This window comes from Alosa pseudoharengus, unplaced genomic scaffold, assembly GCF_046254945.1.
Source record: "Alosa pseudoharengus isolate Yale_2024_CS ecotype anadromous, Long Island Sound unplaced genomic scaffold, YU_APseudo_1.1 YU_APseudo_1.1_scf_48, whole genome shotgun sequence".
NCBI lineage: Eukaryota > Metazoa > Chordata > Actinopteri > Clupeiformes > Clupeidae > Alosa > Alosa pseudoharengus.
The window spans coordinates 134760-277159 of record NW_027468822.1 but is presented as its reverse complement, the minus strand read 5'-3'; the positions used below and the strand labels follow the sequence as shown (position 1 = coordinate 277159).

The 142400-nt window shown below is 43.1% G+C and overlaps 7 protein-coding genes and 11 long non-coding RNA genes across 18 annotated transcripts in view; 6 read left to right on the top strand and 12 right to left on the bottom strand.

Moving 5' to 3' along the window:
• Window positions 1–1405: 1405 nt before the first annotated feature.
• On the top strand, window positions 1406–2079 carry LOC143103560 (growth arrest and DNA damage-inducible protein GADD45 gamma-like). Its single transcript, XM_076267292.1, has 3 exons — window positions 1406–1506; window positions 1632–1842; window positions 1966–2079. The coding sequence occupies exons 1-3, from the start codon at window positions 1406–1408 to the stop codon at window positions 2077–2079; spliced, it is 426 nt and encodes a 141-aa protein (XP_076123407.1).
• Window positions 2080–2965: 886 nt separating this feature from the next.
• On the bottom strand, window positions 2966–7263 carry LOC143103567 (uncharacterized). Its single transcript, XR_012982891.1, has 5 exons — window positions 7013–7263; window positions 5596–5662; window positions 4930–5245; window positions 4749–4798; window positions 2966–3707 (listed from the first exon to the last, which is right to left on the bottom strand). It is a non-coding gene; the product is annotated as an uncharacterized LOC143103567 (long non-coding RNA).
• A 1916-nt stretch (window positions 7264–9179) lies between these two features.
• On the bottom strand, window positions 9180–11184 carry LOC143103578 (uncharacterized). Its single transcript, XR_012982900.1, has 4 exons — window positions 11120–11184; window positions 10109–10296; window positions 9753–9971; window positions 9180–9663 (listed from the first exon to the last, which is right to left on the bottom strand). It is a non-coding gene; the product is annotated as an uncharacterized LOC143103578 (long non-coding RNA).
• A 534-nt stretch (window positions 11185–11718) lies between these two features.
• On the bottom strand, window positions 11719–14075 carry LOC143103569 (uncharacterized). Its single transcript, XR_012982893.1, has 5 exons — window positions 13904–14075; window positions 12448–12628; window positions 12207–12305; window positions 11975–12120; window positions 11719–11786 (listed from the first exon to the last, which is right to left on the bottom strand). It is a non-coding gene; the product is annotated as an uncharacterized LOC143103569 (long non-coding RNA).
• Window positions 14076–17428: 3353 nt separating this feature from the next.
• Window positions 17429–18102, top strand: LOC143103557 (growth arrest and DNA damage-inducible protein GADD45 gamma-like). The gene is made up of 3 exons (XM_076267289.1): window positions 17429–17529; window positions 17655–17865; window positions 17989–18102. The coding sequence occupies exons 1-3, from the start codon at window positions 17429–17431 to the stop codon at window positions 18100–18102; spliced, it is 426 nt and encodes a 141-aa protein (XP_076123404.1).
• A 4714-nt stretch (window positions 18103–22816) lies between these two features.
• Window positions 22817–35240, bottom strand: LOC143103566 (uncharacterized). The gene is made up of 5 exons (XR_012982890.1): window positions 34990–35240; window positions 33576–33642; window positions 32910–33225; window positions 32729–32778; window positions 22817–23127 (listed from the first exon to the last, which is right to left on the bottom strand). It is a non-coding gene; the product is annotated as an uncharacterized LOC143103566 (long non-coding RNA).
• Window positions 29404–30075, top strand: LOC143103555 (growth arrest and DNA damage-inducible protein GADD45 gamma-like). Its single transcript, XM_076267287.1, has 3 exons — window positions 29404–29504; window positions 29630–29840; window positions 29962–30075. Exons 1-3 carry the CDS (start codon window positions 29404–29406, stop codon window positions 30073–30075), a joined length of 426 nt encoding a protein of 141 aa, XP_076123402.1.
• A 1914-nt stretch (window positions 35241–37154) lies between the features above and the next one.
• Window positions 37155–39157, bottom strand: LOC143103580 (uncharacterized). The gene is made up of 4 exons (XR_012982902.1): window positions 39093–39157; window positions 38084–38271; window positions 37728–37946; window positions 37155–37638 (listed from the first exon to the last, which is right to left on the bottom strand). It is a non-coding gene; the product is annotated as an uncharacterized LOC143103580 (long non-coding RNA).
• A 383-nt stretch (window positions 39158–39540) lies between these two features.
• On the bottom strand, window positions 39541–41901 carry LOC143103571 (uncharacterized). Its single transcript, XR_012982895.1, has 5 exons — window positions 41730–41901; window positions 40274–40454; window positions 40033–40131; window positions 39801–39946; window positions 39541–39608 (listed from the first exon to the last, which is right to left on the bottom strand). It is a non-coding gene; the product is annotated as an uncharacterized LOC143103571 (long non-coding RNA).
• Window positions 41902–45255: 3354 nt separating this feature from the next.
• Window positions 45256–45929, top strand: LOC143103558 (growth arrest and DNA damage-inducible protein GADD45 gamma-like). Its single transcript, XM_076267290.1, has 3 exons — window positions 45256–45356; window positions 45482–45692; window positions 45816–45929. The coding sequence occupies exons 1-3, from the start codon at window positions 45256–45258 to the stop codon at window positions 45927–45929; spliced, it is 426 nt and encodes a 141-aa protein (XP_076123405.1).
• Window positions 45930–50643: 4714 nt separating this feature from the next.
• LOC143103585 (uncharacterized) lies at window positions 50644–63067 on the bottom strand. The gene is made up of 5 exons (XR_012982907.1): window positions 62817–63067; window positions 61403–61469; window positions 60737–61052; window positions 60556–60605; window positions 50644–50954 (listed from the first exon to the last, which is right to left on the bottom strand). It is a non-coding gene; the product is annotated as an uncharacterized LOC143103585 (long non-coding RNA).
• On the top strand, window positions 57231–57902 carry LOC143103554 (growth arrest and DNA damage-inducible protein GADD45 gamma-like). Its single transcript, XM_076267286.1, has 3 exons — window positions 57231–57331; window positions 57457–57667; window positions 57789–57902. Exons 1-3 carry the CDS (start codon window positions 57231–57233, stop codon window positions 57900–57902), a joined length of 426 nt encoding a protein of 141 aa, XP_076123401.1.
• A 1914-nt stretch (window positions 63068–64981) lies between the features above and the next one.
• On the bottom strand, window positions 64982–66981 carry LOC143103575 (uncharacterized). The gene is made up of 4 exons (XR_012982899.1): window positions 66917–66981; window positions 65911–66098; window positions 65555–65773; window positions 64982–65465 (listed from the first exon to the last, which is right to left on the bottom strand). It is a non-coding gene; the product is annotated as an uncharacterized LOC143103575 (long non-coding RNA).
• A 685-nt stretch (window positions 66982–67666) lies between these two features.
• LOC143103545 (uncharacterized) lies at window positions 67667–68556 on the bottom strand. Its single transcript, XR_012982887.1, has 4 exons — window positions 68382–68556; window positions 68141–68239; window positions 67909–68054; window positions 67667–67734 (listed from the first exon to the last, which is right to left on the bottom strand). It is a non-coding gene; the product is annotated as an uncharacterized LOC143103545 (long non-coding RNA).
• Window positions 68557–86324: 17768 nt separating this feature from the next.
• Window positions 86325–88994, top strand: LOC143103549 (solute carrier family 2, facilitated glucose transporter member 1-like). Its single transcript, XM_076267282.1, has 4 exons — window positions 86325–86340; window positions 87294–87352; window positions 87458–87618; window positions 88660–88994. The coding sequence occupies exons 1-4, from the start codon at window positions 86325–86327 to the stop codon at window positions 88832–88834; spliced, it is 411 nt and encodes a 136-aa protein (XP_076123397.1). The 3' UTR covers window positions 88835–88994.
• A 36465-nt stretch (window positions 88995–125459) lies between these two features.
• On the bottom strand, window positions 125460–131873 carry LOC143103584 (uncharacterized). The gene is made up of 6 exons (XR_012982906.1): window positions 129640–131873; window positions 128208–128274; window positions 127542–127857; window positions 127360–127409; window positions 126394–126496; window positions 125460–126249 (listed from the first exon to the last, which is right to left on the bottom strand). It is a non-coding gene; the product is annotated as an uncharacterized LOC143103584 (long non-coding RNA).
• Window positions 131874–137145: 5272 nt separating this feature from the next.
• On the bottom strand, window positions 137146–140907 carry LOC143103548 (E3 ubiquitin-protein ligase Mdm2-like). Its single transcript, XM_076267281.1, has 7 exons — window positions 140896–140907; window positions 140126–140200; window positions 138885–139018; window positions 138293–138351; window positions 138114–138172; window positions 137630–137785; window positions 137146–137525 (listed from the first exon to the last, which is right to left on the bottom strand). Exons 1-7 carry the CDS (start codon window positions 140905–140907, stop codon window positions 137322–137324), a joined length of 699 nt encoding a protein of 232 aa, XP_076123396.1. The 3' UTR covers window positions 137146–137321.
• A 1229-nt stretch (window positions 140908–142136) lies between these two features.
• Window positions 142137–142400, bottom strand: part of LOC143103583 (uncharacterized) — a 2004-nt gene continuing 1740 nt past the window's right edge. The window contains exon 4 of the long non-coding RNA XR_012982905.1: window positions 142137–142400. This exon is cut by the window's right edge and continues 220 nt beyond it. This is a non-coding gene — a long non-coding RNA (uncharacterized LOC143103583).

The window sequence follows — 142400 nt, the reverse complement described above, 5'->3', positions numbered from 1 at the left end:
TACACCTTCAGCCTAAAACCAGCAGGTTCCCCACGGTTGTCACCCTATTGAAACCCTGTCTCCTGCTTAACCTTCCCTTCCTATTCACGCTGTACATCTGCATACACATATATGAATGTATCTAAACATCTGTGTATTAGTAGGCTACATATTACATATGTATACCTGTACATCTGTACATTGCCTTATATATAGTAGTACAGCATATTTTGTATATTAACATACTTCAGCTGCACATTGCTCTTTAGTAGATCAATACTTATTCATACCCATCTTTACCCTGCTACTTGCCCTTCTGATTAGATGCTAAACTGTATTTCCGTTACTCTGTATTCACACATATTGACAATAAAACTATTAAGACCACAATTAGGCATCTCATTCCAAGATACGGTGTACAATGAAACACTACATTACCATATAATATTTGACTCATGATTGCAAAAGCCTTTACCATGAAGCACATATGATTACTGGCCACCATGCATATATGGTGTACTCTATCAGATATCATATATGATAGCAGGGTTGTCTTTTAAACTGTGGGTTTGAGCGTCATATGTGACAATCATGTAGTGTGTGTGTGTGTGTGTGTGTGTGTGTGTCTGTGTGTGTGAGTGAGACGTATCAGAGAGAGAGAGAGAGAGAGAGAGAGAGAGATCTCCACATGTGTTGCAAGGCAGCTCATGTGGTGCACTGTAACAGGTCTGCACATGTGGTTTGCAGATAGCAGATTTAAGCACCAACCACAATTTGTCATTTCACTGCAAGTATTTCAAGTGGTTGCACTGACTGTTGAAAGTTTGTGTAGTGGATTATATCGAGGTTTCACAGGTAATGGCAGAAAAACCAGAGGAAACCATCTCTGACAACAAAACACCAAAATGGATGAGGAGGATTAATCCGAAATAATAAGGAATGTGAGGAGGTTGCTATCAGAACAAGAGGCTTTTGCGTAATAGTCAAAAGAGAATGCGCCTTTACTGTAGCCTACAGTATAGAGTTTGCGAGGTGGAAAACGAGAGGAAATAATAGCGTTTAAAATGTCAATTTAAATTGTAGCCTAATAATGCACTGTTGAGCGTTTTAAATCCGAAAAAATAAGGAATGTGAGGAGGTTGCTATTAACTTTAAATCTACAATCAAAACTATCTACAGCCTATGACGCAAATTGAATAGCCATGTCCAATAGCCAACTATCCTAATAGAAAACTGATAGCTTTCCTGGCTAAATGGTATAAAATAGGCCTATTAGACAACATAAATTGTGCTGACGACCCAAATAAAATCTCCTGCGACCCACCCGTGGGTCGCGACCCAGTCTTTGGGAAACACTGATTTAGCCTAGGCCTACTGCGCAATTGCTTACAATAGTGATTTAACTCGTTATTCTCTTATCCACAGAATGCAGGTCATCGGTACTGCTTTGGAAGAGCTACTCGTTTCGGCGAAGAATCAAGATTGCTTGACAGTCGGGGTACATGAATCAGCAAAAGTCATGAATGTGTAAGTAAAACAGCGAATATTTCTGGATAAGAAATCTTTCTGGAACCTGATAAATATATCTGCTATTGTTACATGACATGGTTATTTGAATCAGTTTCTAACCAAGTGTCATTGTCATTCAACAGTTATCCAGACAATGTGGCATGCTGCGTCTTAGTGATTGACGAGGAGTACGAATGCGACATTGCCCGTCAGATTCACTTCACCCTCATCCAGGCTTTTTGCTTTGAAAACGACATCAACATCGTGAGGGTGAATGACATCGAGCGCCTTGCCAGTATCGTTGGCATTGACGAGTCGGAGGAATCTAAAGACGTTCACTGCATTCTTATCACGGTAGGCTACACTTTTGCATCACTTCAGTTCCTGTTTAACCTATCATGACATTTATGCTGCAGCTATTTGTAGGTTAAGTTCGTGTTTAGGTCATACTAATTCTTGTGTGCCTTGTTATTGCAGAGCCCAAATGTGGACTCGTGGAAGGATCCTGCTTTGGACAAACTCCGGCTGTTCTGCAAAGAGAGCCGCGGCATGTACGAGTGGGTGCCGACAATTACCCTCCCCGAGCGCTGAACTGGGCCACTTCTCTACGCTTCTGCAACAGAAGGAGAAGGAACCTATTCCGGATCACCGAGTGTGAAGTTCCCACTCTGATAGCGGAGGATGTAAAGCGAACCTCCAGATTTCGGGGACTCTCTCTGGAATTCCGTGCTGGCGCTGACTGGATGGGTACAGGAGTCGACCGGGTCGTGGATTATGGGACATTTCTGACAGACAAAATCACTGAGTCATCTTTGTTATGCCGATATGATGGAAAAGAGATGTTCTACACTAAAACCAAAATGCAATGATGTTGTTAAACAATTTGCAGACATAAATAAACATTTCAAAGGTTTATCCATTATCACTTGTGTCAGTTGCTTGTTTGGTATGTAATAATAATAATAATAATAATAATAATAATTTTGCAGTAAAAACTGGAATCTTTTTGGAACGAAACCCCCTTTCATCCTCCTTTGCCCATCGTGTCACTCAAAAGCTGTTGTTCATGTCACCCCGAGCACATGGCTACTTACCATATGACGTATTAAAGGCACCAGCACACATTTAAAGCAACAAGGCCTGTTTTTTAAAAGGTGCATTTATGTTTGCATGGTTTTAGCCTTATGAATGGCTCAAAGTTAGTAAAGTAAAGTAAAGTTAAACATTGATTTTATGACTTGTTTCTGCATTTTTGTTTTGGAGTTATTTGCATAGTTTTAGCCTTATGAATGGCTCCAGGTTGAGTTAAAAAGAATGTAAATAGACAAAGACAAGGTTGTAATCAATGAAATGTTTATTATAAATATTTAAAATGTAGAACAGGGCAATCAAACAGACAATAATAGTAATAATAATAAAAATATAACAATAATAATAAAAAATATAACAATTATAATACAATGGTCCTGAAGTAATTGATAGCTGACAAAATGTATGTCGCTTTGGATAAAAGCGTCTGCTAAATGCATAAATGTAATCACATATGACTCTTTTAATAGCATGTTTTCACTCTGGGCCCTTTAGCGACAGTATATGAGAATGACAGTCTGTCTGTGTCTATGAGAGAGAACACAGTCTAGCAGAGTGTGTGTGTGTGTGTGTGTGTGTGTGTGTGTGTGTGTGTGTGTGTGTGTGTGTGTGTGTGTGTGTGTGTGAGAGAGAGAGAGAGAGAGAGAGAAAGACTCCAGATGTTTGGTCTTTTGTGTTGCTTTTCTGCCTTCCATTCTGCTCAAATAAAGTGGTTGAATGATTTGACAGTCTGTTTTTGCCTCACCTACCAAGACACACCTACCAGTCCGGTCAAACCCCCATGTTCTCGCAGGACGGCACCTCTATTGTTTTCATCAGGAGGTGTGTAGGCACCCCCTGTTGGGAAGGAGCCTCGGCACCCTGTGTTTTACACTGTCCATTTCAGACCCTAGTCTCTACCTTACAGGTGGTCTTTGAACTTGAACACACACACACACACAAAGTGTCTGCTCAGGGAGGGGGAGCTGCCCCATCACACACACACACACACACACCACACACACACACACACACACACACACACACACACACACACACACACACACACACACACAGTGTCTGCTCAGGGAGGGGGAGCTGCCCCATCACAGGTTTCAAAACTCCTCCCAATCGATTGTGTCATACGTGCACTGAAAAAAACCAAAAAGACAGAAGACATGTGGATATTGCTCTAGTGAAACTAAAATGGGATTCACAAGCCATGAAAATTAGAAGTGAAAAGAATAATTATGGTCTGCTTTTGTCAAAAAATTTACAGTTAAAGTCAGTAACAAAGATTCACAGGACTGGAGAGAACACAGATTGCAGAGGGAAAATACAATGGTCCTTAGGAAAAAAAAAAGTTAAAGAGTGGGGCTTGTTGAGGTCCTGTGTTGCATTGTGTCAATGTTGTGCAAGTCAGAGCCTTGCGTAGCCAAAGTGATGTAAAAAATATATGTGAAATGCCTGCATCAAGTACTCCCAGAAGAGCACAGAGTAATATCTTAGTGTTGACTGGTGTTCATACACATGTATGTTGATTGGCATCCATGTGTTTCACCATGTCTCAGTGATGACATTCAATCTCAGGGGGTTCTTAAATCCATTTCAGTCCCCAATGTGTCCAAAAATGTGCCTTGTGCTTGTTTGTTTTTTACATGAGATTATGAATGTGGTTATTATTATGCTGTTATCAACACTATATAAATACATTTTTGTTATGTCTTTAATCATTTGACATAAACAATATTGTAATAATGCAAAATGTTTACACAAAACAATTCCACAGTGATCATTAACCAGAATTCATGTTTTTAGCTATATAAAAGTTGACAAAAGAAGTGTGACACACACATGAATTTAGTTTATATTTAGAGCACTGCACTGCTGGGGATAGGTGGCAGAGGTCCCAGCATCGTCAGTTGTGAAATCAAGATCTGGTCTTTTTGAGGAACACACAAGAGAACAGGGGTGTCTCTTTCCAGCTTCAAGAAACTTCAAGACCCAACTCTTTAGAGAGCACCTCCTGTCTTAGCACTTACCCTGCATTACCCTCTCCACCCTGTACAGCACTACTTTCTTCTACACACTTCCCTCTATGTAGCTTGATTGTTAATCCTCGTTTGTAAGTCGCTTTGGATAAAAGCATCTGCTAAATGCATACATGTAATGTAATGTAATGTAATATTCACCTGTCCAGGACATGGTTCTGTTCCCCAGGGCTACCCGGAACATTGTTCACCTGCAATACAAACAAACAGCGATTTATGTAAATTTCCTAACCCCTAAGCTTGGATCATCTACAGAAACAACAGCAATGAAAACAACAAATACACACACACACACACAAAACAAGTTAAGAAAAAAACATACCACTTCTTTTTCATTTGTAACGACATCTGCCGTGGAGCGTCCTGGGTTATTGAGCACAAAAAAGCCTTTGCTCTCCAATCTCTCAATGAGTGCACGGCAGGGATCTGCGCTGTTCATTAACTCCGCGATCTCACCGTATTCCCAACTTCTGGCCACCTTGGTCCAGTCTTTTTGGGATGTCTTTGCTTGCCTGAGTCGTTCTTTCTGCATTACCTCCGTGTCTTTTTTCATGCAGACCTTTCTCATATGCGTGGACAAGTTTTCATACGGCTTTTTGCATTTAAGGCAGTAAATGATTTGCCTGTCAGGTCCGTCCCTATAAAAAACATAAATAAACAATGATTTACACACTGTTACAACTGGCTCATGCAGACACGTGCAAACACATGCAGAAACAACGGAAGAGTGGATAGGCCTAAAGAGGTTCATCACAATCCACATACACAGAGTCATGAGATCACTGGGATGTGCAATCCCATTTTTAAAATATCAACCTGCCAGGGACTGCAGATGAAAACTAGTTAGTGACTAAACCTGGTGCATTTACATGTTAAGGTCCTGTTGATTGATGTACACTGTTCCTTTCTTTCTTAAAATACATGCAAATAGACAATTGAGATGTATTATTAAGGAATTAGCAAGTATTCAGCGTTTTCTAATTCTTACATTGTATGCCACTTCAACAGCTGTCGATTTAAGTCAAACAACAAATGCACTTCAAGGCAGGGGTTACCTAGAAATCAAAATGAAAAATGAAGGAAATGACACTGTTATTACATGACACTGTTATAAGCAAACTTTTCACAGAATGAGGTGAATTTAGATAGATAGATAGATAGATAGATAGATAGATATATACTTTATTGATCCCCAGTGGAAATTCAAGGTCTCAGTAGCACACAGACAATACACACACATTCACTAACAGCAGAAAAAGTAATTAAAGTATATAATATAAAAACACAACTAAGCAAGGACAGTAGAAGATAAATAGTAAATATACTAACATACAAATTATACTAACTAACACTTTATATAAATCAATTCTAAAAAACAGTATACACATAGTTGTGATTAATCAATCAAGAGGCACTTGCAATGACTGAGGCAGGGACTGAGCCTGTTATTCTCTGTGCATAGTAAGGTAAGGTAAGGTTCTCTGTGTGAGTGAGTGCAATGGTGATAGTGGTCATGGTGATAGTGCAAATGAGTAAGTCCAACAGTGTAACAATGCAGAAATAAAGTCTATATATATATATATATATATCTATATATATATAACTATTTTAAGAAAAGGTATAAGTGTGGCCACAGCTCGGCTGTGGCATGGAGGGAGGGGTTATGCACATGTGCTAATGTGCTATCAGTGAGGCAGAAAGACAGTGGTAAAAGTTGCTAGTGGATTTAGTCACTCACTTTCTGTGTGTCTGCCACTGTCCCCAGCAACAAAAGAGGTGTGTCTTAAAGTGTGTGTGTGTGTCTGTGTGTGTGTGTCGCACCCCCGCGATCTCCTCCTTTTGTGATCTCCACTGGTATTATACTACCCCTCCCCCAAATAGGTCAATGGGACCAGTAAAAATAGAGCTGCACAGTCCCGAAATGATATGTTGTATGCTTATGAGTTATGCCGTAGCTGGTTAGCCTAAGACATGCTGTAAAACTCTTTAGATACGGATTTTTCCAAACGTCAATGGGACAAATGAATGGGAAGCTTACATCCGGCACCTAACCGCGTTTTGGCTGTGGGCGGGACTGTGCAGCTCTATTGGTTTCTTGCTTCCTACAAATCTCTGACAACATATTCAATCTTACATTCTATCTGAAAGTGGTTAGCAAATGAACGAGGATTTTGGTTTTATCTGCGGATTTATTTTTGCATTATTTTGAATATGACTAGCTCCAGTCTCAACAGCACGTTCCACAAGCATCTCATTCTCAGTTCGAAAAACCTCTCCGCTTTCTCTCACTCCATCCCTGCGCACGGGGCTCTCTTAAAAGTGACCCCAAAGACTTTGTTTACAGGCCTTAACATCACTGCACTGACAAACTTTATCATCAACAAATCAAGTTTCCATGGACTTACCTTTAGCTGATTCCTTTGCTGCTGATAATTCTTCGTTGCTGTCTGTAAGCTACGTCTTCTCAGTTAAAGACGGGGGTGTGTGTGCCTGTTTTAAGGGCGGGCTGACGTCATGTTTTGGAGGTCGCGCTCTGCAATGATAGGCCGAGACAAGGATAGCCTAAAAGACTGCTCTATGGCAATACTGCTCCCCTATGGCGATATTGGTGAGCAGATTAAACATCCATACTTGCGTCAAGTAGGCTAAATTATTGTAAACCTTGATATGTTCAGGGGGAGGTTCTCTGCATAGTATATAAAGGATTCACGTACAAACGAGTTCAAACTGAAAAGCGTGTTTATTCCAGGTTTATTCACCAGCCACTTTCCCTCTTCTTCCTTGCCACTTCCTCTCTCCCCGCTAAGCATTCTGGGCCTTGTAGTTCTGGCCAGGTATTACAGTACATTATCTAGCAAGATACTTTCCTACAAACCCCCTTCCCATGACATACCTTGCGACTGTCTCAAACCCATCATTGCCCTTAACAATGTGGACTATCCTATCCACACATCCATTGTTACTGTATAACACAATGTGTAACCTTAACTTTAACAAGGCCCTGCTATTTGGACTTTAAGGAAATAACAGTCAGACATAATAATTATAATACGAATATAGAGTGTTTCAAAGTAAAAAAATGAATACTAAAGTGTGTTATTGTTAACTGAAATGTTGACTGAAGGAAGAAAGTTGAAAAAAAAAAAACTATTGTGAATGCAATAAATGAAGTTTCCAAGTGTTGTAAAATATTCCCTTGTGTATAAGCCTGTAAAATAAGGTCTAATTCAAATCTAAAAATTATTAACGAATAAAGGAACACTCCAAGAAATTTATAAAACAGGTTGTGTCCTTTTCTGGTGTGTAGTAAGCTTTAAAACACTTTTAAAGTGTATGTGCAAAAAACCTCAAAGTGAAAAGGGTGCAGGGAATTGTTTTGGCCAGTTGGCTCCGCCACTGGTAATGTAGGCTAATGGGAGATGTGAAATGAGCTCTAAAAAGAGTGCTTCTGATAGTGCTTCTGGAAAAGGAATAGTGTAAATGTTAGGGCCCTGAAGTAATTGATAGCTGACAAAATGTATGTCGCTTTGGATAAAAGCGTCTGCTAAATGCATAAATGTAATCACATATGACTTTTATTAGCATGTTTTCACTCTGAGAACACAGTCTAGCAGAGTGTGTGCGTGTGTGTGTGAGAGAGAGAGAGAGAGATTGGGAGATTACAGTCTAACAGTGTGTGTGTGTGTGTGTGTGTGAGACAGTGCACATTATGTGCTCATTGTAATAATGGAGCAATAGAGGATGAATTACATTTCCTCCCCGACTACCTACAATGATATAGAATATATTCACCCTGTATTCATTACTCTCAAAAATGAACTAAAACTTCCATTCCTCCTGGGTGAGATAGTCACTTACCCAACTTGCCTCAAAATACCTACAGTCCTGCCACATTTTGAGAGAGGAGTCAACCAAATAATATAAACAAAGCACAATGCTCTTTTTTATTGTCATTATTATTATTATTGTTATGTTTTATTATTATTCATTTATTCACCTATTTCACTGCTATTTTATCTCTTTTTTTAAATATTATTATTATTATTTTTTAATTTTCTTTTTACATCTTTATTACCTGCTTTGGCAATATTGTATCTACATTCATGCCAATAAAGATTCTTGACAGAGAGAGAGAGAGAGAGAGAGAGAGAGAGAGAACAGTCTAGCAGAGAGTGTGTGTGTGTGTGAGTGAGAGAGCGAGACAGCACAGTCTAGAGTCTAGCAGTGTGTGTTTGTGAGAGAGAGAGAGAACACAGTATGTGTGTGTGTGTGTGTGTGTGTGAGAGAGAGAGAGAGAGAGAGAGAGAGAGAGAGATTGGGAGATGACAGTCTAGCAGTGTGTGTGTGTGTGTGTGTGTGTGAGAGAGAGAGAAAGAGAAGAGAGAGAGTGTGTGTGTGTTTGAGAGAGAGAGAGAGAGAGAGGGAGAGAGACAGAGAGAGAACATAGTCTAGCAGTGTGTGTGTATGTGTGTATGTATGTGTTTGTGTGAGAGAGAGAGATATTGGGCAGAGTCTAGAACTTTGAACTTTATTTGAATACAAATCAACATACACATACGTTCTTTTTTGGTGCTTAAAAGCGGCATATAGGAGGCAAATCCAGCACAGCAATGTCAGCAAACACCAGAAAAATGTTTGTCTCATTCATCTAACCAGTCCAAGTCAAGACCTTCACCTCTGAATGATGTCTTGTTTACGCCATAGTCCCACAAGATTTCGTCATTGCACTGGATATCCTTTGTTGCCAGGAACAGTATAGTGTCTCTGCAACCATCAGGGAATTTCAATTGGAAATGTACCGGCTTGACATTGAATTTCTTTTTAGAATGATTCATCCTCCTCCCAAATGTGTCTTTGAGAGGGTGACATTCACAAGGGAAGGTCTGTGCATCCATACAAAGACTGGCACCACCTCTGGTCTTGAAAAAAAAAAGATAGCCCATTTCTCCACTCTGCTGTTCTGCAAGCAATTTCTTTCCTTCAGATGCCGGGATTATTCGGCCATGGTAGTCACAAAGGACATCTCCTTTGGTGAATGGCATGGTGGCAACGACACCTACAACAGAACAGACTAGAATATTTACGGCCATGTCCATTTCAAATCTTGACATTGCTTTTCATTTGTTATGTTTCTTGTTTGCTCACCTTTTCCCTTATCTCCACCAAAGTCCTGGATCTGAAGCCCTTTCCATTTTTGCTCCGAAACTGCCTTTATGATTTTGCCATCCTTTTCAATGCTCGTCTTCTGTTCAGATATCCAAGCCTGAAGAATATCCTTAAGGTCCGGGAGGTTTGCGTGCCACTTTTCTTTGGAGATGACGAGACGGACTTTGTCCAAAGTCGGTTGATGCCTGCCAATGTGAGCTGAGATGGAATTGTAAGCTGGTGTCAGTACAGAAACAATGAAAATCAGCACACCTTCTCTTTTAGAGTATCTACAACATTCTGTTTTGTTTTCAAAGACATGACACTTATGACATGATGCATGGCATGATGCTTACCGAGGATATAATTTAAGCGCATCTTGTACTGCTCTCCTCTCCACTTGTCATAAACGTCACGGCCTTCAAATCCAGCGCTCATCCTCCTCTTTTTTGTGGGTGGTTCGTCGTTGAGAGTGACGGGAAACATTTCAACAAATGTTTCAAACTGGTCAAGAGCTGTTGTATTCAAAGCTGAGGAAGAAGAGCTATGAGAATAGGTTAATTTCAGGACTGCTGGGTGTACTTTCAAAAGCGCTACATTAAAGCATTCACTCATTCATATAGCACATACCTTTCAACAGATTGTAAGAATGAGAAATGAATAAATATCAGAACAAGAGGCTTTCGCGTAATAGTCAAAAGATAATGCACCTTTACTGTAGCCTACAGTATAGAGTTTGCGAGGTGGAAAAAGAGAGGAAATAATAGCGTTTAAAATGTCCTTTTAAATTGTAGCCTAATAATGCACTGTTGAGCGTTTTAAATCCGAAATAATAAGGAATGTGAGGAGGTTGCTATTAACTTTAAAGAGTGCATCTACAATCAAAACTATCTACAGCCTATAACGCAAATTGAATAGCCATGTCCGCATACGGATGCCTGCTTTAGTTGACTGGATTTCAAGTTGAAGAGCTGATTAGGCTGATGTCCCTTGCATTTTGCCACTGCGAGGTCCGCACAGAAATGTTTCATTTTGCGAATGAGATGTCCACGCTGTCCCCTGTGCGACGTGTTGCCCCCCCCCCCCCCCCCCAGTTTCAGAGCTATTCTAAATACAAAATTGCGCAGAGGGCCGTGACTGTGGTAAACTATCCTAATAGAAAACTGATAGCTTTCCTGGCTAAATGGTATAAGTTAGGCCTATTACACAACATAAATTGTGCTGACGACCCAAATAACCTAACCCAGTCTTTGGGAAACACTGCTCTGACTGATGTTCTCACAACTGAGAATATAGGGAAATTAATGTGCATTACATTGGTGTAACAGGGACCTTAAAAGATAATTGTTTGCAAACACAATACACACCTCTCACCAGCCACCTGTGTATCCTCAGGAATCGGCTCACTGCTTTGAGTCGTCTGCTCACAACTGAGTAAATAGGAAAAAAATACATATGGTTTACACTGGTGTGCATGACACAGACCTTGGAAGAACATATACCACTGCTTGCACACACCTCCCACTAGCTGTCTGTGTATCCTCAGGAATCGGCTCACTGCTTTGAGTCGTCTGCTCACAACTGAGTAAATAGGAAAAAAATACATATGGTTTACACTGGTGTGCATGACACAGACCTTGGAAGAACATATACCACTGCTTGCACACACCTCCCACTAGCTGTCTGTGTATCCTCAGGAATCGGCTCACTGCTTTGAGTCGTCTGCTCACAACTGAGTAAATAGGAAAAAAATACATATGGTTTACACTGGTGTGCATGACACAGACCTTGGAAGAACATATACCACTGCTTGCACACACCTCCCACTAGCTGTCTGTGTATCCTCAGGAATCGGCTCACTGCTTTGAGTCGTCTGCTCACAACTGAGTAAATAGGAAACAAATACATATGGTTTACACTGGTGTGCATGACACAGACCTTGGAAGAACATATACCACTGCTTGCACACACCTCCCACTAGCTGTCTGTGTATCCTCTGGAATCGGCTCACTGCTTTGAGTTTTCTGCTCACAACTGACAACATGGAAAGATAAATATGCTTTACCTATGTATGCATGACATGAACTGTGAAAAAAAATAGAACCTGATCCAATTTAAACATCTTCTAGCTGGTGTCTGTGGATCAACTTATACAGTGTACTTGTGTGTGTGTGTGTGTGTGTGTGTGTGTGTGTGTGTGTGTGCACAGTACATATACTTACAACTTCCAAAGACGTTGTAAATCTGTTTTTGTGTTTGCAATGGGACCACCATTCTGTCCTAGAAAGAAGCAGCCTTCGTCGTCCGTATCTTCATCTTGTCTAAGTAAAGCCAGTGGCCGTATCTTGGTAAAGTACAACTCAAACCACTGTTGAATTAAATGAAAATATCAGCAACCAGATTGAATTTGGAATACATTATTCAAGTCGTTTAGACTGTGGCAACATACAGTACCTCTTCTTCTTCCTTTCTGAGAGTACAGGCCACTGAATTATCACTGAATTGGATGGTCACACCACTTGATGTCTGCTGTCTATCAACCCAACCTGCAGTCTGTAGAGCAGATGGTATACATGAATGAGCACATTTTTTTTGAAACAGGTATAATTTCTTACCTTTAAATGTATGCAAAGCATTTCATGACTGAGATGATTTAATTTTGTTGTGCAGGAATAAAATTTGGACACTTGCGTACTTTGAAAGTCTCTATACTCTTCAAAGATTTGTTGTATACCACAGACAACACGCCCATACAAAAGTATCGGAACTGTGTCGTGTAGTTTGTTGCCACGTTCACTCCAGTCTTAAGTTTGGCAACCATACTGCGCATCCACGGAGTGACGTCTTGCAGAAGCTGCCGTTGCTCAGCTGGAGAGCTAATTATAACCAACAACAGATGAGAGACACATATTAGATGCCTTATGAACACTAATAAAGATTGAAACCATAAGTCATTTAACCCTCTATACCCCAGTGGAATTCTATAACAATGCCCCAGATTCCTGGGAATTCTAAGAGAAAAGGGCAATTTGAGAAACATTTCAAATAACCAAGAATAACTAAAAATCTAATGAAAAGTGTCAATTGTAAGTTTCTTTCAGTTTAAAGATTAGAAATGGCTCTTTCAAATGATATATGATCCATTAAGAATTATATATTCATGTTTCCCATAGACGGCCATAGGCCTACTCACTTACAGTCTCAAAGTCTTTCACTAACAAAAAGTTATAAATATGGTTCACATATTTATGTATTAGAAGCTGGGAAACAAGATACTATATGAGTACTGATTTCATTGAAATAGACTGGCATATCTTGCACTTATTTGGGATTTAGCTGGACAGTAAGCCTTAGGCTACAGCTAAAAAATGATGAGGATATGAACTAACGTAGGCCAGAAGCATAGCGCATGAAATCGTGACTCATTTGATAAGCATGTCACCAAGAACAGGGACTGTTAAACCTGACATGGATTTACGTTTTGTTTTACATGCACATCATGTTATATAATTTATCTAAACTTGATCAGTTGATGATAATGAACCTGTTGCACTCGTTCACTAACCTTCAACCTATCCTGTGCTAACGTTAACATTACGAGTCTCAGACTAACGTTACATCAGTGAAGGTAGCAAATTAGCAGGCTTTTTTGTAATCACAAAGATGACGAGACATTGGCCTACTTGTATACAAATACATTTTCCTAACATCCATAAGCAGAAAACACAACGGTGGTTCCCGCTTTGGTTATTAGTCAACATAAAAACTCATTGAGAGAGACATACATAATAGTAGCCTAGTTTGCAATAACTATCTGTAAGTGGGATTTGATAATGTTAGCTTTACTGTACATGCCAGAAAGGGGTAATGTTAATGTTATGTGTTAAGATATAACTGCAAATAAACCTGGCATGGGTTTATCATAAACTTTATTGTTAATTAGGCCATGACCCATCACTGAATTATGCCTATATTTTGCTGGTGCTAGCTAAACTCAAACTCAAACTTTCACAGTGACAGCCATACGATTTTTTTTATGCCAGAGAGGCAGCTAGTCAGTCATGACAAACGGGAGGATGCTAACGTTAAATATATTACACTTTCATGTTTTTATTTTGTCATTTTCTTACATCAATATGATCGTCACTTACATCAAAACATGGTGGATGCATCTAATGAGAAAAGACGCGAACGCTTGTTAGAAGCCATAACTCCAGAGGCACCGTAAGTCCTCAGCCGGTCAGTCAACAGGCTAAACTCAAAAATACCGGAGAAATGTCAATAGCGACCTAGCCATTTAAGTGTGTCAAAATAAAAGTCTGGTGTTTATGTACCCACTAACGCCGTATTATTTCATGTATGAAGGTTATACTGTAGCAGGTGTCTCTTTAAGAATTGCGGCCGGCCGCTACAGGAGAATACAGAACGGTATAGAGGGTTAAAGGGAGAATCGAACCTTTCCGATGGGTCTTTGACTATAAAGAAGCCCTTGCTTTTCAGCCGGTCGATGAGGGCACGGAGGGGATCTTCCTCATTCATTAAGGAATCAACCTCATGGTACTCCCAACGTCTGCCCACTCTCGTCCATTCTTTTTGGGATATTTTGGCCTTGGTCAACTCAGCGTTACGCTCTTCTTCTGTGTTGTCCTTCATACAGGCCTTCTTAAGGTGACTTGACAAATTTTCATGAGGCTTCTCACATAACAGGCAGTAGACAATACGCCTATCAGCGGCCATCCTTCAATAAATGCAAAAAACACACACACACAGAGAGAGAGAGAGAGAGAGAGTTCATTGAAATAGTGAAATACCAATGTTATGAGTAGGATGTCTGATCCATTGAGCTTTGCTATCTGCTCCATGTTGTACTTACTTGTCAATGCTGCTTGACAACCAAGGAATACCAATCCTGATTAGTTATGTAGGCCCTGAAAAGGAAAATAATTTAAGAAAAAATCATTTCACTCAAATGGTCTAGTCAGCTTGCTGGTTATTAGTACATCAACATGTAGTTTGCTGTCTTCAGAGCATGAATGCACATCTGTCCCAAAGAGTTTAAACATGGGTCAGATTTCTTTAGAATAACAACAGAAAAATATGTTTTACTGTGTACCATACCGTTTATTGTAGCCTCCACAATTCCAATTTCCGTCAGTGAAATGTTCCAACTTCTTAGCGCTCTCTGGGTCAAAAGGCGAGTCACACACACTAGTTTGTGAACAAAAATGTTCAGGTCGTCTTTTAAACTGTGGGAGTGAGCGTCATATGTGACAATCATGTAGTGGATTCCCCATATACGATGCCATTGCAGTGGTCTTCAGATGTGATATCTCTAGCAGTGGATTTCACATATGCTGTGGGAGTGAGCGTCATATGTGAAAATCATGTAGTGGATTCCCCATATACGATGCCATTGCAGTGGTCTTCAGATGTGATGTCTCTAGCAGTGGATTTCACATATGATGCAACTATGGGTTAGTGAGCATTTGTGGTGGTGGGTTCCACATTTGGAAGTGTGTTCCACATTTGATACTTTTGGCAGCGGTCTTCACTAGCGGAGCTAGTAGGTTTGCTAGGGCCGGAATCGTATGCGAATCCGCAGGTATACCATGGGTTTGAGATTTTTTCGGTTCTGCTTAAGGCCTTAACCCTTGAGAGGTTAGCTTAAGTGGGGCACAGTGCACCAGTACTTATCGGTGCTTAAGCCTGGTTGTCCGTGGGGGGGGGGGTGGTACCCAGAGGGGGGGGGGGGGGGGGGTGATTGGCACTTTGTGTTGCGGGCTTAGGATAGAGTGTGTTAGCTAGTTTGATTAGCGTGTTTAATTTGGGTTAAGTTTAGGTGTAGGATACATACAGGGTAATGCTCACACACCCGCGCGCAGGGGACAGAGAGGAGTCTTTGGAGCCTCTGTGAGCAGCTGCAGCCTGTGTGAGAACATGCACTGTCTCCTAGGCCTCTCTGTGCCTCTCCAAGCGTCAGGGGTCAAACCAGAGGTCAAGCTGTAGCTAGTAGGCCTCTGACAAGGCCTCAGCCTAAGTTTGGGCCTCTGTGAGTAGCTGCAGCCTGTGTGAGCACAAGCACTCTTCCCCAAGCCATCACAGTAGCTAGTAGGCCTCTCACAAGACCTTAGCCTAAGCTAATGTGTGTGTGTGGGGGGGGGGGGGCGCTTGGGTGAGATTCTAGATTAATTTTGAATCGGGGTCTACTGCCAATAGCCAAGGCCCATAGCTTGGAGTTCAGCCCGCTCTCCTTGGTCACAAGAGATGTGTACACCTTCAGCCTAAAACCAGCAGGTTCCCCACGGTTGTCACCCTATTGAAACCCTGTCTCCTGCTTAACCTTCCCTTCCTATTCACGCTGTACATCTGCATACACATATATGAATGTATCTAAACATCTGTGTATTAGTAGGCTACATATTACATATGTATACCTGTACATCTGTACATTGCCTTATATATAGTAGTACAGCATATTTTGTATATTAACATACTTCAGCTGCACATTGCTCTTTAGTAGATCAATACTTATTCATACCCATCTTTACCCTGCTACTTGCCCTTCTGATTAGATGCTAAACTGTATTTCCGTTACTCTGTATTCACACATATTGACAATAAAACTATTAAGACCACAATTAGGCATCTCATTCCAAGATACGGTGTACAATGAAACACTACATTACCATATAATATTTGACTCATGATTGCAAAAGCCTTTACCATGAAGCACATATGATTACTGGCCACCATGCATATATGGTGTACTCTATCAGATATCATATATGATAGCAGGGTTGTCTTTTAAACTGTGGGTTTGAGCGTCATATGTGACAATCATGTAGTGTGTGTGTGTGTGTGTGTGTGTGTGTGTGTCTGTGTGTGTGAGTGAGACGTATCAGAGAGAGAGAGAGAGAGAGAGAGAGAGAGATCTCCACATGTGTTGCAAGGCAGCTCATGTGGTGCACTGTAACAGGTCTGCACATGTGGTTTGCAGATAGCAGATTTAAGCACCAACCACAATTTGTCATTTCACTGCAAGTATTTCAAGTGGTTGCACTGACTGTTGAAAGTTTGTGTAGTGGATTATATCGAGGTTTCACAGGTAATGGCAGAAAAACCAGAGGAAACCATCTCTGACAACAAAACACCAAAATGGATGAGGAGGATTAATCCGAAATAATAAGGAATGTGAGGAGGTTGCTATCAGAACAAGAGGCTTTTGCGTAATAGTCAAAAGAGAATGCGCCTTTACTGTAGCCTACAGTATAGAGTTTGCGAGGTGGAAAACGAGAGGAAATAATAGCGTTTAAAATGTCAATTTAAATTGTAGCCTAATAATGCACTGTTGAGCGTTTTAAATCCGAAAAAATAAGGAATGTGAGGAGGTTGCTATTAACTTTAAATCTACAATCAAAACTATCTACAGCCTATGACGCAAATTGAATAGCCATGTCCAATAGCCAACTATCCTAATAGAAAACTGATAGCTTTCCTGGCTAAATGGTATAAAATAGGCCTATTAGACAACATAAATTGTGCTGACGACCCAAATAAAATCTCCTGCGACCCACCCGTGGGTCGCGACCCAGTCTTTGGGAAACACTGATTTAGCCTAGGCCTACTGCGCAATTGCTTACAATAGTGATTTAACTCGTTATTCTCTTATCCACAGAATGCAGGTCATCGGTACTGCTTTGGAAGAGCTACTCGTTTCGGCGAAGAATCAAGATTGCTTGACAGTCGGGGTACATGAATCAGCAAAAGTCATGAATGTGTAAGTAAAACAGCGAATATTTCTGGATAAGAAATCTTTCTGGAACCTGATAAATATATCTGCTATTGTTACATGACATGGTTATTTGAATCAGTTTCTAACCAAGTGTCATTGTCATTCAACAGTTATCCAGACAATGTGGCATGCTGCGTCTTAGTGATTGACGAGGAGTACGAATGCGACATTGCCCGTCAGATTCACTTCACCCTCATCCAGGCTTTTTGCTTTGAAAACGACATCAACATCGTGAGGGTGAATGACATCGAGCGCCTTGCCAGTATCGTTGGCATTGACGAGTCGGAGGAATCTAAAGACGTTCACTGCATTCTTATCACGGTAGGCTACACTTTTGCATCACTTCAGTTCCTGTTTAACCTATCATGACATTTATGCTGCAGCTATTTGTAGGTTAAGTTCGTGTTTAGGTCATACTAATTCTTGTGTGCCTTGTTATTGCAGAGCCCAAATGTGGACTCGTGGAAGGATCCTGCTTTGGACAAACTCCGGCTGTTCTGCAAAGAGAGCCGCGGCATGTACGAGTGGGTGCCGACAATTACCCTCCCCGAGCGCTGAACTGGGCCACTTCTCTACGCTTCTGCAACAGAAGGAGAAGGAACCTATTCCGGATCACCGAGTGTGAAGTTCCCACTCTGATAGCGGAGGATGTAAAGCGAACCTCCAGATTTCGGGGACTCTCTCTGGAATTCCGTGCTGGCGCTGACTGGATGGGTACAGGAGTCGACCGGGTCGTGGATTATGGGACATTTCTGACAGACAAAATCACTGAGTCATCTTTGTTATGCCGATATGATGGAAAAGAGATGTTCTACACTAAAACCAAAATGCAATGATGTTGTTAAACAATTTGCAGACATAAATAAACATTTCAAAGGTTTATCCATTATCACTTGTGTCAGTTGCTTGTTTGGTATGTAATAATAATAATAATAATAATAAGAAGAAGAATTTTGCAGTAAAAACTGGAATATTTTTGGAACGAAACCCCCTTTCATCCTCCTTTGCCCATCGTGTCACTCAAAAGCTGTTGTTCGATGTCACCCCGAGCACATGGCTACTTACCATATGACGTATTAAAGGCACCAGCACACATTTAAAGCAACAAGGCCTGTTTTTTAAAAGGTGCATTTATGTTTGCATGGTTTTAGCCTTATGAATGGCTCAAAGTTAGTAAAGTAAAGTAAAGTAAAGTTAAACATTGATTTTATGACTTGTTTCTGCATTTAAATAAACAAAATATGTATTAGTATTATTGTTTTGAAGTTATTTGCATAGTTTTAGCCTTATGAATGGCTCCAGGTTTAAAAAGTAAAGTTAAAAAGAATGTAAATAGACAAAGACAAGGTTGTAATCAATGAAATGTTTATTAAAAATATTTAAAATGTAGAACAGGGCAATCAAACAGACAATAATAGTAATAATAATAAAAATATAACAATAATAATAAAAAATATAACAATTATAATACAATGGTCCTGAAGTAATTGATAGCTGACAAAATGTATGTTTATATAAAAGATAAAAGCGTCTGCTAAATGCATAAATGTAATCACATATGACTCTTTTAATAGCATGTTTTCACTCTGGGCCCTTTAGCGACAGTATATGAGAATGACAGTCTGTCTGTGTCTATGAGAGAGAACACAGTCTAGCAGAGTGTGTGTGTGTGAGAGAGAGAGAGAGAGAGAAAGAGAGAGAGATTGGGAGATTACAGTCTAACAGTGTGTATGTGTGTGTGTGTGTGTGTGAGTGAGACGTATAGACGTATATATACAAAGACGTATAGACGTATACAAAGTATATTTCTAACAAACCTAAAGAAGACTCCAGATGTTTGGTCTTTTGTGTTGCTTTTCTGCCTTCCATTCTGCTTGAATGATTTGACAGTCTGTTTTTGCCTCACCTACCAAGACACACCTACCAGTCCGGTCAAACCCCCATGTTCTCGCAGGACGGCACCTCTATTGTTTTCATCAGGAGGTGTGTAGGCACCCCCTGTTGGGAAGGAGCCTCGGCACCCTGTGTTTTACACTGTCCATTTCAGAGCCTAGTCTCTACCTTAGAGGTGGTCTTTGAACTTGTCCCTGGTTTGACCCCCTTGATGTCCCTGGTTTGACCCTCATGACCCTTATTTGAAGTGAGGAGAGGGAATGATGTGTTGTGTGACTAACTTGTGGGGATTTAGTGATATCAGGCACCTAGTCTAGATTTTTAAAGGTAGAAAAAAAAGCAGGATATATCAAGTTTTTTTTTAAAGAAAAGTTTATTTAAAACAAAAACAATTAAAACAACTATATAATATTTATTATAAAACACAAACTATATACACAATATTTACAAACACACACACACACACAAAGTGTCCGCTCAGGGAGGGCGAGCTGCCCCATCACACACACACACACACACACACACACACACACACACACACAAAGTGTCTGCTCAGCGAGGGGGAGCTGCCCCATCAGACACACACACACACACACACACACACACACACACACACACACACACACACACACACAAAGTGTCTGCTCAGGGAGGGGGAGCTGTCCCATCACAGGTCTAAAAACTCCAAATCAATTGTGTCATACGTGCACTGAAAAAAAACAAAAAGACAGAAGACATGTGGATATTGCTCTAGTGAAACTAAAATGGGATTCACAAGCCATGAAAATCAGAAGTGAATAGAATAATTATGGTCTGCTTTTGTCAAAAAATGTACAGTTAAAGTCAGAGCGGATTCACAGGACTGGAGAGAACACAGATTGCGGAGGGACATAGAGGGAATGCACTTGATTACTTGTTACTTGATTACTAGATTCATATTAACCTCTTGTGGGAACAGTTGGTCAAGGATAGCCATGGGGTCTTGGCTGTAATCTGGCCACTCAGGGATATTTGTGGCACCACTTGTTTCTGGGGCAACACCAGGCTCACTTAGCAGAATGGAAACGGAGAAAAATACATTAGTGAATGAACATGGCATTCCTAACTCTGCAAGATTCATGGCCTGTCTTCCAGACTACAGACTGCATTTGTGCAGCGCCACATTACAATACAGTTGTTTCCTGGCGATATACAGTCATTATTAAAGAGGAATGGTCAGGGAAAGTACAGTTAGTACTTCCTGGCTCATGTGGCCCACAGAGGATGAAGAGCTGCAACTAAGTACATGTCATTTCTAAAGCAAATTTAAAACAGCTCATGTTATGGTCATGTTCAGCACTGGCAAGAAAAGCATAAAACAATAACTGTAGCTGGGTTGTAATGAAATGGATGTATTATAAGAGAAGGACAAAAAAGGAGGAAAAACACACACACACACACACACACACACACACACACACACACACACACACACACACACAAAAAAAGTGAAAACGTAGAAAAGTGAAGTTAAAAATGAAACATCTGTGGTGGGCTTTCCAGAGTATGAGAGCGTGGTGGGAAAATCAGTTGATTGACCTGGAGGATTACATACTCCCGGGTCTCTTGGATACTCCTGCCTCATCTTCAACGACACGTGTGGGGGTAAAACATTCCAGGGAGGATGGTGCAGTGCCTTCTCCTGGCCCTCGACTGCTTCCTAACCTTTACCAAGTGGTTTTCCTTCGATACACTAATGGGATAGAGTAGGTCAGCGGGAATCCAACGGCGCCTCGTTAGGAAAAAAAAAAGTTAAAGAGTGGGGCTTGTTGAGGTCCTGTGTTGCATTGTGTCAATGTTGTGCAAGTCAGAGCCTTGCGTAGCCAAAGTGATGTAAAAAATATATGTGAAATGCCTGCATCAAGTACTCCCAGAAGAGCACAGAGTAATATCTTAGTGTTGACTGGTGTTCATACACATGTATGTTGATTGGCATCCATGTGTTTCACCATGTCTCAGTGATGACATTCAATCTCAGGGGGTTCTTAAATCCATTTCAGTCCCCAATGTGTCCAAAAATGTGCCTTGTGCTTGTTTGTTTTTTACATGAGATTATGAATGTGGTTATTATTATGCTGTTATCAACACTATATAAATACATTTTTGTTATGTCTTTAATCATTTGACATAAACAATATTGTAATAATGCAAAATGTTTACACAAAACAATTCCACAGTGATCATTAACCAGAATTCATGTTTTTAGCTATATAAAAGTTGACAAAAGAAGTGTGACACACACATGAATTTAGTTTATATTTAGAGCACTGCACTGCTGGGGATAGGTGGCAGAGGTCCCAGCATCGTCAGTTGTGAAATCAAGATCTGGTCTTTTTGAGGAACACACAAGAGAACAGGGGTGTCTCTTTCCAGCTTCAAGAAACTTCAAGACCCAACTCTTTAGAGAGCACCTCCTGTCTTAGCACTTACCCTGCATTACCCTCTCCACCCTGTACAGCACTACTTTCTTCTACACACTTCCCTCTATGTAGCTTGATTGTTAATCCTCGTTTGTAAGTCGCTTTGGATAAAAGCATCTTCTAAATGCATACATGTAATGTAATGTAATGTAATGTAATATTCACCTGTCCAGGACATGGTTCTGTTGTTCCCCAGGGCTACCCGGAACATTGTTCACCTGCAATAAGAGCCATGAAAATCAGAAGTGAAAAGAATAATTATGGTCTGCTTTTGTCAAAAAATGTACAGTTAAAGTCAGTAACAAAGAGCGGATTCACAGGACTGGAGAGAACACAGATTGCGGAGGGACATAGAGGGAATGCACTTGATTACTTGTTACTTGATTACTAGATTCATATTAACCTCTTGTGGGAACAGTTGGTCAAGGATAGCCATGGGGTCTTGGCTGTAATCTGGCCACTCAGGGATATTTGTGGCACCACTTGTTTCTGGGGCAACACCAGGCTCACTTAGCAGAATGGAAACGGAGAAAAATACATTAGTGAATGAACATGGCATTCCTAACTCTGCAAGATTCATGGCCTGTCTTCCAGACTACAGACTGCATTTGTGCAGCGCCACATTACAATACAGTTGTTTCCTGGCGATATACAGTCATTATTAAAGAGGAATGGTCAGGGAAAGTACAGTTAGTACTTCCTGGCTCATGTGGCCCACAGAGGATGAAGAGCTGCAACTAAGTACATGTCATTTCTAAAGCAAATTTAAAACAGCTCATGTTATGGTCATGTTCAGCACTGGCAAGAAAAGCATAAAACAATAACTGTAGCTGGGTTGTAATGAAATGGATGTATTATAAGAGAAGGACAAAAAAGGAGGAAAAACACACACACACACACACACACACACACACACACACACACACACACACACACACACAAAAAAAGTGAAAACGTAGAAAAGTGAAGTTAAAAATGAAACATCTGTGGTGGGCTTTCCAGAGTATGAGAGCGTGGTGGGAAAATCAGTTGATTGACCTGGAGGATTACATACTCCCGGGTCTCTTGGATACTCCTGCCTCATCTTCAACGACACGTGTGGGGGTAAAACATTCCAGGGAGGATGGTGCAGTGCCTTCTCCTGGCCCTCGACTGCTTCCTAACCTTTACCAAGTGGTTTTCCTTCGATACACTAATGGGATAGAGTAGGTCAGCGGGAATCCAACGGCGCCTCGTTAGGAAAAAAAAAAGTTAAAGAGTGGGGCTTGTTGAGGTCCTGTGTTGCATTGTGTCAATGTTGTGCAAGTCAGAGCCTTGCGTAGCCAAAGTGATGTAAAAAATATATGTGAAATGCCTGCATCAAGTACTCCCAGAAGAGCACAGAGTAATATCTTAGTGTTGACTGGTGTTCATACACATGTATGTTGATTGGCATCCATGTGTTTCACCATGTCTCAGTGATGACATTCAATCTCAGGGGGTTCTTAAATCCATTTCAGTCCCCAATGTGTCCAAAAATGTGCCTTGTGCTTGTTTGTTTTTTACATGAGATTATGAATGTGGTTATTATTATGCTGTTATCAACACTATATAAATACATTTTTGTTATGTCTTTAATCATTTGACATAAACAATATTGTAATAATGCAAAATGTTTACACAAAACAATTCCACAGTGATCATTAACCAGAATTCATGTTTTTAGCTATATAAAAGTTGACAAAAGAAGTGTGACACACACATGAATTTAGTTTATATTTAGAGCACTGCACTGCTGGGGATAGGTGGCAGAGGTCCCAGCATCGTCAGTTGTGAAATCAAGATCTGGTCTTTTTGAGGAACACACAAGAGAACAGGGGTGTCTCTTTCCAGCTTCAAGAAACTTCAAGACCCAACTCTTTAGAGAGCACCTCCTGTCTTAGCACTTACCCTGCATTACCCTCTCCACCCTGTACAGCACTACTTTCTTCTACACACTTCCCTCTATGTAGCTTGATTGTTAATCCTCGTTTGTAAGTCGCTTTGGATAAAAGCATCTTCTAAATGCATACATGTAATGTAATGTAATGTAATGTAATATTCACCTGTCCAGGACATGGTTCTGTTGTTCCCCAGGGCTACCCGGAACATTGTTCACCTGCAATACAAGCCATGAAAATCAGAAGTGAAAAGAATAATTATGGTCTGCTTTTGTCAAAAAATGTACAGTTAAAGTCAGTAACAAAGAGCGGATTCACAGGACTGGAGAGAACACAGATTGCGGAGGGACATAGAGGGAATGCACTTGATTACTTGTTACTTGATTACTAGATTCATATTAACCTCTTGTGGGAACAGTTGGTCAAGGATAGCCATGGGGTCTTGGCTGTAATCTGGCCACTCAGGGATATTTGTGGCACCACTTGTTTCTGGGGCAACACCAGGCTCACTTAGCAGAATGGAAACGGAGAAAAATACATTAGTGAATGAACATGGCATTCCTAACTCTGCAAGATTCATGGCCTGTCTTCCAGACTACAGACAGCATTTGTGCAGCGCCACATTACAATACAGTTGTTTCCTGGCGATATACAGTCATTATTAAAGAGGAATGGTCAGGGAAAGTACAGTTAGTACTTCCTGGCTCATGTGGCCCACAGAGGATGAAGAGCTGCAACTAAGTACATGTACATTGTTAATCCTCGTTTGTAAGTCGCTTTGGATAAAAGCATCTGCTAAATGCATACATGTAATGTAATGTAATGTAATATTCACCTGTCCAGGACATGGTTCTGTTCCCCAGGGCTACCCGGAACATTGTTCACCTGCAATACAAACAAACAGCGATTTATGTAAATTTCCTAACCCCTAAGCTTGGATCATCTACAGAAACAACAGCAATGAAAACAACAAATACACACACACACACACAAAACAAGTTAAGAAAAAAATCATACCACTTCATTTGATGATACATCTGCCGTGGAGCATCCTGGCTTCTTTAGCACAAAAAATCCCTTGCTCTCCAATCTGTCTATTAGTGCACGGCAGGGATCTGTGCTGTTCACCAACTCAGCAATCTCCCTGTATTCCCAACTTCTGGCCACCTTGGTCCAGTCTTTTTGGGATATCTTTGCTTGCCTGAGTCGTTCTTTCCGCATTTCCTTCGTGTCTTTTTTCATGCAGACCTTTCTCATATGAGTGGACAAATTTTCGTATGGCTTTTTGCAGTTGAGACAGTAAAGGATTCGCCTGTCAGGTCCGTCCCTATAAAAAACATAAATAAACAATGATTTACACACTGTTACAACTGGCTCATGCAGACACGTGCAAACACATGCAGAAACAACGGAAGAGTGGATAGGCCTAAAGAGGTTCATCACAATCCACATACACAGAGTCATGAGATCACTGGGATGTGCAATCCCATTTTTAAAACATCAACCTGCCAGGGACTGCAGATGAAAACTAGTTAGTGACTAAATCTGGTGCATTTACATGTTAAGGTCCTGTTGATTGACTGTTGGTACAGTGTTCCTTTGCACTTCAAGGCAGGGGTTACCTAGAAATCAAAATGAAAAATAAAGGAAATGACACTGTTATTATATGACACTGTTATAAGCAAACTTTTCACAGAATGAGGCGAATTTAGATAGATAGATAGATAGATAGATAGATAGATAGATAGATAGATACTTTATTGATCCCCAGGGGAAATTCAAGGTCTCAGTAGCATACAGACAACACACACACATTCACTAACAGCAGAAAAAGTAATTAAAGTATATAATATAAAAACACAACTAAGCAAGGACAGTAGAAGAGAAATAATATACTAAATATACTAAAATACAAATTATACTAACTAACACTTAATCTATTAAGACTTAACTAACTAACTAACACTTAATCAATTCTAAAAAACAGTATACACAGGAGGGAGGGGTTATGCACATGTGCTAATATAGCACGCAAACAGTGAGGTTCATGGCTGGTGGTAAGAAGTTGATTTAGTCACTCACTTTCTGTGTGTCTACCACTGTCCCCAGCAACAAAAGGGGTGTATCTTAAAGTGTGTGTGTGTGTGTGTGTGTGTGTGTGTGTGAAGCACCCCCCGCGATCTCCTGGGTGATCTACCTAGGAGCAGGTAAAAATTGGTTTCTTGATCCCTACATATCTCTGACAACAAATTTAATCTTACATTTTAGAAGATTCACATTTTAGACGATACTTTTATGTCTCTGGGACAAAAACTCGCGGAGCTGTAATAGTAGGGGAGAGCCGGGACAGTTGAAACACTTTTAAATTAAACGTAATTTACAAAGCGATCTTACCACACTGAAAGCTAATATTTGGTCACTAGTAAGCTACATCTGTCCTCTGTCAAATACAAATGCATTTTCAGCTTTGAACAAAACCGTTCAGGAATTATTACAGCAAAAGTGGGACGTGCGTTTTGTTTCATTCGTCCCTCCAGGTCGGGACAGTTGAAACCACATAAGGGGACGAATGAAACATACAGTTTAAGCCATATAAACGTCCCACAACTTCAAAATGTTACTACATATCATGAATAGTACTCCCAAAAGGTGTTATTTTAGATAGATTGTTGCAGGGCTATACGTCTTCGTGCATGTCTGTTTACAATTCATTGCCATCATCGTGAAGCGTGTATGAAGCGGTTTTTGAAATATCATGTCCTGTGGATGATTCTGCCATGTTTATAGCTAGAATGGTAAGCTTTCCCATTTATATCATGTTTATATTGTTGAAAATGTCGTTTCACTAGGTTTTTACGTGGGTTAGACCACTGCACATCCAAATAAGTAGGCTTAACGACCCATCGGCCGTCAGTCTCCATAGGATAACATGGGAAAACTCAACCCCCTACCTGGTGGGCCCAAATGTATTTTCATCTTCCTAAAACTGTTTTTCCATGTCTCACCTCCGTAGATGATTGTTTAAACACAGATATTTGTGCATTTAATTAAAATACATGGAGGTACAGCCTGTTCGGGACGATTGAAACACTTGTTTCAATCGTCCCGACACAGACATATGACACTATAGCTTGTTTTGCTTTCCATGTAAACAAGCATGCGATATGAAAGTCTGGGATTGTGGAGAACACTAAATGGTGTACTGAATAAGCATTAAGTCGAAACTTTAAATGAAAAACACTGATTAATAATCGAAAAAATGTAACCGCTAATGAAGTTTACTTTTGCGCATTGAAACTCGTTTATCGCCTGTAACTCCGTGATAAAATGACATAGCAGGAAGATATTTGGCTGATAGAAGGAGGTTAACATGCTCTATGTTTTGACCAAAGGACGTCTGTTTATTTTTGCATTATTTTGACTATGACTAGCTCCAGTCTCAACAGCACATATACTTTGTCCACACGCATCTCATTCAGTTAGAACACACATATCCCCTCTCCGCTTTCTCTCACTCCATCCCTGCGCACGGGGCTCTCTTAAAAGTGACCCCAAAGACTTTGTTTACAGGCCTTAACATCACTGCACTGACAAACTTTATCATCAACAAATCAAGTTTCCATGGGCTTACCTTTAGCTGATTCCTTTGCTGCTGATAATTCTTCGTTGCTGTCTGTAAGCTACGTCTTCTCAGTTAAAGACGGGGGTGTGTGTGCCTGTTTTAAGGGCGGGCTGACGTCATGTTTTGGAGGTCGCGCTCTGCAATGATAGGCCGAGACAAGGGTAGCCTAAAAGACTGCTCTATGGCAATACTGCTCCCCTATGGCGATATTGGTGAGCAGATTAAACATCCATACTTGCGTCAAGTAGGCTAAATTATCTAGCAAGACTCTTTCCTACAAACCCCCTTCCCATGACATACCTTGCGACAGTCTCAAACCCATCATTGCCCTTAACAATGTGGACTATCCTATCCACACATCCATTGTTATTGTATAACACAATGTGTAAACCTAAACTTTAACAAGGCCCTGCCATTTGGACTTTGAGGAAATAACAGTCAGAAATAATAATTATAATACGAATATAAAGTGTTTCAAAGTAAAAAAAAAAAGAATATTAAAGTGTGTTATTGTTAACTGAAATGTTGACTGAAGTAAGAAAGTTGAAAAAAAAAACCTATTGTGAATGCAATAAATGAAGTTTCCAAGTGTTGTAAAATATTCCCTTGTGTACAAGCCTGTAAAATAAGGTATAATTCAAATCTAAAAATTATTAACGAATAAAGGAACACTCCAAGAAATTTATAAAACAGGTTGTGTCCTTTTCTGGTGTGTAGTAAGCTTTAAAACACTTTTAAAGTGTATGTGCAAAAAACCTCAGAGTGAAAAGGGCGCAGGGAATTGTTTTGGCCAGTTGGCTCCGCCACTGGTAATGTAGGCTAATGGGAGATGTGAAATGAGCTCTAAAAAGAGTGCTTCTGATAGTGCTTCTGGAAAAGGAAGAGTGTAAATGTTAGGGCCCTGAAGTAATTGATAGCTGACAAAATGTATGTCGCTTTGGATAAAAGCTTCTGCTAAATGCATAAATGTAATCACATATGACTCTTTCCTAGCATGTTTTCACTCTGGGCCCTCTAGTGACATAGGAGAATGACAGTCTGTGTCTATGAGAGAGAACACAGTCTAGCAGAGTGTGTGTGTGTGTGTGCGTGTGTGTGTGTGTGAGAGATAGAGATAGAGAGATTGGGAGATTACAGTCTAACAGTGTGTATGTGTGTGTGTATGTGTGTGTGTGTGTCTGTGTGTGTGAGTGAGACGTATCAGAGAGAGAGAGAGAGAGAGAGAGAGAGAGAGAGAGAGAGAGAGAGATCTCCACATGTGTTGCACGGCAGCTCATGTGGTGCACTGTAACAGGTCTGCACATGTGGTTTGCAGATAGCAGATTTAAGCACCAACCACAATTTGTCATTTCACTGCAAGTATTTCAAGTGGTTGCACTGTCTGTTGAAAGTTTGTGTAGTGGATTACATCGAGGTTTCACAGGTAATGGCAGAAAAACCAGAGGAAACCATCTCTGACAACAAAACACCAAAATGGATGAGGAGGACTAATCCAAAATAATAAGGAATGCGTGGAGGTTGCTATCAGAACAAGAGGCTTTTGCGTAATAGTCAAAAGATAATGCGCCTTTACTGTAGCGGTAGAGGAAATAATAGCGTTTAAAATGTCCATTTCAATTGTAGCCTAATAATGCACTGTTGAGCGTTTTAAATCCGAAATAATAAGGAATGTGAGGAGGTTGCTATTAACTTTAAATCTACAATCAAAACTATCTACAGCCTATGACGCAAATTGAATAGCCATGTCCAATAGCCAACTATCCTAATAGAAAACTGATAGCTTTCCTGGCTAAATGGTATAAATTAGGCCTATTAGACAACATACATTGTGCTGACGACCCAAATAAAATCTCCTGCGACCCACCCGTGGGTCGCGACCCAGTCTTTGGGAAACACTGATTTAGCCTAGGCCTACTGCGCAATTGCTTACAATAGTGATTTAACTCGTTATTCTCTTATCCACAGAATGCAGGTCATCGGTACTGCTTTGGAAGAGCTACTCGTTTCGGCGAAGAATCAAGATTGCTTGACAGTCGGGGTACATGAATCAGCAAAAGTCATGAATGTGTAAGTAAAGCAGCGAATATTTCTGGATAAGAAATCTTTCTGGAACCTGATAAATATATCTGCTATTGTTACATGACATGGTTATTTGAATCAGTTTCTAACCAAGTGTCATTGTCATTCAACAGTTATCCAGACAATGTGGCATGCTGCGTCTTAGTGATTGACGAGGAGTACGAATGCGACATTGCCCGTCAGATTCACTTCACCCTCATCCAGGCTTTTTGCTTTGAAAACGACATCAACATCGTGAGGGTGAATGACATCGAGCGCCTTGCCAGTATCGTTGGCATTGACGAGTCGGAGGAATCTAAAGACGTTCACTGCATTCTTATCACGGTAGGCTACACTTTTGCATCACTTCAGTTCCTGTTTAACCTATCATGACATTTATGTTGCAGCTATTTGTAGGTTAAGTTCGTGTTTAGGTCATACTAATTCTTGTGCCTTGTTATTGCAGAGCCCAAATGTGGACTCGTGGAAGGATCCTGCTTTGGACAAACTCCGGCTGTTCTGCAAAGAGAGCCGCGGCATGTACGAGTGGGTGCCGACAATTACCCTCCCCGAGCGCTGAACTGGGCCACTTCTCTACGCTTCTGCAACAGAAGGAGAAGGAACCTATTCCGGATCACCGAGTGTGAAGTTCCCACTCTGATAGCGGAGGATGTAAAGCGAACCTCCAGATTTCGGGGACTCTCTCTGGAATTCCGTGCTGGCGCTGACTGGATGGGTACAGGAGTCGACCGGGTCGTGGATTATGGGACATTTCTGACAGACAAAATCACTGAGTCATCTTTGTTATGCCGATATGATGGAAAAGAGATGTTCTACACTAAAACCAAAATGCAATGATGTTGTTAAACAATTTGCAGACATAAATAAACATTTCAAAGGTTTATCCATTATCACTTGTGTCAGTTGCTTGTTTGGTATGTAATAATAATAATAATAATAATAATAATAATTTTGCAGTAAAAACTGGAATCTTTTTGGAACGAAACCCCCTTTCATCCTCCTTTGCCCATCGTGTCACTCAAAAGCTGTTGTTCATGTCACCCCGAGCACATGGCTACTTACCATATGACGTATTAAAGGCACCAGCACACATTTAAAGCAACAAGGCCTGTTTTTTAAAAGGTGCATTTATGTTTGCATGGTTTTAGCCTTATGAATGGCTCAAAGTTAGTAAAGTAAAGTAAAGTTAAACATTGATTTTATGACTTGTTTCTGCATTTTTGTTTTGGAGTTATTTGCATAGTTTTAGCCTTATGAATGGCTCCAGGTTGAGTTAAAAAGAATGTAAATAGACAAAGACAAGGTTGTAATCAATGAAATGTTTATTATAAATATTTAAAATGTAGAACAGGGCAATCAAACAGACAATAATAGTAATAATAATAAAAATATAACAATAATAATAAAAAATATAACAATTATAATACAATGGTCCTGAAGTAATTGATAGCTGACAAAATGTATGTCGCTTTGGATAAAAGCGTCTGCTAAATGCATAAATGTAATCACATATGACTCTTTTAATAGCATGTTTTCACTCTGGGCCCTTTAGCGACAGTATATGAGAATGACAGTCTGTCTGTGTCTATGAGAGAGAACACAGTCTAGCAGAGTGTGTGTGTGTGTGTGTGTGTGTGTGTGTGTGTGTGTGTGTGAGAGAGAGAGAGAGAGAGAGAGAGAGAAAGACTCCAGATGTTTGGTCTTTTGTGTTGCTTTTCTGCCTTCCATTCTGCTCAAATAAAGTGGTTGAATGATTTGACAGTCTGTTTTTGCCTCACCTACCAAGACACACCTACCAGTCCGGTCAAACCCCCATGTTCTCGCAGGACGGCACCTCTATTGTTTTCATCAGGAGGTGTGTAGGCACCCCCTGTTGGGAAGGAGCCTCGGCACCCTGTGTTTTACACTGTCCATTTCAGACCCTAGTCTCTACCTTACAGGTGGTCTTTGAACTTGAACACACACACACACACAAAGTGTCTGCTCAGGGAGGGGGAGCTGCCCCATCACACACACACACACACACACCACACACACACACACACACACACACACACACACACACACACACACACACACACACACACACACACACAGTGTCTGCTCAGGGAGGGGGAGCTGCCCCATCACAGGTTTCAAAACTCCTCCCAATCGATTGTGTCATACGTGAACTGAAAAAAACCAAAAAGACAGAAGACATGTGGATATTGCTCTAGTGAAACTAAAATGGGATTCACAAGCCATGAAAATTAGAAGTGAAAAGAATAATTATGGTCTGCTTTTGTCAAAAAATTTACAGTTAAAGTCAGTAACAAAGATTCACAGGACTGGAGAGAACACAGATTGCAGAGGGAAAATACAATGGTCCTTAGGAAAAAAAAAAGTTAAAGAGTGGGGCTTGTTGAGGTCCTGTGTTGCATTGTGTCAATGTTGTGCAAGTCAGAGCCTTGCGTAGCCAAAGTGATGTAAAAAATATATGTGAAATGCCTGCATCAAGTACTCCCAGAAGAGCACAGAGTAATATCTTAGTGTTGACTGGTGTTCATACACATGTATGTTGATTGGCATCCATGTGTTTCACCATGTCTCAGTGATGACATTCAATCTCAGGGGGTTCTTAAATCCATTTCAGTCCCCAATGTGTCCAAAAATGTGCCTTGTGCTTGTTTGTTTTTTACATGAGATTATGAATGTGGTTATTATTATGCTGTTATCAACACTATATAAATACATTTTTGTTATGTCTTTAATCATTTGACATAAACAATATTGTAATAATGCAAAATGTTTACACAAAACAATTCCACAGTGATCATTAACCAGAATTCATGTTTTTAGCTATATAAAAGTTGACAAAATAAGTGTGACACACACATGAATTTAGTTTATATTTAGAGCACTGCACTGCTGGGGATAGGTGGCAGAGGTCCCAGCATCGTCAGTTGTGAAATCAAGATCTGGTCTTTTTGAGGAACACACAAGAGAACAGGGGTGTCTCTTTCCAGCTTCAAGAAACTTCAAGACCCAACTCTTTAGAGAGCACCTCCTGTCTTAGCACTTACCCTGCATTACCCTCTCCACCCTGTACAGCACTACTTTCTTCTACACACTTCCCTCTATGTAGCTTGATTGTTAATCCTCGTTTGTAAGTCGCTTTGGATAAAAGCATCTGCTAAATGCATACATGTAATGTAATGTAATGTAATATTCACCTGTCCAGGACATGGTTCTGTTCCCCAGGGCTACCCGGAACATTGTTCACCTGCAATACAAACAAACAGCGATTTATGTAAATTTCCTAACCCCTAAGCTTGGATCATCTACAGAAACAACAGCAATGAAAACAACAAATACACACACACACACACAAAACAAGTTAAGAAAAAAACATACCACTTCTTTTTCATTTGTAACGACATCTGCCGTGGAGCGTCCTGGGTTATTGAGCACAAAAAAGCCTTTGCTCTCCAATCTCTCAATGAGTGCACGGCAGGGATCTGCGCTGTTCATTAACTCCGCGATCTCACCGTATTCCCAACTTCTGGCCACCTTGGTCCAGTCTTTTTGGGATGTCTTTGCTTGCCTGAGTCGTTCTTTCTGCATTACCTCCGTGTCTTTTTTCATGCAGACCTTTCTCATATGCGTGGACAAGTTTTCATACGGCTTTTTGCATTTAAGGCAGTAAATGATTTGCCTGTCAGGTCCGTCCCTATAAAAAACATAAATAAACAATGATTTACACACTGTTACAACTGGCTCATGCAGACACGTGCAAACACATGCAGAAACAACGGAAGAGTGGATAGGCCTAAAGAGGTTCATCACAATCCACATACACAGAGTCATGAGATCACTGGGATGTGCAATCCCATTTTTAAAATATCAACCTGCCAGGGACTGCAGATGAAAACTAGTTAGTGACTAAACCTGGTGCATTTACATGTTAAGGTCCTGTTGATTGATGTACACTGTTCCTTTCTTTCTTAAAATACATGCAAATAGACAATTGAGATGTATTATTAAGGAATTAGCAAGTATTCAGCGTTTTCTAATTCTTACATTGTATGCCACTTCAACAGCTGTCGATTTAAGTCAAACAACAAATGCACTTCAAGGCAGGGGTTACCTAGAAATCAAAATGAAAAATGAAGGAAATGACACTGTTATTACATGACACTGTTATAAGCAAACTTTTCACAGAATGAGGTGAATTTAGATAGATAGATAGATAGATAGATAGATAGATATATACTTTATTGATCCCCAGTGGAAATTCAAGGTCTCAGTAGCACACAGACAATACACACACATTCACTAACAGCAGAAAAAGTAATTAAAGTATATAATATAAAAACACAACTAAGCAAGGACAGTAGAAGATAAAGAATATAGTAAATATACTAAAATACAAATTATACTAACTAACACTTTATATAAATCAATTCTAAAAAACAGTATACACATAGTTGTGATTAATCAATCAAGAGGCACTTGCAATGACTGAGGCAGGGACTGAGCCTGTTATTCTCTGTGCATAGTAAGGTAAGGTAAGGTTCTCTGTGTGAGTGAGTGCAATGGTGATAGTGGTCATGGTGATAGTGCAAATGAGTAAGTCCAACAGTGTAACAATGCAGAAATAAAGTCTATATATATATATATATATATATATAACTATTTTAAGAAAAGGTATAAGTGTGGCCACAGCTCGGCTGTGGCATGGAGGGAGGGGTTATGCACATGTGCTAATGTGCTATCAGTGAGGCAGAAAGACAGTGGTAAAAGTTGCTAGTGGATTTAGTCACTCACTTTCTGTGTGTCTGCCACTGTCCCCAGCAACAAAAGAGGTGTGTCTTAAAGTGTGTGTGTGTGTCTGTGTGTGTGTGTCGCACCCCCGCGATCTCCTCCTTTTGTGATCTCCACTGGTATTATACTACCCCTCCCCCAAATAGGTCAATGGGACCAGTAAAAATAGAGCTGCACAGTCCCGAAATGATATGTTGTATGCTTATGAGTTATGCCGTAGCTGGTTAGCCTAAGACATGCTGTAAAACTCTTTAGATACGGATTTTTCCAAACGTCAATGGGACAAATGAATGGGAAGCTTACATCCGGCACCTAACCGCGTTTTGGCTGTGGGCGGGACTGTGCAGCTCTATTGGTTTCTTGCTTCCTACAAATCTCTGACAACATATTCAATCTTACATTCTATCTGAAAGTGGTTAGCAAATGAACGAGGATTTTGGTTTTATCTGCGGATTTATTTTTGCATTATTTTGAATATGACTAGCTCCAGTCTCAACAGCACGTTCCACAAGCATCTCATTCTCAGTTCGAAAAACCTCTCCGCTTTCTCTCACTCCATCCCTGCGCACGGGGCTCTCTTAAAAGTGACCCCAAAGACTTTGTTTACAGGCCTTAACATCACTGCACTGACAAACTTTATCATCAACAAATCAAGTTTCCATGGACTTACCTTTAGCTGATTCCTTTGCTGCTGATAATTCTTCGTTGCTGTCTGTAAGCTACGTCTTCTCAGTTAAAGACGGGGGTGTGTGTGCCTGTTTTAAGGGCGGGCTGACGTCATGTTTTGGAGGTCGCGCTCTGCAATGATAGGCCGAGACAAGGATAGCCTAAAAGACTGCTCTATGGCAATACTGCTCCCCTATGGCGATATTGGTGAGCAGATTAAACATCCATACTTGCGTCAAGTAGGCTAAATTATTGTAAACCTTGATATGTTCAGGGGGAGATTCTCTGCATAGTATATAAAGGATTCACGTACAAACGAGTTCAAACTGAAAAGCGTGTTTATTCCAGGTTTATTCACCAGCCACTTTCCCTCTTCTTCCTTGCCACTTCCTCTCTCCCCGCTAAGCATTCTGGGCCTTGTAGTTCTGGCCAGGTATTACAGTACATTATCTAGCAAGATACTTTCCTACAAACCCCCTTCCCATGACATACCTTGCGACTGTCTCAAACCCATCATTGCCCTTAACAATGTGGACTATCCTATCCACACATCCATTGTTACTGTATAACACAATGTGTAACCTTAACTTTAACAAGGCCCTGCTATTTGGACTTTAAGGAAATAACAGTCAGACATAATAATTATAATACGAATATAGAGTGTTTCAAAGTAAAAAAATGAATACTAAAGTGTGTTATTGTTAACTGAAATGTTGACTGAAGGAAGAAAGTTGAAAAAAAAAAACCTATTGTGAATGCAATAAATGAAGTTTCCAAGTGTTGTAAAATATTCCCTTGTGTATAAGCCTGTAAAATAAGGTCTAATTCAAATCTAAAAATTATTAACGAATAAAGGAACACTCCAAGAAATTTATAAAACAGGTTGTGTCCTTTTCTGGTGTGTAGTAAGCTTTAAAACACTTTTAAAGTGTATGTGCAAAAAACCTCAAAGTGAAAAGGGTGCAGGGAATTGTTTTGGCCAGTTGGCTCCGCCACTGGTAATGTAGGCTAATGGGAGATGTGAAATGAGCTCTAAAAAGAGTGCTTCTGATAGTGCTTCTGGAAAAGGAATAGTGTAAATGTTAGGGCCCTGAAGTAATTGATAGCTGACAAAATGTATGTCGCTTTGGATAAAAGCGTCTGCTAAATGCATAAATGTAATCACATATGACTTTTATTAGCATGTTTTCACTCTGAGAACACAGTCTAGCAGAGTGTGTGCGTGTGTGTGTGAGAGAGAGAGAGAGAGATTGGGAGATTACAGTCTAACAGTGTGTGTGTGTGTGTGTGTGTGAGACAGTGCACATTATGTGCTCATTGTAATAATGGAGCAATAGAGGATGAATTACATTTCCTCACCGACTACCTACAATGATATAGAATATATTCACCCTGTATTCATTACTCTCAAAAATGAACTAAAACTTCCATTCCTCCTGGGTGAGATAGTCACTTACCCAACTTGCCTCAAAATACCTACAGTCCTGCCACATTTTGAGAGAGGAGTCAACCAAATAATATAAACAAAGCACAATGCTCTTTTTTATTGTCATTATTATTATTATTGTTATGTTTTATTATTATTCATTTATTCACCTATTTCACTGCTATTTTATCTCTTTTTTTAAATATTATTATTATTATTTTTTAATTTTCTTTTTACATCTTTATTACCTGCTTTGGCAATATTGTATCTACATTCATGCCAATAAAGATTCTTGACAGAGAGAGAGAGAGAGAGAGAGAGAGAGAGAACAGTCTAGCAGAGAGTGTGTGTGTGTGTGAGTGAGAGAGCGAGACAGCACAGTCTAGAGTCTAGCAGTGTGTGTTTGTGAGAGAGAGAGAGAACACAGTATGTGTGTGTGTGTGTGTGTGTGTGAGAGAGAGAGAGAGAGAGAGAGAGAGAGAGAGATTGGGAGATGACAGTCTAGCAGTGTGTGTGTGTGTGTGTGTGTGTGAGAGAGAGAGAAAGAGAAGAGAGAGAGTGTGTGTGTGTTTGAGAGAGAGAGAGAGAGAGAGGGAGAGAGACAGAGAGAGAACATAGTCTAGCAGTCTGTGTGTATGTGTGTATGTATGTGTTTGTGTGAGAGAGAGAGATATTGGGCAGAGTCTAGAACTTTGAACTTTATTTGAATACAAATCAACATACACATACGTTCTTTTTTGGTGCTTAAAAGCGGCATATAGGAGGCAAATCCAGCACAGCAATGTCAGCAAACACCAGAAAAATGTTTGTCTCATTCATCTAACCAGTCCAAGTCAAGACCTTCACCTCTGAATGATGTCTTGTTTACGCCATAGTCCCACAAGATTTCGTCATTGCACTGGATATCCTTTGTTGCCAGGAACAGTATAGTGTCTCTGCAACCATCAGGGAATTTCAATTGGAAATGTACCGGCTTGACATTGAATTTCTTTTTAGAATGATTCATCCTCCTCCCAAATGTGTCTTTGAGAGGGTGACATTCACAAGGGAAGGTCTGTGCATCCATACAAAGACTGGCACCACCTCTGGTCTTGAAAAAAAAAAGATAGCCCATTTCTCCACTCTGCTGTTCTGCAAGCAATTTCTTTCCTTCAGATGCCGGGATTATTCGGCCATGGTAGTCACAAAGGACATCTCCTTTGGTGAATGGCATGGTGGCAACGACACCTACAACAGAACAGACTAGAATATTTACGGCCATGTCCATTTCAAATCTTGACATTGCTTTTCATTTGTTATGTTTCTTGTTTGCTCACCTTTTCCCTTATCTCCACCAAAGTCCTGGATCTGAAGCCCTTTCCATTTTTGCTCCGAAACTGCCTTTATGATTTTGCCATCCTTTTCAATGCTCGTCTTCTGTTCAGATATCCAAGCCTGAAGAATATCCTTAAGGTCCGGGAGGTTTGCGTGCCACTTTTCTTTGGAGATGACGAGACGGACTTTGTCCAAAGTCGGTTGATGCCTGCCAATGTGAGCTGAGATGGAATTGTAAGCTGGTGTCAGTACAGAAACAATGAAAATCAGCACACCTTCTCTTTTAGAGTATCTACAACATTCTGTTTTGTTTTCAAAGACATGACACTTATGACATGATGCATGGCATGATGCTTACCGAGGATATAATTTAAGCGCATCTTGTACTGCTCTCCTCTCCACTTGTCATAAACGTCACGGCCTTCAAATCCAGCGCTCATCCTCCTCTTTTTTGTGGGTGGTTCGTCGTTGAGAGTGACGGGAAACATTTCAACAAATGTTTCAAACTGGTCAAGAGCTGTTGTATTCAAAGCTGAGGAAGAAGAGCTATGAGAATAGGTTAATTTCAGGACTGCTGGGTGTACTTTCAAAAGCGCTACATTAAAGCATTCACTCATTCATATAGCACATACCTTTCAACAGATTGTAAGAATGAGAAATTAATAAATATCAGAACAAGAGGCTTTCGCGTAATAGTCAAAAGATAATGCGCCTTTACTGTAGCCTACAGTATAGAGTTTGCGAGGTGGAAAAAGAGAGGAAATAATAGCGTTTAAAATGTCCTTTTAAATTGTAGCCTAATAATGCACTGTTGAGCGTTTTAAATCCGAAATAATAAGGAATGTGAGGAGGTTGCTATTAACTTTAAAGAGTGCATCTACAATCAAAACTATCTACAGCCTATAACGCAAATTGAATAGCCATGTCCGCATACGGATGCCTGCTTTAGTTGACTGGATTTCAAGTTGAAGAGCTGATTAGGCTGATGTCCCTTGCATTTTGCCACTGCGAGGTCCGCACAGAAATGTTTCATTTTGCGAATGAGATGTCCACGCTGTCCCATGTGCGACGTGTTTCCCCCCCCCCCCCCCCAGTTTCAGAGCTATTCTAAATACAAAATTGCGCAGAGGGCCGTGACTGTGGTAAACTATCCTAATAGAAAACTGATAGCTTTCCTGGCTAAATGGTATAAGTTAGGCCTATTACACAACATAAATTGTGCTGACGACCCAAATAACCTAACCCAGTCTTTGGGAAACACTGCTCTGACTGATGTTCTCACAACTGAGAATATAGGGAAATTAATGTGCATTACATTGGTGTAACAGGGACCTTAAAAGATAATTGTTTGCAAACACAATACACACCTCTCACCAGCCACCTGTGTATCCTCAGGAATCGGCTCACTGCTTTGAGTCGTCTGCTCACAACTGAGTAAATAGGAAAAAAATACATATGGTTTACACTGGTGTGCATGACACAGACCTTGGAAGAACATATACCACTGCTTGCACACACCTCCCACTAGCTGTCTGTGTATCCTCAGGAATCGGCTCACTGCTTTGAGTCGTCTGCTCACAACTGAGTAAATAGGAAAAAAATACATATGGTTTACACTGGTGTGCATGACACAGACCTTGGAAGAACATATACCACTGCTTGCACACACCTCCCACTAGCTGTCTGTGTATCCTCAGGAATCGGCTCACTGCTTTGAGTCGTCTGCTCACAACTGAGTAAATAGGAAAAAAATACATATGGTTTACACTGGTGTGCATGACACAGACCTTGGAAGAACATATACCACTGCTTGCACACACCTCCCACTAGCTGTCTGTGTATCCTCTGGAATCGGCTCACTGCTTTGAGTTTTCTGCTCACAACTGACAACATGGAAAGATAAATATGCTTTACCTATGTATGCATGACATGAACTGTGAAAAAAAATAGAACCTGATCCAATTTAAACATCTTCTAGCTGGTGTCTGTGGATCAACTTATACAGTGTACTTGTGTGTGTGTGTGTGTGTGTGTGTGTGTGTGTGTGTGTGTGTGTGCACAGTACATATACTTACAACTTCCAAAGACGTTGTAAATCTGTTTTTGTGTTTGCAATGGGACCACCATTCTGTCCTAGAAAGAAGCAGCCTTCGTCGTCCGTATCTTCATCTTGTCTAAGTAAAGCCAGTGGCCGTATCTTGGTAAAGTACAACTCAAACCACTGTTGAATTAAATGAAAATATCAGCAACCAGATTGAATTTGGAATACATTATTCAAGTCGTTTAGACTGTGGCAACATACAGTACCTCTTCTTCTTCCTTTCTGAGAGTACAGGCCACTGAATTATCACTGAATTGGATGGTCACACCACTTGATGTCTGCTGTCTATCAACCCAACCTGCAGTCTGTAGAGCAGATGGTATACATGAATGAGCACATTTTTTTTGAAACAGGTATAATTTCTTACCTTTAAATGTATGCAAAGCATTTCATGACTGAGATGATTTAATTTTGTTGTGCAGGAATAAAATTTGGACACTTGCGTACTTTGAAAGTCTCTATACTCTTCAAAGATTTGTTGTATACCACAGACAACACGCCCATACAAAAGTATCGGAACTGTGTCGTGTAGTTTGTTGCCACGTTCACTCCAGTCTTAAGTTTGGCAACCATACTGCGCATCCACGGAGTGACGTCTTGCAGAAGCTGCCGTTGCTCAGCTGGAGAGCTAATTATAACCAACAACAGATGAGAGACACATATTAGATGCCTTATGAACACTAATAAAGATTGAAACCATAAGTCATTTAACCCTCTATACCCCAGTGGAATTCTATAACAATGCCCCAGATTCCTGGGAATTCTAAGAGAAAAGGGCAATTTGAGAAACATTTCAAATAACCAAGAATAACTAAAAATCTAATGAAAAGTGTCAATTGTAAGTTTCTTTCAGTTTAAAGATTAGAAATGGCTCTTTCAAATGATATATGATCCATTAAGAATTATATATTCATGTTTCCCATAGACGGCCATAGGCCTACTCACTTACAGTCTCAAAGTCTTTCACTAACAAAAAGTTATAAATATGGTTCACATATTTATGTATTAGAAGCTGGGAAACAAGATACTATATGAGTACTGATTTCATTGAAATAGACTGGCATATCTTGCACTTATTTGGGATTTAGCTGGACAGTAAGCCTTAGGCTACAGCTAAAAAATGATGAGGATATGAACTAACGTAGGCCAGAAGCATAGCGCATGAAATCGTGACTCATTTGATAAGCATGTCACCAAGAACAGGGACTGTTAAACCTGACATGGATTTACGTTTTGTTTTACATGCACATCATGTTATATAATTTATCTAAACTTGATCAGTTGATGATAATGAACCTGTTGCACTCGTTCACTAACCTTCAACCTATCCTGTGCTAACGTTAACATTACGAGTCTCAGACTAACGTTACATCAGTGAAGGTAGCAAATTAGCAGGCTTTTTTGTAATCACAAAGATGACGAGACATTGGCCTACTTGTATACAAATACATTTTCCTAACATCCATAAGCAGAAAACACAACGGTGGTTCCCGCTTTGGTTATTAGTCAACATAAAAACTCATTGAGAGAGACATACATAATAGTAGCCTAGTTTGCAATAACTATCTGTAAGTGGGATTTGATAATGTTAGCTTTACTGTACATGCCAGAAAGGGGTAATGTTAATGTTATGTGTTAAGATATAACTGCAAATAAACCTGGCATGGGTTTATCATAAACTTTATTGTTAATTAGGCCATGACCCATCACTGAATTATGCCTATATTTTGCTGGTGCTAGCTAAACTCAAACTCAAACTTTCACAGTGACAGCCATACGATTTTTTTTATGCCAGAGAGGCAGCTAGTCAGTCATGACAAACGGGAGGATGCTAACGTTAAATATATTACACTTTCATGTTTTTATTTTGTCATTTTCTTACATCAATATGATCGTCACTTACATCAAAACATGGTGGATGCATCTAATGAGAAAAGACGCGAACGCTTGTTAGAAGCCATAACTCCAGAGGCACCGTAAGTCCTCAGCCGGTCAGTCAACAGGCTAAACTCAAAAATACCGGAGAAATGTCAATAGCGACCTAGCCATTTAAGTGTGTCAAAATAAAAGTCTGGTGTTTATGTACCCACTAACGCCGTATTATTTCATGTATGAAGGTTATACTGTAGCAGGTGTCTCTTTAAGAATTGCGGCCGGCCGCTACAGGAGAATACAGAACGGTATAGAGGGTTAAAGGGAGAATCGAACCTTTCCGATGGGTCTTTGACTATAAAGAAGCCCTTGCTTTTCAGCCGGTCGATGAGGGCACGGAGGGGATCTTCCTCATTCATTAAGGAATCAACCTCATGGTACTCCCAACGTCTGCCCACTCTCGTCCATTCTTTTTGGGATATTTTGGCCTTGGTCAACTCAGCGTTACGCTCTTCTTCTGTGTTGTCCTTCATACAGGCCTTCTTAAGGTGACTTGACAAATTTTCATGAGGCTTCTCACATAACAGGCAGTAGACAATACGCCTATCAGCGGCCATCCTTCAATAAATGCAAAAAACACACACACACAGAGAGAGAGAGAGAGAGAGAGTTCATTGAAATAGTGAAATACCAATGTTATGAGTAGGATGTCTGATCCATTGAGCTTTGCTATCTGCTCCATGTTGTACTTACTTGTCAATGCTGCTTGACAACCAAGGAATACCAATCCTGATTAGTTATGTAGGCCCTGAAAAGGAAAATAATTTAAGAAAAAATCATTTCACTCAAATGGTCTAGTCAGCTTGCTGGTTATTAGTACATCAACATGTAGTTTGCTGTCTTCAGAGCATGAATGCACATCTGTCCCAAAGAGTTTAAACATGGGTCAGATTTCTTTAGAATAACAACAGAAAAATATGTTTTACTGTGTACCATACCGTTTATTGTAGCCTCCACAATTCCAATTTCCGTCAGTGAAATGTTCCAACTTCTTAGCGCTCTCTGGGTCAAAAGGCGAGTCACACACACTAGTTTGTGAACAAAAATGTTCAGGTCGTCTTTTAAACTGTGGGAGTGAGCGTCATATGTGACAATCATGTAGTGGATTCCCCATATACGATGCCATTGCAGTGGTCTTCAGATGTGATATCTCTAGCAGTGGATTTCACATATGCTGTGGGAGTGAGCGTCATATGTGAAAATCATGTAGTGGATTCCCCATATACGATGCCATTGCAGTGGTCTTCAGATGTGATGTCTCTAGCAGTGGATTTCACATATGATGCAACTATGGGTTAGTGAGCATTTGTGGTGGTGGGTTCCACATTTGGAAGTGTGTTCCACATTTGATACTTTTGGCAGCGGTCTTCACTAGCGGAGCTAGTAGGTTTGCTAGGGCCGGAATCGTATGCGAATCCGCAGGTATACCATGGGTTTGAGATTTTTTCGGTTCTGCTTAAGGCCTTAACCCTTGAGAGGTTAGCTTAAGTGGGGCACAGTGCACCAGTACTTATCGGTGCTTAAGCCTGGTTGTCCGTGGGGGGGGGGGGTGGTACCCAGAGGGGGGGGGGGGGGGGGGTGATTGGCACTTTGTGTTGCGGGCTTAGGATAAAGTGTGTTAGCTAGTTTGATTAGCGTGTTTAATTTGGGTTAAGTTTAGGTGTAGGATACATACAGGGTAATGCTCACACACCCGCGCGCAGGGGACAGAGAGGAGTCTTTGGAGCCTCTGTGAGCAGCTGCAGCCTGTGTGAGAACATGCACTGTCTCCTAGGCCTCTCTGTGCCTCTCCAAGCGTCAGGGGTCAAACCAGAGGTCAAGCTGTAGCTAGTAGGCCTCTGACAAGGCCTCAGCCTAAGTTTGGGCCTCTGTGAGTAGCTGCAGCCTGTGTGAGCACAAGCACTCTTCCCCAAGCCATCACAGTAGCTAGTAGGCCTCTCACAAGACCTTAGCCTAAGCTAATGTGTGTGTGTGGGGGGGGGGGGGCGCTTGGGTGAGATTCTAGATTAATTTTGAATCGGGGTCTACTGCCAATAGCCAAGGCCCATAGCTTGGAGTTCAGCCCGCTCTCCTTGGTCACAAGAGATGTGTACACCTTCAGCCTAAAACCAGCAGGTTCCCCACGGTTGTCACCCTATTGAAACCCTGTCTCCTGCTTAACCTTCCCTTCCTATTCACGCTGTACATCTGCATACACATATATGAATGTATCTAAACATCTGTGTATTAGTAGGCTACATATTACATATGTATACCTGTACATCTGTACATTGCCTTATATATAGTAGTACAGCATATTTTGTATATTAACATACTTCAGCTGCACATTGCTCTTTAGTAGATCAATACTTATTCATACCCATCTTTACCCTGCTACTTGCCCTTCTGATTAGATGCTAAACTGTATTTCCGTTACTCTGTATTCACACATATTGACAATAAAACTATTAAGACCACAATTAGGCATCTCATTCCAAGATACGGTGTACAATGAAACACTACATTACCATATAATATTTGACTCATGATTGCAAAAGCCTTTACCATGAAGCACATATGATTACTGGCCACCATGCATATATGGTGTACTCTATCAGATATCATATATGATAGCAGGGTTGTCTTTTAAACTGTGGGTTTGAGCGTCATATGTGACAATCATGTAGTGTGTGTGTGTGTGTGTGTGTGTGTGTGTGTCTGTGTGTGTGAGTGAGACGTATCAGAGAGAGAGAGAGAGAGAGAGAGAGAGAGATCTCCACATGTGTTGCAAGGCAGCTCATGTGGTGCACTGTAACAGGTCTGCACATGTGGTTTGCAGATAGCAGATTTAAGCACCAACCACAATTTGTCATTTCACTGCAAGTATTTCAAGTGGTTGCACTGACTGTTGAAAGTTTGTGTAGTGGATTATATCGAGGTTTCACAGGTAATGGCAGAAAAACCAGAGGAAACCATCTCTGACAACAAAACACCAAAATGGATGAGGAGGATTAATCCGAAATAATAAGGAATGTGAGGAGGTTGCTATCAGAACAAGAGGCTTTTGCGTAATAGTCAAAAGAGAATGCGCCTTTACTGTAGCCTACAGTATAGAGTTTGCGAGGTGGAAAACGAGAGGAAATAATAGCGTTTAAAATGTCAATTTAAATTGTAGCCTAATAATGCACTGTTGAGCGTTTTAAATCCGAAAAAATAAGGAATGTGAGGAGGTTGCTATTAACTTTAAATCTACAATCAAAACTATCTACAGCCTATGACGCAAATTGAATAGCCATGTCCAATAGCCAACTATCCTAATAGAAAACTGATAGCTTTCCTGGCTAAATGGTATAAAATAGGCCTATTAGACAACATAAATTGTGCTGACGACCCAAATAAAATCTCCTGCGACCCACCCGTGGGTCGCGACCCAGTCTTTGGGAAACACTGATTTAGCCTAGGCCTACTGCGCAATTGCTTACAATAGTGATTTAACTCGTTATTCTCTTATCCACAGAATGCAGGTCATCGGTACTGCTTTGGAAGAGCTACTCGTTTCGGCGAAGAATCAAGATTGCTTGACAGTCGGGGTACATGAATCAGCAAAAGTCATGAATGTGTAAGTAAAACAGCGAATATTTCTGGATAAGAAATCTTTCTGGAACCTGATAAATATATCTGCTATTGTTACATGACATGGTTATTTGAATCAGTTTCTAACCAAGTGTCATTGTCATTCAACAGTTATCCAGACAATGTGGCATGCTGCGTCTTAGTGATTGACGAGGAGTACGAATGCGACATTGCCCGTCAGATTCACTTCACCCTCATCCAGGCTTTTTGCTTTGAAAACGACATCAACATCGTGAGGGTGAATGACATCGAGCGCCTTGCCAGTATCGTTGGCATTGACGAGTCGGAGGAATCTAAAGACGTTCACTGCATTCTTATCACGGTAGGCTACACTTTTGCATCACTTCAGTTCCTGTTTAACCTATCATGACATTTATGCTGCAGCTATTTGTAGGTTAAGTTCGTGTTTAGGTCATACTAATTCTTGTGTGCCTTGTTATTGCAGAGCCCAAATGTGGACTCGTGGAAGGATCCTGCTTTGGACAAACTCCGGCTGTTCTGCAAAGAGAGCCGCGGCATGTACGAGTGGGTGCCGACAATTACCCTCCCCGAGCGCTGAACTGGGCCACTTCTCTACGCTTCTGCAACAGAAGGAGAAGGAACCTATTCCGGATCACCGAGTGTGAAGTTCCCACTCTGATAGCGGAGGATGTAAAGCGAACCTCCAGATTTCGGGGACTCTCTCTGGAATTCCGTGCTGGCGCTGACTGGATGGGTACAGGAGTCGACCGGGTCGTGGATTATGGGACATTTCTGACAGACAAAATCACTGAGTCATCTTTGTTATGCCGATATGATGGAAAAGAGATGTTCTACACTAAAACCAAAATGCAATGATGTTGTTAAACAATTTGCAGACATAAATAAACATTTCAAAGGTTTATCCATTATCACTTGTGTCAGTTGCTTGTTTGGTATGTAATAATAATAATAATAATAATAAGAAGAAGAATTTTGCAGTAAAAACTGGAATATTTTTGGAACGAAACCCCCTTTCATCCTCCTTTGCCCATCGTGTCACTCAAAAGCTGTTGTTCGATGTCACCCCGAGCACATGGCTACTTACCATATGACGTATTAAAGGCACCAGCACACATTTAAAGCAACAAGGCCTGTTTTTTAAAAGGTGCATTTATGTTTGCATGGTTTTAGCCTTATGAATGGCTCAAAGTTAGTAAAGTAAAGTAAAGTAAAGTTAAACATTGATTTTATGACTTGTTTCTGCATTTAAATAAACAAAATATGTATTAGTATTATTGTTTTGAAGTTATTTGCATAGTTTTAGCCTTATGAATGGCTCCAGGTTTAAAAAGTAAAGTTAAAAAGAATGTAAATAGACAAAGACAAGGTTGTAATCAATGAAATGTTTATTAAAAATATTTAAAATGTAGAACAGGGCAATCAAACAGACAATAATAGTAATAATAATAAAAATATAACAATAATAATAAAAAATATAACAATTATAATACAATGGTCCTGAAGTAATTGATAGCTGACAAAATGTATGTTTATATAAAAGATAAAAGCGTCTGCTAAATGCATAAATGTAATCACATATGACTCTTTTAATAGCATGTTTTCACTCTGGGCCCTTTAGCGACAGTATATGAGAATGACAGTCTGTCTGTGTCTATGAGAGAGAACACAGTCTAGCAGAGTGTGTGTGTGTGAGAGAGAGAGAGAGAGAGAAAGAGAGAGAGATTGGGAGATTACAGTCTAACAGTGTGTATGTGTGTGTGTGTGTGTGTGAGTGAGACGTATAGACGTATATATACAAAGACGTATAGACGTATACAAAGTATATTTCTAACAAACCTAAAGAAGACTCCAGATGTTTGGTCTTTTGTGTTGCTTTTCTGCCTTCCATTCTGCTTGAATGATTTGACAGTCTGTTTTTGCCTCACCTACCAAGACACACCTACCAGTCCGGTCAAACCCCCATGTTCTCGCAGGACGGCACCTCTATTGTTTTCATCAGGAGGTGTGTAGGCACCCCCTGTTGGGAAGGAGCCTCGGCACCCTGTGTTTTACACTGTCCATTTCAGAGCCTAGTCTCTACCTTAGAGGTGGTCTTTGAACTTGTCCCTGGTTTGACCCCCTTGATGTCCCTGGTTTGACCCTCATGACCCTTATTTGAAGTGAGGAGAGGGAATGATGTGTTGTGTGACTAACTTGTGGGGATTTAGTGATATCAGGCACCTAGTCTAGATTTTTAAAGGTAGAAAAAAAAGCAGGATATATCAAGTTTTTTTTTAAAGAAAAGTTTATTTAAAACAAAAACAATTAAAACAACTATATAATATTTATTATAAAACACAAACTATATACACAATATTTACAAACACACACACACACACAAAGTGTCCGCTCAGGGAGGGCGAGCTGCCCCATCACACACACACACACACACACACACACACACACACACACACAAAGTGTCTGCTCAGCGAGGGGGAGCTGCCCCATCAGACACACACACACACACACACACACACACACACACACACACACACACACACACACACAAAGTGTCTGCTCAGGGAGGGGGAGCTGTCCCATCACAGGTCTAAAAACTCCAAATCAATTGTGTCATACGTGCACTGAAAAAAAACAAAAAGACAGAAGACATGTGGATATTGCTCTAGTGAAACTAAAATGGGATTCACAAGCCATGAAAATCAGAAGTGAATAGAATAATTATGGTCTGCTTTTGTCAAAAAATGTACAGTTAAAGTCAGAGCGGATTCACAGGACTGGAGAGAACACAGATTGCGGAGGGACATAGAGGGAATGCACTTGATTACTTGTTACTTGATTACTAGATTCATATTAACCTCTTGTGGGAACAGTTGGTCAAGGATAGCCATGGGGTCTTGGCTGTAATCTGGCCACTCAGGGATATTTGTGGCACCACTTGTTTCTGGGGCAACACCAGGCTCACTTAGCAGAATGGAAACGGAGAAAAATACATTAGTGAATGAACATGGCATTCCTAACTCTGCAAGATTCATGGCCTGTCTTCCAGACTACAGACTGCATTTGTGCAGCGCCACATTACAATACAGTTGTTTCCTGGCGATATACAGTCATTATTAAAGAGGAATGGTCAGGGAAAGTACAGTTAGTACTTCCTGGCTCATGTGGCCCACAGAGGATGAAGAGCTGCAACTAAGTACATGTCATTTCTAAAGCAAATTTAAAACAGCTCATGTTATGGTCATGTTCAGCACTGGCAAGAAAAGCATAAAACAATAACTGTAGCTGGGTTGTAATGAAATGGATGTATTATAAGAGAAGGACAAAAAAGGAGGAAAAACACACACACACACACACACACACACACACACACACACACACACACACACACACACAAAAAAAGTGAAAACGTAGAAAAGTGAAGTTAAAAATGAAACATCTGTGGTGGGCTTTCCAGAGTATGAGAGCGTGGTGGGAAAATCAGTTGATTGACCTGGAGGATTACATACTCCCGGGTCTCTTGGATACTCCTGCCTCATCTTCAACGACACGTGTGGGGGTAAAACATTCCAGGGAGGATGGTGCAGTGCCTTCTCCTGGCCCTCGACTGCTTCCTAACCTTTACCAAGTGGTTTTCCTTCGATACACTAATGGGATAGAGTAGGTCAGCGGGAATCCAACGGCGCCTCGTTAGGAAAAAAAAAAGTTAAAGAGTGGGGCTTGTTGAGGTCCTGTGTTGCATTGTGTCAATGTTGTGCAAGTCAGAGCCTTGCGTAGCCAAAGTGATGTAAAAAATATATGTGAAATGCCTGCATCAAGTACTCCCAGAAGAGCACAGAGTAATATCTTAGTGTTGACTGGTGTTCATACACATGTATGTTGATTGGCATCCATGTGTTTCACCATGTCTCAGTGATGACATTCAATCTCAGGGGGTTCTTAAATCCATTTCAGTCCCCAATGTGTCCAAAAATGTGCCTTGTGCTTGTTTGTTTTTTACATGAGATTATGAATGTGGTTATTATTATGCTGTTATCAACACTATATAAATACATTTTTGTTATGTCTTTAATCATTTGACATAAACAATATTGTAATAATGCAAAATGTTTACACAAAACAATTCCACAGTGATCATTAACCAGAATTCATGTTTTTAGCTATATAAAAGTTGACAAAAGAAGTGTGACACACACATGAATTTAGTTTATATTTAGAGCACTGCACTGCTGGGGATAGGTGGCAGAGGTCCCAGCATCGTCAGTTGTGAAATCAAGATCTGGTCTTTTTGAGGAACACACAAGAGAACAGGGGTGTCTCTTTCCAGCTTCAAGAAACTTCAAGACCCAACTCTTTAGAGAGCACCTCCTGTCTTAGCACTTACCCTGCATTACCCTCTCCACCCTGTACAGCACTACTTTCTTCTACACACTTCCCTCTATGTAGCTTGATTGTTAATCCTCGTTTGTAAGTCGCTTTGGATAAAAGCATCTTCTAAATGCATACATGTAATGTAATGTAATGTAATGTAATATTCACCTGTCCAGGACATGGTTCTGTTGTTCCCCAGGGCTACCCGGAACATTGTTCACCTGCAATAAGAGCCATGAAAATCAGAAGTGAAAAGAATAATTATGGTCTGCTTTTGTCAAAAAATGTACAGTTAAAGTCAGTAACAAAGAGCGGATTCACAGGACTGGAGAGAACACAGATTGCGGAGGGACATAGAGGGAATGCACTTGATTACTTGTTACTTGATTACTAGATTCATATTAACCTCTTGTGGGAACAGTTGGTCAAGGATAGCCATGGGGTCTTGGCTGTAATCTGGCCACTCAGGGATATTTGTGGCACCACTTGTTTCTGGGGCAACACCAGGCTCACTTAGCAGAATGGAAACGGAGAAAAATACATTAGTGAATGAACATGGCATTCCTAACTCTGCAAGATTCATGGCCTGTCTTCCAGACTACAGACTGCATTTGTGCAGCGCCACATTACAATACAGTTGTTTCCTGGCGATATACAGTCATTATTAAAGAGGAATGGTCAGGGAAAGTACAGTTAGTACTTCCTGGCTCATGTGGCCCACAGAGGATGAAGAGCTGCAACTAAGTACATGTCATTTCTAAAGCAAATTTAAAACAGCTCATGTTATGGTCATGTTCAGCACTGGCAAGAAAAGCATAAAACAATAACTGTAGCTGGGTTGTAATGAAATGGATGTATTATAAGAGAAGGACAAAAAAGGAGGAAAAACACACACACACACACACACACACACACACACACACACACACACACACACACACACAAAAAAAGTGAAAACGTAGAAAAGTGAAGTTAAAAATGAAACATCTGTGGTGGGCTTTCCAGAGTATGAGAGCGTGGTGGGAAAATCAGTTGATTGACCTGGAGGATTACATACTCCCGGGTCTCTTGGATACTCCTGCCTCATCTTCAACGACACGTGTGGGGGTAAAACATTCCAGGGAGGATGGTGCAGTGCCTTCTCCTGGCCCTCGACTGCTTCCTAACCTTTACCAAGTGGTTTTCCTTCGATACACTAATGGGATAGAGTAGGTCAGCGGGAATCCAACGGCGCCTCGTTAGGAAAAAAAAAAGTTAAAGAGTGGGGCTTGTTGAGGTCCTGTGTTGCATTGTGTCAATGTTGTGCAAGTCAGAGCCTTGCGTAGCCAAAGTGATGTAAAAAATATATGTGAAATGCCTGCATCAAGTACTCCCAGAAGAGCACAGAGTAATATCTTAGTGTTGACTGGTGTTCATACACATGTATGTTGATTGGCATCCATGTGTTTCACCATGTCTCAGTGATGACATTCAATCTCAGGGGGTTCTTAAATCCATTTCAGTCCCCAATGTGTCCAAAAATGTGCCTTGTGCTTGTTTGTTTTTTACATGAGATTATGAATGTGGTTATTATTATGCTGTTATCAACACTATATAAATACATTTTTGTTATGTCTTTAATCATTTGACATAAACAATATTGTAATAATGCAAAATGTTTACACAAAACAATTCCACAGTGATCATTAACCAGAATTCATGTTTTTAGCTATATAAAAGTTGACAAAAGAAGTGTGACACACACATGAATTTAGTTTATATTTAGAGCACTGCACTGCTGGGGATAGGTGGCAGAGGTCCCAGCATCGTCAGTTGTGAAATCAAGATCTGGTCTTTTTGAGGAACACACAAGAGAACAGGGGTGTCTCTTTCCAGCTTCAAGAAACTTCAAGACCCAACTCTTTAGAGAGCACCTCCTGTCTTAGCACTTACCCTGCATTACCCTCTCCACCCTGTACAGCACTACTTTCTTCTACACACTTCCCTCTATGTAGCTTGATTGTTAATCCTCGTTTGTAAGTCGCTTTGGATAAAAGCATCTTCTAAATGCATACATGTAATGTAATGTAATGTAATGTAATATTCACCTGTCCAGGACATGGTTCTGTTGTTCCCCAGGGCTACCCGGAACATTGTTCACCTGCAATACAAGCCATGAAAATCAGAAGTGAAAAGAATAATTATGGTCTGCTTTTGTCAAAAAATGTACAGTTAAAGTCAGTAACAAAGAGCGGATTCACAGGACTGGAGAGAACACAGATTGCGGAGGGACATAGAGGGAATGCACTTGATTACTTGTTACTTGATTACTAGATTCATATTAACCTCTTGTGGGAACAGTTGGTCAAGGATAGCCATGGGGTCTTGGCTGTAATCTGGCCACTCAGGGATATTTGTGGCACCACTTGTTTCTGGGGCAACACCAGGCTCACTTAGCAGAATGGAAACGGAGAAAAATACATTAGTGAATGAACATGGCATTCCTAACTCTGCAAGATTCATGGCCTGTCTTCCAGACTACAGACAGCATTTGTGCAGCGCCACATTACAATACAGTTGTTTCCTGGCGATATACAGTCATTATTAAAGAGGAATGGTCAGGGAAAGTACAGTTAGTACTTCCTGGCTCATGTGGCCCACAGAGGATGAAGAGCTGCAACTAAGTACATGTACATTGTTAATCCTCGTTTGTAAGTCGCTTTGGATAAAAGCATCTGCTAAATGCATACATGTAATGTAATGTAATGTAATATTCACCTGTCCAGGACATGGTTCTGTTCCCCAGGGCTACCCGGAACATTGTTCACCTGCAATACAAACAAACAGCGATTTATGTAAATTTCCTAACCCCTAAGCTTGGATCATCTACAGAAACAACAGCAATGAAAACAACAAATACACACACACACACACAAAACAAGTTAAGAAAAAAATCATACCACTTCATTTGATGATACATCTGCCGTGGAGCATCCTGGCTTCTTTAGCACAAAAAATCCCTTGCTCTCCAATCTGTCTATTAGTGCACGGCAGGGATCTGTGCTGTTCACCAACTCAGCAATCTCCCTGTATTCCCAACTTCTGGCCACCTTGGTCCAGTCTTTTTGGGATATCTTTGCTTGCCTGAGTCGTTCTTTCCGCATTTCCTTCGTGTCTTTTTTCATGCAGACCTTTCTCATATGAGTGGACAAATTTTCGTATGGCTTTTTGCAGTTGAGACAGTAAAGGATTCGCCTGTCAGGTCCGTCCCTATAAAAAACATAAATAAACAATGATTTACACACTGTTACAACTGGCTCATGCAGACACGTGCAAACACATGCAGAAACAACGGAAGAGTGGATAGGCCTAAAGAGGTTCATCACAATCCACATACACAGAGTCATGAGATCACTGGGATGTGCAATCCCATTTTTAAAACATCAACCTGCCAGGGACTGCAGATGAAAACTAGTTAGTGACTAAATCTGGTGCATTTACATGTTAAGGTCCTGTTGATTGACTGTTGGTACAGTGTTCCTTTGCACTTCAAGGCAGGGGTTACCTAGAAATCAAAATGAAAAATAAAGGAAATGACACTGTTATTATATGACACTGTTATAAGCAAACTTTTCACAGAATGAGGCGAATTTAGATAGATAGATAGATAGATAGATAGATAGATAGATAGATAGATACTTTATTGATCCCCAGGGGAAATTCAAGGTCTCAGTAGCATACAGACAACACACACACATTCACTAACAGCAGAAAAAGTAATTAAAGTATATAATATAAAAACACAACTAAGCAAGGACAGTAGAAGAGAAATAATATACTAAATATACTAAAATACAAATTATACTAACTAACACTTAATCTATTAAGACTTAACTAACTAACTAACACTTAATCAATTCTAAAAAACAGTATACACAGGAGGGAGGGGTTATGCACATGTGCTAATATAGCACGCAAACAGTGAGGTTCATGGCTGGTGGTAAGAAGTTGATTTAGTCACTCACTTTCTGTGTGTCTACCACTGTCCCCAGCAACAAAAGGGGTGTATCTTAAAGTGTGTGTGTGTGTGTGTGTGTGTGTGTGTGTGAAGCACCCCCCGCGATCTCCTGGGTGATCTACCTAGGAGCAGGTAAAAATTGGTTTCTTGATCCCTACATATCTCTGACAACAAATTTAATCTTACATTTTAGAAGATTCACATTTTAGACGATACTTTTATGTCTCTGGGACAAAAACTCGCGGAGCTGTAATAGTAGGGGAGAGCCGGGACAGTTGAAACACTTTTAAATTAAACGTAATTTACAAAGCGATCTTACCACACTGAAAGCTAATATTTGGTCACTAGTAAGCTACATCTGTCCTCTGTCAAATACAAATGCATTTTCAGCTTTGAACAAAACCGTTCAGGAATTATTACAGCAAAAGTGGGACGTGCGTTTTGTTTCATTCGTCCCTCCAGGTCGGGACAGTTGAAACCACATAAGGGGACGAATGAAACATACAGTTTAAGCCATATAAACGTCCCACAACTTCAAAATGTTACTACATATCATGAATAGTACTCCCAAAAGGTGTTATTTTAGATAGATTGTTGCAGGGCTATACGTCTTCGTGCATGTCTGTTTACAATTCATTGCCATCATCGTGAAGCGTGTATGAAGCGGTTTTTGAAATATCATGTCCTGTGGATGATTCTGCCATGTTTATAGCTAGAATGGTAAGCTTTCCCATTTATATCATGTTTATATTGTTGAAAATGTCGTTTCACTAGGTTTTTACGTGGGTTAGACCACTGCACATCCAAATAAGTAGGCTTAACGACCCATCGGCCGTCAGTCTCCATAGGATAACATGGGAAAACTCAACCCCCTACCTGGTGGGCCCAAATGTATTTTCATCTTCCTAAAACTGTTTTTCCATGTCTCACCTCCGTAGATGATTGTTTAAACACAGATATTTGTGCATTTAATTAAAATACATGGAGGTACAGCCTGTTCGGGACGATTGAAACACTTGTTTCAATCGTCCCGACACAGACATATGACACTATAGCTTGTTTTGCTTTCCATGTAAACAAGCATGCGATATGAAAGTCTGGGATTGTGGAGAACACTAAATGGTGTACTGAATAAGCATTAAGTCGAAACTTTAAATGAAAAACACTGATTAATAATCGAAAAAATGTAACCGCTAATGAAGTTTACTTTTGCGCATTGAAACTCGTTTATCGCCTGTAACTCCGTGATAAAATGACATAGCAGGAAGATATTTGGCTGATAGAAGGAGGTTAACATGCTCTATGTTTTGACCAAAGGACGTCTGTTTATTTTTGCATTATTTTGACTATGACTAGCTCCAGTCTCAACAGCACATATACTTTGTCCACACGCATCTCATTCAGTTAGAACACACATATCCCCTCTCCGCTTTCTCTCACTCCATCCCTGCGCACGGGGCTCTCTTAAAAGTGACCCCAAAGACTTTGTTTACAGGCCTTAACATCACTGCACTGACAAACTTTATCATCAACAAATCAAGTTTCCATGGGCTTACCTTTAGCTGATTCCTTTGCTGCTGATAATTCTTCGTTGCTGTCTGTAAGCTACGTCTTCTCAGTTAAAGACGGGGGTGTGTGTGCCTGTTTTAAGGGCGGGCTGACGTCATGTTTTGGAGGTCGCGCTCTGCAATGATAGGCCGAGACAAGGGTAGCCTAAAAGACTGCTCTATGGCAATACTGCTCCCCTATGGCGATATTGGTGAGCAGATTAAACATCCATACTTGCGTCAAGTAGGCTAAATTATCTAGCAAGACTCTTTCCTACAAACCCCCTTCCCATGACATACCTTGCGACAGTCTCAAACCCATCATTGCCCTTAACAATGTGGACTATCCTATCCACACATCCATTGTTATTGTATAACACAATGTGTAAACCTAAACTTTAACAAGGCCCTGCCATTTGGACTTTGAGGAAATAACAGTCAGAAATAATAATTATAATACGAATATAAAGTGTTTCAAAGTAAAAAAAAAAAGAATATTAAAGTGTGTTATTGTTAACTGAAATGTTGACTGAAGTAAGAAAGTTGAAAAAAAAAACCTATTGTGAATGCAATAAATGAAGTTTCCAAGTGTTGTAAAATATTCCCTTGTGTACAAGCCTGTAAAATAAGGTATAATTCAAATCTAAAAATTATTAACGAATAAAGGAACACTCCAAGAAATTTATAAAACAGGTTGTGTCCTTTTCTGGTGTGTAGTAAGCTTTAAAACACTTTTAAAGTGTATGTGCAAAAAACCTCAGAGTGAAAAGGGCGCAGGGAATTGTTTTGGCCAGTTGGCTCCGCCACTGGTAATGTAGGCTAATGGGAGATGTGAAATGAGCTCTAAAAAGAGTGCTTCTGATAGTGCTTCTGGAAAAGGAAGAGTGTAAATGTTAGGGCCCTGAAGTAATTGATAGCTGACAAAATGTATGTCGCTTTGGATAAAAGCTTCTGCTAAATGCATAAATGTAATCACATATGACTCTTTCCTAGCATGTTTTCACTCTGGGCCCTCTAGTGACATAGGAGAATGACAGTCTGTGTCTATGAGAGAGAACACAGTCTAGCAGAGTGTGTGTGTGTGTGTGCGTGTGTGTGTGTGTGAGAGATAGAGATAGAGAGATTGGGAGATTACAGTCTAACAGTGTGTATGTGTGTGTGTATGTGTGTGTGTGTGTCTGTGTGTGTGAGTGAGACGTATCAGAGAGAGAGAGAGAGAGAGAGAGAGAGAGAGAGAGAGAGAGAGAGATCTCCACATGTGTTGCACGGCAGCTCATGTGGTGCACTGTAACAGGTCTGCACATGTGGTTTGCAGATAGCAGATTTAAGCACCAACCACAATTTGTCATTTCACTGCAAGTATTTCAAGTGGTTGCACTGTCTGTTGAAAGTTTGTGTAGTGGATTACATCGAGGTTTCACAGGTAATGGCAGAAAAACCAGAGGAAACCATCTCTGACAACAAAACACCAAAATGGATGAGGAGGACTAATCCAAAATAATAAGGAATGCGTGGAGGTTGCTATCAGAACAAGAGGCTTTTGCGTAATAGTCAAAAGATAATGCGCCTTTACTGTAGCGGTAGAGGAAATAATAGCGTTTAAAATGTCCATTTCAATTGTAGCCTAATAATGCACTGTTGAGCGTTTTAAATCCGAAATAATAAGGAATGTGAGGAGGTTGCTATTAACTTTAAATCTACAATCAAAACTATCTACAGCCTATGACGCAAATTGAATAGCCATGTCCAATAGCCAACTATCCTAATAGAAAACTGATAGCTTTCCTGGCTAAATGGTATAAATTAGGCCTATTAGACAACATACATTGTGCTGACGACCCAAATAAAATCTCCTGCGACCCACCCGTGGGTCGCGACCCAGTCTTTGGGAAACACTGATTTAGCCTAGGCCTACTGCGCAATTGCTTACAATAGTGATTTAACTCGTTATTCTCTTATCCACAGAATGCAGGTCATCGGTACTGCTTTGGAAGAGCTACTCGTTTCGGCGAAGAATCAAGATTGCTTGACAGTCGGGGTACATGAATCAGCAAAAGTCATGAATGTGTAAGTAAAGCAGCGAATATTTCTGGATAAGAAATCTTTCTGGAACCTGATAAATATATCTGCTATTGTTACATGACATGGTTATTTGAATCAGTTTCTAACCAAGTGTCATTGTCATTCAACAGTTATCCAGACAATGTGGCATGCTGCGTCTTAGTGATTGACGAGGAGTACGAATGCGACATTGCCCGTCAGATTCACTTCACCCTCATCCAGGCTTTTTGCTTTGAAAACGACATCAACATCGTGAGGGTGAATGACATCGAGCGCCTTGCCAGTATCGTTGGCATTGACGAGTCGGAGGAATCTAAAGACGTTCACTGCATTCTTATCACGGTAGGCTACACTTTTGCATCACTTCAGTTCCTGTTTAACCTATCATGACATTTATGTTGCAGCTATTTGTAGGTTAAGTTCGTGTTTAGGTCATACTAATTCTTGTGCCTTGTTATTGCAGAGCCCAAATGTGGACTCGTGGAAGGATCCTGCTTTGGACAAACTCCGGCTGTTCTGCAAAGAGAGCCGCGGCATGTACGAGTGGGTGCCGACAATTACCCTCCCCGAGCGCTGAACTGGGCCACTTCTCTACGCTTCTGCAACAGAAGGAGAAGGAACCTATTCCGGATCACCGAGTGTGAAGTTCCCACTCTGATAGCGGAGGATGTAAAGCGAACCTCCAGATTTCGGGGACTCTCTCTGGAATTCCGTGCTGGCGCTGACTGGATGGGTACAGGAGTCGACCGGGTCGTGGATTATGGGACATTTCTGACAGACAAAATCACTGAGTCATCTTTGTTATGCCGATATGATGGAAAAGAGATGTTCTACACTAAAACCAAAATGCAATGATGTTGTTAAACAATTTGCAGACATAAATAAACATTTCAAAGGTTTATCCATTATCACTTGTGTCAGTTGCTTGTTTGGTATGTAATAATAATAATAATAATAATAATAATAATTTTGCAGTAAAAACTGGAATCTTTTTGGAACGAAACCCCCTTTCATCCTCCTTTGCCCATCGTGTCACTCAAAAGCTGTTGTTCATGTCACCCCGAGCACATGGCTACTTACCATATGACGTATTAAAGGCACCAGCACACATTTAAAGCAACAAGGCCTGTTTTTTAAAAGGTGCATTTATGTTTGCATGGTTTTAGCCTTATGAATGGCTCAAAGTTAGTAAAGTAAAGTAAAGTTAAACATTGATTTTATGACTTGTTTCTGCATTTTTGTTTTGGAGTTATTTGCATAGTTTTAGCCTTATGAATGGCTCCAGGTTGAGTTAAAAAGAATGTAAATAGACAAAGACAAGGTTGTAATCAATGAAATGTTTATTATAAATATTTAAAATGTAGAACAGGGCAATCAAACAGACAATAATAGTAATAATAATAAAAATATAACAATAATAATAAAAAATATAACAATTATAATACAATGGTCCTGAAGTAATTGATAGCTGACAAAATGTATGTCGCTTTGGATAAAAGCGTCTGCTAAATGCATAAATGTAATCACATATGACTCTTTTAATAGCATGTTTTCACTCTGGGCCCTTTAGCGACAGTATATGAGAATGACAGTCTGTCTGTGTCTATGAGAGAGAACACAGTCTAGCAGAGTGTGTGTGTGTGTGTGTGTGTGTGTGTGTGTGTGTGTGTGTGAGAGAGAGAGAGAGAGAGAGAGAGAGAAAGACTCCAGATGTTTGGTCTTTTGTGTTGCTTTTCTGCCTTCCATTCTGCTCAAATAAAGTGGTTGAATGATTTGACAGTCTGTTTTTGCCTCACCTACCAAGACACACCTACCAGTCCGGTCAAACCCCCATGTTCTCGCAGGACGGCACCTCTATTGTTTTCATCAGGAGGTGTGTAGGCACCCCCTGTTGGGAAGGAGCCTCGGCACCCTGTGTTTTACACTGTCCATTTCAGACCCTAGTCTCTACCTTACAGGTGGTCTTTGAACTTGAACACACACACACACACAAAGTGTCTGCTCAGGGAGGGGGAGCTGCCCCATCACACACACACACACACACACCACACACACACACACACACACACACACACACACACACACACACACACACACACACACACACACACACAGTGTCTGCTCAGGGAGGGGGAGCTGCCCCATCACAGGTTTCAAAACTCCTCCCAATCGATTGTGTCATACGTGAACTGAAAAAAACCAAAAAGACAGAAGACATGTGGATATTGCTCTAGTGAAACTAAAATGGGATTCACAAGCCATGAAAATTAGAAGTGAAAAGAATAATTATGGTCTGCTTTTGTCAAAAAATTTACAGTTAAAGTCAGTAACAAAGATTCACAGGACTGGAGAGAACACAGATTGCAGAGGGAAAATACAATGGTCCTTAGGAAAAAAAAAAGTTAAAGAGTGGGGCTTGTTGAGGTCCTGTGTTGCATTGTGTCAATGTTGTGCAAGTCAGAGCCTTGCGTAGCCAAAGTGATGTAAAAAATATATGTGAAATGCCTGCATCAAGTACTCCCAGAAGAGCACAGAGTAATATCTTAGTGTTGACTGGTGTTCATACACATGTATGTTGATTGGCATCCATGTGTTTCACCATGTCTCAGTGATGACATTCAATCTCAGGGGGTTCTTAAATCCATTTCAGTCCCCAATGTGTCCAAAAATGTGCCTTGTGCTTGTTTGTTTTTTACATGAGATTATGAATGTGGTTATTATTATGCTGTTATCAACACTATATAAATACATTTTTGTTATGTCTTTAATCATTTGACATAAACAATATTGTAATAATGCAAAATGTTTACACAAAACAATTCCACAGTGATCATTAACCAGAATTCATGTTTTTAGCTATATAAAAGTTGACAAAATAAGTGTGACACACACATGAATTTAGTTTATATTTAGAGCACTGCACTGCTGGGGATAGGTGGCAGAGGTCCCAGCATCGTCAGTTGTGAAATCAAGATCTGGTCTTTTTGAGGAACACACAAGAGAACAGGGGTGTCTCTTTCCAGCTTCAAGAAACTTCAAGACCCAACTCTTTAGAGAGCACCTCCTGTCTTAGCACTTACCCTGCATTACCCTCTCCACCCTGTACAGCACTACTTTCTTCTACACACTTCCCTCTATGTAGCTTGATTGTTAATCCTCGTTTGTAAGTCGCTTTGGATAAAAGCATCTGCTAAATGCATACATGTAATGTAATGTAATGTAATATTCACCTGTCCAGGACATGGTTCTGTTCCCCAGGGCTACCCGGAACATTGTTCACCTGCAATACAAACAAACAGCGATTTATGTAAATTTCCTAACCCCTAAGCTTGGATCATCTACAGAAACAACAGCAATGAAAACAACAAATACACACACACACACACAAAACAAGTTAAGAAAAAAACATACCACTTCTTTTTCATTTGTAACGACATCTGCCGTGGAGCGTCCTGGGTTATTGAGCACAAAAAAGCCTTTGCTCTCCAATCTCTCAATGAGTGCACGGCAGGGATCTGCGCTGTTCATTAACTCCGCGATCTCACCGTATTCCCAACTTCTGGCCACCTTGGTCCAGTCTTTTTGGGATGTCTTTGCTTGCCTGAGTCGTTCTTTCTGCATTACCTCCGTGTCTTTTTTCATGCAGACCTTTCTCATATGCGTGGACAAGTTTTCATACGGCTTTTTGCATTTAAGGCAGTAAATGATTTGCCTGTCAGGTCCGTCCCTATAAAAAACATAAATAAACAATGATTTACACACTGTTACAACTGGCTCATGCAGACACGTGCAAACACATGCAGAAACAACGGAAGAGTGGATAGGCCTAAAGAGGTTCATCACAATCCACATACACAGAGTCATGAGATCACTGGGATGTGCAATCCCATTTTTAAAATATCAACCTGCCAGGGACTGCAGATGAAAACTAGTTAGTGACTAAACCTGGTGCATTTACATGTTAAGGTCCTGTTGATTGATGTACACTGTTCCTTTCTTTCTTAAAATACATGCAAATAGACAATTGAGATGTATTATTAAGGAATTAGCAAGTATTCAGCGTTTTCTAATTCTTACATTGTATGCCACTTCAACAGCTGTCGATTTAAGTCAAACAACAAATGCACTTCAAGGCAGGGGTTACCTAGAAATCAAAATGAAAAATGAAGGAAATGACACTGTTATTACATGACACTGTTATAAGCAAACTTTTCACAGAATGAGGTGAATTTAGATAGATAGATAGATAGATAGATAGATAGATATATACTTTATTGATCCCCAGTGGAAATTCAAGGTCTCAGTAGCACACAGACAATACACACACATTCACTAACAGCAGAAAAAGTAATTAAAGTATATAATATAAAAACACAACTAAGCAAGGACAGTAGAAGATAAAGAATATAGTAAATATACTAAAATACAAATTATACTAACTAACACTTTATATAAATCAATTCTAAAAAACAGTATACACATAGTTGTGATTAATCAATCAAGAGGCACTTGCAATGACTGAGGCAGGGACTGAGCCTGTTATTCTCTGTGCATAGTAAGGTAAGGTAAGGTTCTCTGTGTGAGTGAGTGCAATGGTGATAGTGGTCATGGTGATAGTGCAAATGAGTAAGTCCAACAGTGTAACAATGCAGAAATAAAGTCTATATATATATATATATATATATATAACTATTTTAAGAAAAGGTATAAGTGTGGCCACAGCTCGGCTGTGGCATGGAGGGAGGGGTTATGCACATGTGCTAATGTGCTATCAGTGAGGCAGAAAGACAGTGGTAAAAGTTGCTAGTGGATTTAGTCACTCACTTTCTGTGTGTCTGCCACTGTCCCCAGCAACAAAAGAGGTGTGTCTTAAAGTGTGTGTGTGTGTCTGTGTGTGTGTGTCGCACCCCCGCGATCTCCTCCTTTTGTGATCTCCACTGGTATTATACTACCCCTCCCCCAAATAGGTCAATGGGACCAGTAAAAATAGAGCTGCACAGTCCCGAAATGATATGTTGTATGCTTATGAGTTATGCCGTAGCTGGTTAGCCTAAGACATGCTGTAAAACTCTTTAGATACGGATTTTTCCAAACGTCAATGGGACAAATGAATGGGAAGCTTACATCCGGCACCTAACCGCGTTTTGGCTGTGGGCGGGACTGTGCAGCTCTATTGGTTTCTTGCTTCCTACAAATCTCTGACAACATATTCAATCTTACATTCTATCTGAAAGTGGTTAGCAAATGAACGAGGATTTTGGTTTTATCTGCGGATTTATTTTTGCATTATTTTGAATATGACTAGCTCCAGTCTCAACAGCACGTTCCACAAGCATCTCATTCTCAGTTCGAAAAACCTCTCCGCTTTCTCTCACTCCATCCCTGCGCACGGGGCTCTCTTAAAAGTGACCCCAAAGACTTTGTTTACAGGCCTTAACATCACTGCACTGACAAACTTTATCATCAACAAATCAAGTTTCCATGGACTTACCTTTAGCTGATTCCTTTGCTGCTGATAATTCTTCGTTGCTGTCTGTAAGCTACGTCTTCTCAGTTAAAGACGGGGGTGTGTGTGCCTGTTTTAAGGGCGGGCTGACGTCATGTTTTGGAGGTCGCGCTCTGCAATGATAGGCCGAGACAAGGATAGCCTAAAAGACTGCTCTATGGCAATACTGCTCCCCTATGGCGATATTGGTGAGCAGATTAAACATCCATACTTGCGTCAAGTAGGCTAAATTATTGTAAACCTTGATATGTTCAGGGGGAGATTCTCTGCATAGTATATAAAGGATTCACGTACAAACGAGTTCAAACTGAAAAGCGTGTTTATTCCAGGTTTATTCACCAGCCACTTTCCCTCTTCTTCCTTGCCACTTCCTCTCTCCCCGCTAAGCATTCTGGGCCTTGTAGTTCTGGCCAGGTATTACAGTACATTATCTAGCAAGATACTTTCCTACAAACCCCCTTCCCATGACATACCTTGCGACTGTCTCAAACCCATCATTGCCCTTAACAATGTGGACTATCCTATCCACACATCCATTGTTACTGTATAACACAATGTGTAACCTTAACTTTAACAAGGCCCTGCTATTTGGACTTTAAGGAAATAACAGTCAGACATAATAATTATAATACGAATATAGAGTGTTTCAAAGTAAAAAAATGAATACTAAAGTGTGTTATTGTTAACTGAAATGTTGACTGAAGGAAGAAAGTTGAAAAAAAAAAACCTATTGTGAATGCAATAAATGAAGTTTCCAAGTGTTGTAAAATATTCCCTTGTGTATAAGCCTGTAAAATAAGGTCTAATTCAAATCTAAAAATTATTAACGAATAAAGGAACACTCCAAGAAATTTATAAAACAGGTTGTGTCCTTTTCTGGTGTGTAGTAAGCTTTAAAACACTTTTAAAGTGTATGTGCAAAAAACCTCAAAGTGAAAAGGGTGCAGGGAATTGTTTTGGCCAGTTGGCTCCGCCACTGGTAATGTAGGCTAATGGGAGATGTGAAATGAGCTCTAAAAAGAGTGCTTCTGATAGTGCTTCTGGAAAAGGAATAGTGTAAATGTTAGGGCCCTGAAGTAATTGATAGCTGACAAAATGTATGTCGCTTTGGATAAAAGCGTCTGCTAAATGCATAAATGTAATCACATATGACTTTTATTAGCATGTTTTCACTCTGAGAACACAGTCTAGCAGAGTGTGTGCGTGTGTGTGTGAGAGAGAGAGAGAGAGATTGGGAGATTACAGTCTAACAGTGTGTGTGTGTGTGTGTGTGTGAGACAGTGCACATTATGTGCTCATTGTAATAATGGAGCAATAGAGGATGAATTACATTTCCTCACCGACTACCTACAATGATATAGAATATATTCACCCTGTATTCATTACTCTCAAAAATGAACTAAAACTTCCATTCCTCCTGGGTGAGATAGTCACTTACCCAACTTGCCTCAAAATACCTACAGTCCTGCCACATTTTGAGAGAGGAGTCAACCAAATAATATAAACAAAGCACAATGCTCTTTTTTATTGTCATTATTATTATTATTGTTATGTTTTATTATTATTCATTTATTCACCTATTTCACTGCTATTTTATCTCTTTTTTTAAATATTATTATTATTATTTTTTAATTTTCTTTTTACATCTTTATTACCTGCTTTGGCAATATTGTATCTACATTCATGCCAATAAAGATTCTTGACAGAGAGAGAGAGAGAGAGAGAGAGAGAGAGAACAGTCTAGCAGAGAGTGTGTGTGTGTGTGAGTGAGAGAGCGAGACAGCACAGTCTAGAGTCTAGCAGTGTGTGTTTGTGAGAGAGAGAGAGAACACAGTATGTGTGTGTGTGTGTGTGTGTGTGAGAGAGAGAGAGAGAGAGAGAGAGAGAGAGAGATTGGGAGATGACAGTCTAGCAGTGTGTGTGTGTGTGTGTGTGTGTGAGAGAGAGAGAAAGAGAAGAGAGAGAGTGTGTGTGTGTTTGAGAGAGAGAGAGAGAGAGAGGGAGAGAGACAGAGAGAGAACATAGTCTAGCAGTCTGTGTGTATGTGTGTATGTATGTGTTTGTGTGAGAGAGAGAGATATTGGGCAGAGTCTAGAACTTTGAACTTTATTTGAATACAAATCAACATACACATACGTTCTTTTTTGGTGCTTAAAAGCGGCATATAGGAGGCAAATCCAGCACAGCAATGTCAGCAAACACCAGAAAAATGTTTGTCTCATTCATCTAACCAGTCCAAGTCAAGACCTTCACCTCTGAATGATGTCTTGTTTACGCCATAGTCCCACAAGATTTCGTCATTGCACTGGATATCCTTTGTTGCCAGGAACAGTATAGTGTCTCTGCAACCATCAGGGAATTTCAATTGGAAATGTACCGGCTTGACATTGAATTTCTTTTTAGAATGATTCATCCTCCTCCCAAATGTGTCTTTGAGAGGGTGACATTCACAAGGGAAGGTCTGTGCATCCATACAAAGACTGGCACCACCTCTGGTCTTGAAAAAAAAAAGATAGCCCATTTCTCCACTCTGCTGTTCTGCAAGCAATTTCTTTCCTTCAGATGCCGGGATTATTCGGCCATGGTAGTCACAAAGGACATCTCCTTTGGTGAATGGCATGGTGGCAACGACACCTACAACAGAACAGACTAGAATATTTACGGCCATGTCCATTTCAAATCTTGACATTGCTTTTCATTTGTTATGTTTCTTGTTTGCTCACCTTTTCCCTTATCTCCACCAAAGTCCTGGATCTGAAGCCCTTTCCATTTTTGCTCCGAAACTGCCTTTATGATTTTGCCATCCTTTTCAATGCTCGTCTTCTGTTCAGATATCCAAGCCTGAAGAATATCCTTAAGGTCCGGGAGGTTTGCGTGCCACTTTTCTTTGGAGATGACGAGACGGACTTTGTCCAAAGTCGGTTGATGCCTGCCAATGTGAGCTGAGATGGAATTGTAAGCTGGTGTCAGTACAGAAACAATGAAAATCAGCACACCTTCTCTTTTAGAGTATCTACAACATTCTGTTTTGTTTTCAAAGACATGACACTTATGACATGATGCATGGCATGATGCTTACCGAGGATATAATTTAAGCGCATCTTGTACTGCTCTCCTCTCCACTTGTCATAAACGTCACGGCCTTCAAATCCAGCGCTCATCCTCCTCTTTTTTGTGGGTGGTTCGTCGTTGAGAGTGACGGGAAACATTTCAACAAATGTTTCAAACTGGTCAAGAGCTGTTGTATTCAAAGCTGAGGAAGAAGAGCTATGAGAATAGGTTAATTTCAGGACTGCTGGGTGTACTTTCAAAAGCGCTACATTAAAGCATTCACTCATTCATATAGCACATACCTTTCAACAGATTGTAAGAATGAGAAATGAATAAATATCAGAACAAGAGGCTTTCGCGTAATAGTCAAAAGATAATGCACCTTTACTGTAGCCTACAGTATAGAGTTTGCGAGGTGGAAAAAGAGAGGAAATAATAGCGTTTAAAATGTCCTTTTAAATTGTAGCCTAATAATGCACTGTTGAGCGTTTTAAATCCGAAATAATAAGGAATGTGAGGAGGTTGCTATTAACTTTAAAGAGTGCATCTACAATCAAAACTATCTACAGCCTATAACGCAAATTGAATAGCCATGTCCGCATACGGATGCCTGCTTTAGTTGACTGGATTTCAAGTTGAAGAGCTGATTAGGCTGATGTCCCTTGCATTTTGCCACTGCGAGGTCCGCACAGAAATGTTTCATTTTGCGAATGAGATGTCCACGCTGTCCCCTGTGCGACGTGTTGCCCCCCCCCCCCCAGTTTCAGAGCTATTCTAAATACAAAATTGCGCAGAGGGCCGTGACTGTGGTAAACTATCCTAATAGAAAACTGATAGCTTTCCTGGCTAAATGGTATAAGTTAGGCCTATTACACAACATAAATTGTGCTGACGACCCAAATAACCTAACCCAGTCTTTGGGAAACACTGCTCTGACTGATGTTCTCACAACTGAGAATATAGGGAAATTAATGTGCATTACATTGGTGTAACAGGGACCTTAAAAGATAATTGTTTGCAAACACAATACACACCTCTCACCAGCCACCTGTGTATCCTCAGGAATCGGCTCACTGCTTTGAGTCGTCTGCTCACAACTGAGTAAATAGGAAAAAAATACATATGGTTTACACTGGTGTGCATGACACAGACCTTGGAAGAACATATACCACTGCTTGCACACACCTCCCACTAGCTGTCTGTGTATCCTCAGGAATCGGCTCACTGCTTTGAGTCGTCTGCTCACAACTGAGTAAATAGGAAAAAAATACATATGGTTTACACTGGTGTGCATGACACAGACCTTGGAAGAACATATACCACTGCTTGCACACACCTCCCACTAGCTGTCTGTGTATCCTCTGGAATCGGCTCACTGCTTTGAGTCGTCTGCTCACAACTGAGTAAATAGGAAAAAAATACATATGGTTTACACTGGTGTGCATGACACAGACCTTGGAAGAACATATACCACTGCTTGCACACACCTCCCACTAGCTGTCTGTGTATCCTCAGGAATCGGCTCACTGCTTTGAGTCGTCTGCTCACAACTGAGTAAATAGGAAAAAAATACATATGGTTTACACTGGTGTGCATGACACAGACCTTGGAAGAACATATACCACTGCTTGCACACACCTCCCACTAGCTGTCTGTGTATCCTCAGGAATCGGCTCACTGCTTTGAGTCGTCTGCTCACAACTGAGTAAATAGGAAAAAAATACATATGGTTTACACTGGTGTGCATGACACAGACCTTGGAAGAACATATACCACTGCTTGCACACACCTCCCACTAGCTGTCTGTGTATCCTCTGGAATCGGCTCACTGCTTTGAGTTTTCTGCTCACAACTGACAACATGGAAAGATAAATATGCTTTACCTATGTATGCATGACATGAACTGTGAAAAAAAATAGAACCTGATCCAATTTAAACATCTTCTAGCTGGTGTCTGTGGATCAACTTATACAGTGTACTTGTGTGTGTGTGTGTGTGTGTGTGTGTGCACAGTACATATACTTACAACTTCCAAAGACGTTGTAAATCTGTTTTTGTGTTTGCAATGGGACCACCATTCTGTCCTAGAAAGAAGCAGCCTTCGTCGTCCGTATCTTCATCTTGTCTAAGTAAAGCCAGTGGCCGTATCTTGGTAAAGTACAACTCAAACCACTGTTGAATTAAATGAAAATATCAGCAACCAGATTGAATTTGGAATACATTATTCAAGTCGTTTAGACTGTGGCAACATACAGTACCTCTTCTTCTTCCTTTCTGAGAGTACAGGCCACTGAATTATCACTGAATTGGATGGTCACACCACTTGATGTCTGCTGTCTATCAACCCAACCTGCAGTCTGTAGAGCAGATGGTATACATGAATGAGCACAATTTTTTTGAAACAGGTATAATTTCTTACCTTTAAATGTATGAAAAGCATTTCATGACTGAGATGATTTAATTTTGTTGTGCAGGAATAAAATTTGGACACTTGCGTACTTTGAAAGTCTCTATACTCTTCAAAGATTTGTTGTATACCACAGACAACACGCCCATACAAAAGTATCGGAACTGTGTCGTGTAGTTTGTTGCCACGTTCACTCCAGTCTTAAGTTTGGCAACCATACTGCGCATCCACGGAGTGACGTCTTGCAGAAGCTGCCGTTGCTCAGCTGGAGAGCTAATTATAACCAACAACAGATGAGAGACACATATTAGACGCCTTATGAACACTAATAAAGATTGAAACCATAAGTCATTTAAAGGGAGAATCGAACCTTTCCGATGGGTCTTTGACTATAAAGAAGCCCTTGCTTTTCAGCCGGTCGATGAGGGCACGGAGGGGATCTTCCTCATTCATTAAGGAATCAACCTCATGGTACTCCCAACGTCTGCCCACTCTCGTCCATTCTTTTTGGGATATTTTGGCCTTGGTCAACTCAGCGTTACGCTCTTCTTCTGTGTTGTCCTTCATACAGGCCTTCTTAAGGTGACTTGACAAATTTTCATGAGGCTTCTCACATAACAGGCAGTAGACAATACGCCTATCAGCGGCCATCCTTCAATAAATGCAAAAAACACACACACACAGAGAGAGAGAGAGAGAGAGAGAGTTCATTGAAATAGTGAAATACCAATGTTATGAGTAGGATGTCTGATCCATTGAGCTTTGCTATCTGCTCCATGTTGTACTTACTTGTCAATGCTGCTTGACAACCAAGGAATACCAATCCTGATGAGTTATGTAGGCCCTGAAAAGGAAAATAATTTAAGAAAAAATCATTTCACTCAAATGGTCTAGTCAGCTTGCTGGTTATTAGTACATCAACATGTAGTTTGCTGTCTTCAGAGCATGAATGCACATCTGTCCCAAAGAGTTTAAACATGGGTCAGATTTCTTTAGAATAACAACAGAAAAATATGTTTTACTGTGTACCATACCGTTTATTGTAGCCTCCACAATTCCAATTTCCGTCAGTGAAATGTTCCAACTTCTTAGCGCTCTCTGGGTCAAAAGGCGAGTCACACACACTAGTTTGTGAACAAAAATTTTCAGGTCGTCTTTTAAACTGTGGGAGTGAGCGTCATATGTGACAATCATGTAGTGGATTCCCCATATACGATGCCATTGCAGTGGTCTTCAGATGTGATATCTCTAGCAGTGGATTTCACATATGCTGTGGGAGTGAGCGTCATATGTGAAAATCATGTAGTGGATTCCCCATATACGATGCCATTGCAGTGGTCTTCAGATGTGATGTCTCTAGCAGTGGATTTCACATATGATGCAACTATGGGTTAGTGAGCATTTGTGGTGGTGGGTTCCACATTTGGAAGTGTGTTCCACATTTGATACTTTTGGCAGCGGTCTTCACTAGCGGAGCTAGTAGGTTTGCTAGGGCCGGAATCGTATGCGAATCCGCAGGTATACCATGGGTTTGAGATTTTTTCGGTTCTGCTTAAGGCCTTAACCCTTGAGAGGTTAGCTTAAGTGGGGCACAGTGCACCAGTACTTATCGGTGCTTAAGCCTGGTTGTCCGTGGGGGGGGGGGGGGGGGGGTGGTACCCAGAGGGGGGGGGGTGATTGGCACTTTGTGTTGCGGGCTTAGGATAGAGTGTGTTAGCTAGTTTGATTAGCGTGTTTAATTTGGGTTAAGTTTAGGTGTAGGATACAGGGTGATGCTCACACACATGCGCATAGGGGACAGAGAGGAGTCTTTGGAGCCTCTGTGAGCAGCTGCAGCCTGTGTGAGCAACAGGCCCCTCTCCATGTCCCTCTCTATCACCTGCGCACGCGTGTGTGCGTGTGTGTGGCTGTGCTTGCTGGGGGGGGGTCTAGCGCAGCTCTCTGTGTCTCTCCCTGCTCCTAGGCCCAAGTTGAGCCCGTCTGAGCACAAGCACTCATCCCCAGGCCTCTCCCGGCCCTGCAGGGCAAGCCTCTGAATTCCAGGTAGCCAATTTTAAAAAAAAGCCCTCTGGAAGCTGAAAACGGTGAAAATGGAGCCAATAGCTGTAAACAGAAGAGGCTAAAAATGGTCAAACTGTCTGAAATTCATGCCCGGAGAGGCCACTGGAGGTTGGGGTCGAAAAAATGCTGACAGGGGGTCAAAAAGGGCAAAAACTGTTAAAATAGCTGTTGAAAAAGACTCCAAGCGTCAAACCAGAGGTCAAGCTGTAGCTAGTAGGCCTCTGACAAGGCCTCAGCCTAAGTTGGGGCCTCTGTGAGTATCTGCAGCCCGTGTGAGCACAAGCACTCTTCCCCAAGCCATCACAGTAGCTAGTAGGCCTCTCACAAGGCCTTAGCCTAAGCTAATGTGTGTGTGTGTGGGGGGGGGGGGGGGGGGGGGGGGGGCGCTCAGGATTGGGTGAGATTCTAGATTAATCACCTGGAATCACATTTCTTGAATTTCCCCCGGGGATCAATAAAGTATCTATCTATCTATCTATCTATCTATCTATCTATCTATCTATCTATCATATGAATCGGGGTCTACTGCCAATAGCCAAGGCCCATAGCTTGGAGTTCAGCCCGCTCTCCTTGGTCACAAGAGATGTGTACACCTTCAGCCTAAAACCAGCAGGTTCCCCACGGTTGTCACCCTATTGAAACCCTGTCTCCTGCTTAACCTTCCCTTCCTATTCACGCTGTACATCTGCATACACATATATGAATGTATCTAAACATCTGTGTATTAGTAGGCTACATATTACATATGTATACCTGTACATCTGTACATTGCCTTATATATAGTAGTACAGCATATTTTGTATATTAACATACTTCAGCTGCACATTGCTCTTTAGTAAATCAATACTTATTCATACCCATCTTTACCCTGCTACTTGCCCTTCTGATTAGATGCTAAACTGTATTTCCGTTACTCTGTATTCACACATATTGACAATAAAACTATTAAGACCACAATTAGGCATCTCATTCCAAGATACGGTGTACAATGAAACACTACATTACCATATAATATTTGACTCATGATTGCAAAAGCCTTTACCATGAAGCACATATGATTACTGGCCACCATGCATATATGGTGTACTCTATCAGATATCATATATGATAGCAGGTTTGTCTTTTAAACTGTGGGTTTGAGCGTCATATGTGACAATCATTTAGTGGATTCCCCATATACGATGCCATTGCAGTGGTCTTCAGATGTGATATCTCTAGCAGTGGATTTCACATATGATGCCACCAGGGGTTAGTGAGCATTTGTGGTGGTGGGTTCCACATTTGGATCTGAGCAAGATGCTAAACTGTATTTCCGTTACTCTGTATTCACACATATGTATTGACAATAAAACTATTAAGACCACAATTAGGCAAGATACAGTATACAATGAAACACTACATTACCATATAATATTTGACTCATGATTGCAAAAGCCTTTGCCATGAAGCACATATGATTACTGGCCACCATGCATATATGGTGTACTCTATCAGATATCATATATGATATCATATATGATATCTGATAGAGTACACCATATATGCATGGTGGCCAGTAATCATATGTGATATCAAAAGCCTCTATTGGCTGGCCATATGTGGTGTTCAGTGAAACTCTTAAAAATGTGTGTGGTGTGAGAGTGACCAGGAGAAGATAAGAGATTGCGAATGATGGCAGACCCTAGTGCAGCACCTGAAGCTTCTACCGTGCCTGAAGATGAGAGAACCAGTGGACAATCAGCAAATACATCAGACGTCAGAGAAGTGACACTGAACCCTGTCCGCAGTGCATCGAAACGAACCTCTGGTGTGCAGCAAGGGAGGAGTGTGGACTCTGAAGGGCTTTTTGACCCTAAAAGGATGAGACTGACACCAATATCAAGGCCCATCATACCTCTCAGAGATGATGACCAGATGGGTGAGTCTTCTGCAAGGTCCAGACATGACACATCAAGAGCAATCACACCTCCCAGAGACGACGATGACGACGACGACGACGATGAAGAGTTGGATGTGTCCTCTGCAGAAGAGGTGGACCAACCCAGCTCCATACCATCAACAGCCACGGTCAGCTTGAGGGATGTGGCGCTTGAGAACACGAACGCCCTATTAATCGAGTTTGAAAAGTGCAGTGGCATCAAGGATTTTCTACATGCTGATATTCGCCTCCCAATTCACTCCACTATCGTCTCAGATCCCAACTGCCTGGACTACAGATTTGATGTTGATGGAATAATGTTCCAGATGAAAGAATTAGTGGGGATCCTGTCGGAAATTTACCATATAAATTTTCCACATTCAGACAGTATGCAGCTGACGCCACAATACAACTACTTGAAAAAACATATACCACTGACCAAGTGCACGGAAAAAGGCATCCGTGCACTTAAAAATGCAGTTGGCTACAAATTGGGCCACGTGACTGGGGGGTACGTCCTCACACTCTGTGCTATCCCTGCCAGCCTACAGAGCCCAGATGTAAGATTGGAGAATTCTGTCCTGTACCGTCAGATGGCTTCAGAACTGCTGTGGTCTGTGACTGCCGAGTTCAAAAAGCTTCTTACCTCCCTGCCACTGGAAGATATGTGTCGCCCTACTATTCAAAAACAGGGAACAACAAACTTGGGCAGTTTCAGAGTCTTGAGGCAGGATCAAGTGTTTATCCTTAAGCTCTTGGATAAGGCTGTGGAGACGGTAAACTCCTGTAACTTTCTGAAAGCAGTTGCTACCCTTGGGCAGTTTGGCCAGCGAGATTCAGAAGAAATTGACATACTTGACGTGGTCAACCCGGAGTGTGTGGACTCTGTTACTTATCATTTGGCTGTTAAAATAACGGCGGCAGAGAAGGACACGCACCTTTTCTTTTCCCGCTTTGGTCTGCAGGATATTACCGGTGTGAGAGGATCCTTGTTTTCAACACTAGGAATGCACGAGACCTGCAATTTTCAATCCAACTTGAATAATTTGCGAATGGATCTGAGCAAGGCCGTTACTGACACATTGTCCCCGAGTGGCTTAATTACATTTGTACAGCTCTATGCGGATACCCCACATGCCCATTACCGCCAGCCCTTTAAACACCCGGTCAGTGGTACTTTGGCAACCTGCAGGTTATCCCATCCCAACCACCAGTCTGCAGTCATTTCTAGGGCGCTCAAATATATGACACACATGCAAGACTTAAACAATCGCCTGGTTTGTCAGGTTGGCTGCCGGATAGAGCAGGTTGTGAGGTTTGAGTATGGTGAAATTCCTACTGCTGTGGCGCCAGCTGAACATTTCAACATGAATGCCCTAACTGAGCTCTTGGGTAGTAACGCTCTCTTAGTGCCTTTTAAAGACTTAACGGATGGCCTGGGCCTGCTTTCTGTAGTACGGTGTGCTGTTCACTTCCTCATTGGCACCCTCAAAGAGGCTTTCGGATCGAGCGAGGGTGTAGGCAGGTATGACATGACTTGGCGTGCCTTCCAAGCAGAGCTGGCCTTAGAGGAACTGTTCTTTGGCCATCCATTGTCAGCCCTGGACAGTGTATGGAGTGCAAGCTTGGGAACATGTAGTCTGAGAGAGAGAAGCATCACACATGAGAGAGGTTTTCTTGGACTTGCTCCTCATAACAGTGCCAGTGTTGAGGAGTCACCACCACCCCTGCAGCACTGGACCATGGATGCCCTCCAAAGAACACGGATTGAGAGGATTTGGACATTCTGCCAATGTCTCGACGCTGGTCCGCCAGTGATAGGGGTTGCACTAATTAAGGTCGTCTTGGGGGACTTGTACAAGAGAAATGACAGGCTCCCGTGGGCAGAGCTTAAATCTGACCAACCCCCAGGCAGGCTGGTCGGTGCCTTGGATGTGAAGACTCTCTCCTGTGATCTCGCGACGAAAAACAGTTTCCCTCCACCCAACACCTTTAAAAGAGCCCGCGAAATGGTAGAAGATAAAGGGCAGGATGTGACAAAGTGCCTAGAAGAAGGCTTTGCGTCAGAGGCCATTGCATATTTCCCATCCTTCAAGTTCGTGGACACAAGAGGGACAAGGAGGATAAACTGGAATTTTAAAGACTGGGTTTATCTTCAACAAGATGGACGTGTTTCACAATTGTCAGTGGTGGCTTCCAACACTCTCAAAGTTTTGACAGAAATAGAACGGCGCACACTTTGTTATTCGAATCAACTCGAACTATACAGGTAGGTCTCCAAAAATTATTCCAACATTTTGACATACCAAATTTGTGGTTTTCATTGGCTCTAAGCCAGTCATCAAAATTGACACAATGACTTAAAAAGTTCACTTAATGTGTAATGACTTTGTAATACAAGTGTCATTTTTGCCTTGAATTATTAATAGTTCACTTTATGTGCAATGACTTTGTAATACAAGTGTCATTTTTGCCTTGAATTAATGAAGGAAATGAAATGAAATATTAAAATAGATTCTAATTGTTTGACACCTATCTTTACAGAGAGCATGGTATGCCATGGATGGCAAAATCCTTGGAGAGACTTCCTCCAGCAATGACAGGGACATCTACACACCTGATCACCTTGACTTTCATATCATGCGTGGCAGTACTTCAAAATGGAGGATATGTGGACTTTATACATCTCAAAGATTTAGTAAATGAGATGAGTCTGCGCGGGGTGTCCCAGAAAAAACTCCAGGATTACCAGATTTTGGGGAGATTCATCTATCCCAAGGTGAGAAATGTTAATATATGGACCCTCCATCCAACACTCCCATACAAGCTACAGCAGACAAATCGTCCCATCCCAAGTCTACAACCGTCAGCCCAGGTATTTCAGGACCTCGCCCAACCAGAAGATGCTGACGTGCAGGCTGTCGAAGACCAGGACAATGCCAAACCAGTAGTGGATTCACCTGCCATGCGCCTGCCCGCAAACCATAATCGCCGCTGGACGAGACCTGAGGACTCGTGCGTCAGTACAAGTCCAACAGATTCACACAATGAGGCCTTTCAGCTTTATCTGAAACGGTGCTCTGAAAAGAGAATTCCTTCAAGAAGCTTTGAGGCTTTCAAACGTAGAAGGCAGCGTCTCATGTCGTAGGCCTATCCAGCACTTGTCTACCTAAACTGGGATACTGCAGCACAGTTAGTCCACCATTGATGGTACTGTTTAACCAATGACACACCAAGGAGTTCTAGCCAGGACAACATTTGTCACAGTGCAAGTGTGCCACCCTGTGGCGCTATTGGTGAACTGCTAAAGCCTGCGCACAAGCGTAGAGGTCTGTTTAACCCCTGCTGGAATCCCTTCAGACCTGATTTTTTTTCTGTTAAAAAAAGTTATTCAGCTGATTTTTACTAATAAAGGGGAAAAAAGAATTATTTGATAAATCATGTCTTTATTACTGTTTTTTAATGTCCATTACAATGGACGCCTCGACTAAATAGGTGTAAAATGACATGAGTATAGTATTGAAAGTAATAATCACGTATGACTTAAACATTTGGAACTGGATGTTTGCATGTGTCTAAATGTTTTTATATGTCTATGAGCATGTCAAAACATGCACATAGATAGATAGATAGATAGATAGATAGATAGATAGATAGATACTTTATTGATCCCTAGGGGAAATTCAAGGTCTCAGCAGCATACATACAACACAAACACATTCTTTAACATCAGAAATAGTAGTTAAAGTATATAATATAAAAACACAACTAGGCAATAAGGACAGTAGAAGATAAAGAATATGCTAAATATACTCAAATACAAATTATACTAACTAACACTTAATACAATATATAAAAATATACTAAAATACAAATGACAAAAATACAAATTATACTAACTAACACTTAATCTAAGTCATTCTAAGAACAGTATCCACATAGTGGTGATTAATCAATCAAAGGCGCTTGCAATGACTGAGGCAGGGACTGAGCCTGTGATTCTCTGTGCATAGTGAGATATGGTAAGGTGCTCTAAGGTGCTCTAAGGTGCTCTGCGAATGAGTGTCATGGTGGTAGTGCAATGGTGATAGTGGTAGTGGTCATGGTGATAGAGCAAATGAGTAAGTTCAACAGTGCAACAATGCAGAAGTAAAGTAAAGTAAATCAAAGTAAATAAAGTCTATATATCTATATATTTAACTATTTAAGAAATGTATAAGTGTGACCACATTAACTAATGTGCCAGATTGCGTCCACACAATACCTGTGGTGCTAGTACAAAATGTTTAGCAGTTTTCAATATACACACACAGTTTGCGTTGTTTTTTGCATTTTGCACTTTCACACAGTCTTGTGAACTGAACTGTTAAATTGAATTTTTAAATTACATGTTCCAATACGGAACACCGGGGGTATGTTTGCAACATATTTGCTTGTGTATATGGAGGGAATGTGCTTTACTAAAGTGTGCGTGCTCATTTTACTAAATTGTGCGCTCAATTTTGTAAATCGTGTGTTTGTTTTACTAAACAGTGTGTTTATTTTACTACATTGTCGGCTCATTTGCTAAATTGCACTCATTTTATTTCATCACATTCTCATTTTAATTTTTGGAAAAATAACACACAATTTAGGTAAAATAAGTGTACTTTTTAATAAAACGAGAGCACGATTTAGTAAAATGAACACACTATGTACTGTAGTTAAACAAGCTTTATGTGAAACAGTGCTCTGAAAAGAGAATTCCTTCAAGAAGCTTTGAGGCTTTCAAACGTAGAAGGCAGCGTCTCATGTCGTAGGCCTATCCAGCACTTGTCTACCTAAACTGGGATACTGCAGCACAGTTAGTCCACCATTGATGGTACTGTTTAACCAATGACACAACAAGGAGTTCTAGCCAGGACAACATTTGTCACAGTGCAAGTGTGCCACCCTGTGGCGCTATTGGTGAACTGCTAAAGCCTGCGCACAAGCGTAGAGGTCTGTTTAACCCTTGTGTTATCCCTCAAATCTTACCGACACTCTTTATTCTTGGGGTCAATTTGACCCCAGCCAAATAAACCCTCAGAAAATGATTATAATTAGTGGGTTTGATCCAGCAAGACCACAGCATGGCATTTTCATGAATGAGGTACCGTTGGAATCCTTGAATGAAGCCCAGTTCAATGCCTTGCCAGCACTAAGTGTAAAGGTAATGCTGTCTCATCTTTTTTTTAAAGCCAAACCATGTTGATACAGGTCATTAAAAAAAATATATATATATTTTCCAAATCCATTCAGCCCAGTTCAATGCCTTGCCAGCACTAAGTGTAAAGGTCATGTAAAAAAAGAGGAGACTTTTTTTTTAAAGCCAAACCATGTTCATATAGGTCATTAAAAAACTAAATAAATAAAGTTTTTTCCCAATCCATTCAGCCCAGTTCTATGCCCAGCTAGCTCCATTCAAACACAGTCATGTGTACAGTTGTATAGATTATTACATTGAGAAACACGCATTCATACAGATATTATGCACATCCACGCATCACTATTCAAGTTGCAATGCATTCTGGGTGCTGTGCTGTGATCCGACGGCTCGTCACCTGACCCACCAAACACAACGATGCTTGAACCAGAGCACTTGAACTAAACGTAGTAGGCTAAAAATAAATAGCTACCAAGGCTCCAAATAGCAACACACTCACACCGTAGCATAATGAGGGTATCTACATGTAAACCGAAGCATTCAGAACTGTGTAAGTCTACAGGCAGTTTATTAAAAAGAACGTCAACGTCAAAGGGGTCAACGTCAACGATAAGTAAGTTAGGCTAACGTAAACGTTAGCTATTTGCTGTTGTCATATGCTAGTGCTATATGCTTTAGGCTACGTGATGGCCATTTATCACACTCATTTTAGGTACTACTTTTACGAGGTCTGTAGTTCTGTCAAAATGTATCTTATCTATGAACAGACTACATGATTATCTTCCTTAGACTTCGTAGATGTAGTTACTACAATTTGGAAGCGAATTTCGAAGTGTAAATATGGTTTTAGTGTGTAAACAGACCAACCGCGATTTTGCAATGAAGTTAATGGAGCCTTTTATGTAGGGCTTCTAGGCTACTTTCACGAAGTCTGTAGTTCTGTCAAAATGTATCTTATCTATGAACTGACTACATGATTATCTTCCTTAGACTTCGTAGATGTAGTTACTACAATTTGGAAGCGAATTTCGAAGTGTAAATATGGTTTTAGTGTGTAAACAGACCAACCGCGATTTTGCAATGAAGTGAATATGGAGCCTTTTATGTAGGACTACTAGGCTACTTTCACGAAGTCTGTAGTTCTGTCAAAATTGATCTTATCTATGAACAGACTACATGGTTATCTTCTTTAGACTTTGTAGATGTAGTTATTACAGTTTGGAAGCGAAATTCGAAGTGCAAATATGGTTTAAATGTGTAAACAAGACGCCTGATGTTTAATATATGTTAATGAATGGGCACAGTATTATTGTGTACAGTAATGGGCTATCAGTAGTATGTAAACAGTTCATGTGTTATGTGATTTACATAAACTAACAACAGAAATGTTAAAAGCTGGTATTGTGTTTCCTGAATTCTTACATTCAGGCATTCAAATGAAATGTAATTAAATAGCATATCAATCATGCAACAATGCAAAAACAATGAAACTAGTGTAGGCCTAATTATATTTTACATTAGTAAAGCAGTACTCTGATGTGCATGCTTTCACAAACTTTTGTAAACAATCTTTGTACTTTAAACATTGACTGTTTTGAAGTGCATGTAGGCAATATAGTATAAAAATAATAATTGTGATATCATTACAATTTGATAGGGGTTGGGAGGAGGGGGTGGGTTCATGTAGGTGGGCCCTATGACCCCAAAGTATGCCTTGACTGGGCCTCAGGTCAAAGAAGTTTGAGAAATGCTGATGTAGACAACAAAGCAGCAAGGAGGCGTCGTGTGATCATTTAAACAAGTTTTATGACAAGGTCGATGAGGGTGGGAAAAATCGTACATTTCTGTGCAAACTTTGCCCGCACTTCAGTCACAGTCTTTTAAGAAAATGCAGTCCTTTTTTCGGTTCCAGCAGCCAACAACCTCAGAACTGACCCTTCAGGCCTCTCAGCAGGCGCTGGCCTTTAACCGCAGCCAGAAGAGAGTCAGCAGAAATTTGATTGCCTTTAAAAAATCTGACTTCTTAAAAAATCTTAAACTGGCTGCATTACTGCATTGATTATTTCTGAGATTCTGATACGTTTTTAACCATGACCTATACACAGTTCTGGTTTGAAAATGTATCTCTTAAAATAATCACTTTATGCAGTCAGCTTAAGATGGCTTACTAGCAACTAACTAATTACCCTAGCAACAACCTAGAAACCACCCCTGTAATGTCAACCTAGCGACCACCATAGCAACCAGCATAGCAACCATGTTATTTATGCGTTTTAGCTTATTGGATGTTGCGTTAATGCAGACAACTTTTGATCCGTGTGCCCGATTTTCATAAATGAGGTACCGCTGGAATCCTTGGATGAGGCCGAGTTCCGTGCCACTGATCAAACCCACTCTTGCAGTTCCTCGGAACCGCAATTCTAGTTCATATTGTTACCCAGTTTTTTTGTGACAGGTACTTAACAAGAGTGTAATAGCCACCACCAAAAGCCCTAAAAAACAATTCCACCCCCCCCCCCCCCACACCCCTTTATGATCCTTGGAACCCTGGCTGGCAATATTGCCCATCCAGTGTCAGCAGCCCAAATGCTTGCTGTTGCTTCCCCTTTTGACTTATACAGTCCTGCCAAAATGACTTATATGTAATATGTACTTGTGTATCTAATAATGATAATAACAATATGTAGATAGATAGATAGATAGATACTTTATTTATCCCCAGGGGAAATTCAAGAATGTTCTCATACTATTCAAATAATAATATCCATATTGTGTCAAATATTCATGTATCCTATGTTTCATACAGCTGGGGTCAAACTGACCCCAAGGAACATCAATGTACAAAATATTTGTATAGGACATTGAAAACATATTATTGTACTAATTTCATGCTAACTCTGTTATACTTACTTAATGTAACAGGAAGTAGTTGGAGGCCAAAATAGAATGTTCAAGCATTGTTTTGCCATTGTTTTTATTTACATGCAATGGATTAATGAATTAATTAATGTAGGCCATATACAGGGCCTGAAGTTAACTTTTTTGGCCACCAGCCACTGTGGCAGGTGAATTTTGAAATCCACCTGCCACAGTGGTTTTTTACCAGCCAAAATTATTTTGTGCCCAAAATAAAGGTGAACGGCTCAGAAAATGCATAAGAATGGTTCTTGAACTTGTACATAATACACATTACAGTATTCAAGTAAAAGTAAAAAAGTACTTTGTTAATAAATTACTCAAGTAGGCCTAACAAGTTACTTTTTTGTAGGCCTACATTTTTATATTTTTGATGGACCTTTAAAGGGATACAAAAGTATCCTTTATGCCTATTTGCTTTTCTCCTCCTCTGTAGGCTAATCATATAGTCAAACATAGCCCTATTCAAATATATTTTATTTAATATACTTTGTAACCTAAAAACAATGGCTATATTATGGGTAGACCTATATTTAGGCTATAATAGCCTAGGCATATCCACTCGGGTAGAGCGACAGAGCAGGCTATCTGTTTTCTCAGCCGACCGTCTCATGTCATGTCCTGCAACATTGAGGCTACATAAATGAATGCTAGGCTTTTTCTAACTTGTATGCTCGATTTCCAGTGCATTTGCTTTGCTTGTAAATTAAGTTGTAGGCCTACTTTCCTTGTCCAATGTGACTGTTGAACGATGTTGGCCAGAAATGAATATATGTGGAAGTTTCCGTGTCATGCCATACCTCTAGTCTCGTTGGCACTCTGGCAGCCTCACCAGAAGATGCAGCAACTGGCAGGACGTCATTGCGTTAACTGAGTTGTTAGCTATATAGAACATCTACTTCTGTGTAGTAGGCTACATAGGCCAGCCATCACTTTTATAATCGCGGGGAAACGTAGCAATGCTTTCTGAAGCCCTGTTTCTTTTCTCCCACGCCGTTGTGTACCGGGGGAGAGGTGCTCTTTTCTCCCTTGAGATAGCCTACTTTCTCCAATAATAAACTTGTTCTCGTAACGAAAGGCAATTGAAAATGTAGCGGAGTAAAGAGTACATTTCCTACGGCAATCCAGACAGTGCATCTCCTTGCTCAGTGTTGTCTTATTGGCTACCCGCCAACGTGGCAGGTAGATTGACAGTTTTACCCGCCAAACACAAAAGTTACCCGCATTTGGCGTGTGGGCGGGTGCCAATTTCATGCCCTGGCCATATATCATTCATGTGAAAAGTTGGGTTTCCTGTACATACAGAAAATAGCTTAGGCAGTGCAGTAGCATAAAACCAGGTGACATCTGTCCTTATCGAGACCAGTGAGATTGGGTGAGATTGACAGTGGTAAGAGGACGGCCAAACGTTAAATCTGTAATGTTTATGTTTTTTCATATAAAATATTCTGAAACAGGTTTGATTTAACAGATGTCACTCCGTAGCATTTTAATACAGTGTAGTAGGCTATAGGCCTACATTCCACTTGTTGAGCTTAAACCGTTTTTCTTGCCTTGCAGATAATAGATTGTAATTTTAGAGCATAATGGATAGCCTACCACCAGTGACTATGGTAAGTGTTGTGTGTGAATTGTCGCTACCAATAATCTAATGAACTCATTTTGTATGAACTTCATCACCTTGAACTTTTGGCGTAATTACTAGTGCAGTTCATCAGCCCAGTTTAAATGTAATTGTTTATTACATGTAGTTGTGGCCAAGAAGGCTCGCAGACACACCCTCGGCGTAATTCAAAATGTAATTTTACATATTTAAGCCTTTGTCTACGTACAAATTTGACATGAAAGTGAGCGATTCATTTGGCATGATTTATGAAACGTTTAACAGTTGTAGCCAATTTATTCACAAAGGTTACCAAACTGAAAACTCAGTATTTTACCACGACCCTACCCCTTCATAAGCCACAGTATCTGTCCCCTTAAGGACACTATCATCACTATTGTCACTGGCACCTCCAGCTATGTTGGGCAGAGGGTCGAAATAAGCATGGTATGCTTAGTGGACACTGTCGACGCTCCGTGACTATCAGTCAATAGACGATCGATCATATTCTTCTCCAAAAGGCAGATATTCTCCTTCAGAATCAAAATAGGTGAATAACAGATCCAAGACTTCATTACACATGTTTTTTTTTCTTCAAGATTTGGTGTATTTCTGCTTCAATTTGTGCAAAACTATGGCCCGCATCGCTTCCGCGTTATGGAGGAAATGCACTGTTCTTCATGTGAGGTTGAGCTTGAATCGAAGCTCTGGGTGTCTGCCTGTCATTGGTGACTTCTAAGATGCAGGCATTAACATTCCATATGTCATGTTAATGTAACAGGAAGTAGTTGGAGGCCAAAATAGAATGTTCAAGCATTCTACTAACTATTTACATATTTAAGCCTTTGTCTATGTACATATTTGACATGACAGATGCAAGCTATTTGCTAAGGTGCTAGCTACATTTACGTTAGTTTATGACCTGGCAGGTTTAAGGTGCACACATAAAATCACATACAGTCACTAAATACTGGACTGTACACAGGCTAGTAGATTTTCAACATGGATTATGGAAGCCCTGATCATGCTGACTACAACAACACAAAAAACAAACAAAAAAACCTTTGGAATGTTGAGAGCTTACCAGATCCATATACAATCGACAAGGATCTGTGTATTGTAGACTGTAAAAAATGGCCAGCCATTTAATGGCCTGATAAAACTCTCTAATCCATACACCAAGCATGTACACAAAATAATAACTTATTTGATGACCCAGACAGCACACATAAATCTTACCGAGGTCGGGCCGATGAATGCTGTTACAGTCTAGAAGACATCGCCTAGGAAGCATTTGCTCATTTACAAGACATCGCCGGGATGTCGGCAAATCATCGAAAACGACGATGAGCCAATGTTTCAACGACTCATCAAAACTATGCCCACCCCCGGCTTATACGACCTTTATTTATTTAGGTCGGAACTTGAGATTGCACATTTTACACTAGGCTATAAATGATTCGATCTATAAAGACACAAGAAAGATGCCAGAAATATTTTCATTTCATTTTATTGAATGTTGTTAGAAAATGTTCCCCCAAAAATCAGGTTCTTCTCCTGCAAGAGACAAAAACAACAATTAATTCACCGCAACACTTTCATCTTTTAAGTCTACCCTTACCGATTGCTGTTAATGAACTTCCATAGATGCAGAGAACCACTACCGAGCTCGGAGAAATAGATTTCAAACCCATTAGCGTTACCTCAGCTGATATTTAAATCAAGCAGAAGCGAGCTAATGCCGTTTACTTGGCTAGTGCGCTAACGCCGGCCAAAACACAAACTCTGGAAGTGACTAGATAAAGTTGGGACTGAAACGTAGCCTACATTTGCTTTGGGAACTTCGGCTGATGCATATATCTGTGCATTTCCTCTGTGCAAAGGTGTTATGATGGGGGTTCACCCTTTATTATGACATCCCGTTAGTACGACAACCCTCTATTATGACATACCGTTATTACGACATGCCTCTATTTAGACATGCCCCTACTCCGATTTTTTTTAGTACCGCTAGTCCGACATTACCAATCCTCATTTTCAATTTATCTCTGCACCAACATCCTAGATGCATGGATGAGCTAGTCATGTCATCTGCACCTGCAGCTACACCAACACCCGCCATCCACTCCAAACAATGTTTTTCCACATAATCGCCACACATTTCAGTCAAAACCTTAGGTGATTTTGAACTGGCCATGTGAATAAATGTTACACATTATGTAAAACACAGGTAGCTTTCCTCATTTTATTCTCTAAGCTCTCAGGGGGAAACGGTCGGAAACTCTATGCATCAAACAAACTCTGTGCGTGCAGGCCACCTATATTGATTAATTAATGGCCGTCAATCAATGGCCAATTGCGCAAAGACGGGCCAATTGCGCAAAGACCGGCGGAATTCTTATAACCTGACTCTCGCCAGATGAATTTTGTTTCGCCTAGCGAGAGTCAGGTTAGAATTCTTACAGTCCAGTAGCCTAAACTACTTCAGTGAACGTTCAAATAACCCCCAGAGTTCAGTGTCCATCAGGGTGTTCAAACTGGATGTGCGATATATTCAAGTTGCTTATATTGCATTTTAGAGGACAATGATAAAGCCATGTGCAACGCATTTTGGCTTGCCAGCAGGTTGGATAAACTCAATTTACTACACAGTAATGTATGCTAGGAATATATCTTTTATATGTCATGCGTGCAATTGTTGAATTGCACATAACATGTCTGCATATTTATTTAGTCTTCTTTCTCTCGACTCTAGGCTAGCGCATGCATTATCATGGCCCTATAATTGTGCAAAGACAGGCGGGATATCCGACGCTCCTTTTACAGTAAACCACTTCACAACGAACGTTCAAATAACCCCCAGAGTTCAGTGTCCATCAGTCCCAACATTTGGAAACATAATCGAAAAGTCCAAGCGTGAATTGGGTGTGTTTTGATTTTGAGAGAGACTGGAGAAGGGCCGTATGTCTCACAGCAACTGCGATAACCTTGTTTCTTGAAGGCTATGCTTACGTCCAGATTGTCAGGATCTGGCCCGGACTGTTGAGTTTGTGCCACCCTGGTGGCCATTTTGTGTATTGTCCTGTGTTTGTTTTTGCCTGTTCCCCATGTGCTTTGTGTTACCTGCCTGTCATCTGTCTTTGTCTCCGCCCCATCTCCTTATTTGGTCTGTGTTTCCTGTCTTGTTTGTTTTCCCTCCATTTCTGCCTCCTCACCTGTTATTGTCTCTGATTTCTGATTTCGTCCAGTCCTCTGTCTTTCTGTTAATTGGTATGTATATTTCTACCCTCCTGTTTCTCTGTTCCTTGTTGGATCGTCTCTCAGTTTCACCTTGTCTAGCCCAAGTCCTGTTTGTATGTAAGTAAGTCTTTGAAAGTTTGTGTTAAGAATTAAATTGTTTTTGTCCGTAATTCTGCCTGGTGGAGTCTTGCATTTGGGTCCTCCTGCACAACCGACACCAGATATCCACATCTACTGAGGGTCGGCGACTATCCAATGCCCAATACTATTTGCAATACCCTCAATATACATATTGTTGGAAAGCTTATGGCTGTTCGTGTGAGTACAATAACTTAATTTTGTAAATTTTACCAAAACGACTGGTTTCGCCTTGCAGGGTCACATTTCATTCATTGTCTTCATCTTTTTTTTTATTCAAAACAATTCGTAGGTATCCATACTCAAGTCTAATTACCACCAGACACAAATAATCATCACCTAGGTTAAATCCTCTCTCTCTCTCCAAAATCTCTTCCTCTGAGATGCACACGCTATAGGCTATAATTTAGGCTACCCGACATTTCAAATGTGACTCTCTAATCAACTTTTTTTTAGCTCTTAAACACCTAAAATACACTGTTCAACGGAGCTGGTGTGTGTGAGGCGCACTCTTGGACTCCTTGAGACACGACTATCCTTTCGGTTGAAGTTATTGTGCGTAGGCTGTTATATAATCCAATCCTGTTGCCCCTGCTATTTATCAATGTAGCCTTTTATTGTTTTTTTGCCATGAATCGTCTGAGCTGTGATGAAATCGTGTGTTGTTTAAAGTTGGGATTACGGTAGGCCTAGGCTATACTGCCCATATTGGAATAAAAAAAATAAAGGCCCACCCTAGGCCTTCTTCGCAAAAGTCCACTCCGTTGAAAAATCCTGGCTACGCCACTGTTAATGACCTTGTGTCGGAATGGCAGGACGTCTGAAAAAAAAAGGTGTCGCTACTCCGACAATGGAAAAACAAAATTGTCGCAGTAGTGGGACGCTTGAAAATGAATGTTAATGCCGCCACTTCGACAATTAGACGCCAATGTCTAAGTAGCGGCATGTCGGAATAGCTGCATGTAACCGTTATGATGGCTCGTCCAGCAGGTTAGCTCAGCCAAGACAGTAACGTTAGCTAATAGCCTACTCCCACTCCTCTCCATACAAAAACGACAGCCTTTCCTGGGTTAAGTCTCACGGTCAACTAACAACTTTCTATTCTTACACCCAAGCATATTGCTGTCCTTGTACCGGTAATCATGGATGCTGTAGTGTTAACATTTCACCATAGCCGTTAACGTTATAGGTTTAACATATTTTCCAGTGTTAGCTCAACTAGCTAACGTGAATTAGTTCACAACGAAGTTGTAATTACCCCAAAACCGCTCTTTATATAATGTACACCAAGTTATGGCTTAGCCAGGCAGGCAAATATATCAAGTCATTTAATTGACACAATGCCTATTTTCTGACCATTCACATGAGTGAATTTACCAACCTGAAAATCGCTGCTCCAGGAGGCTGATCTGACATGCCTGGCTGCCTGCTACACACACACAAAAAAAGAACAGAGAGCGGGATCTGCGTTGGGTAGTAGGAACGATCAAAAGCCAACATACATGGAAGCTGGGGTAAAAAAAACAGATAGTGGGATCTGCTTTGGGTAGTAGGAACGATCAAAAGCCAACATACATGGAAGCTGTATGTGTGCTGTCTGGGGATGATTATTTGGGATGCACCAATTGTGAAATTCAGATGCTGATATTCAGATTTCTCATTTCTTATTTTTACTTCATTTTCGTTGTGAATCATACCCTTTGGTAAGAATGAAACGTTAGCCTCCGCAAATGTCACCGGATGAAATCACCCAATTAGGATTGAGTGAAGCATGAGTCGGCACAGAGGAGAGGACGAACGAGTATTGTTTTTTTCATGTTTTTGTTCCGTGTAGCTCATACCTATGTCTGACATATTTAATATGTCTCTCTCTCTCTCTGTCTTTCTTCCGTCAGAAACCCAAACAGGTTGATTTGGTTATCTGCTGTTCTCACTGACTACAGCCGTAATCGGATCCCTTCAGTTTGGATACAACACGGGTGTCATCAATGCTCCAGAACAGGTGTGATGTGTTTGTGTGTGTGTGTATTTCTGTCTGAAATAATCAGCTGAAATAAGTATGCTGGTCTTTCACTCCTGCACTCCTGTCTGTCATGTTGTGTGTCAGAAACTGCGAGCCTTCTTCAACAACACCTGGATGGAGCACTATGGGAAGCCCATCGAGCCAGGCACCTGCACCATCGTGTGGAGTCTGGCGGTGGCCATCTTCAGCGTGGGTGGCATGGCCGGGTCCTTCAGTTTGGCAGTCATATCCAACAAATTCGGCAGGTTGGTGTCAGTGCTAAGGGCATCCTATACAAATTTTTTTAATGCAACTCATTTTTGTGGTAAACAAAATGGATCACGCACCTTCTACAGCTCTAATCTCACCGTCTATGTAGAACCAGATTTGCAACTTGCTCTCCAACAACTCAAGAATCTAAGAATCACAAATTGCGTTACGGCAATTGTGCAATAGCCTACCTGTATTAATAATGACCTTGTCAGTTGACATGGGTCTTCAGAAATTATCTTTGAAGGATACTAGCCTTTTAGTGGTTTTTCATGACAGTTTTGTAAAATACAAATACTTCGCAACTACTGTACAGGGGTAGCTCAGTAGCAAAAAAAATATTGTAAGGAAAGGGAACATTTTGCTCAATAGAGTTATTAGAATTGATTAATGACTTGGCTAACTTTGCCTGTGATCCCAATCTGCTCATTGGCTTTTTTCAGCTTCTCGAAGTTAATTATCAAAGATACTGTATCATTGTAAGATGAACTAATCCACCCATGACTTTGTTGTGAAACACTAGAAAAGGGATCTGTGATTATTGCTGAGGGAGAAATAGAGCTCTGGCCGTTCTCCAACTTCTTGTGTTGTGCTGTAGTATTTCTGAGGCACTCTCCCCAAAGTGATGCCCCCATCACCATCACAGGGCACTCTTACACTCATTCGGTTGCCGTTCTCTCTGGATGCTCACTTTTACTGTCTTACTCATGCCTGTCTTCATTTCACAAGATCTCTTGTCCTCCTCTTACATCATATTCTCAACATGGGTTTATCTACCAGCACATTTTCAACGTGGGTTCATATATCTGTACATTTCCAACATGGGTCTATCTACCTGTAGTATCTTTGTCTGTCAGGATGGACTTTTTTGTTGCCAGAATCATTTCTCTTTTCTTTATTCCCCTCTTTTTATCCTCATTGCTTTCAAAAGCATTTTGTATCACTGTGTACTAAGAAGTATAGCATGAACCATGACAATCAGACAAATGACAAATGACATACTCATTTTGTAATTTAACTCTTTCTCATGTGCTCAGGCGGAAGGCCATGTTCATCGTGAACATCCTGGCCGTGATTGGCGGTGCCCTGATGGAGCTCTCTACCATCTGCTCCTTTGAGATGGTCATCGCCCTCTTCTGCGGCATCTTCACGGGCCTCACCCCCATGTTTTTTATGGCTATTAGGATATCTTTAGGATCGCCACCATGGTAGTCATGGACCACACTGGGCAGCAGAAGCTGCACAACATGGTGGCCTACTGCCAAAATGCAGACAAATGTCGGCGTGCCACCATCGCTGTGCATTTCGACGAGGTTTGGGATGACTAGGACTGCAATGAGATGTGTGATATCTGCTGCCAAGGCAACGACTACATCACTACATCGAGCTGGCCGGCTCGCTGGACGAGAAGGTGACCCCACTGAAGGTGTCCGAAACATGGCTGGGCAAGGGCCCTGCCAAACGCCGGCAGATGATCCGTGTCACAGCTCTGACCCGCTTTGAGGCTTCACGGGCCTCACCCCCATGTACGTAGGCGAGGTGTCCCCGACTCCACCGGAGACAGAACAGAATTGGTAAATCCAGTATGAAGCAAAATACTCAATTTGTGTATTTGTGTTACATTATTACTCATTTTTTTCTCTTTTTAGTTCCAGATGCAAATGCTCACCCATCACAGTCTTTGTCTATTTCATTTTACTTGTGATTATTCTTTTGTTGCTTATGGTTATTATTTTTGTACCATTAAAATGCTTGAGTAAATTTTACTTCCATTTGCTTTATTTTGTTGCTTCAAACACATAGAACATGGGTGGGCCAACTCTTCGGTATGCAGGCCAGATACTGAAAAATGTAAGTTCAAATGTTAGCAAGTCCATAGAGAATTACTACCAGGAGAGTGGCCGAGCAGGAAGGAATGACAACCCAGCCGACTGTATTGTTTTTTATGGCTATCAGGATATCTTTAGGATCGCCACCATGGTAGTCATGGACCATACTGGGCAGCAGAAGCTGCGCAACATGGTGGCCTACTGCCAAAAATTAAATAATGTTCAAAATGCTCTCTATAAAATTGCAACCTCTTGTGCATGACTTAGCTCGGCGAACAAAGCTGTCCATACTATGTTGTGAAGTGCTGGGAGAGAGAAGAGGGAAAGCAATTTAATGTATTAATATGCAAAAGTTTCATGCTGTAATCTAGACCTGACATCAAAGTAAATATCTGTTTTATATAGATTTCTACACCTGCAGCATTTGCCATTGTTACATCTGGATGTGTTCGGACCGCGAGCAGAAAGTTGCATATTCGTTTTTTCCACGGAGAAGCACTAGGGGGAGACGAAGCACCCACCAAACGACCCAAAAAGTGTTGTAGAACCATCAGAACTTGTTGCATAGGGCCTCTTTAAAGTCTCACCTTTTAATCGAGCTGGCTGTACAAAAATCATCAACAATGGTCTAGATTGCTGGGACTCTAGGACAAAGCTCCCAAAAACAGCTTGGCATTCAATGAGTTAAACACGGAAAATACACTGTTCAACAGAGCTGGTGTGTGTGAGTCACACTCTTAAAGACGCAACCTTTCGGTTTAATTCGGTTAAAGTTCTCGTGCGTAGGCTATTATAGGCTAGAATCCAATCCTGTCGATGCCCCTGCTATTTATCAATGTAGCCTTTTATTGTTTTTTTTTGCCATGAATCGTCCACTCCATCCACTCCGCTAAACTCTAGGAACGCAACCAGTAGGTGGCGATGAGATTACTTTCCCTCCCTATGGCTAGCTTGATGAAAATAGAACGTTGAAACCGGACATGACAATGTTAGCAAAAGCAGCTAAAACCAAAGTGTCTGCTAAAACTTAGCCGAAATTTCAAAATAAAAGACCACGTCCGCGATCCACACGGATCCAAAGCGGTTTCAGAGAAAGCATTGCTAATAGGGCTGAGACAACGCGTCGACGTAATCGATGACGTCGACCCAAAAAATACGTTGACGCAAAATATGAGCGTCATTCGTCAAGAATAACGTGTGCTGATAAATATTTTTAATTTTACACCTTCAGTGATTTCCATACGTTGACTAATCTGTGGCTGGGCACCACAAAATCAAAACCGGCCACCACACATTGATGTTCTATATTGTAGGCCTACTACAATCGTGAATATTTTGTTAAAGGGGAACTTGGCAACTATTTCAACGTAATAAACCCGTTTAGAAATCATTTGGATGGTTAAATGACCTGTTCCGGTGAAAATGGTGACTTTTCCCGCTGCCCCTAGCGTCCCCAGGCGGAAAACCAACCTTGCAACATTGAGACTACCGTCCCGAAAAGATAAGTGAGAAACAAGAAACTAGTTTTAAATCGTGTTTCTTACCTTGTAACATTCACATTGTCTGCCAAACTTATGCTAACCGTTTTGCTAGCTTGTAAACAAATCCATGTGCTTTATCGTTACCTTTGTCCACAGTTTGAAATAGCATAATGCACAATTTCTCCAGCAGAGGGGGAAATCCTGCCAAGTTTCCCTTTAAATGCACATGCAGAGGAGGAGCAGCGGGATCGTTACGAGAGAGAGCGGTCGGGGCGAGGAAAGGCTTTGTGAGTAAAAAGTGCAGCTCAATGAAATTATTTTATCTTATCTTTAATTTAAGTTGAAGGATTGTTGTTGCCACATAGAAGCACTGCATAGAACACAGTGGGCTAAATTGCTATTAAATCCGGTTAGCATCATGACCATGCTGCACAAATTTGTTCAAAACTGCTGCATTAAAGTTAAAGTAAACTCTGCTAAGGTCTTATCACAACATAGTACATTGAGGAGACTAAACTAAGTTAAGTTACAGTATGCAATCAAGCAGTATCTCAAAGCTAACGTTAGAATACTGTTTGGATGTCAAGTTTAGCATGCTTACTTGCAGCTGCTTGTATTCGTGCAGGGCTCATTTTATTGACTCTGAATGTTTGCAAAATCCCAATGTAAATGGAAAAGTGTTTTCCAAGACTCAAAAGTGCTTGTCCAAAGGAGAAGTACGAACCGTTATTTGAACTAACTACGTTATGAATTGCATCCACACATCAGCAGGCTTTTAACTGTGTTAATGTTAATTGCAAGGATTCCCACACAAACGTCTTAAAATGACAGGCACTCAATTAGACATACACTACTGAACTTCATTGAATGCTACCTCTGACTAAGAATGCATTACTTTGCACTTGTATAGTCTTTTATTTTGGAATCTTAAGAGCAATAAACATATATTGCAATGTTTTCATGTTTTTTCATTCAGATGTTACAAATAAACATATCTAAGTTGCTATTAGTGAATTAATGGGGAGATAATCGAATCGAAAGCGAATCAGACTGAAAAAATGAATCGTTAGATTAATCGATGCATCGAAAAAATAATCGCTAGATTAATCGTTTAAAAAATAATCGTTTATCCCAGCCCTAATTGCTAACAATGAACTGCATGACAACCGAAGAGTTAACATTTCGATGTTTAATGTTGAAGATTCAGACATTAGGTTGTTCACATGAAGTTGTAATAGCCTAGTAGTTTCCTGTTGAACCAATGTAATTAAAATAGGGTAATAATAAAGATAGATGCCGGTTGTTAAAAGATATGCCTCGCAAATGCAGCAGCCTACTACCTTCTCATGGCAACAAAAACAAAGGACAAGTTCCTTTATGGAGTTCACTTCATTGTGGTTACATTGCATTTCATTTGGTCCACTCACTACATAGACATGACACAAAGTCCAAATCAAAAGACAAGACAAAATCCCAGGCTGAGAGGCAGCAAGACAGCCAGCAGTCCCCACACCAAAAACCTCAAGACTGGGAACACATTGACTTAGCTGACACCAGAATTTACCTGGCCCCTCTATGTGAGATACAACAACTTGTGCAGACCTTCCTATGGTGAATAAATGCTCTTTGAGAACAGTTTTTGTATGACCAATCACAAAATCACATGTACTACATTGCTCATTGCTTTTCAGGCTGTCCCCCTCAGTCCAGTCCTCTCCAGAGCCCTCCGCTGTGGAGCACCCAGAGTCTGGTCTTGGTGAATAGCGGTCATCTGCCACATCTTTTAGAGCAAAGCCTTCAACCCACATCATTTCATTGATGGATTTTAGACCATCAGTCTTGAAAACAACTCCACCATGTATTTGTCTTGACACTGCAATAACATGCATGTCCAACATTATCTGTCTAGTCTCATTCACAAAGAAATCAATTGCTTTTTTACTCCAATCTTGATCAATTGGGCATATATCTGAGAGGGAGCATTTGAATGCAAGTGCTTGCAATGTTCTGTGACCACTACAGAGGATGAGGTTTTTCTGATCCACTATTGCCTCATTTCCATGGTCAACAAATTACACTTGAACTTTTGTGCCATGGACTCCTTTGACAAGCACACGATAGATACCATCAGGTTCGATCAGGGCTGCACACAAAATGCCCACTTTTGGACTTTGGATGGTTAAATAATTTCCTCTTCCACAGTAATACTTTTCAGACATTTCCATCTGCGTAGCTTCATGTCTATCCATAGCCAACTCTGTCTGAACCCAAAATTCAGAGGGATTTTTAACAAATTGCACAGTCACTGTATAATCCGCAATCTACTTTTAGTGTGTCAGAGAGGACTGGGTTTGCATAATCTTTGTGAATTCTTGGCAACGCGTGATCTCTCAATTAGGGTTTGTGTCTGATTTTATACATTTTGTATCTCTGGACTGGAATGTCGTACAGACTTATTATGTGACATATTTTGTTTCTCTCCACAGAAATCATGGATGACAGCGGCATATATACCAGCGGTGGTGAATCCCAGGTAAGTATAGCACTAACTTTGGATATTTCTTATTTTAAATTTATTTTTAATTTATTGTTGGGTGTAATTTTGTCTTTCTTTTTTAGGCTACCACAATATTATACTCCTGGAGTGTAAGTCTTACTTAAAGGATAATTCCGGTGTGATTTGGACCTAAAGTGTGTTGAAACATGATACCGAGTGTGAACGTATGTCTCATAGCTCACCTCGGCTTGTCCCCTGCACTCAGAAATCTGGCGCTAGTTAGCCAATGCTACCAACATAGTGTTTCGTTGTGGTGCCTCGGGCATCGGCCTAGCCATGCAAATAAATCACTGTTTTACACCATTTACGAGGCTCAAAGTAGCTCCATACTTCATTGGTAGACTTCCGAGGGCCTTGACATTTAAAACGAGACATGGAGAACTTTGAAAAAGCACTGGTAGTTTATTTTTTAATGACGATTTATACAGACAGTACCTTAAGGAATTTTACCGTTCGACGCCATCTTGCATTAAGTCACGATAAGTCGAGCGAGGAGTACGAACAAACAGGTCTGATAAGGGATCAGATTCCAAAAATAATTCCGTAAAAATGCATGGATTCTAGTTGCTGCTACTGGAAGCAACTGAATCCATGCATTTCCACTGAATTATTTTTGGAATCTGATCCCTTATCATACCTGTTCATTCTTACTCGTTGCTCGACTTATCGTGACTAAATTCAAGATGGCTGCAAACGCTAAACTTCGTGAAGATACTGTCTGTATAAATCGTCTTGTAAGTAAACTACCAGTGCTTTTTCAAAGTTCTCAATGTCTCGTTTTAAATGTCAGGGCCCTCTTAAGTCTACCAATGAAGTGTGGAGATACATTGAGCCTCGTAAATGGTGTAAAACAGTGATTTATTTGCATGGCTAGCCCGATGCCGAAGCACCACCATTGAAAAAGCTGTTGGTAGCATCGGCTAACTAGCGCCAGATTTTGGAGTGCAGGGGACAAGCCGAGATGGGCTATGAGACATACGTTCACACTCGGTATCATGTTTCAATACACTTTAGGTCAATATCACACCGGAATTCTCCTTTAATAACAATAAGAAGGTAAATATTTTAAGGATGAATTTTAAATATTTAATAAAAAAACTTTATTTTTCAACCCCCTTGCAGGAGGGTGACTTTGTGTCGCCCTCTGAGTTTGAGGACGATGGGCACAGCCCTCTTCCTTCTCCACCTCCACCTCCACCTCCACCTTCACCACCACCCCAGGGCTTGCTCCCCAGACAGCCCAGACTGTGGGACGAGAATGATATGGATGGCTACCTTGGTGACGAGGAAGATAGCGATGAGGATGATAACAATTTGTAATTTTGTATATTCTTTATCTTCTTCGGCCCTTATTGCTTAGTTGTGCTTTTTATATTATATACTTTTAATTACGTTTTCTGCTGCTATTGAATGTTTGTGTGTTGTCTGTATTCTACTGTGACCTTGAATTATGTGTAATGTGTAATAAACATGTAACTGTGATAAATGTGTATAACTGTGTAATAACCGTGTACTGGAGTATGGGATTGGGTTAGGTTAGGTTAGGATTAGGGGTTAGGTTAGGTTAGGAAATTAGAATTCAAATTTTATTTTAGTGTGTAGTTGGTTTGACTATTGTGCACTGGCCAGTTGTTCTCGCCCCACTATTCCCATCTAAAAGTCAAATAAAATAAAATAAAATGAAATAAAAGTTAAAAAGAAGAGATAAAAGAGAGGAGCTATAAAAGACACAGAGTGGTTTAAAACTTTAATTTAATTTTTCATTAAGACCTTGTGGGTGTAGTGTTTGAAGTTTTAAAATCCACAATCTCTCTGTTCTTTTCCTCTGTAAAATTGTCCAGCCTGGGTTCCCTTCAATCGTATGCGAATCCGCAGCTAGCGTGACATGTTCATCACATATGAGTCTTGAATTAGCGCGTATTCACTCTTGGCCCCTTAGTGGCAGCATGGGAGAATGACAGTCTGTTACATGTTCATCACATACGACTCTTAAGTTAGCGATTGGAGGTTTGCTAGGGCCGGAATCATATACGAACCCGCAGGTATACCATGGGTTTGAGATTTTTTCGGCTCTGCTTAAGGCTTTAACCCTTGCGAGGTTAGCTTAAGTGGGGCACAGTGCACCAGTACTTATCGGTGCTTAAGCCTGGTTGTCCGTGGGGGGGGGTGGTACCCAGAGGGGGGGGGTGTTTGCCACTTTGTGTTGCGGGCTTAGCATAGAGGGTGTTAGCTAGTTTGATTAGCGTGTTTAATTTGGGTTAAGTTAAGGGGAGGGGGGGGGGGCGCTCAGGATTGGGTGAGATTCTAGATTAATTTTGACGCTCCGGACGCAATGCCGCCATCCCCGTCTCGCTGTGACCTTGCGTCGCGGAGATAGGCGGTTGCTAGGGCCAGAATCGTATGTGAATCCGCAGCTAGCGTGCACCAGTCCCTGACTATGATAGGGGGTAATAGCCACAAGTGCACCGGGGTGCAGTTGGTTTTTTGGCCACAAGTCGTGCAGCGTTGGTGTTAGACTGGCGGCACCCCCATGCACCCCCATGTTTTCTGACGCTCCGGACGCAATGGCGCCACTCCCGTCTCGCTGTGACCTTGCGTCGCGGAGATAGGCGGTTGGCTAGGGCCAGAATCGTATATGAATCCGCAGCTAGCGTGACATGTTCATCACATACGACTCCCGAGTTAGCGGGTTTTCACTCTTGGCCCCTTAGTGGCAGTATGGGAGAATGACAGTCTGTTCCATTTTTCATCACATACGACTCCCGAGATAGCGCGTATTCACTCTAAGAGTGCAAGTTGGTTTTTTGGCCACAAGTCGTGCAGCGTTGGTGTTAGACTGGCGGCACCCCCATGCACCCCCATGTTTTCTGACGCTCCGGACGCAACGGCGCCACCCCCGTCTCGCTGTGACCTTGCGTCGCGGAGCTAGGCGGTTGGCTAGGGCCAGAATCATATACGAATCCGCAGTTAGCGTGCTTCCACATGCGGGGGGGGGTCGGGATTCACATGTGAGCACCTCCCTAGCGTGACTAGTGTCGCCCTCGTGTGGAAATCAGGCAGCTATGCCTCAGTGTTTTCACTCCTACTATCCCTGACTATGATAGGGGGTAATAGCCACAAGTGCACCGGGGTGCAGTTGGTTTTTTGGCCACAAGTCGTGCAGCGTTGGTGTTAGACTGGCGGCACCCCCATGCACCCCCATGTTTTCTGACGCTCCGGACGCAATGGCGCCACTCCCGTCTCGCTGTGACCTTGCGTCGCGGAGATAGGCGGTTGGCTAGGGCCAGAATCGTATGTGAATCCGCAGCTAGCGTGACATGTTCATCACATACGACTCCCGAGATAGCGCGTATTCACTCTAAGAGTGCAAGTTGGTTTTTTGGCCACAAGTCGTGCAGCGTTGGTGTTAGACTGGCGGCACCCCCATGCACCCCCATGTTTTCTGACGCTCCGGACGCAATGCCGCCATCCCCGTCTCGCTGTGACCTTGCGTCGCGGAGATAGGCGGTTGCTAGGGCCAGAATCGTATGTGAATCCGCAGCTAGCGTGCACCAGTCCCTGACTATGATAGGGGGTAATAGCCACAAGTGCACCGGGGTGCAGTTGGTTTTTTGGCCACAAGTCGTGCAGCGTTGGTGTTAGACTGGCGGCACCCCCATGCACCCCCATGTTTTCTGACGCTCCGGACGCAATGGCGCCACTCCCGTCTCGCTGTGACCTTGCGTCGCGGAGATAGGCGGTTGGCTAGGGCCAGAATCGTATATGAATCCGCAGCTAGCGTGACATGTTCATCACATACGACTCCCGAGTTAGCGGGTTTTCACTCTTGGCCCCTTAGTGGCAGTATGGGAGAATGACAGTCTGTTACATTTTTCATCACATACGACTCCCGAGATAGCGCGTATTCACTCTAAGAGTGCAAGTTGGTTTTTTGGCCACAAGTCGTGCAGCGTTGGTGTTAGACTGGCGGCACCCCCATGCACCCCCATGTTTTCTGACGCTCCGGACGCAACGGCGCCACCCCCGTCTCGCTGTGACCTTGCGTCGCGGAGCTAGGCGGTTGGCTAGGGCCAGAATCATATACGAATCCGCAGTTAGCGTGCTTCCACATGCGGGGGGGGGTCGGGATTCACATGTGAGCACCTCCCTAGCGTGACTAGTGTCGCCCTCGTGTGGAAATCAGGCAGCTATGCCTCAGTGTTTTCACTCCTACTATCCCTGACTATGATAGGGGGTAATAGCCACAAGTGCACCGGGGTGCAGTTGGTTTTTTGGCCACAAGTCGTGCAGCGTTGGTGTTAGACTGGCGGCACCCCCATGCACCCCCATGTTTTCTGACGCTCCGGACGCAATGGCGCCACTCCCGTCTCGCTGTGACCTTGCGTCGCGGAGATAGGCGGTTGGCTAGGGCCAGAATCGTATGTGAATCCGCAGCTAGCGTGACATGTTCATCACATACGACTCCCGAGTTAGCGGGTTTTCACTCTTGGCCCCTTAGTGGCAGTATGGGAGAATGACAGTCTGTTCCATTTTTCATCACATACGACTCCCGAGGTAGCGCGTATTCACTCTAAGAGTGCAAGTTGGTTTTTTGGCCACAAGTCGTGCAGCGTTGGTGTTAGACTGGCGGCACCCCCATGCACCCCCATGTTTTCTGACGCTCCGGACGCAACGGCGCCACCCCCGTCTCGCTGTGACCTTGCGTCGCGGAGCTAGGCGGTTGGCTAGGGCCAGAATCATATACGAATCCGCAGTTAGCGTGCTTCCACATGCGGGGGGGGGTCGGGATTCACATGTGAGCACCTCCCTAGCGTGACTAGTGTCGCCCTCGTGTGGAAATCAGGCAGCTATGCCTCAGTGTTTTCACTCCTACTATCCCTGACTATGATAGGGGGTAATAGCCACAAGTGCACCGGGGTGCAGTTGGTTTTTTGGCCACAAGTCGTGCAGCGTTGGTGTTAGACTGGCGGCACCCCCATGCACCCCCATGTTTTCTGACGCTCCGGACGCAATGGCGCCACTCCCGTCTCGCTGTGACCTTGCGTCGCGGAGATAGGCGGTTGGCTAGGGCCAGAATCGTATGTGAATCCGCAGCTAGCGTGACATGTTCATCACATACGACTCCCGAGTTAGCGGGTTTTCACTCTTGGCCCCTTAGTGGCAGTATGGGAGAATGACAGTCTGTTCCATTTTTCATCACATACGACTCCCGAGATAGCGCGTATTCACTCTTGGCCCCTTAGTGGCAGTATGGGAGAATGACAGTCTGTTACATGTTCATCACATACGGCTCTTGAGTTAGCGCTTGGAGGTTTGCTAGGGCCGGAATCATATACGAACCCGCAGGTATACCATGGGTTTGAGATTTTTTCGGCTCTGCTTAAGGCTTTAACCCTTGCGAGGTTAGCTTAAGTGGGGCACAGTGCACCAGTACTTATCGGTGCTTAAGCCTGGTTGTCCGTGGGGGGGTGGTACCCAGAGGGGGGGGGTGTTTGCCACTTTGTGTTGCGGGCTTAGCATAGAGGGTGTTAGCTAGTTTGATTAGCGTGTTTAATTTGGGTTAAGTTTAGGAGTAGGATACAGGGTAATGCTCCCAGGCTCACACACACGCGCGCAGGGGACAGAGAGGAGTCTTTGGAGCCTCTGTGAGCAGCAGCAGCCTGTGTGAGAACATGCACTGTCTCCTAGGCCTCTCTGTGCCTCTCCAAGCGTCAGGGGTCAAACCAGAGGTCAAGCTGTTGCGGGCTTAGCATAGAGGGTGTTAGCTAGTTTGATTAGCGTGTTTAATTTGGGTTAAGTTTAGGAGTAGGATACAGGGTAATGCTCCCAGGCTCACAGACACGCGCGCAGGGGACAGAGAGGAGTCTTTGGAGCCTCTGTGAGCAGCTGCAGCCTGTGTGAGCAACAGGCCCCTCTCTCTGTCCCTCTCTATCACCTGCGCGCGCGTGTGTGCGTGTGTGTGGCTGTGCCTGCTGTGGGGGGTCTAGCGCAGCTCTCTGTGTCTCTCCCTGCTCCTAGGCCCAAGTTGAGCCCGTCTGAGCACAAGCACTCATCCCCAGGCCTCTCCCGGCCCGACCCATCACAGTAGCTAGTAGGCCTCTCACAAGGCCTTAGCTTAAGCTAATGTGTGTGTGTTTGGGGGGGAGGGGGGGGGGGCGCTCAGGATTGGGTGGTTAGGGTTAGGGTTAGGGTTAGGGTTAGGTAAGGGTTTGTCCTTTGCCCAGCTCTCCGGGTCAGAGGGGGGGACCCAGGGTCAAGGGTTATGGTTAGGATTAGGGCTAGGGGTGGGCTTGGGGTAGGAAATTGGTTGGGGGTAGGGGGTGGGGGTTGGGGTTAGGGCAAGGGTCAGGTCAGGGTCATCCCCCTCCTCACCAGGAGCCAGGCAAGGTTGGGCACTGTCCATCACCCACACCCAACGCGATTGTCCACTCAGCAGGTCTACTGTAACCTTTGCCTTCCTATTAATTTTCCCCGTCTGTAGGGAGGTTTCCCCGGGGTAACTGTCAATTTACAGTATTTACTTCTCGTACTCATACGTGTGGCGGGTTTGGGGGTAACTGTTTGTTCTTGTGTGGTCAGTGCTGGCGAACTCGCCGTCTGCACTGGTGGGATTGGCGTTGGTGGGATTGGTGTTAATTTTTTTATTTCTTTTTCCGCAGGTGAGTTGGAGGATTGTGGAGTCAGCGATGGAAGTCCAGGTTCCAGGATGAACTCCAGTAAGTCCCTAGCTGTTTGGTTATTCTCCGCCAGTGTACTCCATGTATTCTTTTTGTGTTCTATTTGGATTTTAACCCTTGGTTGTTTTGGTGCTTGCAGGTGCACTGGAGTAAGAGGAGGGTCCTGTGTTGTTGGAAGGAGAGGAAAGTCCTCATCCATTGACCACTCGCCTCTTAGTCCTTCGCCTAAGAGTTCCTCAGCCCGAGCAACAGTCTCCCTTTTAAGTTTTTGTCCCAAATGTTTGGTTGCCCACCCCTTTGCGATATTAAAGGCTATGTGCCCATCTCTCCCCATCAAAGACCCCAATTTTCTGAGTGTGTCTTGAATTTCAAGTTCATAATGTTCTTCCAAAATGACTTGTGTTGTGTACATCCAATTTTTTGCATTGCCAGTAAGCAATTCTTGCACTTTTGCACTGGGGGAGGCTGGTTTTATGATTTCCATGAGGAATTTTTCCAATCGCTGGAAGGATACAGGTGGGTTTTTATTTTTTGTTTCTACATTTTTCAGGTGATGTATCATCGTTATCAGTTTTTGCATCAGTTTGACTGTTTTCCTTAGCTCTGGACTGGTAGGTATGTATTTGTTTTTCTTATTCTCTTTAGGCATGTAATTGTTTTCCTTGTTGTCTTTAGGTGATGCTTTTTTTGGTTTTTGGTCATATCGGTTATTGCTGAAACGGTCCGCATTCCACTTTTGGGAAGCCCCATCGTTTTCATGTCCACATCGGTTATTTCGCCCAAATCGGTTTTTGTTGCAGCGGTCCGCATTCACGTTTCGGGAAGCCACATCGCTGTAATGTCTAAATCCATAATGTTTTTTGTCATAATCAGGTAGATTTTGGTTGTCATAATCAGGTAGATTTTGTTTTTTAGGAACTCTACGTCCTTTTCTATAGTGGACCTCTGTCCATTCATTGTAGTTGATCATTGTTCAAGCTTTATCACGACGTTTCGATATTTTTTTTATATCTTTATCAAGTGAGCTTGAACTATTAGCTAGCTTTTTTTAGGCTGAGGTAGGCTTCAGGCGATGTTCACCGTCCGGTGACTCAAGCAAGACTGAGACTCAATCGGTCTACGCCTCCTTTTATAACCTCTGAGAGGTTTCCACGATGTTCGATGTTTGATGTATTTGCCTGATCTTGCTTCATCAGTAAGTCATATTTATGTACAAGAGTACTTTTGTTGGTCCAGGTAAGTGGTTTGTATTTATTTTTTTATTTTTTGTTGACATATATTTTGGTATTATTTCACCAGGTATGTATTGAGTCATTTTTGTGTACAATAGTACTTTTGCAGGTCCAGGTAAGTGGTTTGTATTTCTTTTTTAATTTTTTGTTGACATATATTTTGGTATTATTTCACCAGGTATGTATTGAGTCCTTTTTGTGTACAATAGTACTTTTGCAGGTCCAGGTAAGTGGTTTGTATTTTGGGTAAGTATTTCTTGTAGACATATGTTTGTATAAATTGTTTTTGTAATTTGTTTCTTTTTAGAAATCGGATTGCTGAGCGACGGTGATGTTGGGGGGGGGGAAGGCACTGGCGTGTTAGGTAAGGGTTTGTCCTTTGCCCAGCTCTCCGGGTCAGAGGGGGGGACCCAGGGTCAAGGGTTATGGTTAGGATTAGGGCTAGGGGTGGGCTTGGGGTAGGAAATTGGTTGGGGGTAGGGGGTGGGGGTTGGGGTTAGGGCAAGGGTCAGGTCAGGGTCATCCCCCTCCTCACCAGGAGCCAGGCAAGGTTGGGCACTGTCCATCACCCACACCCAACGCGATTGTCCACTCAGCAGGTCTACTGTAACCTTTGCCTTCCTATTAATTTTCCCCGTCTGTAGGGAGGTTTCCCCGGGGTAACTGTCAATTTACAGTATTTACTTCTCGTACTCATACGTGTGGCGGGTTTGGGGGTAACTGTTTGTTCTTGTGTGGTCAGTGCTGGCGAATTCGCCGTCTGCACTGGTGGGATTGGCGTTGGTGGGATTGGTGTTAATTTTTTTATTTCTTTTTCCGCAGGTGAGTTGGAGGATTGTGGAGTCAGCGATGGAAGTCCAGGTTCCAGGATGAACTCCAGTAAGTCCCTAGCTGTTTGGTTATTCTCCGCCAGTGTACTCCATGTATTCTTTTTGTGTTCTATTTGGATTTTAACCCTTGGTTGTTTTGGTGCTTGCAGGTGCACTGGAGTAAGAGGAGGGCCCTGTGGTGTTGGAAGGAGAGGAAAGTCCTCATCCATTGACCACTCGCCTCTTAGTCCTTCGCCTAAGAGTTCCTCAGCCCGAGCAACAGTCTCCCTTTTAAGTTTTTGTCCCAAATGTTTGGTTGCCCACCCCTTTGCGATATTAAAGGCTATGTGCCCATCTCTCCCCATCAAAGACCCCAATTTTCTGAGTGTGTCTTGAATTTCAAGTTCATAATGTTCTTCCAAAATGACTTGTGTTGTGTACATCCAATTTTTTGCATTGCCAGTAAGCAATTCTTGCACTTTTGCACTGGGGGAGGCTGGTTTTATGATTTCCATGAGGAATTTTTCCAATCGCTGGAAGGATACAGGTGGGTTTTTATTTTTTGTTTCTACATTTTTCAGGTGATGTATCATCGTTATCAGTTTTTGCATCAGTTTGACTGTTTTCCTTAGCTCTGGACTGGTAGGTATGTATTTGTTTGTCTTATTCTCTTTAGGCATGTAATTGTTTTCCTTGTTGTCTTTAGGTGATGCTTTTTTTGGTTTTTGGTCATATCGGTTATTGCTGAAACGGTCCGCATTCCACTTTTGGGAAGCCCCATCGTTTTCATGTCCACATCGGTTATTTCGCCCAAATCGGTTTTTGTTGCAGCGGTCCGCATTCACGTTTCGGGAAGCCACATCGCTGTAATGTCTAAATCCATAATGTTTTTTGTCATAATCAGGTAGATTTTGGTTGTCATAATCAGGTAGATTTTGTTTTTTAGGAACTCTACGTCCTTTTCTATAGTGGACCTCTGTCCATTCATTGTAGTTGATCGATCATTGTTCAAGCTTTATCACGACGTTTCGATATTTTTTTTATATCTTTATCAAGTGAGCTTGAACTATTAGCTAGCTTTTTTTAGGCTGAGGTAGGCTTCAGGCGATGTTCACCGTCCGGTGACTCAAGCAAGACTGAGACTCAATCGGTCTACGCCTCCTTTTATAACCTCTGAGAGGTTTCCACGATGTTCGATGTTTGATGTATTTGCCTGATCTTGCTTCATCAGTAAGTCATATTTATGTACAAGAGTACTTTTGTTGGTCCAGGTAAGTGGTTTGTATTTATTTTTTTATTTTTTGTTGACATATATTTTGGTATTATTTCACCAGGTATGTATTGAGTCATTTTTGTGTACAATAGTACTTTTGCAGGTCCAGGTAAGTGGTTTGTATTTCTTTTTTAATTTTTTGTTGACATATATTTTGGTATTATTTCACCAGGTATGTATTGAGTCCTTTTTGTGTACAATAGTACTTTTGCAGGTCCAGGTAAGTGGTTTGTATTTTGGGTAAGTATTTCTTGTAGACATATGTTTGTATAAATTGTTTTTGTAATTTGTTTCTTTTTAGAAATCGGATTGCTGAGCGACGGTGATGTTGGGGGGGGGAGGCACTGGCGTGTTAGGTAAGGGTTTGTCCTTTGCCCAGCTCTCCGGGTCAGAGGGGGGGACCCAGGGTCAAGGGTTATGGTTAGGATTAGGGCTAGGGGTGGGCTTGGGGTAGGAAATTGGTTGGGGTTAGGGTTAGGGTTAGGGTTAGGGTTAGGGTTAGGGTTAGGGTTAGGGTTAGGGTTAGGGTTAGGGTTAGGGTTAGGGTTAGGGTTAGGGTTAGGTTATAGGGTGAAAAGGCGCTAAAGTTACCCCCTAACTTTAGCATCGGACATTTTTGCCAGGCTAATAACCCTGGCTAGGAAGGTGGTAAAGACATGTGGTCACTTGCTATGTAACCCCAGGACCACGGGCTATCCATGGAGACCACCCTCGACTTCCTCCCATAACCGGAAGTTGGTTTAAAACCGGAAATTAGAGTTAGCATTGGCTGTATCTCGAGAACGGAAGGTCGTAGAGAGAAGCGGACAAGTTCCCCGGCTTCCTCGTGGCCGGTTTTGGGGAGGCGGAAAAGAAAATATTTGACCTATCACCTTTCGTTCGGAAGTTATAGCCGTTTTTAGTTTCCCCATTGAAATGAATGGGAAAAATCAAAAATTCTTCTAAGTCCAAAGTGGGTTTTGAAAAAAGTTCCCCCAGAAAGTGTATAGGAGTACGTTTTATGTGATTCTGAGTCGAATGGCACACATTTGTAGTGAACTTTTTTTTTTCCCATACAAATTTTTTTTACTGTTTGAGTGGATAGATCTTTGAAAATGACTTACAATTGCACCCCTCCATTTCGCCACTAGGGGTAGGGTTCGAGAGTTATGAAAGAAAATGTGTTTGGGTTAGGGTTAGGGATAGGAATAGGGCTAAAAACCACCAATCAGTCGATGACTGATCTCTGTGGGTTAGGGTTTGGGCTTGGGTTTGGTTTTTTGGTAGGTTATAGGCTTAAAACTACTTTCTAGGGTTAGGGTTAGGGTTAGGGTTAGGGTTAGGGTTAGGGTTAGGGTTAGGGTTAGGGTTAGGGTTAGGGTTAGGGTTAGGGTTAGGGTTAGGGTTAGGGTTAGGGTTAGGGTTAGGGTTAGGGTTAGGGTTAGGGTTAGGGTTAGGGTTAGGGTTAGGGTTAGGGTTAGGATAGGGGGTAATAGCCACAAGTGCACCGGGGTGCAGTTGGTTTTTTGGCCACAAGTCGTGCAGCGTTGGTGTTAGACTGGCGGCACCCCCATGCACCCCCATGTTTTCTGACGCTCCGGACGCAATGGCGCCACTCCCGTCTCGCTGTGACCTTGCGTCGCGGAGATAGGCGGTTGGCTAGGGCCAGAATCGTATGTGAATCCGCAGCTAGCGTGACATGTTCATCACATACGACTCCCGAGATAGCGCGTATTCACTCTAAGAGTGCAAGTTGGTTTTTTGGCCACAAGTCGTGCAGCGTTGGTGTTAGACTGGCGGCACCCCCATGCACCCCCATGTTTTCTGACGCTCCGGACGCAATGCCGCCATCCCCGTCTCGCTGTGACCTTGCGTCGCGGAGATAGGCGGTTGCTAGGGCCAGAATCGTATGTGAATCCGCAGCTAGCGTGCACCAGTCCCTGACTATGATAGGGGGTAATAGCCACAAGTGCACCGGGGTGCAGTTGGTTTTTTGGCCACAAGTCGTGCAGCGTTGGTGTTAGACTGGCGGCACCCCCATGCACCCCCATGTTTTCTGACGCTCCGGACGCAATGGCGCCACTCCCGTCTCGCTGTGACCTTGCGTCGCGGAGATAGGCGGTTGGCTAGGGCCAGAATCGTATGTGAATCCGCAGCTAGCGTGACATGTTCATCACATACGACTCCCGAGTTAGCGGGTTTTCACTCTTGGCCCCTTAGTGGCAGTATGGGAGAATGACAGTCTGTTCCATTTTTCATCACATACGACTCCCGAGATAGCGCGTATTCACTCTAAGAGTGCAAGTTGGTTTTTTGGCCACAAGTCGTGCAGCGTTGGTGTTAGACTGGCGGCACCCCCATGCACCCCCATGTTTTCTGACGCTCCGGACGCAACGGCGCCACCCCCGTCTCGCTGTGACCTTGCGTCGCGGAGCTAGGCGGTTGGCTAGGGCCAGAATCATATACGAATCCGCAGTTAGCGTGCTTCCACATGCGGGGGGGGGTCGGGATTCACATGTGAGCACCTCCCTAGCGTGACTAGTGTCGCCCTCGTGTGGAAATCAGGCAGCTATGCCTCAGTGTTTTCACTCCTACTATCCCTGACTATGATAGGGGGTAATAGCCACAAGTGCACCGGGGTGCAGTTGGTTTTTTGGCCACAAGTCGTGCAGCGTTGGTGTTAGACTGGCGGCACCCCCATGCACCCCCATGTTTTCTGACGCTCCGGACGCAATGGCGCCACTCCCGTCTCGCTGTGACCTTGCGTCGCGGAGATAGGCGGTTGGCTAGGGCCAGAATCGTATATGAATCCGCAGCTAGCGTGACATGTTCATCACATACGACTCCCGAGTTAGCGGGTTTTCACTCTTGGCCCCTTAGTGGCAGTATGGGAGAATGACAGTCTGTTACATTTTTCATCACATACGACTCCCGAGATAGCGCGTATTCACTCTAAGAGTGCAAGTTGGTTTTTTGGCCACAAGTCGTGCAGCGTTGGTGTTAGACTGGCGGCACCCCCATGCACCCCCATGTTTTCTGACGCTCCGGACGCAACGGCGCCACCCCCGTCTCGCTGTGACCTTGCGTCGCGGAGCTAGGCGGTTGGCTAGGGCCAGAATCATATACGAATCCGCAGTTAGCGTGCTTCCACATGCGGGGGGGGGTCGGGATTCACATGTGAGCACCTCCCTAGCGTGACTAGTGTCGCCCTCGTGTGGAAATCAGGCAGCTATGCCTCAGTGTTTTCACTCCTACTATCCCTGACTATGATAGGGGGTAATAGCCACAAGTGCACCGGGGTGCAGTTGGTTTTTTGGCCACAAGTCGTGCAGCGTTGGTGTTAGACTGGCGGCACCCCCATGCACCCCCATGTTTTCTGACGCTCCGGACGCAATGGCGCCACTCCCGTCTCGCTGTGACCTTGCGTCGCGGAGATAGGCGGTTGGCTAGGGCCAGAATCGTATGTGAATCCGCAGCTAGCGTGACATGTTCATCACATACGACTCCCGAGTTAGCGGGTTTTCACTCTTGGCCCCTTAGTGGCAGTATGGGAGAATGACAGTCTGTTCCATTTTTCATCACATACGACTCCCGAGATAGCGCGTATTCACTCTAAGAGTGCAAGTTGGTTTTTTGGCCACAAGTCGTGCAGCGTTGGTGTTAGACTGGCGGCACCCCCATGCACCCCCATGTTTTCTGACGCTCCGGACGCAACGGCGCCACCCCCGTCTCGCTGTGACCTTGCGTCGCGGAGATAGGCGGTTGGCTAGGGCCAGAATCATATACGAATCCGCAGTTAGCGTGCTTCCACATGCGGGGGGGGGTCGGGATTCACATGTGAGCACCTCCCTAGCGTGACTAGTGTCGCCCTCGTGTGGAAATCAGGCAGCTATGCCTCAGTGTTTTCACTCCTACTATCCCTGACTATGATAGGGGGTAATAGCCACAAGTGCACCGGGGTGCAGTTGGTTTTTTGGCCACAAGTCGTGCAGCGTTGGTGTTAGACTGGCGGCACCCCCATGCACCCCCATGTTTTCTGACGCTCCGGACGCAATGGCGCCACTCCCGTCTCGCTGTGACCTTGCGTCGCGGAGATAGGCGGTTGGCTAGGGCCAGAATCGTATGTGAATCCGCAGCTAGCGTGACATGTTCATCACATACGACTCCCGAGTTAGCGGGTTTTCACTCTTGGCCCCTTAGTGGCAGTATGGGAGAATGACAGTCTGTTCCATTTTTCATCACATACGACTCCCGAGATAGCGCGTATTCACTCTAAGAGTGCAAGTTGGTTTTTTGGCCACAAGTCGTGCAGCGTTGGTGTTAGACTGGCGGCACCCCCATGCACCCCCATGTTTTCTGACGCTCCGGACGCAACGGCGCCACCCCCGTCTCGCTGTGACCTTGCGTCGCGGAGCTAGGCGGTTGGCTAGGGCCAGAATCATATACGAATCCGCAGTTAGCGTGCTTCCACATGCGGGGGGGGGTCGGGATTCACATGTGAGCACCTCCCTAGCGTGACTAGTGTCGCCCTCGTGTGGAAATCAGGCAGCTATGCCTCAGTGTTTTCACTCCTACTATCCCTGACTATGATAGGGGGTAATAGCCACAAGTGCACCGGGGTGCAGTTGGTTTTTTGGCCACAAGTCGTGCAGCGTTGGTGTTAGACTGGCGGCACCCCCATGCACCCCCATGTTTTCTGACGCTCCGGACGCAATGGCGCCACTCCCGTCTCGCTGTGACCTTGCGTCGCGGAGATAGGCGGTTGGCTAGGGCCAGAATCGTATGTGAATCCGCAGCTAGCGTGACATGTTCATCACATACGACTCCCGAGTTAGCGGGTTTTCACTCTTGGCCCCTTAGTGGCAGTATGGGAGAATGACAGTCTGTTACATTTTTCATCACATACGACTCCCGAGATAGCGCGTATTCACTCTAAGAGTGCAAGTTGGTTTTTTGGCCACAAGTCGTGCAGCGTTGGTGTTAGACTGGCGGCACCCCCATGCACCCCCATGTTTTCTGACGCTCCGGACGCAACGGCGCCACCCCCGTCTCGCTGTGACCTTGCGTCGCGGAGCTAGGCGGTTGGCTAGGGCCAGAATCATATACGAATCCGCAGTTAGCGTGCTTCCACATGCGGGGGGGGGTCGGGATTCACATGTGAGCACCTCCCTAGCGTGACTAGTGTCGCCCTCGTGTGGAAATCAGGCAGCTATGCCTCAGTGTTTTCACTCCTACTATCCCTGACTATGATAGGGGGTAATAGCCACAAGTGCACCGGGGTGCAGTTGGTTTTTTGGCCACAAGTCGTGCAGCGTTGGTGTTAGACTGGCGGCACCCCCATGCACCCCCATGTTTTCTGACGCTCCGGACGCAATGGCGCCACTCCCGTCTCGCTGTGACCTTGCGTCGCGGAGATAGGCGGTTGGCTAGGGCCAGAATCGTATGTGAATCCGCAGCTAGCGTGACATGTTCATCACATACGACTCCCGAGTTAGCGGGTTTTCACTCTTGGCCCCTTAGTGGCAGTATGGGAGAATGACAGTCTGTTCCATTTTTCATCACATACGACTCCCGAGATAGCGCGTATTCACTCTAAGAGTGCAAGTTGTTTTTTTGGCCACAAGTCGTGCAGCGTTGGTGTTAGACTGGCGGCACCCCCATGCACCCCCATGTTTTCTGACGCTCCGGACGCAACGGCGCCACCCCCGTCTCGCTGTGACCTTGCGTCGCGGAGCTAGGCGGTTGGCTAGGGCCAGAATCATATACGAATCCGCAGTTAGCGTGCTTCCACATGCGGGGGGGGGTCGGGATTCACATGTGAGCACCTCCCTAGCGTGACTAGTGTCGCCCTCGTGTGGAAATCAGGCAGCTATGCCTCAGTGTTTTCACTCCTACTATCCCTGACTATGATAGGGGGTAATAGCCACAAGTGCACCGGGGTGCAGTTGGTTTTTTGGCCACAAGTCGTGCAGCGTTGGTGTTAGACTGGCGGCACCCCCATGCACCCCCATGTTTTCTGACGCTCCGGACGCAATGGCGCCACTCCCGTCTCGCTGTGACCTTGCGTCGCGGAGATAGGCGGTTGGCTAGGGCCAGAATCGTATGTGAATCCGCAGCTAGCGTGACATGTTCATCACATACGACTCCCGAGTTAGCGGGTTTTCACTCTTGGCCCCTTAGTGGCAGTATGGGAGAATGACAGTCTGTTCCATTTTTCATCACATACGACTCCCGAGATAGCGCGTATTCACTCTAAGAGTGCAAGTTGGTTTTTTGGCCACAAGTCGTGCAGCGTTGGTGTTAGACTGGCGGCACCCCCATGCACCCCCATGTTTTCTGACGCTCCGGACGCAACGGCGCCACCCCCGTCTCGCTGTGACCTTGCGTCGCGGAGCTAGGCGGTTGGCTAGGGCCAGAATCATATACGAATCCGCAGTTAGCGTGCTTCCACATGCGGGGGGGGGTCGGGATTCACATGTGAGCACCTCCCTAGCGTGACTAGTGTCGCCCTCGTGTGGAAATCAGGCAGCTATGCCTCAGTGTTTTCACTCCTACTATCCCTGACTATGATAGGGGGTAATAGCCACAAGTGCACCGGGGTGCAGTTGGTTTTTTGGCCACAAGTCGTGCAGCGTTGGTGTTAGACTGGCGGCACCCCCATGCACCCCCATGTTTTCTGACGCTCCGGACGCAATGGCGCCACTCCCGTCTCGCTGTGACCTTGCGTCGCGGAGATAGGCGGTTGGCTAGGGCCAGAATCGTATGTGAATCCGCAGCTAGCGTGACATGTTCATCACATACGACTCCCGAGATAGCGCGTATTCACTCTAAGAGTGCAAGTTGTTTTTTTGGCCACAAGTCGTGCAGCGTTGGTGTTAGACTGGCGGCACCCCCATGCACCCCCATGTTTTCTGACGCTCCGGACGCAATGCCGCCATCCCCGTCTCGCTGTGACCTTGCGTCGCGGAGATAGGCGGTTGCTAGGGCCAGAATCGTATGTGAATCCGCAGCTAGCGTGCACCAGTCCCTGACTATGATAGGGGGTAATAGCCACAAGTGCACCGGGGTGCAGTTGGTTTTTTGGCCACAAGTCGTGCAGCGTTGGTGTTAGACTGGCGGCACCCCCATGCACCCCCATGTTTTCTGACGCTCCGGACGCAACGGCGCCACCCCCGTCTCGCTGTGACCTTGCGTCGCGGAGCTAGGCGGTTGGCTAGGGCCAGAATCATATACGAATCCGCAGTTAGCGTGCTTCCACATGCGGGGGGGGGTCGGGATTCACATGTGAGCACCTCCCTAGCGTGACTAGTGTCGCCCTCGTGTGGAAATCAGGCAGCTATGCCTCAGTGTTTTCACTCCTACTATCCCTGACTATGATAGGGGGTAATAGCCACAAGTGCACCGGGGTGCAGTTGGTTTTTTGGCCACAAGTCGTGCAGCGTTGGTGTTAGACTGGCGGCACCCCCATGCACCCCCATGTTTTCTGACGCTCCGGACGCAATGGCGCCACTCCCGTCTCGCTGTGACCTTGCGTCGCGGAGATAGGCGGTTGGCTAGGGCCAGAATCGTATGTGAATCCGCAGCTAGCGTGACATGTTCATCACATACGACTCCCGAGTTAGCGGGTTTTCACTCTTGGCCCCTTAGTGGCAGTATGGGAGAATGACAGTCTGTTCCATTTTTCATCACATACGACTCCCGAGATAGCGCGTATTCACTCTAAGAGTGCAAGTTGGTTTTTTGGCCACAAGTCGTGCAGCGTTGGTGTTAGACTGGCGGCACCCCCATGCACCCCCATGTTTTCTGACGCTCCGGACGCAACGGCGCCACCCCCGTCTCGCTGTGACCTTGCGTCGCGGAGCTAGGCGGTTGGCTAGGGCCAGAATCATATACGAATCCGCAGTTAGCGTGCTTCCACATGCGGGGGGGGGTCGGGATTCACATGTGAGCACCTCCCTAGCGTGACTAGTGTCGCCCTCGTGTGGAAATCAGGCAGCTATGCCTCAGTGTTTTCACTCCTACTATCCCTGACTATGATAGGGGGTAATAGCCACAAGTGCACCGGGGTGCAGTTGGTTTTTTGGCCACAAGTCGTGCAGCGTTGGTGTTAGACTGGCGGCACCCCCATGCACCCCCATGTTTTCTGACGCTCCGGACGCAATGGCGCCACTCCCGTCTCGCTGTGACCTTCCGTCGCGGAGATAGGCGGTTGGCTAGGGCCAGAATCGTATGTGAATCCGCAGCTAGCGTGACATGTTCATCACATACGACTCCCGAGATAGCGCGTATTCACTCTAAGAGTGCAAGTTGTTTTTTTGGCCACAAGTCGTGCAGCGTTGGTGTTAGACTGGCGGCACCCCCATGCACCCCCATGTTTTCTGACGCTCCGGACGCAATGCCGCCATCCCCGTCTCGCTGTGACCTTGCGTCGCGGAGATAGGCGGTTGCTAGGGCCAGAATCGTATGTGAATCCGCAGCTAGCGTGCACCAGTCCCTGACTATGATAGGGGGTAATAGCCACAAGTGCACCGGGGTGCAGTTGGTTTTTTGGCCACAAGTCGTGCAGCGTTGGTGTTAGACTGGCGGCACCCCCATGCACCCCCATGTTTTCTGACGCTCCGGACGCAACGGCGCCACCCCCGTCTCGCTGTGACCTTGCGTCGCGGAGCTAGGCGGTTGGCTAGGGCCAGAATCATATACGAATCCGCAGTTAGCGTGCTTCCACATGCGGGGGGGGGTCGGGATTCACATGTGAGCACCTCCCTAGCGTGACTAGTGTCGCCCTCGTGTGGAAATCAGGCAGCTATGCCTCAGTGTTTTCACTCCTACTATCCCTGACTATGATAGGGGGTAATAGCCACAAGTGCACCGGGGTGCAGTTGGTTTTTTGGCCACAAGTCGTGCAGCGTTGGTGTTAGACTGGCGGCACCCCCATGCACCCCCATGTTTTCTGACGCTCCGGACGCAATGGCGCCACTCCCGTCTCGCTGTGACCTTGCGTCGCGGAGATAGGCGGTTGGCTAGGGCCAGAATCGTATGTGAATCCGCAGCTAGCGTGACATGTTCATCACATACGACTCCCGAGTTAGCGGGTTTTCACTCTTGGCCCCTTAGTGGCAGTATGGGAGAATGACAGTCTGTTCCATTTTTCATCACATACGACTCCCGAGATAGCGCGTATTCACTCTTGGCCCCTTAGTGGCAGTATGGGAGAATGACAGTCTGTTACATGTTCATCACATACGGCTCTTGAGTTAGCGCTTGGAGGTTTGCTAGGGCCGGAATCATATACGAACCCGCAGGTATACCATGGGTTTGAGATTTTTTCGGCTCTGCTTAAGGCTTTAACCCTTGCGAGGTTAGCTTAAGTGGGGCACAGTGCACCAGTACTTATCGGTGCTTAAGCCTGGTTGTCCGTGGGGGGGTGGTACCCAGAGGGGGGGGGTGTTTGCCACTTTGTGTTGCGGGCTTAGCATAGAGGGTGTTAGCTAGTTTGATTAGCGTGTTTAATTTGGGTTAAGTTTAGGAGTAGGATACAGGGTAATGCTCCCAGGCTCACACACACGCGCGCAGGGGACAGAGAGGAGTCTTTGGAGCCTCTGTGAGCAGCAGCAGCCTGTGTGAGAACATGCACTGTCTCCTAGGCCTCTCTGTGCCTCTCCAAGCGTCAGGGGTCAAACCAGAGGTCAAGCTGTTGCGGACTTAGCATAGAGGGTGTTAGCTAGTTTGATTAGTGTGTTTAATATGGGTTAAGTTTAGGAGTAGGATACAGGGTAATGCTCCCAGGCTCACAGACACGCGCGCAGGGGACAGAGAGGAGTCTTTGGAGCCTCTGTGAGCAGCTGCAGCCTGTGTGAGCAACAGGCCCCTCTCTCTGTCCCTCTCTATCACCTGCGCGCGCGTGTGTGCGTGTGTGTGGCTGTGCCTGCTGTGGGGGGTCTAGCGCAGCTCTCTGTGTCTCTCCCTGCTCCTAGGCCCAAGTTGAGCCCGTCTGAGCACAAGCACTCATCCCCAGGCCTCTCCCGGCCCGTCCCATCACAGTAGCTAGTAGGCCTCTCACAAGGCCTTAGCTTAAGCTAATGTGTGTGTGTTTGGGGGGGAGGGGGGGGGGGCGCTCAGGATTGGGTGAGATTCTAGATTAATTTTGACGCTCCGGACGCAATGCCGCCATCCCCGTCTCGCTGTGACCTTGCGTCGCGGAGCTAGGAGGTTTGCTAGGGCCGGAATCATATACGAACCCGCAGGTATACCATGGGTTTGAGATTTTTTCGGCTCTGCTTAAGGCTTTAACCCTTGCGAGGTTAGCTTAAGTGGGGCACAGTGCACCAGTACTTATCGGTGCTTAAGCCTGGTTGTCCGTGGGGGGGTGGTACCCAGAGGGGGGGGGGGTGTTTGCCACTTTGTGTTGCGGGCTTAGCATAGAGGGTGTTAGCTAGTTTGATTAGCGTGTTTAATTTGGGTTAAGTTTAGGAGTAGGATACAGGGTAATGCTCCCAGGCTCACACACACGCGCGCAGGGGACAGAGAGGAGTCTTTGGAGCCTCTGTGAGCAGCAGCAGCCTGTGTGAGAACATGCACTGTCTCCTAGGCCTCTCTGTGCCTCTCCAAGCGTCAGGGGTCAAACCAGAGGTCAAGCTGTTGCGGGCTTAGCATAGAGGGTGTTAGCTAGTTTGATTAGCGTGTTTAATTTGGGTTAAGTTTAGGAGTAGGATACAGGGTAATGCTCCCAGGCTCACAGACACGCGCGCAGGGGACAGAGAGGAGTCTTTGGAGCCTCTGTGAGCAGCTGCAGCCTGTGTGAGCAACAGGCCCCTCTCTCTGTCCCTCTCTATCACCTGCGCGCGCGTGTGTGCGTGTGTGTGGCTGTGCCTGCTGTGGGGGGTCTAGCGCAGCTCTCTGTGTCTCTCCCTGCTCCTAGGCCCAAGTTGAGCCCGTCTGAGCACAAGCACTCATCCCCAGGCCTCTCCCGGCCCGACCCATCACAGTAGCTAGTAGGCCTCTCACAAGGCCTTAGCTTAAGCTAATGTGTGTGTGTTTGGGGGGGAGGGGGGGGGGGGCGCTCAGGATTGGGTGAGATTCTAGATTAATTTTGACGCTCCGGACGCAATGCCGCCATCCCCGTCTCGCTGTGACCTTGCGTCGCGGAGATAGGCGGTTGCTAGGGCCAGAATCGTATGTGAATCCGCAGCTAGCGTGCACCAGTCCCTGACTATGATAGGGGGTAATAGCCTCAAGTGCACCGGGGTGCAGTTGGTTTTTTGGCCACAAGTCGTGCAGCGTTGGTGTTAGACTGGCGGCACCCCCATGCACCCCCATGTTTTCTGACGCTCCGGACGCAATGGCGCCACTCCCGTCTCGCTGTGACCTTGCGTCGCGGAGATAGGCGGTTGGCTAGGGCCAGAATCGTATGTGAATCCGCAGCTAGCGTGACATGTTCATCACATACGACTCCCGAGTTAGCGGGTTTTCACTCTTGGCCCCTTAGTGGCAGTATGGGAGAATGACAGTCTGTTCCATTTTTCATCACATACGACTCCCGAGATAGCGCGTATTCACTCTTGGCCCCTTAGTGGCAGTATGGGAGAATGACAGTCTGTTACATGTTCATCACATACGGCTCTTGAGTTAGCGCTTGGAGGTTTGCTAGGGCCGGAATCATATACGAACCCGCAGGTATACCATGGGTTTGAGATTTTTTCGGCTCTGCTTAAGGCTTTAACCCTTGCGAGGTTAGCTTAAGTGGGGCACAGTGCACCAGTACTTATCGGTGCTTAAGCCTGGTTGTCCGTGGGGGGGGTGGTACCCAGAGGGGGGGGGTGTTTGCCACTTTGTGTTGCGGGCTTAGCATAGAGGGTGTTAGCTAGTTTGATTAGCGTGTTTAATTTGGGTTAAGTTTAGGAGTAGGATACAGGGTAATGCTCCCAGGCTCACACACACGCGCGCAGGGGACAGAGAGGAGTCTTTGGAGCCTCTGTGAGCAGCAGCAGCCTGTGTGAGAACATGCACTGTCTCCTAGGCCTCTCTGTGCCTCTCCAAGCGTCAGGGGTCAAACCAGAGGTCAAGCTGTTGCGGGCTTAGCATAGAGGGTGTTAGCTAGTTTGATTAGCGTGTTTAATTTGGGTTAAGTTTAGGAGTAGGATACAGGGTAATGCTCCCAGGCTCACACACACACGCGCAGGGGACAGAGAGGAGTCTTTGGAGCCTCTGTGAGCAGCTGCAGCCTGTGTGAGCAACAGGCCCCTCTCTCTGTCCCTCTCTATCACCTGCGCGCGCGTGTGTGCGTGTGTGTGGCTGTGCCTGCTGTGGGGGGTCTAGCGCAGCTCTCTGTGTCTCTCCCTGCTCCTAGGCCCAAGTTGAGCCCGTCTGAGCACAAGCACTCATCCCCAGGCCTCTCCCGGCCCGTCCCATCACAGTAGCTAGTAGGCCTCTCACAAGGCCTTAGCTTAAGCTAATGTGTGTGTGTTTGGGGGGGAGGGGGGGGGGGGCGCTCAGGATTGGGTGAGATTCTAGATTAATTTTGACGCTCCGGACGCAATGCCGCCATCCCCGTCTCGCTGTGACCTTGCGTCGCGGAGCTAGGAGGTTTGCTAGGGCCGGAATCATATACGAACCCGCAGGTATACCATGGGTTTGAGATTTTTTCGGCTCTGCTTAAGGCTTTAACCCTTGCGAGGTTAGCTTAAGTGGGGCACAGTGCACCAGTACTTATCGGTGCTTAAGCCTGGTTGTCCGTGGGGGGGTGGTACCCAGAGGGGGGGGGTGTTTGCCACTTTGTGTTGCGGGCTTAGCATAGAGGGTGTTAGCTAGTTTGATTAGCGTGTTTAATTTGGGTTAAGTTTAGGAGTAGGATACAGGGTAATGCTCCCAGGCTCACACACACGCGCGCAGGGGACAGAGAGGAGTCTTTGGAGCCTCTGTGAGCAGCAGCTGCCTGTGTGAGAACATGCACTGTCTCCTAGGCCTCTCTGTGCCTCTCCAAGCGTCAGGGGTCAAACCAGAGGTCAAGCTGTTGCGGGCTTAGCATAGAGGGTGTTAGCTAGTTTGATTAGTGTGTTTAATTTGGGTTAAGTTTAGGAGTAGGATACAGGGTAATGCTCCCAGGCTCACACACACGCGCGCAGGGGACAGAGAGGAGTCTTTGGAGCCTCTGTGAGCAGCTGCAGCCGTTGTGAGCAACAGGCCCCTCTCTCTGTCCCTCTCTATCACCTGCGCGCGCGTGTGTGCGTGTGTGTGGCTGTGCCTGCTGTGGGGGGTCTAGCGCAGCTCTCTGTGTCTCTCCCTGCTCCTAGGCCCAAGTTGAGCCCGTCTGAGCACAAGCACTCATCCCCAGGCCTCTCCCGGCCCGTCCCATCACAGTAGCTAGTAGGCCTCTCACAAGGCCTTAGCTTAAGCTAATGTGTGTGTGTTTGGGGGGGAGGGGGGGGGGCGCTCAGGATTGGGTGAGATTCTAGATTAATTTTGACGCTCCGGACGCAATGCCGCCATCCCCGTCTCGCTGTGACCTTGCGTCGCGGAGCTAGGAGGTTTGCTAGGGCCGGAATCATATACGAACCCGCAGGTATACCATGGGTTTGAGATTTTTTCGGCTCTGCTTAAGGCTTTAACCCTTGCGAGGTTAGCTTAAGTGGGGCACAGTGCACCAGTACTTATCGGTGCTTAAGCCTGGTTGTCCGTGGGGGGGTGGTACCCAGAGGGGGGGGGGGGTGTTTGCCACTTTGTGTTGCGGGCTTAGCATAGAGGGTGTTAGCTAGTTTGATTAGCGTGTTTAATTTGGGTTAAGTTTAGGAGTAGGATACAGGGTAATGCTCCCAGGCTCACACACACGCGCGCAGGGGACAGAGAGGAGTCTTTGGAGCCTCTGTGAGCAGCAGCAGCCTGTGTGAGAACATGCACTGTCTCCTAGGCCTCTCTGTGCCTCTCCAAGCGTCAGGGGTCAAACCAGAGGTCAAGCTGTAGCTAGTAGGCCTCTGACAAGGCCTCGGCCTAAGTTGGGGCCTCTGTGAGTAGCTGCAGGCTGTGTGAGCACAAGCACTCTTCCCCAAGCCTCTCCAAGCATCAGGGGTCAAGTCAGAGGTCAGCAGTAGCTAGTAGGCCTCTCACAAGGCCTCAGTCTAAGTTGGGGCCTCTGTGAGCAGCTGGGGCCTGTGGGTGGGTGTGTGTGTGTGTAGGGGTGCTGCAGTGGGTCTAGCACAGCTCTCTGTGTCTCCCCAAGCATCTAGGCCCAAGGTGGGGCCTCTCTGAGCAGCTGGAGCCTCTCTGAGCAACAGGCCCCTCTCTCTGTCCCTCTCTATCACCTGCGCGCGCGTGTGTGCGTGTGTGTGGCTGTGCCTGCTGTGGGGGGTCTAGCGCAGCTCTCTGTGTCTCTCCCTGCTCCTAGGCCCAAGTTGAGCCCGTCTGAGCACAAGCACTCATCCCCAGGCCTCTCCCGGCCCGACCCATCACAGTAGCTAGTAGGCCTCTCACAAGGCCTTAGCTTAAGCTAATGTGTGTGTGTTTGGGGGGGAGGGGGGGGGGGCGCTCAGGATTGGGTGAGATTCTAGATTAATTTTGACGCTCCGGACGCAATGCCGCCATCCCCGTCTCGCTGTGACCTTGCGTCGCGGAGCTAGGAGGTTTGCTAGGGCCGGAATCATATACGAACCCGCAGGTATACCATGGGTTTGAGATTTTTTCGGCTCTGCTTAAGGCTTTAACCCTTGCGAGGTTAGCTTAAGTGGGGCACAGTGCACCAGTACTTATCGGTGCTTAAGCCTGGTTGTCCGTGGGGGGGGTGGTACCCAGAGGGGGGGGGTGTTTGCCACTTTGTGTTGCGGGCTTAGCATAGAGGGTGTTAGCTAGTTTGATTAGCGTGTTTAATTTGGGTTAAGTTTAGGAGTAGGATACAGGGTAATGCTCCCAGGCTCACACACACGCGCGCAGGGGACAGAGAGGAGTCTTTGGAGCCTCTGTGAGCAGCAGCAGCCTGTGTGAGAACATGCACTGTCTCCTAGGCCTCTCTGTGCCTCTCCAAGCGTCAGGGGTCAAACCAGAGGTCAAGCTGTTGCGGGCTTAGCATAGAGGGTGTTAGCTAGTTTGATTAGTGTGTTTAATTTGGGTTAAGTTTAGGAGTAGGATACAGGGTAATGCTCCCAGGCTCACAGACACGCGCGCAGGGGACAGAGAGGAGTCTTTGGAGCCTCTGTGAGCAGCTGCAGCCTGTGTGAGCAACAGGCCCCTCTCTCTGTCCCTCTCTATCACCTGCGCGCGCGTGTGTGCGTGTGTGTGGCTGTGCCTGCTGTGGGGGGTCTAGCGCAGCTCTCTGTGTCTCTCCCTGCTCCTAGGCCCAAGTTGAGCCCGTCTGAGCACAAGCACTCATCCCCAGGCCTCTCCCGGCCCGTCCCATCACAGTAGCTAGTAGGCCTCTCACAAGGCCTTAGCTTAAGCTAATGTGTGTGTGTTTGGGGGGGAGGGGGGGGGGGCGCTCAGGATTGGGTGAGATTCTAGATTAATTTTGACGCTCCGGACGCAACGCCGCCATCCCCGTCTCGCTGTGACCTTGCGTCGCGGAGATAGGCGGTTGCTAGGGCCAGAATCGTATGTGAATCCGCAGCTAGCGTGCACCAGTCCCTGACTATGATAGGGGGTAATAGCCACAAGTGCACCGGGGTGCAGTTGGTTTTTTGGCCACAAGTCGTGCAGCGTTGGTGTTAGACTGGCGGCACCCCCATGCACCCCCATGTTTTCTGACGCTCCGGACGCAATGGCGCCACTCCCGTCTCGCTGTGACCTTGCGTCGCGGAGATAGGCGGTTGGCTAGGGCCAGAATCGTATGTGAATCCGCAGCTAGCGTGACATGTTCATCACATACGACTCCCGAGTTAGCGGGTTTTCACTCTTGGCCCCTTAGTGGCAGTATGGGAGAATGACAGTCTGTTCCATTTTTCATCACATACGACTCCCGAGATAGCGCGTATTCACTCTAAGAGTGCAAGTTGGTTTTTTGGCCACAAGTCGTGCAGCGTTGGTGTTAGACTGGCGGCACCCCCATGCACCCCCATGTTTTCTGACGCTCCGGACGCAACGGCGCCACCCCCGTCTCGCTGTGACCTTGCGTCGCGGAGCTAGGCGGTTGGCTAGGGCCAGAATCATATACGAATCCGCAGTTAGCGTGCTTCCACATGCGGGGGGGGGTCGGGATTCACATGTGAGCACCTCCCTAGCGTGACTAGTGTCGCCCTCGTGTGGAAATCAGGCAGCTATGCCTCAGTGTTTTCACTCCTACTATCCCTGACTATGATAGGGGGTAATAGCCACAAGTGCACCGGGGTGCAGTTGGTTTTTTGGCCACAAGTCGTGCAGCGTTGGTGTTAGACTGGCGGCACCCCCATGCACCCCCATGTTTTCTGACGCTCCGGACGCAATGGCGCCACTCCCGTCTCGCTGTGACCTTGCGTCGCGGAAATAGGCGGTTGGCTAGGGCCAGAATCGTATGTGAATCCGCAGCTAGCGTGACATGTTCATCACATACGACTCCCGAGTTAGCGGGTTTTCACTCTTGGCCCCTTAGTGGCAGTATGGGAGAATGACAGTCTGTTCCATTTTTCATCACATACGACTCCCGAGATAGCGCGTATTCACTCTTGGCCCCTTAGTGGCAGTATGGGAGAATGACAGTCTGTTACATGTTCATCACATACGGCTCTTGAGTTAGCGCTTGGAGGTTTGCTAGGGCCGGAATCATATACGAACCCGCAGGTATACCATGGGTTTGAGATTTTTTCGGCTCTGCTTAAGGCTTTAACCCTTGCGAGGTTAGCTTAAGTGGGGCACAGTGCACCAGTACTTATCGGTGCTTAAGCCTGGTTGTCCGTGGGGGGGGGTGGTACCCAGAGGGGGGGGGTGTTTGCCACTTTGTGTTGTGGGCTTAGCATAGAGGGTGTTAGCTAGTTTGATTAGCGTGTTTAATTTGGGTTAAGTTTAGGAGTAGGATACAGGGTAATGCTCCCAGGCTCACACACACGCGCGCAGGGGACAGAGAGGAGTCTTTGGAGCCTCTGTGAGCAGCAGCAGCCTGTGTGAGAACATGCACTGTCTCCTAGGCCTCTCTGTGCCTCTCCAAGCGTCAGGGGTCAAACCAGAGGTCAAGCTGTTGCGGGCTTAGCATAGAGGGTGTTAGCTAGTTTGATTAGTGTGTTTAATTTGGGTTAAGTTTAGGAGTAGGATACAGGGTAATGCTCCCAGGATCACAGACACGCGCGCAGGGGACAGAGAGGAGTCTTTGGAGCCTCTGTGAGCAGCTGCAGCCTGTGTGAGCAACAGGCCCCTCTCTCTGTCCCTCTCTATCACCTGCGCGCGCGTGTGTGCGTGTGTGTGGCTGTGCCTGCTGTGGGGGGTCTAGCGCAGCTCTCTGTGTCTCTCCCTGCTCCTAGGCCCAAGTTGAGCCCGTCTGAGCACAAGCACTCATCCCCAGGCCTCTCCCGGCCCTGCAGGGCAAGCCTCTGAATTCCAGGTAGCCAATTTTAAAAAAAAGCCCTCTGGAAGCTGAAAACGGTGAAAATGGAGCCAATAGCTGTAAACAGAAGAGGCTAAAAATGGTCAAACTGTCTGAAATTCATGCCCGGAGAGGCCACTGGAGGTTGGGGTCGAAAAAATGCTGACAGGGGGTCAAAAAGGGCAAAAACTGTTAAAATAGCTGTTGAAAAAGACTCCAAGCGTCAAACCAGAGGTCAAGCTGTAGCTAGTAGGCCTCTGACAAGGCCTCAGCCTAAGTTGGGGCCTCTGTGAGTATCTGCAGCCCGTGTGAGCACAAGCACTCTTCCCCAAGCCATCACAGTAGCTAGTAGGCCTCTCACAAGGCCTTAGCCTAAGCTAATGTGTGTGTGTGGGGGGGGGGGGGGGGGGGGGGGGGCGCTCAGGATTGGGTGAGATTCTAGATTAATCACCTGGAATCACATTTCTTGAATTTCCCCCGGGGATCGATCAATAAAGTATCTATCTATCTATCTATCTATCTATCTATCTATCTATCTATCTATCATATGAATCGGGGTCTACTGCCAATAGCCAAGGCCCATAGCTTGGAGTTCAGCCCGCTCTCCTTGGTCACAAGAGATGTGTACACCTTCAGCCTAAAACCAGCAGGTTCCCCACGGTTGTCACCCTATTGAAACCCTGTCTCCTGCTTAACCTTCCCTTCCTATTCACGCTGTACATCTGCATACACATATATGAATGTATCTAAACATCTGTGTATTAGTAGGCTACATATTACATATGTATACCTGTACATCTGTACATTGCCTTATAGTAGTACAGCATATTTTGTATATTAACATACTTCAGCTGCACATTGCTCTTTAGTAAATCAATACTTATTCATACCCATCTTTACCCTGCTACTTGCCCTTCTGATTATATGCTAAACTGTATTTCCGTTACTCTGTATTCACACATATTGACAATAAAACTATTAAGAGCACAATTAGGCATCTCATTCCAAGATACGGTGTACAATGAAACACTATATTACCATATAATATTTGACTCATGATTGCAAAAGCCTTTACCATGAAGCACATATGATTACTGGCCACCATGCATATATGGTGTACTCTATCAGATATCATATATGATAGCAGGGTTGTCTTTTAAACTGTGGGTTTGAGCGTCATATGTGACAATCATGTAGTGTGTGTGTGTGTGTGTGTGTGTGTCTGTGTGTGTGTGAGTGAGACGTATCAGAGAGAGAGAGAGAGAGAGAGAGAAAGAGAGAGAGAGAGAGAGAGAGAGAGAGAGAGATCTCCACATGTGTTGCACGGCAGCTCATGTGGTGCACTGTAACAGGTCTGCACATGTGGTTTGCAGATAGCAGATTTAAGCACCAACCACAATTTGTCATTTCACTGCAAGTATTTCAAGTGGTTGCACTGACTGTTGAAAGTTTGTGTAGTGGATTATATCGAGGTTTCACAGATAATGGCAGAAAAACCAGAGGAAACCATCTCTGACAACAAAACACCACAAAACCCTCCAACTGATGACGATGAGGAAATCAGCATTTGGTCTTTCGACGAGGAGGAAATGGATGAGGCGGACTATTCCAAACTAAGTGTACCACTGCCACAAACCTCAACTTTGGATGATGAAGACTCTGATGTTCCCGAAACAAAAGCTCTAAAACAAAAAATGGATAGGATTAAGAAAATCCGAGTGGCACCAATTAAAAAACCAAGCCTTCAACCAAGTCTACCACCCTCTTCAAGCACAGATGACCAGATGGATGTGGACAGTGGATTCTCGGTGAGAATCGTGTTAGTTGTTCCATAACATAATGCTTAAATATCTCTGTTTAGTCAATCTGGATAAGCCACTGGGTAGCTATGTGTGGATGATTGAAATAGTAGCCAATAATGGTCAACAATATGGTTGTAATAGAAGTGATGAGTCCCAGAAAAATGTACAGGATTATCAGATTTTTGGGAGATTCATAAATTCCAAAGTGAAAAATATGATGACATGGAATCTCCACCCAACATTTCCATACAGGTTACAATAGCGACCCCAGCGAGAACTGATGAAGATGTAAGGGCTGCAGGTCCGGCAGAAAGCAGTGGAAGGTGTTGGAGACAAGACGAGACATTAATAAACAAACTCAGTGTACCACTGCCACAAACCTCAACTTTGGATGATGAAGACTCTGATGTTCCCGAAACAAAAGCTCTAAAACAAAAAATGGATAGGATTAAGAAAATCCGACTGGCACCAATTAAAAAATCAAGCCTTCAACCAAGTCTACCACCCTCTTCAAGCACAGATGACCAGATGGATGTGGACAGTGGATTCTCGGTGAGAATCGTGTTAGTTGCTCCATAACATAATGCTTAAATATCTCTGTTTAGTCAGTCTGGATAAGCCACTGGGTAGCTATGTGTGGATGATTGAAATAGTAGCCAATAATGGTCAACAATATGGTTGTAATAGAAGTGATGAGTCCCAGAAAAATTTACAGGATTATCAGATTTTTGGGAGATTCATAAATTCCAAATTGAAAAATATGATGACATGGAATCTCCACCCAACATTTCCATACAGGTTACAATAGCGACCCCAGCGAGAACTGATGAAGATGTAAGGGCTGCAGGTTCGGCTGAAAGCACTGGAAGGTGTTGGAGGCAAGACGAGAAAGCCCTCATTGACCAAGATCCATCAAAGTCACACAGGATTGCCTTTGAAGAGTACAACAAGAATTGCTCACAAAATAATACACCTTCAAGAGGCTTTAATGCATTCAAACGCCAAAGGCAACGCATGATGGCCTTAAAAAAAAACCTTGACGCACATGTTTAATGTCTAAAAATATTTGCTCATTAGTGGTGTTCAATACCTTATTTTCCCACTGAATAATTGAGTGGTAAATAAATAAATATGTTGGCGAAAATAAATATTGTGTGTGCGATTCTTTAAAGAGAACACCTTAAACTATATTATATCAGTTATCATGTAACATGAACTGTAAAGTATTCTGAACAGATAAGAAGTCCAGTAATATTTCATGGTGTATTCTAGTTTAGAAATGTGTAAAAGCATTGTCAGTTTGTCATGACATACAAAAGTGTTGGAACTGTGTCATGTAGTTTGTTGCCACTTTCACTCCAGTCTTAAGTTCTGCAGCCACATGGCAACAAAAAAAATTTCAAAATAGCGATGTAGTTTGCCGCTAAACATGATGTACACGTATGTGTACAGATGGACTTAATCCACTTAGGCTATATTAAACATGTTAATATGTTATCAAAAACGTTCCCAGGAGCAGCAGATGTAATGAAGCTTATAGCTTTTATACTTATCAGGTTCCAGTGAGCTCAAATAGCAAAGAGATATCAACAATACAGATCAAACAAGACAGGGGGTCTTACGAGGTGAATGCATGCAAAATACACATTACAGTGTTGTAGTGGAAATACGGCAATTGGTTAAACATTTGGTAAAAAAAAAAAAAACATTTCGTAAAAAAATCACATAAATAGTTGCTAGACCTTGAATACCCCAATTATGTTTTGATTATTTCACTGATACTTAATTCACTCACATTTGTCAAAAAAATAGAAAATTGTATTCCATTGTATTTCATTTGTAAAGATAATTATGGAAGTTAGAAATTTCCCTTTTTTTTGTTTGTCTGTTTTTATTTTTATTTATATAAAATATGATCAAAGGACATGAAAGTGCCAGTAGTCTAAGAATCACCCGCAATCATTTTAAAAGAATTTCACTGCCAGTTCACCAATATTGCCACAGGGTGGCAGTCTTGCCATTGGTAATACAGGCTGTTGATACTGGGCAGCCCAGATTGTAGTAATCCTCCCACGTGGGGTGTTTACAGGTGCCCTTTTTAACTCCACAAGATGCAGAAAAACGAATTCATGCCTTTATCACTAGCAGGTTAGACTACTGCAATGCACTTTTCACTGGTCTTCCCAAAAAACATCTAAAGAAATTGGCACTCATACAGAACTCTGCGGCTAGACTTTTAACTAAGACCAAGAAGAGAGAACACATCACCCCTGTGTTGGCTGAACTGCACTGGCTCCCTATTTCCTATAGAATTGATTTAAAGGTTATGTTAATTACTTACAAAGCTCTAAATGGCATAGCACCTTTATATATCTCTGAGCTTTTAATATCGTATCAACCACAAAGGAAACTTACATCATCCAATTCTAATCTTTAGAATCATTAGAATTATTATTACAGGCAGAGAGTGTTAGGGTGGTGCGGAGCGGAGCAGGAGCCAATCAGCAACGACGATTGCGAGAGAGTCAACCCCACTGCCGAGAAACAGCCCTAACCCGATATTGAAGCGCTGACTTCACTACCAGGCACCTAGTCTAGATTTTTAAAGGTAGAAAAAAGAGCAGGATATAGCAAGTTTTTTTTTTAATTTAAAACAAAAACAATTAAAACAACTATATAATATTTATTATGAAACACAAACTATATACACAATATTTACAAACAAACACTCACACTCACTCACACACACACACACACACACACACACACACACACACACACACACACACACACACACACACACACACACACACACACTCACACACACACTCACGCACACACAAAGTGTCCGCTCAGGGAGGGGGAGCTGCCCCATCACACACACACAGTGTCCACTCAAGGAGGGGGAGCTGCCTCATCCCTCAGCTCCATTTCTGCCAGCCACTGCTCCACAGTTCTCCCTCTCCCTTCGGCCAGGGAGCAGAAGGTCTCCTTCTTGTAGCGACTGTGGCCAAACTCTCTGGTTCTAGGTTGGCCACAGCGCCTGCAGTTGAAGTGAGTGACCTTCTTCGCTGGCTTGAGGTACTCTCCCAGCTCCCGGGCACGGCGCTCTTTCTCCGCCTGGAGCTTATGCCTCCAGGCGGTGCTCCTTGACACTGTTGGAGCAGTGGAGGCTGCGGCTGTGGCTGTGGAGGAGGTGGCACCAGCCTCTGCGCCGGCGGTGGCGTCAGCGCTGGCACTGGTTGATGGGGCGGCTGCTGAGGAGGAGGAGGAGGCAGTGGAGGAGCTGGCTGTGATGAGGTCATAGAGTTCCGGGGCCAGCGGCTGTCTGATGGTGGCAGCCAGACCAGAGGCGTCGGTGGGCGGGTGGTGCTGGAGGGGCTGGTCTGGCTCCTCAGGCTGCTGCAGCAGAGTGCGTGGGGCAGGCAGGGGCTCCGCAGCAGTCTGGGGAGCGCTGGGCCCCGGAAACCGCAATGGCGATGGTGTCCCTCATCATGGCTTTGCTCCTCTGGTTATGCCTTAAAAAAAACAAATGTAACAAATGCACATTAGTAACCATGACGTCACACACACACACACACACACACACACACACATACATACACGCACACATACACACACAAGCACAGACACAGACACACACGCGCACACACACAACTTACGTGAGTCCTTCACAATGAACTTGGTGAAAGCCCGCGCCTCCTGAGATGGCCGCAAGGTCAGCTCGGAGGTCGCTGGCTCAAAATACAAGTTGGGCTCCATTATCTAGAAAGACAAGAAATAAGAATTTAATCAATAAAGTGCTAATACACATGCACTGTTTACATCCTACTAATAACCCATTACTAAACACAACAATACTGTTCCCATTCAACAACATACATTAAATATCAGGCGTCCTGTTTACACATTTAAACCATATTTACACTTCGAATTTCGACTCCAAACTGTAATACCTACATCTACGAAGTCTAATGAAAATGTATAATTTAAAACAGCTCATGTTGTGGTCATGTTCAGCACTGGCAAGAAAAGCATAAAACAATAACTGTAGCTGGGTTGTAATGAAATGGATGTATTATAAGAGAAGGACAAAAAAGGAGGAAAAACACACACACACACACACACACACACACACACACACACACACACACACACACACACACACACACACACAAAAAAAGTGAAAACGTAGAAAAGTGAAGTTAAAAATGAAACATCTGTGGTGGGCTTTCCAGAGTATGAGAGCGTGGTGGGAAAATCAGTTGATTGACCTGGAGGATTACATACTCCCGGGTCTCTTGGATACTCCTGCCTCATCTGGTGGCAGAGGTCCCAGCATCGTCAGTTGTGAAATCAAGATCTGGTCTTTTTGAGGAACACACAAGAGAACAGGGGTGTCTCTTTCCAGCTTCAAGAAACTTCAAGACCCAACTCTTTAGAGAGCACCTCCTGTCTTAGCACTTACCCTGCATTACCCTCTCCACCCTGTACAGCACTACTTTCTTCTACACACTTCCCTCTATGTAGCTTGATTGTTAATCCTCGTTTGTAAGTCGCTTTGGATAAAAGCATCTGCTAAATGCATACATGTAATGTAATGTAATGTAATGTAATGTAATATTCACCTGTCCAGGACATGGTTCTGTTCCCCAGGGCTACCCGGAACATTGTTCACCTGCAATACAAACAAACAGCGATTTATGTAAATTTCCTAACCCCTAAGCTTGGATCATCTACAGAAACAACAGCAATGAAAACAACAAATACACACACACACACACAAAACAAGTTAAGAAAAAAAACATACCACTTCTTTTTCATTTGTAACGACATCTGCCGTGGAGCGTCCTGGGTTATTGAGCACAAAAATGCCTTTGCTCTCCAATCTCTCAATGAGTGCACGGCAGGGATCTGCGCTGTTCATTAACTCCGCGATCTCACCGTATTCCCAACTTCTGGCCACCTTGGTCCAGTCTTTTTGGGATGTCTTTGCTTGCCTGAGTCGTTCTTTCCGCATTTCCTCCGTGTCTTTTTTCATGCAGACCTTTCTCATATGCGTGGACAAGTTTTCATACGGCTTTTTGCATTTAAGGCAGTAAATGATTTGCCTGTCAGGTCCGTCCCTATAAAAAACATAAATAAACAATGATTTACACACTGTTACAACTGGCTCATGCAGACACGTGCAAACACATGCAGAAACAACGGAAGAGTGGATAGGCCTAAAGAGGTTCATCACAATCCACATACACAGAGTCATGAGATCACTGGGATGTGCAATCCCATTTTTAAAATATCAACCTGCCAGGGACTGCAGATGAAAACTAGTTAGTGACTAAACCTGGTGCATTTACATGTTAAGGTCCTGTTGATTGATGTACACTGTTCCTTTCTTTCTTAAAATACATGCAAATAGACAATTGAGATGTATTATTAAGGAATTAGCAAGTATTCAGCGTTTTCTAATTCTTACATTGTATGCCACTTCAACAGCTGTCGATTTAAGTCAAACAACAAATGCACTTCAAGGCAGGGGTTACCTAGAAATCAAAATGAAAAATGAAGGAAATGACACTGTTATTACATGACACTGTTATAAGCAAACTTTTCACAGAATGAGGTGAATTTAGATAGATAGATAGATAGATAGATAGATAGATAGATATATACTTTATTGATCCCCAGTGGAAATTCAAGGTCTCAGTAGCACACAGACAATACACACACATTCACTAACAGCAGAAAAAGTAATTAAAGTATATAATATAAAAACACAACTAAGCAAGGACAGTAGAAGATAAAGAATATAGTAAATATACTAAAATACAAATTATACTAACTAACACTTTATATAAATCAATTCTAAAAAACAGTATACACATAGTGGTGATTAATCAATCAAGAGGCACTTGCAATGACTGAGGCAGGGACTGAGCCTGTTATTCTCTGTGCATAGTAAGGTAAGGTAAGGTTCTCTGTGTGAGTGAGTGCAATGGTGATAGTGGTCATGGTGATAGTGCAAATGAGTAAGTCCAACAGTGTAACAATGCAGAAATAAAGTCTATATATATATATATATATATCTATATATATATATATATAACTATTTTAAGAAAAGGTATAAGTGTGGCCACAGCTCGGCTGTGGCATGGAGGGAGGGGTTATGCACATGTGCTAATGTGCTATCAGTGAGGCAGAAAGACAGTGGTAAAAGTTGCTAGTGGATTTAGTCACTCACTTTCTGTGTGTCTGCCACTGTCCCCAGCAACAAAAGAGGTGTGTCTTAAAGTGTGTGTGTGTGTCTGTGTGTGTGTGTCGCACCCCCGCGATCTCCTCCTTTTGTGATCTCCACTGGTATTATACTACCCCTCCCCCAAATAGGTCAATGGGACCAGTAAAAATAGAGCTGCACAGTCCCGAAATGATATGTTGTATGCTTATGAGTTATGCCGTAGCTGGTTAGCCTAAGACATGCTGTAAAACTCTTTAGATACGGATTTTTCCAAACGTCAATGGGACAAATGAATGGGAAGCTTACATCCGGCACCTAACCGCGTTTTGGCTGTGGGCGGGACTGTGCAGCTCTATTGGTTTCTTGCTTCCTACAAATCTCTGACAACATATTCAATCTTACATTCTATCTGAAAGTGGTTAGCAAATGAACGAGGATTTTGGTTTTATCTGCGGATTTATTTTTGCATTATTTTGAATATGACTAGCTCCAGTCTCAACAGCACGTTCCACACGCATCTCATTCTCAGTTCGAAAAACCTCTCCGCTTTCTCTCACTCCATCCCTGCGCACGGGGCTCTCTTAAAAGTGACCCCAAAGACTTTGTTTACAGGCCTTAACATCACTGCACTGACAAACTTTATCATCAACAAATCAAGTTTCCATGGGCTTACCTTTAGCTGATTCCTTTGCTGCTGATAATTCTTCGTTGCTGTCTGTAAGCTACGTCTTCTCAGTTAAAGACGGGGGTGTGTGTGCCTGTTTTAAGGGCGGGCTGACGTCATGTTTTGGAGGTCGCGCTCTGCAATGATAGGCCGAGACAAGGATAGCCTAAAAGACTGCTCTATGGCAATACTGCTCCCCTATGGCGATATTGGTGAGCAGATTAAACATCCATACTTGCGTCAAGTAGGCTAAATTATTGTAAACCTTGATATGTTCAGGGGGAGGATAGTAGTATAAGGATTCACGTACAAACGAGTTCGAACTGAAAAGCGTGTTTATTCACCAGCCACAACGCCAAATCTAACTTTCCCTCTTCTTCCTTGCCACTTCCTCTCTCCATGCTAAGCATTCTGGGCCTTGTAGTTCTGGCCAGGTATTACAGTTCTTACATTATCTAAGATACTTTCCTACAAAGCCACTTCCCATGACATACCTTGCGACTGTCTCAAAGCCATCATTGCCCTTAACAATGTGGACTATCCTATCCACACACCCATTGTTACTGTATAACACAATGTGTTAACCTAAACTTTAACATTTCTAGTCTGCCACATATTGGTAACTGTAGGCTACATCATCTGCTTGACGCCAGGCAGTTTCAGCCTGCATGCCTGAATCTTGAATTTCCCCTAGGGATCAATAAAGTATCTATCTATCTATCTATCTATCTATCTATCTATCTATCTATCAGTGTTGCGCGGGTTTGGCCACAAGCGGCCCGCGGTCGCCCGATATTTTAATCAACCCGACAGCAACTCGGACCGCGAATATTAATTAGGACAAAATTATACCCGACCCGCGATCCGACCCGCTTATTTACAAAATGTGTGCTTTTGGTTATAGCCTGCATGCAGTGTGACAGTAGGCCATTTCTGTAAAACAAACTAATTTCTTTGCGAAACTTTATGCGGTAGAACTGCACGCAGTATGCAGGACATAATGTTTGCGCAGGAGAGAGAATGAGAATAAGAGCGCAAGCACGCACGCAACCACCAAGGATTAGAACACTATACGATTTGAAGGCCATGGACATAGGCCTACATCTTTCTTTTGAAAACAGAAATGGTGAGGCAAGGTATAGGCAAGAGAGATACGTTGCTGGTCAAAACGTTAGCGTAAGAACTGGTTTATAATGCTGAATGAAGCACAAAGCACATTTACTAAAGCACATCCACTGTTTAAAGTCACAAACACAACGAACTAAGGTAACTTTTATGCATGCGCGAACCTATAGCCTACCGGTAGGTATGGCTGTGTAGTCTGTGCCTGCCATAACATTTATTCCTGCAGGCTGCCCGTTTTGGCTGTCATACTTTTAAATGGCTTCGCAAGAAGTAGGCCTACATAGACCATAACTTGTACTACTGTCATCTTCTAAGAACTTTTCCCAATATTTCCCATAGCTTAGGCCCTATCGCTTTTCCTGAAGGGGTGTCTTTATTATTTTAACTCGCGTCTTCAGCTTCTTTACTTAGGCTACTTTACTGTATTGATGCTTTACTGTATTGATGCTAGCCTTCTTCTGATATTTTAAGTAGGCCTATTTGTAGAAAATATATATTTAATTAATTTTAACTGACCCGCCCGCAAATTACCCGAATATCATTAAAATATTTTGTTTATGACTCATAACCGCGGGTGACTGCGGTCATCCGCGGGCCGCTTAATTTCGGGCAGACCGCGCAATACTGCTATCTATCTATCTATCTATCTATTCACCTTGGTTTTTCTCGCGAATCGTTAGTAATAGTCTACCATTACAAACAATGTTTCTTTATCATTTTCCCTTTGATGTCAGATTTTTAGCATGATAAATGCAAATGACTAAAGTTATCACTGAATTATCCTCCACGATTAGTCCTGCATGGTAATTCAAACATGTAGGTTTTTATTCACATAGTTCCTAGGCTGTTGCTTTTTTGTATCCAGTAGGCTAACCTAGTATGTGGCAGTCCAGGATAAGCCTATACAGATTGACAGGTTTGCAGCAACATGCTTTATTTTTTTAAATTACAAAAACGATAGGTAACACAGTGCGTCGATGTCTGGTGGCATTTTGAGTTCGTTCGCTGTATTCTCGCATGAGATCTAGTGTCTGTCGATGTTTCTCAAAAGTGGAGGGAATGTCAGTCAGTGATGCCAACTCCTCAGTAAAGCAAGCAGCAGTCAATACGTCATCACGTATTTGCGTATTAAATTGAATGGCGCTAGAGGATGAGAAGCCTGGGAGAGAAGAGGCTACTGTCTATGGAGAGAACGTGGGTATCATCATGGCTAAAAATGAAGTGAATGAATGAAGTGTTTTGGTTCTTGGTTTGGTTTCTTTACATTTAAATCAATTTTGTTCTGCATGTTTAAATATCATTAGTATAGTATAGTATTAGTATCATTTTTGATCAAAAGACTGTCTATAGAGCGCGAGGCTCCCCAAAAACGCTAAGAATGTGATTGTTGCAATGCTAAATCCTTCCTAGCAACATTGCACAACATGTACTAGTTGGAACATAAAAAAAAGTTGTGGTAGGCTATGTTGCTTTACGTCTTTTACGAAGAAGACAACAACAGCCTGGCACATTCAACCAATAACCTAACGTCTCAACAGCTTGCCAGAGTTAAATACAGAAACACTGTTAATCAGGCAGCTATGTGCACATGGCCAACAACGAAATAAATTCAGAGACAGTAAAATTGTAAAGTAGCCTAAGCTCAATCAGGAAGACTACCGTCCCCCTGTCATATTCAAAATTAGCCTAGGCCTACTGGCTAAACCGCAACAGATTGTCTGTGCACCGTGTAGCAGAGATGGTCATATGAAGATGTTCTATGTAAAACTTTTGCGTTGTGTTTAAACTTAAAAATAACTTGACGTGACAACGACTGACAAGGCTAGCCCACTACATTTATTGATCCACAACTTCCAACCGACTGTAACAAGTCAGATCTGCGCTTGGCAGAATTTCACTACAATTACCAATAGGCTATAGGCAGTCTTCCACTAGGCTTCACCAGCAATATCCACATGTGAGCCTGTCATTAGCAGAGTTTCACTTTTCACTTTCAGAATTTCATTTTACATGCAGGCCTGAAACGCGCGAAATCACATCTAATGATGAATGCTGAATAGGCTAAACCTCCCTTGAATTTGCTAAATATGGAATTTCAAGCATATCAGACATTTCTTTGGCAAAGGAGGCATGAAAATTGTATTTTTTGGCGTCGTTTGTCATTCAAATGTTTCCAGATCGGCCCGAGTGGCCCAGGGCCCCAACTCTACCACTAATTGATGAAGCCCTTCAGGCTCTGCTGTGACCCAAAACCACATTCCACCATTCATTGTTATCCCCTTTTTATTGGCTAAAAATGTCATTTTATTCCATTTTGCCTTGCAGATAATCTAGATGTAAATGTGGAACTTTTCTTGATAATGGCTGTTTTTAATTTATTTTTATTTTTATGTGTAGTGTCCCAGACAAGAGATTGGACAAGGAATTGGAACCCCCCCCCCCCTCCGAGGACAAGCTGTAAAAGTATGTATGCAAGCAACAAACACAGACAGACAGACATACATACCGTAAAACTCCAAATAATAGCCTGGGCTTTTATTTTCCCAAATCGCCAAACTGCACCGGCTAGTATTAGAGACAGGCGTCTATATGAGACAGGCCTTTAATTCCCTTTACACAAAACTTTTCCTCTGCAAAGATGGAAAATATTATTGAATTAATTATTTCAAACACACTGAATGTCTACCTATATGACTAGGCTATCTGATGACAATTACGGATCATCATTAGTCATCATAGTAAGTCCCTGCCCCCCCCTACATACACAGCACATTATTTCATCAGGAAGCTTCTCCAATACACATCCCCAACATACTTACAGCACACTGCCCACACACACACTACACACACACACACACAGTCACTGCTCCACTCCCCTCCCGCCCACACACACATCTTCACTGTCATCACTCACATACATCATACATACAGGACTCTGCTTACAATAGTCCCTGCCCCCCCCCCCCCCCCCGCCCCCTACATACACAGCACATTATTTCATCAGGAAGCTTCTCCAACACACATCGCCAACATACTTACAGCACACTGCCCCCCCCCCCCCCCCCCCCCAATACACAGCACATTGTCTCATGAGGAAGCTTCTCCAACACACATATTGCACACTGCCCTCTCCCCACATACACTGCACACTATCCCATCTCCCCTGTCATCCCCCCAACCCACACACCAAGACCCCTGGCAGTTGGGTTAGCCCCTTGAGCCGTGGATCTGCCCAAGGTTTCTTCCTTGGTAAGGGAGTTTTTCCTTGCCCCTGTTGCTCTTGGGTGCTCCTTGTTGGTGCTCCCCACCCAATCCCAATCCTCCCCCACCTTTTTTTATGCAGCCCTTGCCACTAAATCTACTAAACCCCTCTTCTACTGCACTTTTTACCCCCCCATAAATGCACAAATAGGCTGACACCAGACATAATTTCACTGCATTTCTTACTTCCAGTAACTATATGCATGTGACAATAAACTTCCTTGTATCCTTGTATCATTAATTTAGTGTTGAGATGTTCATTGAGTGAGATACAGTAAGATCCAAATAGCGGGGATAGCCAGAACAGATGAACCACGTTTTAATTAAACGTAATCTACAAAGAGATCGTATCACACTGAAAGCTCATATTTTGTCACTAGCAAATAGCCTATATTGGTCCTTTGTCAAATACAGTTGCATTATCAGCCCTGACAAAAAAACGTTCAGGAATTATTTATACAAAAGTGGAACGTGCTTAATGTTTCATTCTCCCTACTTTTCGGCATGAATGAAACAGCATGAGAGAGCATGAACCATATTGTTTCTCCCGTTTTGTATTTGCCAAATTTGACAACAGTCTACATTCAAATCATAGCCTACTTCCAGGCGCGCGGGAACATATTTTTGACCAGGGGTGCTGAATAACAAAATAATCATGGATGTCCGACGATTTCTCCCCCAGCATATGATTCAAATTTAGACAGCTAAATACGCCATTTCACCGACGTGTATGAGTAGGTCTAAGAGTGAGAAGTTTTATAATGCCCTGGGCAGCCACATTCCACTGCAACTATGCGCAGCACTTGCCACTCTGACTCATCAATAAAAACTGTGCGCACACACACCAGTCCCTAGAAGCGCACTTGACTTTACATCATAAACCTATTTCAGTAGGTTATATAGCCAGAGAATGTCCGTAGACGGGCTCTGATATAGCCTAGTCTAAGGTAAATTCCTTTTCTGACTTCTTTCTCTTTATCGCCATGGCATTTAGAATAAAGAATAAAGTTCGCGAACCGTTCTGGTTTTGTTGCCAGCATAAAAACCAGCTTACCATCGGCCTATCCGCAAATTTTAAACACAAGGGATGAATTGAACGATGACGAAGTCGGACATAGGCATAGTTCATATTGGGAAAAAAGTTATACAATTTGGAACTCTAGCTTTTCACCGCTGCAGTCTTTTAATGCCATCTAATCATAACGTGCGCATTCTACGCCATACTTAAGCCCAAATCACACCCAAGATTCGCAGCGAGATGAGCAGCAACTTGATGCAACCTTGCAACTGTGACCAGACATGTGAATGCTTTGCAACGGCTTGTAACGACGTGCAACATCTAATTCACACTGCTGTAACCTCCTTTCTGTAACGGTTTCGTGTCATTGCGAATCTTTAAACAGACGATCTGACGGGTTTTAGAAGATTAAATAACCCGAAACTAAAAAACAGACCAGGCCTCTACTGGAGACCGGCCTTTAACCCAAATCTGTAGCCATGCCAGGCGTTTAAAAGAGACAGGCGTCTTAGGGACTCGGCCATTATTTGAAGTTTTACGGTACTCGAACACACATTTTCTCTGTCTGTCCCCCTGTCCCCCCATCCACTCTGGGACACAAAGTCCATGTCCAGACAATGACTAGGTGGCAGAACGCATGCTGGTGCCAGATCTATGTAGTATTAATGTGGAACTTGTAATTTGATTGGAAAGCATACTTTCTCCCCCTTCATGTGCATCATTGTAAATAAAACCAGCATCTGACTTGGGCTCCAAAAATCACCCATGTTTCATGATCTTTCTGAAATGTCTTTTATCTCTGGTGTTCTGCAGTGCTGTATATGGAAATGTTGCCGGTGAACCGCTCCCCCCCCCCCAGCGCACCCCCCCTGGTTGACCCCCCCTCCCCGGAGACAGAACAGAATGGGTAAATCCAGTATGAAGCAAAATACTCAATTTGTGTTACATTATTACTCATTATTTTTCTCTCTCTTTTTGTTCCAGATGCAAATGCCACACCATCACGGTCATTTTCTATGTAGTTTGTCTTGTGATTATTCTGTTGTTGCTTTTTGTTATTATTTTTTCTACCATTAAAATGCTTGAGTAAATTTTACCTCCATTTGCTTTATTTTGTTGCTTCAAACACATAGAACATGGGTGGGCAAACTCTTCGGTATGCAGGCCAGATACTGAAAAATGTAAGCTGCCAAAGGCCAATGTAAATAAGAGCACCCGTTTTTTAACCAGCAGGCCTTCTAAAACATTCTGCATGATGCTACACTCACTCTCACAGCACTAAATCTATGATATGTGACACATATCTGCTCTAATATTACATTAATGTAACAATGGGTGATGTTAAAAAAAAATTCTTGAATGTATGGTGGGACCGCTTGAATGAGAGAGGGAGAAATAATCTTTTTTGTGTATTGACAGATTTGCATTTTCTAAAATTATCTTTCACCAGCCTGTATTAACAAAACACATTATACGAGCCTATTAAACATAAGACGTAAGATTATAGAATACTATACAATGTTCATGTTAAGGGAAATGCAAACAACAGAGGACATGAAAATGTTGGAGAAAAGCACTCCAGACAAGTAATTTGCTTACCCTGAATTTGTACGCCAGATAGAGAGGGGGAGAGAGAGGAGACCATTACAATACAAAAAAAACCTCATCATTCATGGGTAGGGGTGTTTTAAAAAGTTTTTACAATGTTAATTGAAGACATAAGAGTAGCGTAAACTGTTAGATTTTCAGGTAGTGCCATTATGATATTACAGCTATGGATAGCAGTATTTTCCATATATTTCCACTTTTTGAGAGTAAAGAGTTTTTAAATCACTCCTCTTATCCTGTTGACATGACCTATAGTGCAAGACTGCCAGCCTGTGACGATATCAATAAACTGATAAAACATCTGCATTTGACAAGGGCAAAAGTTTCGGAACGTTAAATCCTATGTGTGATGAATAACTCTAAGTGAAGTGTATGTATGATAGATAGATAGATAGATAGATAGATAGATAGATAGATAGATAGATATATACTTTATTAATCCCTAGGGGAAATTCAAGGTCACAGTAGCATACAGACAACATACACACACACATTCACTAACAGCAGAAAAAGTAATTAAAAGTATATAATATAAAAACACAACTAAGCAATAAGGACTGTAGAAGATAAAGAATATACTAAATATACTATGATAAATCTTTGTGTCTGTGTGTGCGAGGAAGAAAGTGGTGGAAGGTCTGGGCCTCAGGAGACATAGGTCAGCACGACGGACTGGGCCTCAGGAGACATAGGTCAGCACGACGGACTGGATGTCCTGGCGGCACACTGGGCATGGCTTGTTGCAGTTCTTCAGATTCATGGCACAGGTGTAGCAGGCCATGAGGTGCCCGGTGTGGCCGTGCACGATGCAGCCGTTCGGTGGCCGGCTCTGGCAGATGACACAGGGCTCCAGGCACTTAACGGGCAGACAGGCTTCATAAACCTGCGCAGGGAGAGAGAGATAAGGAGAGTGAGACCGGGCGTCTGGGGCGGGCAGGAGCTGGTCAGTGCTTTCATCTGTGGGGTGGGATGAAACCACTCTGACACCTTGTCTTCCCTTGAAACAGAGGCCTCATCATTCTCGCTGTATGTGTCCGAGTCGATCGACTCCACCTCAAACTCCACGCTGAACTCGGAGTCCGAATCGATCGACTCCACCTCAAACTCCACGCTGAACTCGGAGTCCGAATCGTCAATGAGGTACTGTATGAGTCAGAGAGAGACGCTATTACACATGTGCAAGCACACACACACACAGGAAAGAGGACACACACACACACACTGTGCTTGTGCTGCCACTCACACATCATCTTAAGGGCGCTCTCTACAACGGCTCTGAACAAGCCCAGTCAAGTACATCTAAATTTAAACTAGTTGACTTTAATACATATAGCTCACATTCATTTGCATATGTTCATTTTCATTCATTCATACAAAAAAACAATCTAAAAAAAACAGCCACACAAAACAAGGCCTCCAGATTAAACCAGGACTTTGTTTTCTTTCCTTTTGAACAAACCAATGTCTTTACCTCTGATCTCCCTTCTGCTTCATTCTGGCTGTCGAGTTGCGAAAGTGCAGGTTGAGATTCTACATAGAAAAGAGAGAAGTCAACTTAACTTTTTAAATGCAGCAAAACTTTAGGTTAATGTTTAATAGCTCATAGTAAACATATGTAAAGATACAACTGAATACATAAAAATACTACACCTGCTGTTTGAGTGGTTGTCACTGCAGTTAGGTTTTTCATTATCATAGCAAACAAGACTCTGCAGAGCGAATGTAAGAACAGTTAAGAGTCAAAAACAGCAAAGTGCTTTTGCTTTCACTATGAGCGCTCATTTGCTTATCTTAGTCAGCTTTTTTACAACAACTTATGTAAGTGTAAATGGTCACAAATACAGCAACACTATTTTCCAAAACACTTTTTTTTGTTTACGGCACTAACTCAGTACAGGAGGGTGAAGAAGTACCGTAGCTGTGCAGGGTCAGACAGAAGGACAGCAGTGGGGGGCAGCTGTGTGCACAGACACCAACACCTGTGCTCCAGCCCTTCCTAACCCTTCCCTGTCCCTAAACGCCCCCGAGGACTACTCAACAGCCCAGCTGTTCACTGCCACCCCTCCCAACACATACCCTCTGTGTGCATGAGAGAGAGAGAGAGAGAGAATTTCTGTGTTATTAAGACAGAGAAATAGTATGAAAGTGTGAGAGAGTGAGAGAGAGAAATTAATAATAGGGGGAGGGACAAAAAGAGAGATATCTGTGTCGTCCACAAAAGTGTTCATGTATCATTAAGTACCGTGGCTCTTTCAAAGAGAATGTTTCGACCCTCAGCAGAGCTCCAAGCGCGTCGCCTCCACAGTGCACTATGTGCTGCTGCTGCTGGTCGTAGAGATGCTTTATCTTGATGTACTTACCGAGGTAATACATCACCTACAAAAACAAATAGCAATCACTTTTAACTCATACACTTAGACACACCTTGTCATGCACTAATACTTATCTATTTATTACAATGGTGGGCATTTCAGTCTTCAGACACTTCTCTATCTGGCGACAGTCTAAACTGACAGTTAACGAATGTCTGCATGTATATATGTATACTGGTATGTGCAGTGAGCGATATGTGGATATGTGATATGTAGATATGTGGATATGTCAAATGTTGGATTTTTGCTTTGTGATAAATGTATCTGCTGCTGGACACCTTAATTTCCTTCGGGATCAATAAAGTATCTCTACTCTACTACTCTACACGCCCAGAAACAATTATGTTAACCATGGCTGTTAGTCTTTTCTCAGTCCAATGATGAGAGCAGAACTTGTCTCAGATGAGTAAAAAACTATTCCACATATTGCCTTCGCCTCCGTAGACCAGTACATGTAATCTGTCTATCATGGTCTGGGATGACTAACACTTCCTAACTAATTCATACAAGCTTCCCTCGAGCCCACAGCCATGGCAAGAAAAAAATGCCATAGTATTCAAATTACTACTTAAGTTAAATTAATACTTAAGCCTACCAGGACAATTTGACTGAACCCAGGGTGCTTAAAACTATTAGGTTATGTACAGATTGTACCATTAAAATTATAATGTTGCAAATTGCACAGTATATGCCTGGACAAGACTGGATTGGTTTTGAAACCTAATGCACCCATGTCACAGTTCAGAGGCAAATATCAAACTGGTTTGACAACACAAACAACTTCCAGTCACATGCCCTTGTAATGAAAAGCACTTATTTTTAACCCAAACCTCAGAAATGGGAAGCTAGACCATATTCACTCTGAGGTACACTAATTTTACTGTAGTTATGTATTAGATGGTTAGAAATCTCTGTACATATGGAAGTTAATATCCACTTGCCAAATTATGTTCAAAGGCTTAAAACTGTTTTTCTAGTGAAAATGAAGGCATTGTGCTTCAGAGATTGTGCTCATAGACTAAAGTGAAAAGCATGGGCCCAGCTTGCAAACACTAGTGCCCAGCTTGGAAACACTAGTGCCAGGTGAGCTGGAGTTTGTCCTTAGACTCACCTCTTTCAAGGTGAAGACAAGTTTGTCAGCACCTGCCTGCTGTAGCAGTGCCTGTAACTCCACCTGTGGTCGTACCTCAAAAAAGTAAACACAAAGATGCCTTTGTTTTTAGAAAATGTCTTCGTTTATAATAAGATGGTGCAAATGAAATTAAGTTGTTCATTTGATCACTCACCAGTTTCTCATGATAAGCAAGTTCATTTGCAAATTGTCTGCCATTATCAACCAAATCTGTAAATCTTACATTAACTTAGCTATATTTCAATCGCCACTCAGTCTATCCACGTTTAGACCTTTGTATTAGATTTATAGGACTTTTATAGGACAAAAATACTTGATATCCACCTACAAAAATGCAAATATTAGCGTTGCTACCGCTTAACGTGAAGTTGGCAGATTGTTAACGTTCGTCCATGCACACGAACATGTTAAAACACACCAGCATAATGGCATTAACGCTAACTAACTGCCTTTCAAAAAACGACAAATCAGCTACTTTTCCGGATGTGTAACCTAATCTAAGATACAACAAACATATTAATGTTTGTGCCAGAAAAAGAAAAAAAACCGGGACTGTATCATATGCATTTTCAAAGTGATGTTAGCCATGTAGCCATCGTTAAAATATCCTATGAAATTCGATATTTAGACTTGTAAATCATGCTGCAACACGCTGCAAGAATATAAGGTTACTCGAACTTGCTGCTTCAGTTGAAACATTTTCTTATACAAAGCATTATCTATTTAATATGTTAATGCGAAAAACTTACTACTGTTTCCATGATCCCGATGGCTAGCTCGATGAAAATAGAACGTTGAAACCGGACATGACAATGTTAGCAAAAGCGGCTAAAACCAAAGTGTCTCTGCTAAAAACTTAGCCGAAATTTCAAAATAAAAGACCACGCGATCCAGTATGAGAATGACCGTCTGTGACATGTTAAGGAGCCCCTCTAGTGTGGGTTTGAATCCTGCCTGGGGAGACTGGCCCTGAAGTAATTGATAGCTGACAAAATGTTTTAGCATTGTTTTCACTCTGAGAACACAGTCTAGCAGAGTGTGTGCGTGTGTGTGTGTGTGAGAGAGAGAGAGAGAGAGAGAGAGAGAGAGAGATTGGGAGATTACAGTCTAACAGTGTGTGTGTGTGTGTGTGTGTGACAGTGAGACAGTGCACATTATGTGCTCATTGTAATAATGGAGCAATAGAGGATGAATTACATTTCCTCACCGACTACCTACAATGATATAGAATATATTCACCCTGTATTCATTACTCTCAAAAATGAACTAAAACTTCCATTCCTCCTGGGTGAGATAGTCACTTACCCAACTTGCCTCAAAATACCTACAGTCCTGCCACATTTTGAGAGAGGAGTCAACCAAATAATATAAACAAAGCACAATGCTCTTTTTTATTGTCATTATTATTATTATTGTTATGTTTTATTATTATTCATTTATTCACCTATTTCACTGCTATTTTATCTCTTTTTTAAAAATATTATTATTTATTAATTTTCTTTTTACATTGTTATTACCTGCTTTGGCAATATTGTATCTACATTCATGCCAATAAAGATTCTTGACAGAGAGAGAGAGAGAACAGTCTAGCAGAGAGTGTGTGTGTGTGTGAGTGAGAGAGCGAGACAGCACAGTCTAGAGTCTAGCAGTGTGTGTTTGTGAGAGAGAGAGAGAACACAGTATGTGTGTGTGTGTGTGTGTGTGTGAGAGAGAGAGAGAGAGAGAGAGAGAGATTGGGAGATGACAGTCTAGCAGTGTGTGTGTGTGTGTGTGTGTGTGAGAGAGAGAGAAAGAGAAGAGAGAGAGTGTGTGTGTGTTTGAGAGAGAGAGAGAGAGAGAGGGAGAGAGACAGAGAGAGAACATAGTCTAGCAGTGTGTGTGTATGTGTGTATGTATGTGTTTGTGTGAGAGAGAGAGATATTGGGCAGAGTCTAGAACTTTGAACTTTATTTGAATACAAATCAACATACACATACGTTCTTTTTTGGTGCTTAAAAGCGGCATATAGGAGGCAAATCCAGCACAGCAATGTCAGCAAACACCAGAAAAATGTTTGTCTCATTCATCTAACCAGTCCAAGTCAAGACCTTCACCTCTGAATGATGTCTTGTTTACGCCATAGTCCCACAAGATTTCGTCATTGCACTGGATATCCTTTGTTGCCAGGAACAGTATAGTGTCTCTGCAACCATCAGGGAATTTCAATTGGAAATGTACCGGCTTGACATTGAATTTCTTTTTAGAATGATTCATC

Bases quoted from the DNA above. Each gene is read 5' to 3' on its own strand.
- LOC143103557 (XM_076267289.1), top strand. From the start codon at position 17,429: ATGCAGGTCATCGGTACTGCTTTGGAAGAGCTACTCGTTTCGGCGAAG. The intron at 17,530-17,654 runs GTAAGTAAAACA...GTCATTCAACAG, and splicing joins TCAGCAAAAGTCATGAATGT to TTATCCAGACAATGTGGCAT. The intron at 17,866-17,988 runs GTAGGCTACACT...TTGTTATTGCAG, and splicing joins TTCACTGCATTCTTATCACG to AGCCCAAATGTGGACTCGTG.
- LOC143103555 (XM_076267287.1), top strand. From the start codon at position 29,404: ATGCAGGTCATCGGTACTGCTTTGGAAGAGCTACTCGTTTCGGCGAAG. The intron at 29,505-29,629 runs GTAAGTAAAGCA...GTCATTCAACAG, and splicing joins TCAGCAAAAGTCATGAATGT to TTATCCAGACAATGTGGCAT. The intron at 29,841-29,961 runs GTAGGCTACACT...TTGTTATTGCAG, and splicing joins TTCACTGCATTCTTATCACG to AGCCCAAATGTGGACTCGTG.
- LOC143103558 (XM_076267290.1), top strand. From the start codon at position 45,256: ATGCAGGTCATCGGTACTGCTTTGGAAGAGCTACTCGTTTCGGCGAAG. The intron at 45,357-45,481 runs GTAAGTAAAACA...GTCATTCAACAG, and splicing joins TCAGCAAAAGTCATGAATGT to TTATCCAGACAATGTGGCAT. The intron at 45,693-45,815 runs GTAGGCTACACT...TTGTTATTGCAG, and splicing joins TTCACTGCATTCTTATCACG to AGCCCAAATGTGGACTCGTG.
- LOC143103560 (XM_076267292.1), top strand. From the start codon at position 1,406: ATGCAGGTCATCGGTACTGCTTTGGAAGAGCTACTCGTTTCGGCGAAG. The intron at 1,507-1,631 runs GTAAGTAAAACA...GTCATTCAACAG, and splicing joins TCAGCAAAAGTCATGAATGT to TTATCCAGACAATGTGGCAT. The intron at 1,843-1,965 runs GTAGGCTACACT...TTGTTATTGCAG, and splicing joins TTCACTGCATTCTTATCACG to AGCCCAAATGTGGACTCGTG.
- LOC143103549 (XM_076267282.1), top strand. The intron at 87,353-87,457 runs GTGTGATGTGTT...GTTGTGTGTCAG, and splicing joins TCATCAATGCTCCAGAACAG to AAACTGCGAGCCTTCTTCAA. The intron at 87,619-88,659 runs GTTGGTGTCAGT...TCATGTGCTCAG, and splicing joins ATATCCAACAAATTCGGCAG to GCGGAAGGCCATGTTCATCG.
- LOC143103554 (XM_076267286.1), top strand. From the start codon at position 57,231: ATGCAGGTCATCGGTACTGCTTTGGAAGAGCTACTCGTTTCGGCGAAG. The intron at 57,332-57,456 runs GTAAGTAAAGCA...GTCATTCAACAG, and splicing joins TCAGCAAAAGTCATGAATGT to TTATCCAGACAATGTGGCAT. The intron at 57,668-57,788 runs GTAGGCTACACT...TTGTTATTGCAG, and splicing joins TTCACTGCATTCTTATCACG to AGCCCAAATGTGGACTCGTG.
- LOC143103548 (XM_076267281.1), bottom strand. The intron at 138,173-138,292 runs GTGTAGTATTTT...TTTTCTATGTAG, and splicing joins GACAACCACTCAAACAGCAG to AATCTCAACCTGCACTTTCG. The intron at 137,526-137,629 runs GTGTCAGAGTGG...CTCCCTGCGCAG, and splicing joins CTGTTTCAAGGGAAGACAAG to GTTTATGAAGCCTGTCTGCC.